The sequence below is a fragment of the Sander lucioperca genome, chromosome 21, assembly GCF_008315115.2.
Source record: "Sander lucioperca isolate FBNREF2018 chromosome 21, SLUC_FBN_1.2, whole genome shotgun sequence".
Classification (NCBI taxonomy): domain Eukaryota; kingdom Metazoa; phylum Chordata; class Actinopteri; order Perciformes; family Percidae; genus Sander; species Sander lucioperca.
The window spans coordinates 23,293,408-23,427,734 of record NC_050193.1 but is presented as its reverse complement, the minus strand read 5'-3'; the positions used below and the strand labels follow the sequence as shown (position 1 = coordinate 23,427,734).

General features: G+C 39.0%; 5 protein-coding genes, 3 long non-coding RNA genes and 2 pseudogenes across 26 annotated transcripts; 6 read left to right on the top strand and 4 right to left on the bottom strand.

Annotated features, from left to right (window-relative positions):
• The first annotated feature begins 13,450 nt into the window (after nt 1–13,450).
• LOC116063708 lies at nt 13,451–22,076 on the top strand. Its single transcript, XM_031318627.2, has 4 exons — nt 13,451–13,534; nt 19,222–19,779; nt 19,859–19,978; nt 20,968–22,076. The coding sequence occupies exons 1-4, from the start codon at nt 13,506–13,508 to the stop codon at nt 21,803–21,805; spliced, it is 1,545 nt and encodes a 514-aa protein (XP_031174487.1). The 5' UTR covers nt 13,451–13,505; the 3' UTR covers nt 21,806–22,076.
• LOC116063714 lies at nt 14,608–15,446 on the bottom strand. Its single transcript, XR_004108343.2, has 3 exons — nt 15,301–15,446; nt 14,818–14,905; nt 14,608–14,694 (listed from the first exon to the last, which is right to left on the bottom strand). It is a non-coding gene; the product is annotated as an uncharacterized LOC116063714 (long non-coding RNA).
• A 2,284-nt stretch (nt 22,077–24,360) lies between the features above and the next one.
• LOC116063704 (apolipoprotein L3-like) lies at nt 24,361–83,933 on the top strand. Of its 13 annotated transcripts, none has more exons than XM_035996426.1 (7): nt 24,361–24,491; nt 42,243–42,309; nt 44,814–45,410; nt 45,489–45,608; nt 46,609–47,080; nt 56,568–56,574; nt 59,113–59,976. In XM_035996426.1, exons 2-7 carry the CDS (start codon nt 42,296–42,298, stop codon nt 59,613–59,615), a joined length of 1,713 nt encoding a protein of 570 aa, XP_035852319.1. In that variant the 5' UTR covers nt 24,361–24,491; nt 42,243–42,295; the 3' UTR covers nt 59,616–59,976. The 13 variants fall into 13 exon arrangements, with proteins under 13 accessions (XP_035852319.1, XP_035852320.1, XP_035852317.1 ...); XM_035996427.1 differs by having other exon boundaries at nt 24,362–24,482; XM_035996428.1 differs by having other exon boundaries at nt 24,381–24,447.
• On the bottom strand, nt 25,993–26,824 carry LOC116063713. Its single transcript, XR_004108342.2, has 3 exons — nt 26,670–26,824; nt 26,428–26,507; nt 25,993–26,043 (listed from the first exon to the last, which is right to left on the bottom strand). It is a non-coding gene; the product is annotated as an uncharacterized LOC116063713 (long non-coding RNA).
• LOC116063710 lies at nt 53,315–53,920 on the top strand (annotated as a pseudogene).
• On the top strand, nt 75,554–92,446 carry sult3st1 (sulfotransferase family 3, cytosolic sulfotransferase 1). 5 transcript variants are annotated; one of them, XM_031318629.2, is made up of 7 exons: nt 86,103–86,123; nt 89,508–89,656; nt 90,160–90,365; nt 90,906–91,032; nt 91,400–91,494; nt 91,591–91,762; nt 91,847–92,446. In XM_031318629.2, the coding sequence occupies exons 2-7, from the start codon at nt 89,515–89,517 to the stop codon at nt 91,954–91,956; spliced, it is 852 nt and encodes a 283-aa protein (XP_031174489.1). In that variant the 5' UTR covers nt 86,103–86,123; nt 89,508–89,514; the 3' UTR covers nt 91,957–92,446. The 5 variants fall into 5 exon arrangements, with proteins under 5 accessions (XP_035852324.1, XP_031174491.1, XP_031174489.1 ...); XM_031318630.2 differs by lacking the exon at nt 86,103–86,123 and adding an exon at nt 87,378–87,703 and having other exon boundaries at nt 91,591–91,737; XM_031318628.2 differs by lacking the exon at nt 86,103–86,123 and adding an exon at nt 87,378–87,703.
• LOC116063711 lies at nt 77,027–77,726 on the top strand (annotated as a pseudogene).
• eif3d (eukaryotic translation initiation factor 3, subunit D) lies at nt 92,117–103,820 on the bottom strand. 2 transcript variants are annotated; one of them, XM_031318625.2, is made up of 16 exons: nt 103,574–103,820; nt 102,000–102,125; nt 101,869–101,914; nt 101,096–101,232; nt 100,900–100,985; nt 100,682–100,754; nt 100,028–100,149; nt 99,812–99,944; nt 99,546–99,693; nt 98,962–99,092; nt 98,564–98,649; nt 98,207–98,336; nt 95,475–95,617; nt 94,563–94,755; nt 94,347–94,440; nt 92,117–92,238 (listed from the first exon to the last, which is right to left on the bottom strand). In XM_031318625.2, exons 2-16 carry the CDS (start codon nt 102,120–102,122, stop codon nt 92,225–92,227), a joined length of 1,659 nt encoding a protein of 552 aa, XP_031174485.1. In that variant the 5' UTR covers nt 102,123–102,125; nt 103,574–103,820; the 3' UTR covers nt 92,117–92,224. The 2 variants fall into 2 exon arrangements, with proteins under 2 accessions (XP_031174485.1, XP_031174486.1); XM_031318626.2 differs by having other exon boundaries at nt 100,028–100,143.
• On the top strand, nt 94,755–95,180 carry LOC116063715. Its single transcript, XR_004108344.2, has 2 exons — nt 94,755–94,980; nt 95,019–95,180. It is a non-coding gene; the product is annotated as an uncharacterized LOC116063715 (long non-coding RNA).
• A 7,826-nt stretch (nt 103,821–111,646) lies between the features above and the next one.
• Nucleotides 111,647–131,059, bottom strand: sstr3 (somatostatin receptor 3). 2 transcript variants are annotated; one of them, XM_031319072.2, is made up of 2 exons: nt 130,747–131,059; nt 111,647–113,847 (listed from the first exon to the last, which is right to left on the bottom strand). In XM_031319072.2, the coding sequence occupies exon 2, from the start codon at nt 113,758–113,760 to the stop codon at nt 112,330–112,332; it is 1,431 nt and encodes a 476-aa protein (XP_031174932.1). In that variant the 5' UTR covers nt 113,761–113,847; nt 130,747–131,059; the 3' UTR covers nt 111,647–112,329. The 2 variants fall into 2 exon arrangements, with proteins under 2 accessions (XP_031174932.1, XP_031174931.1); XM_031319071.2 differs by having other exon boundaries at nt 111,647–113,842.
• Between the last annotated feature and the right edge of the window lie 3,268 nt (nt 131,060–134,327).

Sequence of the window (134,327 nt, the reverse complement as noted above, 5' to 3'; positions counted from 1 at the left end):
CAGTAATTGAGCCTGATTAGAGGGAGTCTCTGGGTGAGGATGCACCCATGGGCCCTCTGGTCTACAGGGTTAAAAACATTTCTTTCATGTCCCTCCAGGATGGCAAATTAGATGCACAGTGAGTAGTTAGACGCTGTTGGATTTGTCTCTTACATTACACAACATTATATAAATGTTTAAGGTTTTTAAGCTGGCAACCAATAGGGTTTTGTGCTCTTCACTGTTACGATATTGTCGGGGTAAAATTGCTAGATAACATTACACAGAGTGTCTGTTATCTAGCCTCAGTAGGTCAGTATAACAATTAAACACTACAGACCGCTGTTCTGCTGTGTGTTCTGCTTTAAGTTCTGCTGTAAGTTCTGCGGTGTTTCTGTATGTTCTGCTCTGTGTTCTACAGTGTGTTCTGCAATGTTGTTCTGCCGTCTTGCGTGTGTGAGTACTCTGCCCTGTCAGCAATGTTTCCACTCTGATCCCTGAGTGTCTGCACCGAGTTGAGAGCAGCTGAGTGAGCGTTTTGACATGGCCCACACACACACACACGCATGCACGCACGCACACACACACACACACACACACACACACACACACACACACACACACACACACCGTCCTTCATCTCTCCGCAGCACCATGCATGCTGCTCATGGCTGGATAAACCAATTGAGAGGCCCCGGGGCAAATGGGCCCCTACTGACCCCTGTCTTCCAACTCATTGATGTACCCATGTTGCTAACTCCCATTAAGCCCAGTGCAACCAGTACATTTTTTGTCTTTCTTTCTTTACTGTGTTCATATTAACTCAATCTTTTTTTCCCCCTAAGTCATAGTTTAGTTTGTCAAAAAAGGTCATAGAAAAGTCATAGTATAGTATGTCGAAAATTATACTATGACTTTTTATGACTTTCATCGACATACTATACTATGACTTTTTTCGACATACTATACTATGACTATTTTTTAATCTTTTTTCGACATACTATACTATGAATTTTGTCGACATATTATACTGTGACTTTATTATGACCTTTTATTAACATACCATACTATGACTTTTTTGACATACTAAACTACTACAACTACTACAACTTTTTATGACTTTTTTCAACATACTATATGACTTTTATCGACTCGCTATACTATGACTTTTTTAATCACTTTTTTCTACATACTATACCATAACTTTTTTTCGACATACTATACTATGACTTATTTATCACTTTTTCTGACATATAAAAAAAATCATATCCTATGACTTTTTTTTCCACTTTTTTCGACATGCTATACTATGACTTTTTTATCACTTCATTCGACATACTATACTATGACTGCTTTCGACAAACTATACTATGACTTATCACTTTTTTAGACATACTATACTATGACTTTTTTTTAACGAAAACATGAACTTTGTGTCAGGTCAGATAGCTTAGGGTGCTAAGCTTGTGCTTGGAAGACAGACGGTTGAGTGATCAAATCTTATATGATGAGGAAGTTTTATGGGTCCAATATATCAAGTGAAAGACACGAATATGCCAAAAATCATTAACTCTTATTTCAGGTCAGGTAGCTTAGAGGAATGAGAGAATGATGGGAAGACAGAAGGTTAAGTGTTGATGTCCTACATGTCTTAGCAAGTTTTGAGGTCCATTATACTAAGTGAAAGCGGCAAATGATGAAAACATGAACATGTATGTCAGGTCAGATAGCTTAGGGTAATAAGAGATTGATTGGAAGACAGAAGGTTGAGTGTCAAAACCGGTATGGTGCAATTGGTTTCAAGACCTACATTACAGGAATGAAGAATACAAATAGATGAAGAGGAAATTTGTGTTTCTGTTCCTCTCTTATTACTATTTTCAACATGCTATTCTATGACTCTTTTATAACTTTTTTCAACATACTATACTGTGACTTTTTTTTATCAATTATTTCGACATACTATACTATTACTTTTCATCACTTTTTCAACATACTATGCTGGCTTTTGTTGACAGACTATACTATGACTTATTTATCACTTTTTTTGACATATGATATTTTTGACATATACAATGGCTTTATCACTTATTTCAACATTCTATACTATGACCTTTTTGATCTAATATATTACGAATTATTCATCACTTTTTTCGACATACTATACTATGACTTTCTTATCACTTTTCGACATACTGTACTATGACTTTTTTGGACTTACTATACTATGACTATTTTGACATACTTTACTATGACTTTTATCACTTTTTTCAACCAACTGTACTATTACTTTTTATTGCTTTTTTCAGCATACTATACTTTGACTTTTTTGACATACTACACTATGACTTTTTTATCACTTTTTTCGACACACTATTCTATGACTTTTTGGGACTTACGATACTATGACTTTTTTTATTACTTTTTTCAAGAAACTGTACTATGACTTTCTCAACATACTATACTATTACTTTTTATCACTTTTTTCGACATACTATACTATGACTTTTTTGGACTTACTATACTCTGACCTTCTTCAACATACTATACTATGACTTTTTATCACTTTTTCGACATACAATACGATCACTTTTTTGACATACTATACTATGGAAGACATAAGGTTACGTGTTAAAATCTTATGTTAGAGGAAGTTCTAAGCAAGTAAGTTGGGGTGGTGATAGCGCAGTGGATATGATACATGTCTTTGGTGTGGGAGACCTGGGTTTGAATCCTGCTGTGATACATCACCCAATGTGTCCCAGAGCAAGACACTTAGCCCCTAGTTGCTCCAGAGGCGTGTGACCTCTGAAGTGTATAGCAATTGTAAGTTACTTTGGATAAAAGCGTCAGCTAAATACAATGTAATGTAAAAGTACTAAGTAGGAGAGATGAATATGCCAAAATCATAATCTCCTCTGTCAGGTCAGAGGGATAAGAGAATGATTGGAAGTCAGGAGGTTTAGTGTTCAAATCCTACATGTATCAGTATGTTTTGAAGTCCGATACACTGAGTGAAAGAGACAAACATGCCACAGGCATAATTTTTACAGTTCTACATGTCTCAGCAGCTTTTGAGGTCCAACATTTTAAGTGAAAGCGGCAAATGATGAAAACATAAACGTGTATGTCAGGTCAGATAGCTTAGGGTCATAAGAGAAAGATTGGGAAACAAAGGGTTGAGTGTTCAAATCCTGGATAATGCAACTAGTTTCAAGACCAACATTACAGGACTGAAGAATATGAAATGTTGTGTTCCTGTCACTCTCCTTTATCACTGTTTTTGACATACAATACTATGACTTTTTTATAAATTTTTTCGACATACTATACTATGACTTTTTTATAAATTCTTTCAACATACTATACTATGACTTTTTTAAAAATCTTTTTCCGACATACTATACTATGGCTTTTTTATCAATTTTTCGACATACTATACTATAACTTTTTTAAATCTTTTCCCGACATACTATACTATGACTTTTTTCAACATACTATACTGTGACTTTTTTCGACATACTATACTGTGACTTTTTTCAACATACTATACTATGACTTTTTTAAATCTTTTCCGACATACTATACTATGACTTTTTTATCACTGTTTTCGACATACAGTACTAGGACTTTTTTATAGTTTTTTTTCAACATACTATACTATGAATTTTTATCACTTTTTTGACATACAATACTATGACTTTTTTGACGTACTGTACTATGACCTTTTTCGACATACTATACTATGACTTTTTTATCGTTTTTTTTCAACATGCTATGCTATGACTTTTTATCACTTTTTCGACATACTATACTATGACTTTTTATCACTTTTTTCGACATACTATACTATGACTTTTTTCGACATACTATACTATTACTTTTTATTGCTTTTCTTCAGCATACTATACTATTACTTTTTTATCACTTTTTCGACACACTATTCTATGACTTTTTTTGAAGTACTATACTATGACTTTTTATGACTTTTTTTCGACATACTATACTATGACTTTTTTGACATACTATACTATGACTTTTTTATTGTTTTTTTCATCATACTATACTATGACTTTTTATCACTTTTTCGACATACTATACTATGGAAGACATAAGGTTACGTGTTAAAATCTTATGTTAGAGGAAGTTTTAAGGGTCCAATATACTAAGTAAAAGAGATGAATATACCAAAATCATATAGCTTAGTGGGCTAAGAGAATGATTGGAAGACAGAGGGTTGAGTGTTCAAGTCCCTACTGATGCAATTAGTTTCAAGACCTCCATTACTGGACTGAAAAGTACAGACAGATGTTGAGTTTGAACATGCTTTACTATGACTCTTTCATCACTTTTTTCGAAATGCTTTACTATGACTTTTTTCGACATACTATACTATAACATTTTTATCCCTTTTTTCGACATGCTTTACTATGACTGTTTTCGACATACTATACTATAACATTTTTATCACTTTTTTTGACATACTATACTATGGAAGACATAAGGTTACGTGTTAAAATCTTATGTTAGAGGAAGTTTTAAGGGTCCAATATACTAAGTAAAAGAGATGAATATACCAAAATCATATCAATCACGCTGAATGAAAGAGACAATGCTATGACTTTTTTTGAAATACTATACTATGACTTTTTATCACTTTTTTCAACATACTATACTAAGACTTTTTTGACATACTATACTATGACTTTTTTATTGTTTTTTTCAACATACTATACTATGACTTTTTATCACTTTTTCGACATACTATACTATGGAAGACATAAGGTTACGTGTTAAAATCTTATGTTAGAGGAATGTTACTATGACTTTTTAATCACTTTTTTCAACAAACTGCACTATGACTTTTTCTCTTCTCTCAGGTCAGAGGGATAAGAGAATTATTGGAAGTCACAAGGTTTAGTGTTCAAATCCTACATGTATCAGTTATTATGTTAGGTCAGATAGCTTAGAGGGATAAGAGCATGATTGGAAGACAGAAGGTTAAGTGTTCAAGTCCTGATTGTTTCAAGAGCTCCCATACTGGACTGAAGAATACAGGAAGAGTTGAGTTTCGACATGCTTTACTAAGCCTCTTTCATCAGTTTTTCCGACATGCTTTACTATGACTTTTTCAACATACTATACTATTACTTTTTATCACTTTTTTCGACATAAAAAAAAGTCATAGTATACTATGACTTTTTTCAACAAACTGTACTATGAGTTTTTTGACATACTATACTATCACTTTTTTCGACATTTCGAGTGTTCAAGTCCTACATGTCTCAGCAATTTTTGAGGTCCATCATATTACAGTTTTTCTCCATTGGTTTAGCTCATTTCTTGACACAGAAATTACATTCTCAAAACTCTAAGATCATTTGGCAAAACAGTCTTACAGTCCAGCACAACACTATAGCTCACTTGCAAAAGCTCATATCTCTCCCAAAACTGTTCACTCATGCTTCAAAACTAAATTTCTTTCCCATATAAACAGTCAGTGCCACAAAAATGGCAAAGATCCTTCTCAATTGCTTTGGCTCATTTCTTGAAACAGACCGGACATTCTCAACACTCTTGGTGCTTTTGCCAAAATAACCTGGATGGTTCAGCACAACACCATGGTTCACCTGCAAAAGCTCATATCTCTCCCAAAACAGTTCACTCATGTGTCAAAACTAAATTTCTTTCTCATTTAAATAGTCAGTGCCCCCAAAATGCTTCGTCCTTTTGGCATTGTGTAAGCACTGCAAGTCAAAATGTTTAGATGTTTTGTCACTATGGCAGAGGACCATTGAAATATCCCTCATGTCCACCTTTCAGTCTTAGCCCAGTCCTTCATTGACAATGGTTACTGTACTGTTTTCTGTCTAGCTAACAGAATACAATTGTATATAAAACTGAAAAAAAATAGGATTTTAGGGTAAGAGTAGCCTCCAAGGTTTGACATCACACATTGCACTCATACTGCCAAGGAAATTGTAACCATTTTTATTCACACACATAGAGTAACTTCCATACATCAGAGTAAAAAGAAAATGTATACAGCATAATATACTGTAACATAAACACACAAACAAAAACAAGGAAAATTATATGTAGCCTACAGTGCTGTAAATAAAGCTGGAGTTTCACAACTAACAGTTCTTCACTGGTCGCTGTCCTCACCCTCCCTCTCCTGGCCACCGTCCTCACCCTCCTGGCCATCCCCACGCTGCTGTCTGTCTGGCCACAGATTCTCGTCTACATCACAGCGTATATTCTCCCTTGCAATGCAACGAGGGAAGAAACGGCGTGCATGTCGCAACCATCCCCTACACTGATCTCCTGTAATATCCTCACATGCAGCGTCCATTGCATGGAGCAGGAACCTCTGACACTCTCCACCTCCAAGCGGAGAAATACTCCTCAATAGGATTGAGGAAAGGAGAGTAAGGTGGTAGGAACACCATGACCATCCTTGGATGAGTAGTGAACCAGGCCCTGATGAGCGGGCCACGGTGGAAATTCACATTGTCCCATACAATGACATATTGTGGTAGGGGAGGCTCTACAAGACCTCTCTCATTTTCAGGGATCAAATCAAAATGAAGGCGGTCCAAGAAGATGAGGAGCTTCTGTGTATTGTATGGGCCAAGACTGGGGATGTGAGTGGCCACACCATTCTCAGAAATGGCAGCACACATAGTTATATTGACCCCTTGCTGACCTGGGACATCCACCGTGGCCCGGTGGCCAATAATATTACGTCCATGTCTTCGGCCCTTGGCCAGGTTGAAGCCAGCTTCATCCACAAACACGAGGATGTGAGGGGTCTCGTTTCCTTCCAATGCCATTATTCTCTACAATAGAGTAAAAAAAGAAAACATCAAATCAGTCATACAGAAGAGTCATACACTACAGTTACAGACAAACATAGAATGTTCTATGTTCTCCACAAGGTCAATATACTACTGGCCACTACTCCAGTGGTTCCAAACCTGGGGTACATGTACCCCTATGCAGAGGTACTACAGGGAGTATTTGACAGAAAGGGGAGGGGGAAAATCATCAATGACTAGACTTACTGAAATGTTACAGTAAAACCCACAGTATTAGATAGATTTACATGGGAGGCACTAATTGCAGCTCTTTGACCCTTTTTCTTATTGTATGGTATATTCTTCAAAATAAGGATTATAATGATAATTGCATCATACAATAAGCTGCAGTTTTTAGGCAAAATGTTGTCATTTAGTCAAGTCAGATAAATCAAATACTTTCATACCTGGACTACCTGGATTCAGAAATCAGGTAAAGTGGGTACTGAAGCCAAAAATGTTTGGGAACCACTGCTTAATTGTAAAAAGGTTATAATGATGGACAACCAGTAACTGACTTACATGTACATACTGGTACCGCAGCTCTTTCACTCTATCAGAGTTCCTCTCAAATGGCACCCTGTAAATTTGCTTCATTGTCATCTGATGCTTCTTCTATATCCAGTCTATTGTGGAGATGCTTATAGAGTTGACATTTTGGAATATGGCATTGTCTTGTTGGATTGCAGCGCAGATCTGTCTCAATGTGATGGCATTATTTGCAATCACCATGTTACAGATCTCTTGTTCTTGTTGTTCATTGAGAAGTTTTCCTCTGCCACCTGTGCAAGGTTGTCGTCCAATCCTAGACATAGAATTCAAAGGACAACACTCCATTTGTAATGTATACCTTATGTATTCCTTACAGAATGAGTTACCAATGTAATTGTATTGTTGTTTTACTTACAGTAACTTTACCACAATTCTAATGCATCACTACACAGTGACTGGAATACTACTGTAAACTGTATCATCAATACTGTAGAAAATAAACTATTCCATAGTTTATTTCCTCCAATATTTTCTTGTCATTTTTAGTATCATAACATCCCATTGAGGTAAGATATTACTGTAGGCCTATCTATCTCACACACACACACACACACACACACACACACACACACACACACACACACTAAATGAATAGGTAAATGAGTAAATAAATATATTTCTTGCTCTATGCACAGTGTCCTGTCCTATACAATATATAATTCCATCATTGACTGACTGCATACCTGTTTTCCCTGCGAAAGGTTTGGATGACAGAGGAGACTGTAGAGCGAGGCACATTAGGCTGCACTCGGCGACCTGCCTCCGCCATTGTGAGGCCATGGTTGATGACATGGTCTATAATTGTGGCCCGAATTTCATCCGGGACAGCATGGTGTCTTTGTGCTCCTCGGCCTCTTCCCCCTATTCCACCACCATGCACCCTTAATTCTCCTCCTCGTCTTCTTCCTCTTCCTCGAGCAGGCAGTTGCCCTTGTTCATTTACTTGGCCAGGTGCCTCCATGTTCAGAAATTGTACTGGTCCTGCATGGTCAAGCTCTATATATACATGTTTGGCAGCATTCACAATCATGGACAGCACCTGTCAGGTAACTAAACATACTGTTTGATTGGTCATCTGAGATGTGTGAAACTCCTCCTTCGTTAGTCAAGTTCTAGTTTCACCTGACTGTCAATTGCTGTAATCAATTTATCAAATGTTCCAAGAGATTCATATATGGTATTCATGGTATTATGTTCTTGACTAATTTTGACAATTGAACAGACTATTGTGCATGTGATGACTTCTACAATGAAATGACGTTGACACGTTTTGGAGAGAACAACCATTAGACTGAGAATCAACAATCAGTTTAGATCAACAAAATCTATTCACTTGGAAATTGTGCTTAATGTAGGCTACCTGTACTTAATCATTTGCAAAGATGTACTGAGACATTGAGACATGTACTAAGACATTTGCAATTTGATGAAATGAATGAGAAATTCAATTCTGTTGTGAACAATTGCCAAGTGGTTTGGAGGTTTGTCCATGTTGTTTTGAGAATATCATTTCTATTTCAAGAAATGAGCCAAACCAATGGAGAAAAACTGTAAGTGAAAGAGGCAAATGATGAAAACATAAACATGTATGTCAGGTCAGATAGCTTAGGGTAAAGATTGGATATTAAGAGTGTTTTTTTTGACATACTATACTATGACTTTTTTGAAGTACTATACTATTTCTTTTTTCAACAAACTGCACTATGACTTTTTCGACATACTATACTATTCCTTTTTAACACTTTTTTGACATACTATACTATTACTTTTTAACACTTTTTTGACATACTATACTATGACTTTTTATCACTTTTTTCGACATACTTTACCATGACTTTTTAATCGTTTTTTTTTTCCAACATACTATACTATGACTTTTTATCACTTTTTTCGACATACTTTACTATGACTTTTTAATCGTTTTTTTTTTTTTTCAACATACTATACTATGACTTTTTATCACTTTTTCAACATACTATACTATGGAAGACAGAAGGTTAAGTGTTGCTAGATAGATAGATAAATAGATGGATAGATAGATAGATAGATAGATAGATAGATAGATAGATATTTATTGATCCCAAAAATGGGAAATTACAGTGTTACAACAGCAAAATATCAGTCACACAGAACAGAATATACATAAAATACTAGGATACAATATACATGAAATATTATGATACAATATACATGAAATAATAATAGGATAGAATACAAGAACAAATATTTAAAATACATACAAGTTGGGAATACAAAATGTACAACTGCTTAACTAGTAATGATAAAGATGTAGATAAACCTATTGTGCAAGTTGCACTTAGTGCAGATGGGATGTCTAAGAGTCTTATCTAGCACCCAGTGATGAGGTGTTAAAAAGTTTTATTGCCTGTGGTAGGAATGATTTCTTGTAGCGGTCCGTGCGACAACGAAGCTGTCGGAGCCTCTTAGAGAAGGTGCTCCTCTGTTGGACCAGTGTGGAGTGAAGAGGGTGGTCGGGGTTATCCATGATAGATAACAGTTTGTTCAGTGACCTCCTCTCCACCACAGCTTCAAATATCTCCTGTTTGCAGCCAATAACAGAGCCAGCCTTCCTGATCAGTTTGTTTGTGTCGCTTGCTCCGATGCTGCTGCCCCAGCAGATGGCGGAGGAGAACAGAGTGCTGGCCACAACAGACTGGTAGAACATCTCCAACATTCTGCTGCACATGTTGAAGGATCTCAGCTTCCTCAGGAAATAGAGTCTGCTCATCCCCTTCTTGTAAACAGCAGTGCTGTTGATTTTCCAGTTCAGCCTGTTGTCGATGTTGACACCCAGGTATCTGTACTCCCCAACCATGTCCACATCTCCACCCAGAATGCACAGGGGCCGTTCCCTTTCTCCTGAAGTCAATCACCATCTCTCTGATTCTCTCTATGATTCTTTTATCACTTTTTTTGACATTCTATACTATGACATATTTATCACTTTTTTCGACATACTATACTATGACTTTTTATTACTTTTTTCGACATACTATACTATTACTTTTTATCACTTTTTTCAACATACTATGACTTTTTTTGACATACTATACTATTTTTTCCGACATACTTTACTATGACTTTTTTCGACATAGTATACTATGACTTTTTTATCACTTTTTCCAACATACTGTACTGACTTTTTTCGGCATAGTATACTATAACTTTTGTATCTCTTTTTTTTCCGACATACTATACCATGACTTTTTTTATCACTTTTTTCAACAAACTATACTATGACTTTTTTTCGACATACTACACTATGCCTTTTTATCACTTTTTTGACATACTATACTATGACTTTTTTCGACATACTATAATATGACTTTTTTATCACTTTTTTCAACAAACTGTACTATGACTTTCTTATAACTTTTTTCGACATTCTATACTAAGACTTTGTTATGACTTTTATCGACATCCTATACTATGACTTTTTTTTTGACATACTACTGGTGTCTTGTGGTTTGGAGGTAAAGTGGTTGCTCTATTTTCATAAAGTTGGCGGTTCATTCCCACGCTTAAAATGCTTAGAAAGAGTTTTTATGATTTTTTTTTCGACATACAATACTATGACTAATCATCAATTGTACAATACTACTGCTGTCTTGTGACTTGGAGGTAGAGTGGTTGCTCCATAACCACAAGGTTGGTGGCTCATTCCCAGTCTAATACACTTAGGATAATGTGAACTGAAAACCAATATCTTTTCAACTATGACTCTTTTTAGACACACTATACTATGACTTTTTTTCACCATACCAAAGTTTCACCAAAGTTCCCTTTTTATTTGTCCCTAATAAATTTAGCTAGCTAACTAGATATTTGAATAAAGATTTACTTAAACTGCTTATGTTACGGTAGCTTGCAGTGCTAATACTATTCGCTGATGCTAATCGCAGCTAATTAGTTAGCATAAAAAATACAATATCATTTAGCTATTTAGCATAATTCATTTTCCAAGTCATATATTAGTTGATAATATTTTAGTTTAGGATAATTAAGGTAAAAAATAAAATCGTCAATAGAGTAAGAATGGATTCAACTTCAGGTGAAGGCAGCAGCTACCTGCCAAGGAAGCGGGCCCGCATGGACTGTATCATCCACTGCTCTGATGAGGATTCTGACTCAAACGTGGTGTCACCTCATAACCTGGACTCATGGAAAACTTTGCTGAAGGCGGCAGAAATCAGACATCTCCCAATTTTGGACTTAGCCAAAAACTTGTGTGAGGGAGATATTCCACCAATGCAGTATCATCGCTTGCTAAACTATACTGTATTATATGAAACATGCCTAAAATTGCACTAATGTATACATGTACATCTCAACTAGAGATGACCTGATACCATTTTTTGCTTCCCGATACCGATTCTGATACCTGAACTTGCGTGTCGGCCGATACTGAGTACCGATCCGATACCAGTGTGTCATATATTTTATTATGTTTTAACAACTGTGTACTACTATCCCTGTATGGATGTGATATGATTTCTATCTTTGTTGTCGGTCTAGCTCAGGTTAAACTCTTTGTGAAACATGAACAAACACAAACAATGAATGCCACAGAACATTCTTTTATTCTGCAGTTTGACAGTCAGTTATAACAGAAAAAGAACATAAATAAACTACTTTAACGTAGATTTTCTTTAAGGCTTTATTACGTGGTATCGGATCGGTGCATAAACTCCAGTACTTCCCGATACCGATGCCAGCGTTTTAGGCAGTATCGGCTCCGAACATCTCTAATCTCAACCCAAACAACTTTGGGTAGCTGCAACAAACAAAACGAAAAGTATTTAAATAATTATTTCATTGTAATAATAATACTCAACTTAATAATTGTCTACCCCCCGCAAGATTTTGAGTGATTATTGTGAATGCTCTAATAAATAAATGTAAATAAATAATGATTTGCTTGTAATGACTTTCTGTTTAGTTTTAATAGTTAGCATCTCGCCATTGTCCAATGAGCTCCAGAAGCTGTGGATTTTTTAAATTAGTTTTGTGAGGGTGCCCGGATATAGAGGTTTACTCCTCGACGCAGCGGGCCAGGGTTCGACTCCGACCTGCGGCCCTTTGCTGCATGTCATTCCCCCCTCTCTCTCCCATTTCATTTCTTCAGCTGTACTGTCATTAAATGCCTAAAAATGCCCAAAACATAATCTTAAAAAAAAATTAGTTCTGTGAGATTTTTTTGCTCCCTTGACCTATACAGTAACATATCACTCTTTCTGTGTTTCAGGACCTCCTGATTTACAAATGAACTACTGAATATAACACATGAAAGGTACCAAACTCACACAGTAATGTAAAATCTATTCCCCAGTCTAAAATATGTAATTTTACTTTTTCTATACAACTATCTGGGGATCCCCATAAATGATCTTGCGACCCTCCTGGGGGCCCGACCCCTAGGTTGAGAACCACAAGCTTAAATATCCCTGTTTATTAGATCATAGCTACTTTAAACACTACTTAGGAAGTTATTACAAGTATCTATGGTTGACCAGTAGTCCAGACACCCAATAGAGAGGATATATTGAGTGAAAGACGATTTCCAGGGAAGGCATTTTCACTGTTTTGAAGGAGAGCAGTCCATTACTTCAAGAGGAAATAACCACTAAGCTGCCAGTCAGCAAGGTCTATCATATCAAAATATAATCTAGAGATCTATAATAATTCAAAAATCACAACTAGAATTTTCCCACCCAGATGGTACCAATATGTCAAATTGTGGGGTTGGGCCCATGGACTATAACAGCTTGGGTTGTTAGGGAAAACGTTTCCAGAAATACTCTTAATATTTTTCTGTGAAAGTTAGATGAGAAGATTGATACCACACACTCAAACTTTACCTCTACGGAGGTAGGCTAACCAGTACTCGAGGTAACATCAATCGTTTTACTTTACAGGTCTTATCATCAAGTAGGCCTAACGTGTATATTTCCGACAGCACGTGAAGGCAGCATCAGGAAGTCAGTTTTATTCAAATTTCCGATTGTGTACCACGGATGTTTTGGATGATTAATCCTTCTTATATACAGTCTATAGCTTATCCGTCAATCGATCTCAGCACAGGACGTCCCAAAAATGCATCTGACGCAAGGAAAAGAATCGGGGTTTGGACACAAGGATCTCAAAGCATATACCAAAATTTGACCTGTGGATGGCAGTAATATGCTTATCAGCGTATACACTGTCGGAATCCAGAAGAATATGAGATTTTTGGGAAGTGTGGTGCCTCCGATATTAATAAAATCAACTGACTGCCGAGCCTTAAAGGAGTTTAACCACATATAAATCAGAAATTGTTGAGGTGGGTGGTTCAACCTGCTGATGTGGAGAAAGGAAAACAAAACCAAACGATGTGAGCTGTCGTCGTTTTGTCAACAAAAAAAATCCTCAATAGTTATAGTCAAGAAAACGAGCTGGTGATTAACGTTACCAGCTCAGTTAACGAGCGGATGTCCAATCTTGAGATAGTTTTGAACCGAAGACCGAAGACCACAGACCGAGAGGAGAAGCATGTCTGCTGCAAGGTACAGAGTTTAAATCTTTGAGCTGCTTTTGCACAGAAAGGAGAAAGAGCGTATTATAAGGAGACCGATATGTTAAAAGTCTGAAACCCCAATCCCAGGTAACAATTTTTGGTTCCCAGAACGTTCTGCGAACGTTCGTTTTTGGTTGCGGGAACGTTCCCCGAAGGTTAGTTTTTGGTTCCCATGGAAAGTTTTCCTGGCGTTTAGGGAACGTTAGTTTTTGGTTACATCGACCTTTCCCAGAACGTTCCTAAGGTTGTAACCTTTAGGGAACGTTCCCATAACGTTATTTTTTACATTCCCCTAACCTTTACGACTGTGGTAACAATTGTATTATTAGTTTAAACTGTCTGTGCATGAGCAGGAATTAATTATTATACATTGGCAGGAATGAAAGAACAGGCAACAGGCAAACTTGATGGGATTTAAAACTTTAATATAAAATTAACAAAATACAAAAAATATAAAAGGCCTAAAAAAATAATATAACAATCAGAAACTATACAAATAAGAAGAAAAAAAACAATGGAGTGGGATGTAGAGTGCAAATGTAGTGCAAATGTAGTGTGCAAAGATGCATATTGGAATGATAATGTAATGAATTATTATATATTAGCATATTAACAAATACAATTGCTTTAATAAAAAAATACAAGCTGCAAGATGGATGGAAAAAAATACAAAAAAAATAAATAAAAAATAGAGCTCCATGGTTTGGCTTATAGTCCTTCTCAGCTGGCCTAAAAAGAAAGCAACAAAAGTTTGATATGTCATACTAAGAATCAACACGTTGACAAAAGCAAGACTAATTGCCTTACTAACAACTCTGTTTTTTCACATCATATAGAAGCATTTTAATTTACCGTCTGTGTGGGGCAAACTTCAGCGCTTGCCCAATCAAGTCCTCCACGTCTGCTGCAGTCAGCGCGGGGAAGTTCTTCTGGGAGGCCGCTAGAGTAGAAGTCAAAATGAAGCAAAGTTACAAGTCAAATGAAAACCTCTTATCAGCCAAGCTAAGCATAATACTGATGTGAACAATAAAATAACACCTGTCTGTTATAACCCTGCATATAGTCAGGTCCTGGAAGGCCTTCTTCCCCGCAGGCTATACTCTTTCAGCATGTTATTAGTTGCCACTCGCCGTAGCATGCGTTGGACTGCAGTACCTGTGGTCAGACCTCCAAGCGTTGTCAGGAAAAGTTGCTGTAAAACATATAGAAATACAAATTATACATGTGGAACAAAGTGGAGAGCTTGTACAATTTCATTTTGTAGGAGAAGTCAGTTCTGTTATGATATTTGAATTTATGCAATTATATAGTGTTAATCTTAGGGCACTTAATTACCATTTTTATCCTCCTCTCCGGTTGACCAAGACTCCGGTCAAACTCCTCCAGCTCGGTGACTGTTGAGCAGGGCGACACCAACATGTCCTCGCCTGGAGTAGAGGGAGGGGACTGGGAGCTCCTTAACAGCATGAGCAGCTCATCCATCTTCTCATCCATCTTCTCCTCAAATACATCCATCCGCTGTGTCAGGCGGGCAATGGATGCCCTCATGGCTATGGAAAAATTAATGATGTTAGTTTTAGTTGTTATACATTATAAACTTGCATATGTGAACAACTTAAGTGAGTCTTCTTACCTCTCATTTCCGTCTCCATGGCTCCATGGTCTCCCTCTGTGTGATGACTCACCTCCCTTTGTGTGATGAGGTCTGTTGTTTACAACAACAAAAAAAGTTATGTTACTCTCAAGTTCCTTGTCATGAAATTGTATTTAATTGGAAATGGAAAATTCAAAGCCACTGTACCTTCAACTGGGTCCCAAGATGAAGTGACAGGCAGAGCTTGCGTTACAATAGACCCATCCAGCTCTGGGCGACCGGCTGGTTTCCTGTGTGGTGTTGACTCATCTAAAAAGAAAGTAGATATGAATATTGGTCGCGGACCGCTGTGGACTTGTGCCGGTTGCACGGACACGCAAGGATTTCCAGAAAAGAGGCTGCATGTGTCTACGACCATCGTGGCTGCGCAACCGGTACAAGTCGATTACAGACATTACATACACTAACACCGTGTAACGCCGATGACCTGCCGATGTTCATTCAACCCGCGCTTGACTCGTTCATAATGAATCAGCCGTCACTCAGTGAGTAGAGAATCCAGTCTGCAGTGTACTTCAGACACTTCACTGATAAACCAGAAATGGGATTTATGGTCAAAGATAGTTTTTGTATAATTAACTTCAGTCTCTGCCAGAGACGCCTGCTTTTAAAAGTAACGTAAAAGTAACGAGTAAAGTAAAAAGTTACTTTCCATAGGAGGTAACTAAGTAAAGTAACGGATTACTTTTTTAAGAAGTAACGAGTAACGAGAAAACACTACTTTTTAAAAGTAACTTCCCCAACACTGGGTATCGCACATCACTAGTATACGGAAGTCAGGACAGGACTTGAATCTATGAAGGTAAATATGGTGCAAAAAGGGAGAGCTTGTAGAATACAATGTGAGAACTTGCAGAACAAAAAATCTGAACTTGTATGTTAAAATTTGCACTTGTAAAAAATATTCACACACATGTGATCTGAATTTGAAGTCATACAAAGAAAAAAAACATGAGAGCTTGTAAAAAAAAATCTGAACTTGTAAGTTGAAATTTGCACTTGTAGAAAATGTTCACACACCTGTATTCTGAATGTGAAGTTACAGAAAAAATATTCACAAATGTGTAGATTGATATTTACATGAACACAATGACAGCTGCAAACTTATAATGCAACATTTACTCGTATACTTTTTTTTTTAATCTGGTTCATTTTCCATCACAACCACAACTCAATGATTACAACCTCTCGAATCTGTCACTGCAACTTCACATATTTGCTCTCTCGCATCACAAAGTGGCGAATCTGCGCGCCTCGACTTTCACAACACTCTTGACGATACATTTGGTGCAAAACTAATTTGTACCTGTGGACTTAGGCTGTGGAGCTCTGAGCTAACAGAACGGGAAAAGCCTTCTTATATACAGTCTATGGGAAAAGCAGGGTTTCTATCGCCAGATGAGGGACAACTCTGTCCGGCTTATTTATGTAGCATGGAAACTTGGTGGAATAGCATGCTAGCGTTAGCTAACTAGCAGCCAGCCCGCTTCTAAATAAATACCTTTTAATTGTCTAAACATTTTTAACAGTCAAACTAAAACACTGGCGGTGAGCTCCACGGCCTGCAGCCGCAGACGGACCGTCATCAGTGGGTAACAGGTGCCAAGTTTCGCATCCCTGCCGAGAATTGCATCCACTAGGGAAAATGATGATTTTATAAGGCAAAGTACTGTTTAAAAACTAGGCAATAGTAAATCTCTTTGTCATGTTCATCAATAATGATTAGGATTTTAGAAGGTTTAGAGACATCAATGTTTTATCAGACTCTGTAGTAGCATTTCCTTGCTACCTAGATGCAATTTTCGGCAGCAATGAATTCTGCAGAAATTATTGTTTCTGCCCAAGCGGGTGCAATTCTTAGCAGGGATGCACAACATCAGCAAAGCAAGCTCTGGTCATGGCCGGGGGATGGGCCGCTGCTACCGGATGTGGGGCTCTCCGTGTCCCGCTGGAGCTCCGACTGCAGGTCGAGGTTGGCAGCGAAGCTTTCTGGCAAAAGCAATGTTGCTACGCTGGTCGATCCCCACTGATGACGGTCCGTCTGCGGCTGCAGGCCGTGGAGCTCACCGCCAGTGTTTTAGTTTGACTGTTAAAAAGTGTTTAGATAATTAAAAGGTATTTATTTAGAAGCGGGCTGGCTGTTAGTTAGCTAGCTAACGCTAGCATGCTATTCCACCAAGTTTCCATGCTACATAAATAAGCCAGACAGAGTTGTCCCTCATCTGGTGATAGAAACCCTGATTTTCCCATAGACTGTATATAAGAAGGCTTTTCCCGTTCTGTTAGCTCAGAGCTCCACAGCCTAAGTCCACAGGTACAAATTAGTTTTGCACCAAATGTATCGTCAAGAGTGTTGTGAAAGTCGAGGTGCGCAGATTCGCCACTTTGTGATGCGAGAGAGCACATATGTGAAGTTGCAGTGACAGATTCGAGAGGTTGTAATCATTGAGTTGTGGTTGTGATGGAAAATGAACCAGAGTAAAAAAAAAAGTATACGAGTAAATGTTGCATTATAAGTTTGCAGCTGTCATTGTGTTCATGTAAATATCAATCTACACATTTGTGAATATTTTTTCTGTAACTTCACATTCAGAATACAGGTGTGTGAACATTTTCTACAAGTGCAAATTTCAACTTACAAGTTCAGATTTTTTTACAAACTCATGTTTTTTTTCTTTGTATGACTTCAAATTCAGATCACGTGTGTGAATATTTTTTACAAGTGCAAATTTTATTTTTACAAGTGCAAATTCAATTTTTACAAGTGCAAATTTTAACATACAAGTTCAGATTTTTTGTTCTGCAACATCTCACATTGTATTCTACAAGCTCTCCCTTTTTGCACCATATTTACCTTCATATGAATCGGTCACCTGAGAGCAGAGGCACTGTCTTCCCCCTACTGGCGTGGGGGTGTAACGGTTGGATTTGTACACTGAACTGAGCCACTTGTTAGAAGTGAAATGTGAGATGAAAGAAGTGAATTTTCTTAGTTGTGAAAATCGTTCTATTGATAGATTCTTGTTTTAAAGTTTTTTCACCTAATACTGTTAAAAACAAAACAAAATCGAGCACAAATTATTGTTTTTAACAAAATTGTTATCAGCCTAAAAATAAATATATTCTCTTGCTATGTTGTTTAACTTACTTAGATTTTATAAGACCAATCATTTTTGAGTGAATCTAAATCAAGTGACTGCAAACCAAATCAAAACCTGCAAATGTTGTGTGGAGGTACAGTGCAACCACGGGAGAACGTTCCCGTTGGTTGGTTCCCTTAACGTTTAGGGAACGTTATAACCATGAGGGAACGTTCCCTAAACGTTAGTTTTTGGTCTGGTTCGAACTAACCTTTAGGGAACCAGAAACTAACGTTCCCTAAACGTTCTGTGTTAGTGGGGATACATTGAATGTTCTATGAATACGTTAAATAAATCTGACATTTGAGGGTTTTTTTTAACCTTCAGTCAGATACAGCTTGTCAGGATGAACTTTTATGAACTACTGTCACAGAACAAACCTAGGGTTTTGCAGTGTCCACCACAACTGCCCAGTTTATATTTGTTTTGAAATCTCACAAACTGGATGATGTTGTGTTACAGAAAGGAACTCCAGGAGGCCTTGTGCTGCTACACCGAAGATACCCTCATCTACATCGACACAGTGAGAAAATTCTGTGAGAGGAACCCCAAATGGATGCTTGGGAGGGAGACAGAGTTGGACATGATGAGGGACATCAAAGACAGGGCTGACAACAAAGGTGAGGGCTTTTGGGAATATATGAAGAGCAAGGTGACTCAGGTGACTGCAGACAGCAGGCGTGCAGAGCTGGAGACGGAGCTGGCTGCTGTGCTTAAGGACACTCTGAGAGGCCTGGAGAAGCTCAACTGCTTCCTGGATGCTGTGGAGAATCTTGCAGTCACCTCACTTCATGTGTTCATGGAGGAGAACCAGGTGTTACATCTGCCAGAAGGGATCAGTCCTGAACATGTTCAGGTTGTCATCTCTGCTGCACGGAGAATCTGCCCTCATCTCCTCGAGTTTAAAAGTGATGCAAGTGTTTTCTTCCTTCCTAAACTTCAGAATGTGGAAGTGCTGGCATATCAGCTTAACAGTTACATAAAAACCACCCAGGAAATCTGTGAGAAGTTAGAGAAAAGGTAAACTGTCATTTATTCAAAATTATATGCACATTTTGCAAAATAAAGATCTGTTTTATTAACTAACTTCTTTTCACAGCTCCTTAAGTGACTTTTGCCTGGAGATGAACGATGAATCTCTGGTGGACCTCGATGTGGATTTGTCTGAAGATGACATACAAAGGATGCTTCATCACATTAATCAGCTCGATGAAATCAGGTATGATTTAGCCACCTATGTATTCTGGCTCCAAATGTCATGTCAACACAGATGTGCAAGATGTTATGAGTAGCAGTAATGTAAATGTAGACATACAGTCCAAAATGATAAGTCTTTTTTTTTTTTTTTATTGCATGGATCGGCACATGTTATTCCCCAGAGGAGAAATCTTTGATTTTGGTGATTCTCTAGCTTGTCCTCTAGGACCACCAAGAGGTCAAACATATCATTTGTCCAGTTATTGTAATACTGCTATTTGTCCTGCAAAACTAAAAACATTCCCATCAACCTCAGATTTACTGTATTTGTAGTGCTAATTAGCAAACACTGACACTACCACACACAACAACACTAGCATGCTAACACTTTAAACTAAGATGGTAAACATGGTAAACATTTTAACTGTCTGCCATCAGCATGTTAGCATGCAAATGTTAGCATTTGGCTCAACAAAGCCCAGCACAGCCTCACAGAGCTGCTTTATTTACCAGGCATGACAACACTGGCTGGTATTCTTTTCACCTTCTGAGTCTGAGTCTGTGTGTGTGTGTCATCACGGCAGAATATGGTCCGGGGAGACACGAAATAACAAAGTAAAACAAGAAAAACTCGAAGTTGATGAGAAGCTCGAGACAAGCAGCAGGACTGTGGACTAACTTGTTTGGAAACAAGAGGCAAAATTATTGTAATTCACAACTCGTGATTTTTATAATGAACTCCATAAACTCAGAAATGAATGGATTCTTTGATTGTAAATTATGGTTCTTGTCTATCAGCAGTTAATACCCCAGTCTACTTTGTAGTTTATTTTATGAAATGTTGTAGTCACTTTTCCTTATTTCAGTTTTATGTAGATTGTATTGCTTCTTGTAGCCTTCCAATGTGTGTTCCAAAAAACAGATCCCAAATCCAGTATTTTCCTACTGAATTTTAAAGTAACATACTGATGTGTCATCTTATTTAGTCTTTCCTATTTTCCTCTTCATCAGGATGAACCAGAGCTTCCGTACAGTGTTCTTGTATCAGGACGAACCGTGTTCTGGCTTCATCGATATGTTCAGCGAGCGACAGCCCCGGATGCTGCAGTTCCTAAAAGCCCTGGAGGAGAATGCTGTTCAGCTAGACAGGATGAATACGGGGGCAAAGATCTCCAGTGTGGCCGGCAGCTCAGTGGGGGCAGTTGGAGGTGTGCTTTCCATCATTGGTTTGGCATTAATTCCTGTAACAGCTGGAGCGTCTTTAGTGCTGACAATGACTGGGGTAGGGCTGGGAATTACCAGCGGAGTCAACAGTGCTGTCACCACTGTCACAGAGATTGGAGTAAACCGTACACAACAGAAGAAAGCCAGTGAAGTCTTCCAGAGCTTCATGGAGGATGTGCAGGATCTGCAGGATTGTCTGAAGGTAGAGATCAAAGAGGAAACAAGCCCGATAGATGTGGTTGTGGGAGTTGGCAAGGTGCTTGGTAAAGCTGGTACTATTGGAAAAGGCATTGATTTGCTTGTTGATGCTGCAAGTGCTGGCAAAGTGGCAGCCAGGGCCGGGCTCATCGGGCTCAATGCTCTTTTCCTCGGCATGGATATCTTCTTCATCTGTAAGGACAGCATCAGTCTGGCCAAAGGCAGCAAAACTGAAGTCTCTCAGTTCATCAGAGCCAGAACTGCACTTTGGAGTTCAGAGTTGGACTCATGGCAGAAGATCCATGACTTCCTGTGTGAAGGTCAGCTGACATCAGAGGAAAACAAAGCTATCCTGGAGACCCCATTTTATCCAGAGAAGGAGATGAAGAAAGAAAAAACAGAAACAGTTAGCCTACTTCATTCATAGTGTATTCAATGTGCCTTTATGCTAACTGATTCATGTCAATAAAACATGTATTAAGATTCAATAACTGTAAATCATTGATCAGCATCAAACATAATTTAAGTCTATACATAATGCATTATATGTATCATTCAGTAATGCATCGTATTAAGAATAATTGTAAGTGAATGATAAAATTACTACTTAACACTAGAAATGCCATTTCCAATTATTCAATCAGTGTGATTTACTATAATCAGTGTCTTATAAATAAGAGCAGCGCACAATACTCTTTTTTTTTGAAAACGCTATGATAAATTTAAAAAGAAATAAATATGTCAAAAAAAGAAAAAGCCCAAATCCATAATGCTGATTTATGTACATGTGCACTGGGTCACACTTGTGTGAGTTGCTTATTAAACCACCGTTGGCCTCCCAACTATTGTTGTTGTGACAAGAATTAAGCTTATAGGTGCACGTTTAAACTAAGGGGAAGCAAGAAAAACATTCCTCCATCAGCAGATGAAAGTGAAAACATCCTTGTGTCTCTGCTCATGACATTATTCTGCTCAGTGGAGCTGGAACATTCAAGTGAAGTAACAACATAGTACATTAATAGTATTTGTAATGTAAAGCATGCAAATGAGTTTTGAGACTATGTGCTTTTTGGCATCCTAAAGTTATATTACAGACTCCAGAGGAGTTTTTAGACCATGGGAAAAACACTGTTATACTTCAATCTTACTGTTGGTGGCAGTGTGTACCCAGCTGTAGCTATTATTTCAGATATAGGATTCATGAAGAAGCCAACATGTACAGTCCAGCTACCCGTGACCTATTCTACTCTGGTCGTGAACATTTCTTTCGTAGTTCTGTGTGATTCAGAAATAACAAGGAGCAGATCACAGACCATCTCTGAAGGTATAAAAACTACAACTTTCCAGTCGATTTCACAACTCCAGAGCTTTGAAATTAGAGATAGTGACGTACTCCTCGTCACTTATCCAAAGTCAGGTGAGTGAGACAAAGTTTTCTGGATCACATTATTTGTATTAAAGGTTTTGTCCATAGCTGGGAACAGATTTACTGATCATACATATTCTCATAATTTAACAGAGTTAAGAGTTTGGCATTGATTAGAGAATGGTATGTATTGGTTGGCTGGCTAAGTTTTTTTTTTTTTTAACAGATTATCTACGTGATGCGTAACCCAAAGGACAACATCATCTCCTATTACCACTTCAGTAATGCCTGCGATGAACTGGAGACTCCCAAGAACTTTGAGGACTTCCTTCAGAAGTATCTGATAGGCAACGGTACCTCCAGAGAGTCCAGTGTGTACACCGTGCTCACGGCAGATCATATTTCCCTGCACTACACCTTGAAAACAGAGCACAGTTGTTTCCCCTCTACTCCTCTGGATGGAAACAAACTGTTGTTGGTTTTGTAGTTCTATTCTACGTGAATTCGCGAGATCTTGTGGGTCCTCGTGACTACAGTTATCAGTTATGGCCGCAGCCGTGCCGCAACAAATCCGGACCTAGTGGGTATTGACTGACGGCGGAGCACGCAGCCGACACGCAGTGGAGCCGGTCTGCAGACGTTCCAGAAGTTACAGGTGCATAGCATTGGCTACAGCGACACAGGATTTTAAACCTGTTAAAGTGCCCATATTGTGAAAAAATCACTTTTTTTGGGATTTGGGGTGTTATGTTGTGTCTCTGGTGCTTCCACACACATATAAACTTTGAAAAAAATCCATCCATGCTGTTTAGAGTGAGATACGGTTTCTGAATGTGTCCTGCCTTCAGTCTCTGGGTGAGCTGTTCAAAATCGGCACGGCTTGTGACGTCACAAGCCGAAACGAGCAGGCTAACCGCAACCATTAGCTCGTAGCGTTAGCGTTAGCATGCTAACGCTAATGCTAACGCTAGCATGCCACCTCGTTCTCAATAGCAAAGCACTGCTACAACACACACAAGTTCACCATAATCTACAAAAGGACTACTTACATGTGCGCCCTCATTTAGAAGTCTCCCAGCTAATCCTGCCTTGTAACTGACTGAAGTTGTAGAAACAGCCTTTCTTTTACTGTCTATGGAGCTAGCTAGCTGACATGATCTACATCTGAGCTACTGCACATGTGCAGTGCAATCAAAGATAGTACAGAAGAAGAAGAAGAAAAGAGGTCTCACTCTGTAGCTAAAACAGAGACCAGGTGAAAAGAGGATATGCAGCAGTGAGAGAGAGCACTGCAGTACAACAAAAATATGGTGTTTTTTGAAAATTAAACCATGTAAACCTATTCTGGTACAACCTTAAAATACAATTATGAACCTGAAAATGAGCATAATATGGCTGCTTTAAAGCCTTTTAATTGTGTAATTGTTTGTGTAATTGTTTGTCCTCTGTCACCAACAGACAAGTTCAAAAACTCTCACTTGAAGTACCAAAAATCGCTAAAATCGCCCATGGTTGGTAGTCCCCAGAGAAGAAGGCAAGGCACTGTATCCGTGTCACATTCTCATTAGGGGCTGAGCCCCCCTAAAGATCTGATCCTCAAATCGCCCATGCCGCCCACCGAGGCTGCATGAGTAAAGTAGCCTACAGACATGGGTGTGGTGGTTCAGCCTGCTGATGTGGAGAAAGGAAAACGAAACCAAACAGTGAGCTGTCGATGTTTTGGCAACAAAATTCTTCAACAGTCTCAGTAAGTGATTTTAGCAGATTCAGTCAACGCATGAGTTGCGACCCAGTAAGCACACATACGTCGCGGCGACGTATTGGCGATGTAATCAAAATACATCGGGGATACGTAGTATTTTGGTAGTTTGCTCACTGGCACGACGTCGCTGCGCTACGTTTTAGCGACATATAGCCGCTCTCTCCGCGACGTATACATATATACATCGTTCTAACGTATGCCATACGTCGTAGAGATGTAGGCTTATATACGTCGTTCTAACGTATGCAATACATCGTAGAGATGTAGGCTTATATACGTCGTTCTAACGTATGCAATACATCGTAGAGATGTAGGCTTATATACGTCGTTCTAACGTATGCAATACATCGTAGAGATGCAGGCTTATATACGTCGTTCTAACATCTGCTATACATCTTACATATGTGGTCATCTTCCTGTTATACATAGTACAGATGTCAGGCTCTACATCCACCAGATATCATTTATACCGTCTGCAGATGTCAGGCGCTATATACCGTATATGTTATCCTAACATACCTTTACTCTTTAAATGTTGATAAAATAAATTACAAATTACTTACCTTAGTACACCGAGAAGATTTTAGATAGGGGGCCTAATTAACATTTTAGTGCTATAACTACTACTACTTTATAATAAACTATAGCTACAGTCCAATAATACCAGTCTAATCTGTAGAAATCATAGTCTAGAAGATGACAAACAATTATTAACCTAATTACTTGAGAACATCTTAAATCACTCTGTAGGATCGCTGGTATAAACAAGACCAGTAAACTTCTCACTTTTTGCTGAACAAACATTTATTTTGAACTATATAATTAATCAATAAACATAAAAAAAACATTAACAAATATTAAAACATTAAACATTAAAATAAAGAATCATCTTGGCCGGCGGTGGTGGCGATTAGGTGCCAGCCGGAGAAACTCTTTGGCCTTCTCGGCCTCCACTTCCGTCGGCTCCTGGAGGACCGGGTTCCTCATTACTGCTGCTGTAATAAAATCGTTGGATTCGAATTATTATCATACCATTTATTTTGTTTTATCTAGTCTTCTCAGTTTTCTATAGAGGTAAATATAGTATAGAATGGTTTCTGCACAGCAAGTGAATAAGAGACTGGTTTAATTTAGTGGAATATATATATTTAAAAAATTTAATAATTCTGGATTCGCTTCTAGTGAACGTTAAAAATGTTAAAAACGTAACGTTTTAACCAAGGACCCTTTCAGTGTTCGGGCTGGTAAGTTGATATACCCCGAAACAAATTATCCGCTGAAATATAGACGTTTCTTTTGCCATGCAAAGTCTATGTGAAAAGTCTTTCTGGGCCATGGGGTGCAGTACCACCGTTATCCGCTAAGCCCATGGTGGCTTTTAGACTCGGCGCTCTTCCTGGAGGCTTGGCCAGACCCACATCAAGATGTTGGGTCTGGGAACTCTCCATTGACGGGGCTCAATCCGAGGGGCGGGATAAACGGTTGTCTTTCAAACTCCCTCTGCATGCAATAGGATAGCGCTACAACCAGGCTGATCCTGCAAGAGATCATAAAGTAGTATTCACTCAGTTAAATTGCAGAAATCTACCACAAACATTCATAAAAAACAACTGTTCAAATATATATATATATATATATATATATATATATATATATACACACACCCACAAAAACGTCTCCGGTAAGTAAAAACCTTAACCATCATTTAATGGCCTATCAAAAGACTACAACATTTTTTGTGAAATCAGAGATCTTTCTTACTGTGCATTAGCTTTGCGTTCCCCCATGTCCACACCAAGGCCCAGTATTGACAGCTAGAAACTTTGTATTATGAAATAAGACATCCAAGGGATGCATATAATTCTCCCAGTCTCTGCGTGAAGTAATGTAAACAAAAAATAAGTATACGCAAATTACACACCTCTCCAAGTATGATGAGAATGTCATTTTTCTCCCTGAACAGGATCGGCAACAGCAGGATTGCAGCTCTGAAATCAATCCCTGAAAAATAAGTAAAAAAATAAAAGAAAGTGTATTAGGTGAATGTACAGTGTATTTTGGTTGGTTAGGCCTTATCTTGTCTGAAGACAAATAGAAAAGAAATTAAGCTTAAATGGCTCCACAACACTAGGGGTGACCACGGCTGATCAGTGAGTCACTTACCAGGGACATCTTCGGTGAGGGCAGCCTCTCTTTCCTCCAAAGCCAGATCTGCAAGGGGAGATTTCCTTTGAGTCAGTCTAAGCACTGTGGGTACTAGGATCTTAAAGCCATCTTAAAATCTTCGGCAGATATTCATTCTGCAACACAGCACAAACAACAAACAGGAAACATGTCACAACATTATCATAGGATTTTAAAATTAAATTTCAAAGAGAGCCTTTAGTAATTTAATATGAACTCCAACACAAATATAGGGAAATAAAACATGTAGACAAACCCTGCATGGACTCTTACAATAAAACAATAGTCTTAAAATGTATGGCAAATTAACCATACTGTAACAATACTGTTACAGTAAAAGTCCTGCAGTGTAAATGTTACTTAAGCAAAAGTCTGTAAGTATTATCAGGATAATGTAGTTAAACATTAAAACATGTTAGAAAGTGTAAAGGATCCAACCAGTTGTGTGTTTAATGGACTAATCATCTCAGTTTACTTTAGAATCAAACATCAGATTTTATAAACTACATGTGTCCTGTGAGCAGTAATCTTAATGTGTAAAGTAACTAGTAACTAAAGCTGTAACAGATGAATGTAGTGGAGTAACTAAAGTAACTAGTAACTAAAGCTGTAACAGATGAATGTAGTGGAGTAACTAAAGTAACTAGTAACTAAAGCTGTAACAGATAAATGTAGTGGAGTAGAAAGTGGAATGAAAAGAAAAGACTCAAGTAAAGTACAAGTACCTCAACATTTAGACTGAAGTACAGTACTGGAGTAAATGTACTTAGTTACATTCTACCCCTGTGTTCGGACTACAAAGACTGTGCAAGATTATGCATTACAGTGTGTACACCCTAATGCATAATGTTACACTACATAAACTACCGGAGCCAGGTGAATTCAGATCCAGATAAAAACTTCTTCAGTAGTAACCTTTACATTTTATATTATTTATATGTCTATGAGATTATAGAGTTATTTTCCATGGTTCTACTTGGGCCTAATGTTATAACAATCACATAACATTACTGTTACCGGTACCTTGATTCCACTGTAGCCATCTCTGAATGTACCGGGACAGGCTCAACAGTTAGTGTCACGGTTTCTTTTCACTGCTGTACAAATCGGTTGAATTTGGCTTGCTTCTCACCTGATTCACATACTACAGATCATAATGTTTCCAATGATGCCCACTATGTCCATATCTACTGTGGAAATATGGAGGAAATCCAGCTCAAAAATAGACATCTTGACATATTTTGACAATTAGATTGCAACATTTGCTGACTTTGCACTGCCCCCTAGCGGCCAAATATCCTTGTCCGTTGAATTTCTCACCTGATTCACATACTACAGATCATAAGGTTTCCAATGATGCCCCATATGTCCATATCTGTGGAATTATGGAAACGGAGAAGGGTTGGGCACAACCAAGTCTCACCCAGAGTTGGGGGGGGTTTGTGTGAAAAAATGTTTTATTTGCTTGCCAATTACATTGAATCAAGAAAGCCAACCACTTATAATGTTTTATAAAAGTTAATATTTTACATTGATCATTATGATAACATTTTTTCTGGTTTAAACTGGCCACTTTTGATTATTGTTAAATGTGGACAACGCCCATCCCCCAAATGATACATTTGCGCATACTTGTGGACCAACTCAACTCTGACAGATTGGTGAGGGGAGTGATAGTGGTCATGTACTATTGATTTATTTATAATTTATTATTATTATTATTATTATTATTATTACTGTTGTGAAATTAGTGTTCTTAAACGAGTAATGTATGGTCTTTCAACAATTTCAAGTGAATAATATAGCAATTTACTGAAAATATTGTTAATGCTTGTGTCATGTGGTGCCCCCCCTCTGGTTGTGCCCCTTGGGCACTGGCCCAAGTGCCCTTATGGATAATCCGAGCATGGTAACGCAGATGCCATGCACAGGCTACGCACACTATTTTAATATGTCATCCCGGATAGTGATGCATATTTCAAGCAATAATGTCTGCGAAAAGTCACAGGTAAGCAAAAGACATTGATTAATCTGAGACTGTATTGTAGGCTGGTCACAGGCGTGGTAACATTTATTTTCTAGCTAGGCATTTTTGGTCGGAAATATTAACAAAAACTGTCTTCGGCACAAAACTACTTATTTAATGCATTTTTCTTAATTTGCTTATCAGCATTATACCATGGGTGTACATGAGCATTCGTTTATATTTTTAACCCAATATGTGGCAGTAACTTTCACTGTGAATATTTAGCTAATATTTTAACAATTATGTTATTAGCCTACAATGTTCATTTTTGGTAAGACGTGGTAAAATTAAGTGTTTGAACCTGTATAATAATATCAGGGTAAACTTTTGTGGAATACAATTAGTCCCGCACACTGACCATTACGCAAGCAATAATTTATTTAGAAAAATACAACGTTGAAGGTCTGAGACCGAAACGTATTTTTCTAAATAAATTATTGCTTGCGTAATGGTCAGTGTGCGGGACTCTTCTCTAAGCCTTTGATCTGCCACTTTTGATCATATCCTACGCACCTGCCCGACAAAAGAGATGTGCAAAAAAGCTTTCTTACGTGGAATACAATTAAAAATAAATAACATACACCTTATATTTTATACTGACTTTAATCACAGGATAAAGTGACAGTGAGGCTTAGGTGGTGATTAATAGCAGGATGAAATGTTGGTGACATGTCCAAACAGTGCTTTTGCTAAAAGGACAACTAGCATAGCATTAAGGGGTTATTAAGAGTTAAAAGGGTCAGCAGTTTAGATGCATACACATTTCTTAAAGATCTTACCTCTATGCATTCTTGGTGTTAAACACATTAATCAGTAATGCATCTGTAATATAGAGTATTAGCCTGTTAGAATTTTGAACTGCTGTAGTCATGTAATCATATCCCTTTTTTTAAAATACATAACTGTAAAATAGGTGTTGACAGAACAAGATTGACCATAATTGTTAGATAATTGTCTTTATAATTTTTTTTTAAATAGTCATAATCTGACTTTGTCTTCATCTTGCAGATTCAAAGTCTTTGGAAGGGTAAGTCTACAAATTATGTTAATGATATGTATTTTTTTTTAAATACACTTCTAAAAAAATAAGGTAATATTAACAAATTTTCACAATTGCTAAACCACATTTTTTGCAACCTTACACCGCTTTCTCTGTTCACAAATTACATTCATTGAACTTATTGCAAAATCAAGCCTTTGCCTCTTTACTGTTCTGATCCAATGTATGATTGAAGTGTTACCTTAATTTCTTTGAGCGGTGTATAAATTGATGTTGGGGTCTGATTTTACTTAACATTTGCATATTTTTTCTAAATGTATTCATCAATTTTATAATATTTATTGTTAATCTAAACAGGAACTGTGCATAAACACAGGAAAATGAATGTTATGATGATTACATTACAGGGACGTTTCCAATGTATCACGGGGGAAGATGTTAGAGTGGCTGCATTGACAATGCAGTCACAAGGCCAAAAAATGACAACGCATACATGGTTGGAAAATACTATATGGGGAGGAATGTGTGCTCTGTTCAAAATAACTAACTCTTACAACCACAGAAGGAGGCTAAGGAAAATATATAATGAAGTTCTTGAGGTGAGACATTCTGCTCTGCCACTACATCTACATATTCCCACCTTTGTCAGTAGAAGTTACATTTGACGCAAGATGGCCTTCATCATAAAAACAAAAAATATTATAAGTTCTAAATTTAACTGTAAATGGATGTTATGCACAGAAGGCTCTTTAGTAAGCTCATTTGTTTCCGGTGCAGCCAGGTGTGTTATAGTCACAGTTATTGATTATGTAATGTAACAGGTCTACATGGACCCTGTTGGGTGTTGCACTTAGTAAATCAGCAGGTTATGTATAATGATTTATGCGTGTGTCCACATTTTTATTATTGTGAAAACAAGATATTCAGTGTTGGGGTCAACATGTAAGAAGCAGAATATAACAGAAGATGTTGTTACAACACAGCTAACACAAATAAATGAGCTGGCTCAAGAGCCTTCAGTGCATATGGTTCATTCCGGCCATAACAATGTATTTAACTGGTGTCACCTTTACAGACACAATGGTAATGGTGTTATGGTGTGGTGTTAGTCTAGAGTTATTGCATGTAATTGTTGAAATGTGGAAAATGCATGATTATGGTGGGTATGGATTGTGATTATGGCTGTGGTTATATTACTTCAAATACAAATTGTTGCCTCAGACGAGAAGAAACAAATGTGGTGTGTTTGAACTGTCCTTCCAAAGCCAAAGATGGTTATACATTCCAGTGACTTTGTAATTTAAGTAGTTGGGCCTTCACATGATATCTTTTTGTACATAGTAAACTATTTCTAACCTGTTAAACAATAATTCTGACATAGAGCTGGATGAGTCTGAGGATGTTGAACAAATACCACCTGAGACACAGTCACCTGATTTAGAGGTGGGGATCTTTAGTTGTGTTTTGTGAGATGTTGTAAACACTGCCTTCTGCCAATACATTTACTGATGTTCACAATTTAACAATATTCCTCCATAGACCTCACATCAACAAGATGTAGAGGAAGAGTGCCTACCAAAAGCTGTCATCACAGACATGGTACACGTCATCGTCACAGACGAAGAAGACAATGAACAACTAAATGCACAGTCACCTGATTTAGAGGTGGGTGTCGTTAGTTTGCGAGATGTAAACACTGCTTTCTGTTTTTGATTAACCATGTAGCTTCAAAATTTGATTCAACCTTTTCTTTACAGATATCTTGTCAGTGCCAAAGTTGTCAAAGTTACATATTGTTGTCTTGCTACTCATAAAGTGCCTGTTGACTGTTTTATAGTGTTGTTTGACGGCCTAATATTATGAATTAATTTGTATGAAATGTCCAGGAGGAGCCTATATATATGTATTGACAGCACTGAAATCACCGCTCCTCTTTCTTCTAAGATACTTAAACCTGCCTCCTAAACCCTACGTCACACAGTCCAGCGTTATGAATTATCTGTCCTCCTCCCCTTACTCCTCCATTTAACCTGAGACTTTCTAATGAGGAGACACAGCACTCAGAAATAGAAATGCATGGGGTTTAGTTAATAATGCCAATATGGCACAGTTATGCCCAAAAACGATGCCCAATAATTGCCCAAAATGTATAGGAATATGGCTGCCGAACGGAGGGACGTGCCTAAAATGAGTTTGATTTAACTACTGATGTTCCCTTTATCCACAGGGGGACGCCAGTGGACATCACTCTCTAGTTAGCTCTGCTTTAAGCATTTCAGGACCAAGGCCAGCTACCAGGGGTTATAAAGACTTTATAACCCCTAGTAGCTGCTTATGCATGCAAAGGAAACAAGCAGTTCAATTTAACAATGAAGACAACTAGTTCAACGTGTTTACCCTACTACTTTCTTTGATCCTGACAGTGCTAACACTGGGAAGTTAAGTTAATTACAGTTAATTCAAGTGTTGTGAAGTCGGAATTTAAGCATATACTACACTCCACAGTAAAGTTGACTAAAAACAGGTATAAAAATAATCTGTTGCTGATTTCTTGTAATCTCAAAGTGGGCAACGTGTTTATCTTAAAAATATTTATTTCTTTATGAGATTTTCCTTTTTCTCATAATAAATTTGCGTACCTTTAACATTGTAACATTCATGCTGAGATTAGAATCAATTACCCCCCAAAAAAAAATGTATACCTGTTTTAGTCAACTTCACCAAAGGTGCCTATGATTCCGGAGGGTACTGTATATATAGTCAATGCTTGAATTATGCTAGATTATTTTTATACCTGTTTTTAGTCAACTTTACTGTGGAGTGTAGTATATGCTTAAATTCCGACTTCACAACACTGGAATCAACTGTAAATAAGCTAACTGCCCACTGTTAGCACTGTCATGATCAAATAAAGTAGTAGGGTACAACACGTTGAACTAGTTGGCTTCATTGTTAAATTGAACCGCTTGTTGCATGCTATAAAGGCATGACTAATACCTATAGTAGCAACTGTGCGATAACTCATAAAAGCCTTTGAGGTGTCCCGATATATATGTAATTAATGGAAATTTCTTTGCCTCAAACATAAATTCAGTATATCGGGACACTTCAAAGGCTGTTAGCCCTTATATCACATGTGCTCTCTTCCTTTTTCCATGATTCAGGAAACACTGCCACTGAATACGGCCCCACAGCAGCAAGAGAAACTTTACTGCTTATGCCGCCAGCCAAACTACGAACATGACCCCTATGTAGAATGCAAGAAATGCAAAGACTGGTTTCATCCATTTTGTGTTGGAGCACGGACTCATGAAGATCTGGAGTGGATTTCTCCTTGGTTTTGTCCAAATTGTTCTACTCAACCCCCAAAAAAGCCTAAGAAAGCAGCTCGTCGACTATTTAGTAAACAAGACAGTACATCTTCCAGTAAACAAGAAAGCATAGAAGACAAGGAGGTTTGTGACAGGGATGAGAGGATAGAAGACACAGATAGCAACACATCTAACCCTGAAGTCTCTAGAGGTTCAGACTCTAGTGACGAGTGCTATCCGCAGTGTCACCAAATCTCTTTTTCACGAGCTGAGTGGGAGGACATAAAACCTGTAGATACGGAAAAAGGAACAAGTGGACATCTTGGAGGCACATGGTGTGACAAGAACTGGGGGAATTCACCCCAACCCACATCCACACCAAAAAAATGGTGAGTGCCAAAAAGGAAAAACTCCTTTCAGGAAATTTTGATCAGGTGCCATCCATTCCTGTACTCCAAAAGATATCCAGCGAGAAAAACCTTCAGGACAGATATCATAAAAACCTATTTTTGGACATATCTCTTGTGCAACAAGCACAGGACTCAAGGTCCGAAAGTACAGCTTTAAGACACCACTATGTGCAGTTTATAGGGATGTCACCTTTTACTGTTCACATGTACTCCCTGCCTCAGCTCAAAGCTTTGAAGGAAAAAATTGACAAAAAGCAGCTCTGCTTTTATCTTGATGCGAAAGGCACAGTAGTAGCCAAACCTCCTAAAGCCAAAAATGTACTCTCTTATGCTCTGTGCATGCCCCTGGAGTCGCCAAGGCCTACTGTAGTTCTCCTTGCAGAAATGATCACCTCGGACCAAACTTCTGTGAACATACAGAACTGGTTAAATTGCCTGTGCCGAGATTACACCTCTATATACAAGAAAGAGTTCACGCCCACAAAAGTGGAAACAGATTTCAGCTGGGCCATCATCCACGCAACACTGGCATCCCTGTCAAAGTGTACAATACACCAATACTTACAGAGATGCATGGAGGTGTGCCAGAACACAGAGCCTTGTACATTTACAACTGTGCACATATGTGCTGCACATATGATCAAGATTGTGGCAGACAAGGCATCAAAAGTGAAGTGCAGTAAAAGTACAAGGTCTCTATTCCTACATGCATTTGCCTTGGTACAAAATGCAAGCAATCTAAAGGAAATACAGATGATCCTTCATATGATTTCTAATGTATTCTCCCTACACTCCATGACTTCTGCCTGTTTAAGTATTAATGAACTACAACAGGCAATACAAAAACAAGGCTTCGATAATGAAGTGAAGGCTGCCCTGGACACAGCCGGAGTGGATCAAGAAATAGGTAAAGATGAAGGGAAAACTCCGAAAGGCATTGTACGGAACTCTCCCTTCACACGGCTATTCAAAGAGGTCTTAACCCTGCAAGAAGATGACAAAGGTGAGATGGACCGTGGACTGCCAACTAACCCACATTTTTGCCCAGATCTTGTGAAGATATTGAAGCCATATGTAGGGACATTACCACTTTGGAGTGGTGTCATGTTGGAGCATTTGGGTCAAACAAGGGACACGAATGCATATGTGGAGAATTGGTTCAGAACCACCAAAACTGTCGTGTTAAGGGACAAATGGCATCGGCGTCCAGGACAGTTCATCCAGATCATGGAAGAATTTGTTTTGGGCCGCCTAAAAGGGTCAGAAATCTATTCTGCCTGCCAGGCGTTTGTGGGAAATGATGAGGTGATGGATGATCCGACAGACCAGCCACTTACTCAACAAGAAAAATGGCAGAAAAGGGGAAAAAAAATGAAAAGCAAGTATTACAATCCTCCCAACTTGCTGAAAAATATGGGGAAGACAAATTCCTGCCCGCCTTGGGCTGGTGAAGGCTCACTGGACAACAAGTGCATCACAATGACCAACACATGAACAATCGACAATTTGTTGTTCATATTACATCTGGTGTTGTCGAAACATCCGCATGTTTTGAGGCAGGTGGAAGATGCATCCACTGATGAATGGCTTCAGGCGTTGCTGCAGGTACACCAAGAGTTCTTGGGAAGGAGGTGGGGCCAGGGGAAAGTCACTTGGCTCATGAACCTGCAGCAATTCAACAACTCAAATGTCTGGGACTGTTTTGGAACAGAACATCATTTTGTTGTATCTCGCCTGAGCACCTTACAACTGATGAGGGAGATTACAACATGTGCCGAACAGCACTGCGCATTTCCAAGACTTCACAGGAATAACACAGTCATTGAAGTTGTGTGGGTATATTTATCAATATCTCAAACTCTAATATATGCATTTATTTGCTAATTTTACAAATTGGGTGTAATAAATTGTCTTTCAATACTTCCAGGTGCAACAACTTCGCAGGATTGCAGGAAAGCCTGGATGAGTGGTTTCATCCTCCTCCAAGGAACTGCAAACTGATAAAGTAAGACATGTGAAAAACATTTGTTATCATGTTCACCACATACTGCTTCACAAGACATGTGACAAACATTTATTTGATCATGTTCCCCACTTTCTGTAATTTATCATGCTCACTGATCATTCTGCAGCATCAAAGGATTACCATGCCAAGGACAAAGAAACATAGTTCGGCAGGATTTCGCAATTGGTAGACCTACACTGCTAGTGCTGAGGTTTCTGTCTGTACAAACTACCAGAAGGAACAAGCAAATTTGGCCTAATCAATTGCCAGAAGAAGTCAATATCCTAGGCGAAGGGTGGGTTTTGTGTTCCTCTGTAGATAGTTTATTTGAAATAACATGGAATACAATGTAACTCATGATACATGTCCCCTCCCCAGGTACATACCTATTGGTATGACTTACCCCCCATTTTGTGAGCTTCCACCGTGTTGGCAATCAGGGATGGCATTACTATGACGGAATGAAAGAGACATCCAAAGCAGGTGGTGGAGTTGTTAAAGTCAATGATGCAGAAGTAAGGAGAGTCATGTTACAAAGCTGGATTGCAGGACACTTGGTCCTTGTAACAGTAAGCATCGTCTAGACCTTCCTTTGTGCCCCCTTTGTGTACACACACATACCAAAAAAAATGTTAAAAAGTTTAAAAAAATCTTTCATGACATACTGCTTCACATGCTTCACAGAAAAATAAATAAAAGTGATGGTGCGATCGTCACATGGAAGTCTGAAGATGAGGTAAGAAATTAACTAAACGGTAAAAAATAAATCCAGGGTACAAGCGGCCGAAATGGGTTTCCTCAGGAGGGTGGCTGGCGTCTCCCTTAGAGATAGGGTGAGAAGCTCAGTCATCCGTGAGGAGCTCGGAGTAGAGCCGCTGCTCCTTCGCGTCGAAAGGAGCCAGTTGAGGTGGTTCGGGCATCTGGTAAGGATGCCCCCTGGGCGCCTCCCTAGGGAGGTTTTCCAGGCACGTCCAGCTGGGAGGAGGCCTCGGGGAAGACCCAGGACTAGGTGGAGGGATTATATCTCCAACCTGGCCTGGGAACGCCTCGGGATCCCCCAGTCGGAGCTGGTTAATGTGGCTCGGGAAAGGGAAGTTTGGGGTCCCCTGCTGGAGCTGCTACCCCCGCGACCCGTTACCGGATAAGCGGAAGAAGATGGATGGTAAAAAATAAATATACATCTTTGACCAGAATAATAATGTTAAATTGAATTAGAAAAATGTTATGTTAACAGAACTGTGTTAACAGACTATTGAGATAATAAGGGTGGTATTTAGGGCTGTCAGCATTAACGCGTTAATCGCAATGCGATTAAGGGCCGCCGTGATGTGATTAATTTTTTTTTATCGCATTAATCGCAGAAATTCAGAGAAATTAAAAGAAATTAAAAGAAATTAATCATTTGACAGCCCTATTTAGGAGTTACTACACACTATATTGACTGGTAAAGATAGGGATTTTTAGATTTTTAGTTAGGTACTTGGAGGAATTGTGCAATAATGACAGATTCACACATTTTTCTTTTGTTTTCAGTAAATAAATAATTACAAATCTTAAAGTCAAGTTCATAAAGTCACTTTCTTTGCATTCATTTGATTCCCAATCCAAAAAATGCTTTCCATTGTTAATATGTACTTAAAAACTGTTCTGAAATGCTAAATAATAGAATTATAATCATGTGATAAAACATGCGATTAATTGCGATTAACTATAGAACTTCAGCGATTAATCGTGATTAAAAAAAATGTATCGTTTGACAGCCCTAGTGGTATTCCTACAATGGAATGAAGGAGTCCAAAACAGGGAGTGGAGTTGTTCAAGTAAATGATGCACAAGTGATAATGCTTATTTTATTATGAATGTGTGTTCAATACGCCTGCCTCAGCGGGAGGAAAGGACATTTCGACATGGAGAAATCACCACCAAACTTGCAAACTAAGTATTTTAATGTGTGAGTGTTTGTGATGTGGTGAATATGTTGAGGTTTGTGTTATTCTTGTTTCCAGTGTACAGCGACTAAGACGAGTGTGAAGGTGTTCCTGTTTGTTGGGTTAAAAAATGATCTCGGATGATGTTGAGGAGGTGTGCAGGAAAATGTGGGGAGATCAGCATCCTGAACCAGGAGGACAAGACAGCCTTTACTGCAGAGACAGAAGCTGCAGGGGCGTGGCTGGCAATACCCACCTGGATTGGCCTGAGGAGGACTGACTTCACCCGTGGGCATGGTCCAGTGTGTACCTCCCCATAAGCTCAGCAGGAGATACAGCACAGAACTGCTCTGTGCTTCAGTATCCAGGGAACTGGAGACCTGAGACATGCACATACACGCATACACACTTACTCTACTCTCTGGGTGAGAATCTCTCTCACACACACACACACACACACACACACACACACACTCTCTTCCTCTGCTATGTGGTGAGAACTGCTTATCTCTCACACACACGGATCTAGGTCTATCTACATATCGACATTTATAGCCATAAAGCTCTCTGATGTGATGTACACTCTGTTAGAAATGTGTCTTTATGTATATTACAAATGTCACTGATGTACACTCTTATTAGAAATGCCACGAGTGTCTTCATGCCTTTTCATGTTGTGTAGTTTCTCAAGGTTTCATGTTGGTTCTCATCTCTTCATGTCATGTCTAGTCTCTCAAGGGTTCATTCATATAATTTTGTAAGCAGTTAATCCTAACTTTAAAGAGACTAATTTATCAGAATTTAACAGAGTCTACTCCATCTGAAATGTAAGGAAAATATTTTATCTGAAATTGACAGAGACTAGTTCATGTTAACGTAACGGAGACTACCGAATCGGAATTTAACATGGACTAGTTTATCAGAATTGAACTGAGTGTACTCTAACAAATTTCTCTGAACTATACAGAGACTAGTCAATCTGCACTTTACAGGTACTAGGTAATCTGAACTGTAGAGAGTCAAGACAATGAGAACGTTAAAGGGACATTTTTTTATTATGAATGTGTGTGTTCTACAATAAACACACCCTGGTTACTTGAAAGAAAATGCTCTTCATGTAGAAAATGATTCAGGTATTACACTTCATGAGTTTACATGTACCACTTGGCTCTCGTACAAGCAATCTGCTGTGCGTGCTTTGTTTAAATCATTTGGTGCATTCATGAGCAATTGTGAAGTGAGAGTATTCTAGAGTTTAGAAGTGTACCACACACCTGAACTGGGGACTTCCCAGTTTGAAGTGGAAAAGCTCCCAGGATAGTGTTTGACGCCACTCAACATAGTGAACGCTCTCGCTTCAGAATTGGAGAGTTTAGAAGTGGGAACCTTCCCACTTCCCAGCCACATGAACACGCTAAAATTCATACAGCGTAACTGGTAATAACCATGTCATTACTTTTCCCTTTCTTAAAGTAAAAGTATTATACCTCTAGAAAGACAACACATGTATATCTTTAAGTAAATTAAACTTTTACGCTACTCAAAAATAGTCAGTAAAATCAAAAGAATTATAATGAAGAGACACAGCACACCATTAGGGAGCAGTGGAAAGTCAGCATCTGTTGCAATATAAATGTCAAATTGTGTATTTTATAGATACAGATAGATATAGATATAGATATGAACATATGGGGCATCATTGGAACCATTAGGATCTGTGGTATGTGAATCAGGTGAGAAATTCAACGGACAAGGATATTTGGCCGTTAGGGGGCAGTGCAAAGTCAGCAAATGTTGCAATCGAATTGTCAAAATATGTCAAGATGTCTATTTTTGAGCTGGATTTTTTCCATAATTCCACAGTAGATATGGACATATTGGGCATCATTGGAAACATTATGATCTGTAATATGTGAATCAGGTGAGAAATTCAACGGACAACCATATTTGGCCGTTAGGGGGCAGTGCAAAGTCAGCAAATGTTGCAATCGAATTGTCAAAATATGTCAAGATGTCTATTTTTGAGCTGGATTTTCTCCATATTTCCACAGTAGATATGGACATATTGGGCATCATTGGAAACATTATGATCTGTAGTATGTGAATCAGGTGAGAAATTCAACGGACAAGGATATTTGGCAGTTAGGGGGCAGTGCAAAGTCAGCAAATGTTGCAATCGAATTGTCAAAATGTATATTTTTGAGCTGGATCATGTCCATAATTCCACAGTAGATATGGACATAAAAAAAACAACATTACAACAATATATTACACTTATACCTCACAGTGTGGTAGTCTACAGGTCATGAGAATTTGTGACTTTTTAAATATAATTTACAAGATTGTTGGCTTTCATTCAGACAGATTCAACAAAAACAAGTGTATAAAGTGTATACAACTGTATAAAGAAAAAAAAAAAAAAAAAAAAAAAAAATATATATATATATATATATATATATACACACACACACACACACACACACATACAGTACATAACATAAAGCTGTGATCTGATCTGAACTGATCATACAGTCTATGGCACTGATGCAGAATGGCTCGTTTTGTGATAAACACTGCCACACAGTGGCTGAAACGGGATTTTTTTAAGGTGGAATCGAAACTTAAAGAGAACCGGAGCGAATGTGGAGCCAAGTTCAGCGTCGTAATGTACTTAACCACCACTGTGGTAACAGCATAATGTAACGTTACACATTTAAAATGCACATTATGCAATCACGCTTCTCTATCATCCTCCGTTTGGTCCGGACCTAATATCCATATAAAAACACAAAGTAGGGTGCCCAGTTAGCTCAGTTGGTAAAGCGGGCGCCCATATATATAGAGGTTTACTCCTCGACGCAGCGGCCGTGGGTTTGACTCTGACGTGCGGCCCTTTGCTGCATGTCATTCCCTTTCATGTCTTCAGCTGCCCTGTCTATTAAAGGCCTAAAATGCCCAAAAAATAATCTTAAAAAAAAAAATATTTAGGCGTACCTCATTAGAGACGCTGGAAAAGTGTCTCTCTCTCTCTCTCTCTCTCACACACACACACACACACACACACACACACACACACACACACACACACTATATTAATATAACGTAACGTTAGGCCTATCTTACTTTTTTTATTAATGATAATAATCGGGTTATTTTGAAAACAGCAGCTAGCTAGCTAACGTTAAATGTTAAGCTTAGCTAGCTACTCAAAAGGGAGGTTAACCGTTGGTCGGTTCTGTCAGTTAACGTTAACGTGACTGGTGTTGTATCTTGACGTTAGTCTTTGTAAGTTAATTAACGTTAACATTACATGGTTTTACGAAAATGTTCTAAGACAGTTTGACGACAAAATAAAGAATAAATCATCATTTCAAACCCTCACTGGCTACCGATAGTCACATTCCGCCCAAATGGCTTTGCTTTACCATTAACATATATTTCAGAACAAAAGACTTTTAGGCGGCAAAGACGCTTTTTATCGTTCTCCTCTGACGCAGTCCAGCTAACGTTTTATAGCTAGCGTTAACGTAAGTCAGAAGAAAAGACTTTTCGGCGGCAAAAACGCTTTTTTCTCCTCTGACGCAGTAGTTTTATAGCTAACGTTAATGTTAGCTAGCTAGCTCGATGGTCAACTGTAGCTAAGTACCGTTAGCTAGCTAAGTACCATGTCGTAACATGTAGAATGGCAATATGGGACATAATACTGCTAATGTTTTAACTAACTAACCTGTTAACGTTAATAATGGCAATCATCAATGTCGAGTGTAGCTAGCTAATGTTGACAGAGTATGAACTTGGCTAGTGCTAACGGTAAAGTTAACTTCCAACTTTGAATATTAACACCACAAACACAGATTAAAAATGCACATAATTTACCTTTGAATTTACTTCGCTCCTCTTCAGTGACCTTTATTCCAAAACGAAGTAAGCCCGTGATTAAATCCTCCGTTGCTAAATGTCCAAGCGCCATCCTCCCGACTTTGATCGACACTGACGGAGACTGACAGTTGGATCACTGTCGATTCACTCATGTATCCTTCCGCGCTGAAGTATTTATGCTTCCGCCGAGTCGAGCTCTCGTTAGCATGTAGCTAGATCCTTTCAATAGAACACAACTTAAAGCGTTAACAATTATTTGTCTGTTTCAGTCTAATATAAATAGGGTAAAGGGTTTGAAAATTAAATTCTTCAATAGGCTACTGTTTGTGAATATAAATATAAATTATTACATAGGCCTACTCCTCATTAACATGATTAAAAATGATTCAAAGGGACACTTCACCAAAAAAACATTCTGATTTATTTTGCCATTGTCTACTATGTGAAGACATATGGCTACTCAAAGATAATTTACACAAGTTCAGATTATTATAGAAAATAGCACACTAACACATTAAAAGTTGCTGGGCAGAATTCAGATTCACTGTCCATCACATCAACAGTGTGTGTAGTAAAGATGTCCAGACGCTCATTAAACGATGCTTCCAAATGACACGTGAACAACTGAGGAACTTTTAATACATCGTTCCAACATAGTTAATACGTCGCTGCATGTATAGATTGCGATCATAATAAGACGTCCAGACGCTCAATAAACGACGCTTCATTATGACCCGCGAACAACTGAGGAACTTTTAATACATCTCACCGACATAGTTAATACGTCGCTGCGATGTATAGATTGCGATCATAATAAGACCTCCAGACGCTCAATAAACGATGCTTCATTATTCTTCTTTATGACCCGCGATCAATTGCAGACGAAGCGATCAATTGCATACGTCGTGCCGACGTATGTGTGCTTACTGGGGAGCGAGCGATAGAAAGATCAGATGTCCAATTTTGATCTATTTTTATTTTAAAACCACACAGGTAATAAGGTAAGGCCACAAAAGGAACTGAAACAACGAACTGAGAGGAGAAACATGTCTGCTGCAAGGTAAAGAGTTTAAATCTTTGAACTGCTTTTGCACAGAAATGAGAGAAAGTCTGTAGTGACAGCGAAGTGTCAACTAAGGTGAAATAAGTAGACTAGGCTACTATTAGGAGACAGATCTTTGAATGCCTGAAACACCAATACACATTATGTTATGAAGATGTTCAACACATTTAAGTGGATTTAACAGTACAGATTGTCTTTTTTTAGTATTAAATCGGAATGTAGAAATCCATATTGTATCATATTAAGACAACAAATAGAGAAGTAAGCAATTCTTAGCTTTCAGTATGTCAACCATTGTATAAATCATCACTGTAAAATTATTTCACAGTTCAAAATATAATCCAATGAAGGTTAATAAATTTAAGAGCTACTGATTTGAAGGTTTTTGAATACGTGTCGTCTCTCATCCGAGGGACTCCCTCAGTTCATGAAATGCATCTTCAAGAACCTTGACTAAGTCCAGTTGCCCCTGAATGTAACCTTCCTTGGATAGCCTACTATGAACCTTCACAGACATATCAAATATAAAATACTGCACATTATTGTTCCCAAAGAATATGTAGAACACTACCTAAAGATGGCAAAAGAATGAAGTTTTCTGAAACCATGACCTTATTATCTTATAATGTTTGATCCTACCAATTTTACCTACATTTGTTATGTAACCTAAATGGGGATGTAAGAATCACGTTAGGCCTACAACAATAATGAATGAAAACTCAAATAATAGAATAACTGCTATTCATTTCCATATGATTCTTTGTCAAAGCCAGAGGGAGCCACTGTAGAGGGGCTAAAGAGCCACATGGGTCCTACTGCTACCTTAAACCTTAAACCCATTGATAAACCATTTGTGCTCTGGTCACATCTTTGGGTCAAATCGTGTAAATGCAACAAAAAACAGTCACACACCCTAAATTATGAGTGGTTTAATGTTTTTGGCTTGTGACCCATTCCTGTTTTATCTGAATAACTTCGTAGCTCAATACATATTTCACAAGTAAAAACAATTATCACAGGAACATATGAAGACATGAATTAAAATGTCCAAAGTATTTTTGACTTCTGTTCCAAGCTGTTGATTATCCTACAACTCCTACGTTTTTCATTGTGTCTCTTTGTAGTAGTGTTTTGTCTTTGTGTCACTTTGTAGTCATTTTGCATGGCTCCTCGGCTGTTTTAAACTTTACTAATGCTATTGTGCTTTATTTAAATATTAGTGTAACCTCAGTATGCTGTGAAGCTGTAATATAAACAACAACAACTGGATGTGGTTGTCAGATAGTTGATAATAAGAGATGTTTATAAGGTTTAGGGGTAAAGCAAGCAAGCAAACAAACATAGAAGACATCTAAACTTTCAACTGAGCTCTGTGACTTTCCACCAAGAAATGTTAACAATCATTTCAAACAGAAGCCTTTGGCCCGGGGACCCAATAGACCAGGGGCCTTTGCTAGGTTTTATTTAGTGGTTGCTGCCAGATCTCTGTCCCAAACTGTCACAGAACAAACCTAGAGTTTTGCAACGTGAGACCAACTCCACCACAACAATTTGCAGGGGTTAAAGTGAAAAAAAAAAAACGGGCGTGTGTGGAGGGACATGGGCACCATTTATTTTCAAGTATTATGGCTGTATGTTAAAATTGTAACTGAAATATGTAAATAATGTAAAATAAATAAATAATGTAATGTAAATAAACAAATATTGACGATAACAAAAATACAGTAACAAGAGCTTAACGTGCTTAAAAAACTGGTAAACTGAGACTGAGATGGATATATTTACCTCTCTTCAATGATTATGCTTTGCACCATTTATTTTAAAGTACTATGTCAACTAAAGTGTTTTCTTCTGAACAATAGTGCTTAAATAACAAGTGCTTAAAGTGCTAAAGAACTGAACTGGTAAACTGAATATTAGAAGTGAAATCAAGGCCATTAGTTTTTCTTTTTGTTGTGTTGTGTTATTACTCTGTTGCTTTCATTATCAAAAAAGCGAACAAGCACATTGAGTAATTTATCCATATTCAAGGTTGTTGCTTCATCAACATTGAGTGAGAACATGCATTTTTTTTTAGCTTCTCAGACAAACATTTTTTTAACTGTAGTGAGATGCCATTTTGAGAGACTCTTGTCACGCTCATTTATTTTTGAGTCCTTTATCTATGGGTAGGACATCATCCCCAGGCTTCATGAACTTGCGCTCCATGCTTTCACCGACAACGCTAACGTGATTTATGGATCTCAATCACACTGTGTTGCCAGGACCCGCCCTGCTCTGCTTCTGATAGGCTTGTAACGTTAATTAGAGCTGCGTTCTTCTCATATGATTTATAGGTGAAATCAATTGACTCGAAAATATTAAACCGCATGCAAGTTTCCAAATTATTATTATTATTTTTTCCTCACGGCCGCACGCCGGAGATCCGGCACGGTGCCGGAAATACTTTAAGCCCTGAATTTGTTTTGAAATCTCACAAACTGGATGATGTTGTGTTACAGAAAGGAACTCCAGGAGGCCTTGTACAGCTACACCGCAGATACCCTCACCGACATCGACACAGTGAGAGAATTCTGTGAGAGAAACCCCAAATGGATGCTTGGGAGGGAGACAGAGTTGAAAATTATGAGGGACATCAAAAACAGGGCTGACAACATCGACCTAAGCATCGGCAATGTTAGAAAGTCAAAGAACAAAGGTGAGGCCTTTTGGGAATATATGAAGAGCAAGGTGACCCAGGTGACTGCAGACAGCAGACATGCAGAGCTGGAGACGGAGCTGGCTGCTGTGCTTAAGGACACTCTGAGAGGCCTGGATAAGCTCAACTGCTTCCTGGATGCTGTGGAGAATCTTGCAGTCACCTCACTTCATGTGTTCATGGAGGAGAACCAGGTGTTACATCTGCCAGAAGGGATCAGTCCTGAACATGTTCAGGTTGTCATCTCTGCTGCACGGAGAATCTGCCCTCTTCTCCTCGAGTTTAAAAGAGATGCAAGCGTCTTCTTCCTTCCCAAACTTCAGAATGTGGAAGTGCTGGCATATCAGCTGGAGAAATACATAAAGACCACCCAGACAATCTGTGAGAAGTTAGAGAAAAGGTAAACTGTCATTTCTTCAACATGAAATGCACATTTAACAAAATAAACAATTGTATTTACTAACTGTTTCTTTCACAGCTCCTTAAGTGACTTTTGCCTGGAGATGAATGATGAATCTCTGGTGGACCTCGATGTAGATTTGTCTGAAGATGACGTACAAAGGATGCTTCATCACATTAATCAGCTCAAACAAATCAAGTATGCATTACCCCTGTATGTATTTTGGCTCCAATGTCATATCAACACAGATGTGCAAGATGTTATTAGTGAATGTAATGTAAATGTAGACATGTAGTAAGTTAACGGCATGGGTCGGCACAACATGTGCACAACTTGTTCCCCAGAGGAGAAATGCTAATGACTTTGGTGATCCTCTGAGCTTTTCTCTACCGCCACCAAGAGGTCAAACATAACATTTTTCCAATACTTTGATTTATGACCAAATTCCTGCAAAACCAATAACATTCTCATCAACCTCATATGTATTGTATGTCTAGAGCTAATTAGCCAACCATAGCATGCTAACACTCTAAACTAAGATGATGAACATGGTTAACATTATACCTGCCTGCCATCAGCAGGTAACCATTGTCATTGTGAGCATGTTAGCATGCTGACGTTAGCAATTGGCTCAAAGAGCTGCCGTGCCTAAGTACAGCCTCACAGAGCTGCTAGCAATTAAGTTATTTATTGTCATATGCACAACAATACAAAGAAGCAGTCGTTGGCAATGTATATGTTAGATCTCAGGCTCCCTCCAACAAAGCTAATACAAATACACAGGCTATAAAAAGAAATTCAAACAAACAAACAAAAATACATAACAAACTAAAACAAGAAAATACAAAGTTCAAGAGGAGCTAGGGACACAGCAACATGGCTGTAGACTCTTTTTTAGTGCAACTAAAGGAAATTAGAGGCAAAATTATTATAATTCATAACTCAAATTAATGATTTCTATAAAGAACTTTTTGAAAGTGAATACAGCACCTTAGGTTATGGGTCTTGTCCAGCAGGGGTTAACTTAGTATATTTTGTAATTTATGTAATCAAATATTGCTGCTTATTTCACTTTTATGTGGATTATATTGCTTCTTGTAGCCTGCCAATGTGTGTCCCAAAAAAAAAGTAACATTCTAACCTTTGAGATGTGCGATCCTATTTATTTTTTCTTGATTCTTGATTTTCTCTTCATCAGGATGAACCAGAGCTTCCGTACGGTATTCTTGTATCAGGACAAACCGTGTTCTGGCTTCATCGATATGTTCAGCGAGCGACAGCCCCGGATGCTGCAGTTCCTAAAAGCCCTGGAGGAGAATGCTGTTAAGCTAGACAGGATGAATACGGGGGCAAAGATCTCCAGTGTGGCCGGCAGCTCAGTGGGGGCAGTTGGAGGTGTGGTTTCCATCATTGGTTTGGCATTAATTCCTGTAACAGCTGGAGCATCTTTAGTGCTGACAATGACTGGGCTAGGGCTGGGAATTACCAGCGGAGTCAACAGTGCTGTCACCACTGTCACAGAGATTGGAGTAAACCGTACACAACAGAAGAAAGCCAGTGAAGTCTTCCAGAGCTTCATGGAGGATGTGCAGGATCTGCAGGATTGTCTGAAGGTAGAGATCAAAGAGGAAACAAGCCCGATAGATGTGGTTGTGGGAGTTGGCAAGGTGCTTGGTAAAGTGCGTGCTATTGTAAAAGGCAGTGATTCGTTTATTGATGCTGCCTCTGCTTTTAAGATGTTAAAACGTAAGGAGCTGATTGCAAGTGTTGGCAAAGTGGTAGTGCAGGAAAGAAACGTACGTAACGTGCCCAGGGTGGCAGCAGATATCCCAGATATCGGACAGGCAGCAGCCAAAGGGCCTCTTGCCCTCTCCAAGTCAGCCAGGGCCGGGTTCATCGGGCTCAATGCTCTTTTCCTCGGCATGGATATCTTCTTCATCTGTAAGGACAGCATCAGTCTGGCCAAAGGCAGCAAAACTGAAGTCTCTCAGTTAATCAGAGCCAGAACTGCACTTTGGAGCTCAGAGTTGGACTCATGGCAGAAGATCCATGACTTCCTGTGTGAAGGTCAGCTGACATCAGAGAAAAACAAAGCTATCCTGGAGACCCCATTTTATCCAGAGGAGATAAAGAAAGAAAGAAAAACAGAAATGTAAATTCAATTTGATGAAGTGGATGAAGAACAAAAAATGACAGAGAATCTGATTTGTGTAATACAGTAGTGCTCAGTAAACAGAGACAATTACTGCATTTGTGGCAACAATTACAATGTGACAACTCTGACATTTTGATCAGATACGAGATTAATTTAAACTCTGCTTACAGTTCATCGTTCAGCATCAAACATTAAAGGTTACCTATTAAACACATTTTTCTCATACTGTCTGTCTGAATAGATCTGTGTTCATCCTCTGCCTGAAATGCTCCATTTGTAGCGCATGTCTCCCCCCCCGTCCCCCCCGTCCCTCCCCCCCCCAAAAAAAAAAATATTTAAAAAAATAGCCCAGTCTGCTCTGAATGGTCAGTGTTTCAGGATCTGATGGCTTGTTTCTTTCACAGTATTTCTTTAGCACCTTGACATATAAAATTGTTCATGCAGAAATACATTCTGTATGATCTGTATTGTTCGTATGTGTAATTCAATCTGTACATTTTCTTACACAAATAAAAAATCTATTCAAAAAAGTGTTTACTGTATTGCTTACTGAGCTTTTCAACCTCACCTTTACAATTTTTACCTTCATTTAATCCCTCATAATGATAATACCTGCAGCTCAGTTCATATGTAGTGTGGAGGCCACTTCCTGAAAAAGTGTGGTAAGATATAATAACTTGTGAAAATATAAGAGTTTATACTATGGAGACATAGTCAGAGCCATAAATAGGAATAAGTCTGTAAAAAAAAAAAAAAGAAAAGAAAAAAAAGCAAGACAAATGTGGAAATATAAAGAGAAAATTAAAAAAAGTAAATAATCTTTTTGGACATAATATAAAATAAAAGAATATATATAATTGTGGAAATATAAAGACAACTATAATGTTAAATAATAATTATAAGCATTATTAATTTTTCAGATTTATTTATTTAGTCAATCAACTACTCAACGTAGGCAGGAAGACCTTCCCAAAGCCAGTTGATTGACAGCTGTGCCCTTCAGGGAAAAGCAAAAGCCATATAAGAATAAGGGAAAATAAAGAGATAACTAAATATATTCAGAAAAAAATAGAGTAATCTATATGCAAAAAAATATATTTTATATTTTTTAAATGAAATATGTATTTACTTAATTAAATGAACAAATAAATAAATGGAAATGCTTATAACTATTTATAATATTTATACTTTGTTTTATATTTCCACAGTTGTTATTTATTCTTTCATTTATTCATCTTTATTTCCACATTTATTTATTCTTTTTATTTATTCCTCTTCATATTTCCATATATTCTAGGACACAGTAAAACTGATGGTACTGTACTGATGAGTGAACAAATGGTAATGTTGGTAAAGATGTCCTCTTTTAGATTTATGTTGCATTTAACTACACAAGAATATGAAAACAAAAGTAAAACATGAATATAATTTGGTATGTTTTGTATAGGGCTTTGTGTTAAGAACGTTGTTAATTTACAGTTGTGTATTACTGTATGTGAATAGCTCACTGCTTCCTGTGTTTAGGCTATATGTACAAGTGAATACACTAGTTAACCTGGGTCCATGCCCCGATGTGAGGGATTAGGGTCTGAATGGTTAAGTGTTCTTTATTTGTCACTAAGTGTTTGATGACCTGAATGGGGCACAAGGCTTCTTACACCACATGCTCATGCCAGGACATGTTTGTTTACTAATAAAGTGAGATTATATCCCAATCTTTATTACTTTACAGTTAGTATTCTGTGTCATAGGGCGGTGTCATTCTATAACATCAACTGCTATGAAGCTTTATGAAATATTTGGAAATTGTTTTCAAGTCACTACATGGCAGTAAATAAAGTGAATATGTAAAACCGGGAACTAAAAACTATATTTTCCATACCATCATACATGTAGACTTATAGTAGTAGAAGTGGAAGAAGTACTCAGATATTTTTCTTAAGTAAAAGTAGAAATGCCACAGTATAAAAATACTTAATTACAAATAAAAGAACTGAATTCAAAATGTTACTCAAGTTAAAGTAAAGAAGTCTTATCAGAAAGTACTCATTATGCAGAATGGCTCCTTTCAAAGTGTTATACAATATTATATTATTCTGTTTTAATCACTAAATAATACATGTAAGATCATTTTTAAGGTTGAAGTTTATCAATGTGGAGCCATGTTCAGATACTGTGTATACTGGTATAATACAGCATCATATTATATAAACATGTTTTGTTAAATGTAAAAAGTAAAAACCGTCAAATAAATGTAGTGAAGTAGTAAAAAGTACAATATTACATTCTGAAAAGTAAAGTACAAGTCAACATTTTATTTTAAGTTAAAAAATGTTTCATTTTTTCTAATGTTATGTGCCATGCATGTACTGTATTACTATTTATATTTTTATATATAATCTTTCATCAGAATTTTTGGCTTCAACTTGATAGTCCGATTTCTCACGTTGAAGTGTCAACCCGGTCGGTCAAATGCCTGAAAGATGAGTTTATCTATAGATCTACCTGTTGAACCACTCGTGATCGACTAGTTATGCTTTCAGAGACGGTGAGGGGGTTCAAGAGCGCTCCCTGCCTGTGGAATTTTCGAAATGTTCTCACATTTGCGATGCTACTTCACAAGCCATTTCCCCGGCTTCAGGTATGTGTGCTTTGAGTAGGCTATTTAATAAGTACAGACCCGTCCGCCGCTTTGTGTCCACTCTCTTTGTAAAAATAGAGGTGAGCAGCGCGGCTGGTAAGTATGGAAAGCCAATGAGGTCAAATACACGTGAATTCTAACACGTAGACAACACGTAGACAACACGTAGACAACGCGTTGTTAACGCGTGAAAAATTGACGCGTTGTTAACGTGTTGTTAACGCGTTGCATTCGTGCTCTACCTCCGATGAAGAGCAGCGTACAGCCACTTCTCTAAACTTTGTCAGAGACCAGAGACCCAAATGGGCCTCTGTGTCAGTCAGACGGTCTGAATGAGATACTACCATATCAGCGGAGTAATAACATGCACAGCTGACTATATTAGGCTACAACTCTCCACATCTCGGAGAACACAGATGGGAGGAGTTATATTTTGAATGTGCACAAAGTTGTAAATATGAGCCGAAGTCTTGCTGAAACACATCTGAGGCTGAGCTATTGAATTCCAGGGGTTTATAAATGAATTAAAATGAATTAATGTGTGATTCACATGAATAAGTGCAACATGAACATTTAAAGATGTTACTTCCCCAACAAAAGACGCAAAAGAGGAGGGAATCAAATCCTAATCAAATAAACTTACAAAAAAAAAAGAGGAAATTAGGCCTACATGTTTGTTGACTCGTTAAAGTTAAATTATAAAAAGTTGATCTACAATTGAGAATAGTTGAAAGTAATACAGAATGCCTGAGGGCCTTATTTTTCTATATTTCCAATTGTTTTCAGCATAAATTGATGTAGAAAAGGATAGAAATAGGTGCATAAAAATTCAGTGTTTAATGCTCAAAATTATATGTCTCCTCACAAAATCTGGAAACAAAACCTATGCCATTGGGTTGCCAGGCCATGCAGCTGTGACTTGTCCAGATGTTTGTGCCAGCTTACCAGGGGGGCAGATACTGGGAAACTTTGGGCCACTATTGTGCTTCTCTAACCTCTGTGCATCTCTAAATGTAACTGTAAATAATTCATTAAATCTTTCATAAAATGAACAAATAGTCTAAGTGGGGCACAGAGGATGAGGGCCAAACATTTACTGTGATATAACACAAGCACAAAATGAGCCATGCTGTGTCTTTTGTCTTGCTGATGGTATTTTTCAGTTTATTTTCTGCTGGACCTTGTGGAAAGGCCTTGATTGAAGAATGAATTTCCCTCACTGCCTAACCTAATGAGCTTTGGCCACCAGTCCCACTGGTGTCCAAAAATGGTTATTTCTATTTATTTAGTTTTGAAGGATTAGAATTTATGTAAATCAGTGGTTCTCAATCTTTAGAATTTCAGTGGTCCTAGTAGATCCCTTTGGTAGATCAATGTTAATTTAACTTTGGGACCTTGGTCCCTACACTGAGAACCACTGATGAAAAAAAATTGCTTTGTACGCGGCAACATTTTGGTTGGCCCCACCAAATCTCAATCCAAGGTTTTTTGAAAAGTTGGCAGCCCTGTGGTGAATTTGTGTATCATGGCTGAAAAGGTGCTGATTCACACTGAGGAGCCTTCATAAAGAAATATTTCTTTGTGCTGGGCCGGCCTTCTTGTTGGTACTGCTCGAGGCCTGGTCTCTATTTCTTTATAATGTCCACTTTTTACTTGATGGATTTGGATGAACCCAGAGGAGTTACTAACTCTGGTAACAAAAAATGTTTAATCAATGCTTAATGCATTTATGCTTTGGTGTTATCTCTAGATGTTGACAAGCTTTTGATTTGACTGATGGTAAGAGATGAATCTCCAGAGGAAAGGCATGTTATTTGTAGCACCTTTCAAAAGCAAGGCCATCCAAAGTGCTGTATATAAGATTTAAAAAGGCATTAAGACGAGATATCAAATAATCAAAAGGAAATATAAAAAGACAAAAAAAGTAAAAACAAAATTAAATAAAAGTTACAGTGCACAGCAATATATGAATCTTTAAATTGAATTTAATTAGGGCTGTCAAACGATTCATATTTTTTAATCGTGATTAATCGCTGAAGTTCTATAGTTAATTGCGATTAATCGCATGTTTTATCACATGATTAAAATTCTATTATTTTGCATTTCGGAACTGTTTTTAAGTACATATTAACAATGGAAAGCAATTCTTACCAGTGTATCTTGACTGGGAATCAAATGAATGCAAAGAAAGTTACTTTATGAACTTGACTTTAAGATTTGCATTTGTTTATTATTCTTAATAAACAAATGCAATTAATTAATTCTTATTACTGTAAACAAAAGAAAAATGTGTGAATCTGTCATTATTGCACAATTCCTACATTGTACACAAGTACCTAACTAAAAAACTAAAAATCCCTATACTTACCAGAGTCAACATAGTGTGCTGTAACTTCTAAATAATTTTGATTACTCACTGATGTCCAGTGATCACCGGTTAATGAGACCGCGTTTGCAGCACTTTGCAGCAGTTCCAGTTGGGCTGCTTTCTCGTGTCGTACAGGCTGTGTGTGGGGGTGCTGTCCCCCTCGACGGCAATGTATAAGATGGGTCAGAACATGCCAACCGTAGTACGTCTTTAAGACCTGAGTCTTCTACGATGCTGACAGGTCTGCAGTTAGTTGCCACCCATTTCGCAAGAGCTGTATTGATTTTTTGGATTTGGTTTCATCAACAGGTCGGCGAGTAGCACTCCAAAATAGTGCTTTGACTGAGCCCGCTAGCATCAACCTGAGTCACGTTAACTGTACTATGCTTAGCTCGTAGGTAGCTCAAGCTTGACGTGCTTCGGTGATATTTTAATTCAGCTTTACACAATGTGCATGTGGCTTTCGACTTGTCTAATGAGCTGTCCAGGAGTTTTGGAAAATAAAAAGCGCCATTCAGAATTGTGTTTTCTGCTGTCTTTCGAAGCCGATTGAAGTGTAAAAGAAATTATTAAATGGCGGCATGCGATTAAAAAAAAAATGAACGCTATGCTCGGCCCTTAATCGCATCGTGATTAACACGTTAATGCTGACAGCCCTAAATTTAATACAAAGCAGTGGAAAAAGGAAAGGTTTAGAAGAACTGAGAGTTGCATCTCATGTATTTTTGTTCTTACTTCTTTTTCAGTAACTAATCAAAATGTCAGACACAGCTGTTGCAGTTCCCGCCGACAAGAAGGCACCTCCCAGATTCAAGCAGAGGGCCATGCGCACCTTCAGGAGCAAGGCACTTAAATCTGGCTAGAAGGGGTGAGATGGAATTAAGATCACACACTCTCTCTCTCTCTCTCTCTCTCTCTCTCTGTCTCTCTCTCTGTCTCTCTCTCTGTCTCTCTCTCTGTCTCGCTCTCTCTCTCACTCACTCACTCACTCACTCACTCACTCACACACACACACACACACACACACACACACACACACACACACACACACACACACACACACACACACACACACACACAACACACAGTATTTTCTTTATTTGCCATTTAAAATCTTGTGTCTCTCAGTTTGTACTTATCACATCTTTTTTGTCTAACGTACTCAGATTCGGAGACGACATCCCCAGCATGGAGGGTCTTGGCAGTTGGCACAGACATCACAGTGATTTGCTCATGGGAAGCCTTCGGGGACATGGAGCTCAGCGATCTGGCGAAATATGGAATTGTTTAGTCCTTTTCCCTGTTCCCTCATGTATTCCAACTGTTGACTGAGCAGCTGAAACTCTTGTACTTGTGTGCTCTAGCGATGAGGCAGCATTTGTTAAAGGTTTGACCTGGAGGGGAAAAAATAAAAGAAATCCAGCACTCTGTATCTCGTCTCATGCACTTTATCTGCACCTGCCTTTCTACAATTCTCCATCGTCCTCTTAACGAGTGATGTCAGCAGCTCTGGGCCTGAGCTTGTACTTTCCACGGAGGAAACAAAGAAATCAAATTGAGAAGGCTATACATTTTGTGATATGAAAGAGGGTTTGCTAGCTGTTCCAGGTATACGTTTTGCTTTCCTCTTCTTCCACCTCTTCTCCTCAAAACAGCTGATTCAACATGCACAGATGTCTGTTTTGTGTATTAGCTAAATAAGAATTTATTTTTTATGAGAAAATCTATAATTCACTTCACTCTTCAGTGAAAGGGACCATCTGTGTATTTTGTAAGTAGAGAGGAACATTTCCGTAAACAAAATAAATGTTAATATTTTCCATAGAACATGCCTCTGTGTCCTTCATACTATATTACCACAACATGCTACACTGACATATTTTAAAAGGTACAGCTAGATCAACTAGTTTATTTACTGTGGGATTAATCTGTAGCAATCCTCTTTTTATGAAATGATTGCAGGTTTTGTAGCCTATATCAAATCTGCAGAGTAAGCTATTAATCATAGTTGTCAAATAAATGTAGCAGTGTGAAAAGTAGAATATTTTCCTCTGAATAGAATGGAAGTAGAAGTCTAATTTAGGAAAAAAGGAAATACATAGTATAGTCACTTCAATCTTTGGGTCTTATCATCTGGTAGGCCTAACGTGTATATTTCCGACAGGACTTGAAGGCAGCATCAGGAAATCAGCTCGACCAAGTGCTATGCTATGTGATTGCTATCAGAAACAGTTTCAGGCTCCTAAATAAAAATAAAACATCCGCCCACCGAGGCTGCATGAGTAAAGTAGCCTACAGACATGGGTGTGGTGGTTCAGCCTGCTGATGTGGAGAAAGGAAAACGAAACCAAACAGTGAGCTGTCGACGTTTTGGCAACAAAATTCTTCAACAGTCTCAGTAAGTAATTTTAGCAGATTCAGTCAACACGAGTTGCGAGCGAGCGATAGAACGATCAGATGTCTAATTTTGATCTATTTTTATTTAAAAAAAGGTGAGGCCACAAAAAGGAACTGAAACAACGAACTGAGAGGAGAAACATGTCTGCTGCAAGGTAAAGAGTTTAAATCTTTGAACTGCTTTTGCACAGAAATGAGAGAAAGTCTGTAGTGACAGCAAAGTGTCAACTAAGGTGAAATAAGTAGACTAGGCTACTATTAGGAGACAGATCTTTGAATGCCTGAAACACCAATACACATTATGTTATGAAGATGTTCAACACATTTAAGTGGATTTAACAGTACAGATTGTCTTTTTTTAGTATTAAATCGGAATGTAGAAATCCATATTGTATCATATTAAGACAACAAATAGAGAAGTAAGCAATTCTTAGCTTTCAGTATGTCAACCATTGTATAAATCATCACTGTAAAATCATTTCACAGTTTAAAATATAATCCAATGAAGGTTAATAAATTTAAGAGCTACTGATTTGAAGGTTTTTGAATACGTGTCGTCTCTCATCCGAGGGACTCCCTCAGTTCATGAAATGCATCTTCAAGAACCTTGACTAAGTCCAGTTGCCCTGAATGTAACCTTCCTTGGATAGCCTACTATGAACCTTCACAGACATATCAGATATGAAATACTGCACATTATTGTTCCCAAAGAATATGTAGAACACTTCCTAAAGATGGCAAAAGAATGAAGTTTTCTGAAACCATGACCTTATTATCTTATAATGTTTGATCCTACCAATTTTACCTACATTTGTTATGTAACCTAAATGGGGATGTAAGAATCACATTAGGCCTACAACAATAATAAATGAAAACTCAAATAATAGAATAACCACTATTCATTTCCATATGATTCTTTGTCAAAGCCACAGGGAGCCACTGTAGAGGGGCTAAAGAGCCACATGGGTCCTACTGCTACCTTAAACCTTAAACCCATTGATAAACCATTTGTGCTCTGGTCACATCTTCGGGTCAAATCGTGTAAATGCAACAAAAAACAGTCACACACCCTGAATTATGAAGAGCAGTGGTTTAACATTTTGGCTTGTGACCCATAAAACAAAGCAATGTTAATGGTTGTTAATGTCTATGCATATTATTTTTCCTGTTTTATCTGAATAACTTTGTTGTCCTCAAAAGTAAAAGTAAAAAAAAAAAAAATCACAGGAACATATGAAGACATGAATTAAAATGTCCAAAGTATAAGTATTTTTCCTTCCTTTCCAACCTGTTGATCATCCTACAACTCCTAAATTTCTCATTGTGTCTCTTTGTAGTAGTGTTTTGTCTTTGTGTCACTTTGTAGTCATTTTGGATGGCTCCTCGGCTGTTTTAAACTTTACTAATGCTATTGTGCTTTATTTAAATATTAGTGTAACCTCAGTATGCTGTGAAGCTGTAATATAAACAACAACAACTGGATTTGGTTGTTAGATAGTTGATAATAAGAGATGTTTATAAGGTTTAGGGCTAAAGGAAATGAACAAAGAAGACATCTAAACTTTCAACTGAGCTCTGTTAACAATGTTAACAATCATTTCAAACAGAAGCCTTTGGCCCGGGGACCCAATAGACCAGGGGCCTTTGCTAGGTTTTATTTAGTGGTTGCTGCCAGATCTCTGTCCCAAACTGTCACAGAACAAACCTAGGGTTTTGCAATGTGAGACCAACTCCACCACAACAATTTGTTTTAAAATCTCAAAAACTGGATGATGTTGTGTTACAGAAAGGAACTCCAGGAGGTCTTGTGCTGCTACACCGCAGATACCCTCATCTACATCGACACAGTGAGAGAATTCTGTGAGGGGAACCCCAAATGGATGCTTGGGAGGGAGACAGAGTTGGAAATGATGAGGGACATCAAAGACAGGGCTGACAACATCGACCTAAGCATCGGCCATGTTACCCAGTCAAAGGAGAAAGGTAAGGCCATTTGGGAATATATGAAGAGCAAGGCAACCCAGGTGACTGCAGACAGCAGGCGTGCAGAGCTGGAGACGGAGCTGGCTGCTGTGCTTAAGGACACTCTGAGAGGCCTGGAGAAGCTCAACTGCTTCCTGGATGCTGTGGAGAATCTTGCAGTCACCTCACTTCATGTGTTCATGGAGGAGAACCAGGTGTTACATCTGCCAGAAGGGATCAGTCCTGAACATGTTCAGGTTGTCATCTCTGCTGCACGGAGAATCTGCCCTCATCTCCTCGAGTTTAAAAGAGATGCAAGCGTCTTCTTCCTTCCCAAACTTCAGAATGTGGAAGTGCTCGCATATCAGCTGGAGAAATACATAAAGACCACCCAGAAAATCTGTGAGAAGTTAGAGAAAAGGTAAACTGTCATTTCTTCAAAATGAAATGCACATTTAGCAAAATAAACAATTTTATTTACTAACAGTTTCTTTCACAGCTCCTTCAGCGACTTTTGCCTGGAGATGAACGATGAATCTCTGGTGGACCTCGATGTGGATTTGTCTGAAGATGACGTACAAAGGATGCTTCATCACATTAATCAGCTCGATGAAATCAGGTATGATTTAGCCACCTATGTATTCTGGCTCCAAATGTCATGTCAACACAGATGTGCAAGATGTTATTAGTGAATGTAATGTAAATGTAGACATGTAGTAAGTTAACGGCATGGGTCGGCACAACATGTGCACAACTTGTTCCCCAGAGGAGAAATGCTAATGACTTTGGTGATCCTCTGAGCTTTTCTCTACCGCCACCAAGAGGTCAAACATAACATTTTTCCAATACTTTGATTTATGACCAAATTCCTGCAAAACCAATAACATTCTCATCAACCTCATATGTATTGTATGTCTAGAGCTAATTAGCCAACCTTAGCATGCTAACACTCTAAACTAAGATGATGAACATGGTTAACATTATACCTGCCTGCCATCAGCAGGTAACCATTGTCATTGTGAGCATGTTAGCATGCTGACGTTAGCAATTGGCTCAAAGAGCTGCCATGCCTAAGTACAGCCTCACAGAGCTGCTAGCAATTAAGTTATTTATTGTCATATGCACAACAATACAAAGAAGCAGTCGTTGGCAATGTATATGTTAGATCTCAGGCTCCCTCCAACAAAGCTAATACAAATACACAGGCTATAAAAAGAAATTCAAACAAACAAACAAAAATACATAACAAAATAAAACAAGAAAAATACAAAGTTCAAGAGGAGCTAGGGACACAGCAACATGGCTGTAGACTCTTTTTTAGTGCAACTAAAGGAAATTAGAGGCAAAATTATTATAATTCATAACTCAAATTAATGATTTCTATAAGGAACTTTTTGATAGTGAATACAGCACCTTAGGTTATGGGTCTTGTCCAGCAGGGGTTAATACCTTAGTATAATTTGTAATTTATGTAATCAAATATTGCTGCTTATTTCACTTTTACCTGGATTACATTGCTTCTTGTAGCCTGCCAATGTGTGTCCCAAAAAAACAGATCCCAAATATAATATTTTCATATTGAATTTTAAAGTAACATTCTAACCTTTTGAGATGTGCGATCCTATTTATTCTTTCTTGATTCTTGATTTTCTCTTCATCAGGATGAACCAGAGCTTCCGTACGGTGTTCTTGTTTAAGGACGAACCGTGTTCTGGCTTCATCGATATGTTCAGCGAGCGACAGCCCCGGATGCTGCAGTTCCTAAAAGCCCTGGAGGAGAATGCTGTTCAGCTAGACAGGATGAATACGGGGGCAAAGATCTCCAGTGTGGCCGGCAGCTCAGTGGGGGCAGTTGGAGGTGTGCTTTCCATCATTGGTTTGGCATTATTTCCTGTAACAGCTGGAGCGTCTTTAGTGCTGACATTGACTGGGGTAGGGCTGGGAATTACCAGCGGAGTCAACAGTGCTGTCACCACTGCCACAGAGATTGGAGTAAACCGTACACAACAGAAGAAAGCCAGTGAAGTCTTCCAGAGCTTCATGGAGGATGTGCAGAATCTGCAGGATTGTCTGAAGGACGTTGTCAAGGAAACAAGCCCGATAGATGTGGTTGTGGAAGTGGTCAAGGCGCTTGGTAAATTTGGTTGGACTGTTGGAAAAGGCATTGATTCTGCTGTTGATGCTGCCTCTGCTGTTAAGATGTTAAAAAGTGAAGAGCTGATTGCAAGTGCTGGCAAAGTGGTAGTGCAGGAAGGAAAAGCATTACGTAACGTGCCCAGGGTGGCAGCAGATATCCCAGATATCGGACAGGCAGCAGTCAAAGGGCCTCTTGCCCTCTCCAAGTCAGCCAGGGCCGGGCTCATCGGGGTCAATGCTCTTTTCCTCGGCATGGATATCTTCATCATCTGTAAGGACAGCATCAGTCTGGCCAAAGGCAGCAAAACTGAAGTCTCTCAGTTAATCAGAGCCAGAACTGCACTTTGGAGTTCAGAGTTGGACTCATGGCAGAAGATCCATGACTTCCTGTGTGAAGGTCGGCTAACATCAGAGGAAAACAAAGCTATCCTGGAGACCCCATTTTATCCAGAGAAGGAGATGAAGAAAGAAAGAGAAACAGAAATGGAAATAAATTTTGATGAAGTGGATGAAAAACAAAAAATTAAAGAGAAACAAATTGTGTAATACAGTAGTGCTCAGTGAACAGAAACAGTTAGCCTACTTCATTCATAGTGTATTCAATGTGCCTTTATGCTGATTCATGTCAATAAAACATGTATTAAGATTCAATAACTGTAAATCATTGATCAGCATCAAACATCATTTAAGTCTAAACGTAATGCATTATATGTGTCATTCAGTAATACATTGTATTAAGAAGAATTGTAAGTGAATGATAAAATTACTATTTAACACTAGAAATGCCATTTCCAATTATTCAATGTGTGATTTACTATAATCAGTGTCTTATAAATAAGAGCAGAGCACAATACTCTGATTATTTTGTATTAAAATAATGGTTTTAAGGTGCTTTTATAACATACTGTATATATAATTATCTACTCATCGTTCGAAATAAATATGTCAAAAACAGAAAAATCCCAAATCCATGATGCTGATTTATGTGCATGTGCACTGGGTCACACTTGTGTGAGTTGCTTATCAAACCACCGTTGGCCTCCAACTAGTGTTATTGTGACAAGAATTAAGCTTATAGGTGCACGTTTAAACTAAGGGGAAGCAAGAAAAACATTCCTCCGTCAGCAGATGAAAGTGAAAACATCCTTCTTGTGTCTCTGCTCAGTGAAGCTGGACCATTCAAGTGAAGTAACAACGTAGTACATTAATAGTATTTGCAATGTAAAACATGCAAATTAGTTTTGAGACTATGTGCTTTTTGGCATCCTAAAGTTATATTACTAGACAGACTCCAAAGGAGTTTTTAGACCATGGGAAAAACACTGTTATACTTCAATCTTACTGTTGGTGGCAGTGTGTACCCAGCTGTACCTATTATTTCAGATATAGGATTCATGAAGAAGCCAATACAGTCCAGCTACCTTTTATATATGTCAGTGCCAGCTACCCGTGTCCTGTTCGGTCCTGTTCTACTCCATTCTGTTCTAACCATCTGATCATGTAAACGATCTGAATACTTTCTCCACCACTGCTTATGTTTGACATTTGTTTTTGCACTATTCTAACCCTCTATCGGGGATAAATAATGTATCTATCATACAGTTGGAGCATCATCCTGGTTTGACCACATCAGGGAGTGGCATTCAAAGAGACCAGTACAACATCCTCTTCCTCACCCATGAGGACATGATTTTATTAAGATGTGGTTTTCTCTGTGGTTGTTCAGCATTTTTTACTTGGACTGAAAAATGGTGTGGGGAAGGGATGCATTTCTAATCCATTTAATACTATGAATTCAAAAGGGCCACACTCACTTGAAAATACAGAAATACATTCTTTGTCAGCGTTTAAACTTTTACTCTATTGAACTTCTGTTCCTCTTTTAGGACCTGAAGGCGGCAGTAACTAAGATCTGCACTTTCTTGGGGAAACACCTGAGTGAAGCAGCCATTGAGCAAGTTGTGGAAAAAGCTACATTTAAGAACATGAAGAAAGATTCCAAAGCCAACTACGAGTTTCTGCCACAAGATAAGGTGCAGGGAGATTTCATGCGCAAAGGTAACTCAACATAACTACAGCTTGTTTGCAGAATCATGTAAACAGGTATCAGGTCTGGTATTCTTTTTAATTTTTAAATTACAGGTAAGATCGGTGACTGGAAGAACACCTTTACTGTCGCTGAGAGTCATAAAGTGGATCAACTCCTGCAGGAGAGACTCGGTGATATGTCTCTGAAGTTCATCTGGGAGTAAGCAGAGTAGTCCCACCAACCTTAAGCTGTTTACATGTTTTTAATCCTGAAAGATCCCTAAAATTCAAGTACACGGTCTGTCTTGCACTTCCAACATCTACAGTAGCTGTTAATGTGTAAGTGTTGATATACATCACAATAATGGTTTTTATATTTGAACTTCTGAACACACAGCCGGCCAATCTGTTGTCTTTATTGAATGCCAAAAGTAATTAAATTGTTTCTTTATGTATAGTGAAGGCTTGCTTTGGTCATTGGAGTCCACACTTCAGTTGTCTTCATATAGAATGAGAGAAAAGAAAACAGGTATCAGGTGAAACTTACGTTATAACTGCTGGACCTCATTTAAAGCACGCAAGTATGGAGTTTTATTCTTATAAACTCCAAGATGTGGAGTTTTATTCCTATCTTTATTCAAAAGTGCGTTCTTTCAGTTTGAGAGGATTTCTCATTGATTTCACAGTTAGATTTTTTAACGATTTTGCTCAAAACCTCTCAAATTGAAAGCAGCGCTCTTGAATAAAGATAGGAATAAAACTCCAAGATGTTTAACTTTAAAAATATTTGGTTAAAGTGAATTAGGGCTGGGTGATATGATCAAAAATAATTTAGATTTTTCTTAATGCGTGGGACTGATTCACCTGCAACAACTGCAAGGCTGTCATCGTTATGTACATAGAAAAAACTGGTTACTACAAATAGCTATGTCAAAATTGACCCTTTGCAAACACGTCACACGACCACGTGACGGCGCCATGACGGACGGCGGAAGCACAGGCTGAACAGTAGTGGAGGAGCGGAAAGTTTCATAGTTTCAATCAGTTTGAAATACATAACACTAAATAAACTGTATTTATGGCTTCTTCTATTGAACAACAAGTTGTCGTGCCGTTATCGGTCGAGGTAGAGCATCTGGTAGGTGCTCACAAAGCGCAATATTTTGAGAAGTTGGAGATAGCAGGATTGGATACCGACCCTTAATTCGTTCTCTCGTTTTCACGGACCTCATTAAATCACCGAGTCTGCCCAACTTCAGTCCACACGGTCTGTACCACTATGTGGTAAACGGGATATCCCCATATACTGGTGCTGATCTCAAAGCTTTTAAAAGTCTGGATAATAACCAGTTATTTGTAGCTGGTTGGGTTACAGGTACGCGATGCTACGCTAACGGCGGGGGGAAGTACCTCATAATGGCAAAGATAAGACATCAATCTAGCATTTATTTTGTATTAACATCTATTCTTTACTTAAGTAAAGATTTATATAACACGTAGCCCATGTTTTTAGAGGACATGGTCGGTTGTGGCTACCCATACCGTTGTTCACTGGGTGTGCCAATGCAACTTCCTAGCTAATGGATGCCTGAACGCATCCCAGCTCTTGGAAGTGCAGTCATTAATTATCTATCACACGTTAATCCATGCAGTAAATCACGGAGTGTCTATGATCAGTAACCACACATAATTGTAACATCAAGCCATCTTCTTATCTGTGATTATATTCGCTGTGTAGCCTATGTTTAGATTTGACCGGTGGATATTACGACGCGATGGGCCGCAGCTAGCGAGCCGTCCAAAGCTAGCTGCAGGTAGCTCGTCAGCTAGCCGGGGTAGGAGCTCCGCAGACCCGCATTTAACTCGTTTTTGAAGCTAGTTTCCGTGCCATGTCATCTTTAATTTAACCGATATTTTTTGTATGTGTGTTAAGTTAAATGATCAAGGGAATGGCTTTCTTTTTTGGATATGCAGCTAGGTCAGTGAATAACCGATGTTAGCTAGTTATGTGGGTCATCATCGGGTTGGACCTGTTAGCAGGACAGCTGGTTAGCACGGCAGCTAACTGGTTGAGGATAATTTTATTTATCACTCATTTAAAACAGAAAGGCAATACATACACATGCTTGTATTGGTGAGGATTACTCTGCATTCTTGTGTTGGTGAGCATTACTCTTCAGATTGTGAATGTGAGAACACAAACACGAACGAAAACGTACGTTTAGCTTGCCGTCCATCTACAGCATAGCTCTTCCGCCGTCCGTCATGGCGTTCATAATTCGCGTGCAAAGGATCAATAGATGCTTTAACTAGGTAGAGAACAAACATCCACTTTAATCAGTTTAAAACACAAATGTCTGCAAGTTTGCAGGATTGTTGTGAGTCAGGACCTAAGGCAGCTGCTATCTATGTTAGTTTTGCCTCGTGCCTCTCCAGGTAAATATACAACAGTGGTAAAAGCAAACTCAGGTGTGCACAGTGGTAGAGAGGCCATGAGCCAGCAGAAAAAAGTGGATCTAGTAATAAGCCTATACTGAGTAATTTAGAAATTAATATAATTCTGGATTAATGCATGACATAAAAGATACATTATTCTACAATTTAAGTTCAGTGGCTGATAATAGTTTTAAAAACGGTGTTTAAATTTCGCTTGGTTTGTAATTCCAAGTGTTTCACTGCGCATGCCCAAAGCCGTGCCTGCTGCAATCATGGATCTTCAACCACCTCCTGCTCTCCCTCTGACAGATCAGATAGAGACTCAGCCAAAGGGGGGAGTCTGTAGGCACTGTATCCGTGTCACATTATTATTAGGGGCTGAGCCCCCCTAAAGTTCTGATCCTAAAATCGCCCCTGGAAGAAGCCAACATGCACAGTCCAGCTACCCGTGACCTGTTCTACTTAGGTCGTGAACATTTCTTTCATAGTTCTGTGTGATTCAGAAATAACAAGGAGCAGATCACAGACCATCTCTGCAGGTATAAAAACTACAACTTTCCAGTCAATTTCACAACTCCAGAGCACATCGATTCACTCTAGAGCTTTGAAATTAGAGATAGTGACGTATTCCTTGTCACTTATCCAAAGTCAGGTGAGTGAGACAAAGTTTTCTGCATCACATTATTTGCATTAAAGGTTTTGTCCATAGCTGGGAACAGATTTACTGATCATACATATTCTCATAATTTAACAGAGTTAACATACCATTCTCTAATCAATACCAAACTAACCGTAGATTCTGTAAGTGTCACACTCTAATCAACTATTTAATCCAAAACACCTGCAAAGGGTTCCTGAGCCTTTAAGTGGCCTCTCAGTCTGGTTCAGTAGAATTCACAACCATGCGAGATGCTCCTCGGATATTTGGCTTCACTCAATGACCTGCACAGTGTAATGGACAAATTACATTTAAGCATGATTTTTTTATATTCTTGTCTTATTTCTGTTTTACTTTCTCTCACAATGCTGAAAGTGAGTTTTTCTGATTCTCACATGTTGAAAGTAGGAGCCACAAAGTCTGGAACATAGTGAAGCACTGTTTCTCTGAATAGATAGGGACTACAAGGTCAACTATCTCTCCCGGTACATTCATTTCTCCCTGGATAGTTGAGACTTCTCAGATAATTGAGATAAACGGGATGTCTAACCTTGCGGTAGAAAGTGCTCTATGGTGTTTTTTTGCCTCCAACGGTGCCTTCCAGGCAGCTAACCCTAACCTTGAACCTAAACATAACCATTGCCGCGCTGCCTGGGAGGAGACGTTGGGGGCAAAAAACACTAAAGACGTTAGAAAGTGGTACAGAGGGGAAGAAGCGAAGTGGCTCCTGAATGTCTACTATGTTTGATTGATTGTAAGAAATGCCGAGTCGTGCTTAGACAAGACAGCGTTTGTAAAAGCTCAGTGTTTCTGTTCACTCATTGAGAGACTTTTCCACACAGGAGCTATCGTGCCTTTTGTGAAATTGTTTACTCCTATATTTGCAAATATAAATAAATGACAAAAACCAAACTTGGTTTAATTCTCAACTGTCTTTATTTGTTTCACCTTTTCTAACTTTGAAAATCCACTCCTGCTGCAAAGGAAACTTCCACCACAACAGTAACACAACTAATCTAAGTATTTCAAAAGGTTGAACACACATACAGATGTCTATACAGTAAAATCGCTACGTGATTACCGTTATATCCGAGGGTTGAAGTTGCATTTTAACGGGGCAGTGCAAGTTGCAGCTGTGGTTTAGCTGAAGCTAACGGCGCTTGAGCTTTCACGTTACAATATAAAAGGTGTTGACCGTTGACTTAGCTAGTGTTACAGGCCTCAAGCATGAGTAACCTGTTAACAGATAAATATGCCCTGTTTTGATTCAGGAAAAGAAGAGACGGGATAATTTAGTTGTGCTCGTTCAGCAGGCTGTCCTCTGTCTTTATTAGCATAAAGCATATCTAGCATGTCATAGCATTAAGCATATTAACTTGCTTCTCCTTTCACCCTGCATAACACATTTATCAAACCTTAATAAACAATAATTTTTTACAAATACACACTTATATTAACAATGTCAAGGAGTTGTGGTAGAAATAACTAAAAGTACGACATCACGGCTGCCAACTTGTGACTTCGTTTAGCTACATACCGGAAATACTAGGAAAAAATTACAAGTTTCTAACCCAAATCAAACACACATTTTCTACCTCAAACTTTCTCAGATAATGTTCCAAATGGTTTTATAGTGCTTCAAATTGAAAATGCATGTAAACCTGACCTCTTTCACAGAAAAATACATATGATAAGATTTCAAACATAACAATTGTGACTATACATTTGTGGGTGTCACACTAGCACGCAAACAGTTAATTTACATGTCTATGAGCATGTTAGCAAACTACACCAAGAGACAAATACCGAGGAATATTAATAGAAAGCAGGGGAAACTAGTACTTTCATACTTTTTAGTATGGGCTAATTAGCAACCTGCCTACCATTAGATGTTAGCTTCCGAGCTAGTTAGCAGCTAGCCCCAGAAGCTCATGAAAACAAGGCTTTCACCAGAGCAGTTGGCAAATTATGGTATTTCCGTTCCACTCTTTTCGTTTCAAAATCGGAAATCAAATGAACGAAAAAGTACACGGGCCAAATTACAGTTCACTGTTGTTGCATGAAATGTCGTTTGTGTTTAGCCTACATCAGTTTCTATCATCTAACGTGAAACAAGAGGCTATATCAGCTTCGCTACCAGGGTGTCTTGGTCCGTTCGAGCGTATGGGAAGTGACGTAGGCAACAAAATAAAATGGCTGACTTGGATGTGGGCCTTCCCGCAGGCTGCAGCGAGAGGCTCCTCAGTTCATTCGAACTACAGATCTGGCAAACTTGCACAATGTAATGTAATGGACAATTCCGCTTCCAACCTGTAGGGGGACTGAAGCGGGAAAAGTTACATAGTGTTGCTTTAAAAGGAAATACTCAAGTATAAGTGTTTTACCAAAGCCAGTCTACGGAAAGCCAAAGCCCGTTTACGGAAAGTCGTTCCACTCCCTATTAAGCCCCATTGTACCTACTTTGGTTGCAGTTCCACCAGAGTTCCACTGGGGGTGATCACGGTCCAGTGCAAAATGAATGGGACTCTATGGAGCTAGACGGCTAAATTTGTCTCTTTCGCCTGATTGTCGTTGAGAAATCTCAGATTTGATTGTAGTTTTTGCAAGTTCAACATGGATTATAGGTCGAAAGTTGAATGAACGAGTACTTATGCCCTTTCGATTTGTTACAGGTTGAGTCGTTGTTGCCCATAACACGCTAGCATTCTGCTAATGAATGCTGATTGGTCAGTGAAGGACAGATTACGATCGGAGATCCCGCTTGACGGCATCCGAAGCAGAACCAGAATGTCAGAGTGAATATTTCGGCGTGGTCTTTAAAACATTAGCAAACCTCTTTCTAGCACGTGTATTGACAGGGAGAGCCTAACCTGTCAGCTGTGTTGTCGATGCCTCGAGAGAAAAAAGGAAGCGACTCAGAGCTTGCCGTAAAGCAGAATCTCTGGCCGTATATGTGTATGACGTCATTGACATTTTAAAAGGCTTTTTAGAACAAAAAAGCCACTTTAAAAAAATCTAACACCCAGCAGTGTGTATTTTCTTAGCCTCTCCTTTCAAATGCAACATTCAAATTACTAGACAAAAAATTATATCCTGAGAAAAGTGGATTTTGAGGGGTATAGCTCCATAGAGTCCCATTCATTCTGCACTGGCCTGTGAGCGCCCCCTATATGGAACTCTGGTGGAACTGCAACCAGTTCAGAAGCCGGAAGTAACGAGAGAGTGGAACTTCTTCCCATATTAGAAATTCTTTGGGAAAGCCTTTCCACTCCCTATTCAGCCCTATTGTACCGAATTTGGTTGCAGTTCCACCAGAGTTCCACTGGGGGTGATCGCAGGCGAGTGCAAAATGAATGGGACTCTATGGAGCTAGACGGCTAAATTTGTCTCTTTCGATTGCCATTGAGAAATCTCTGATTTGATTGTAGTTTTTACAAGTTCAACATGGATTATAGGTTGAAAGTTGAATGAACGAGTACTTATGTCCTTTTGATTTCTTACAGGTTGAGTCGTTGTTGCCCATAACACGCTAGCATTCTGCTAATGAATGCTGATTGGTCAGTGAAGGACTGATTACGATCGGAGATCCCACTTGATGGCATCCAAAGCGGAACCAGAATGTCAGAGTGAATATTTCGGCGTGGTCTTTAAAACATTAGCAAACCTCTTTCTAGCACGTGTATTGACAGGGAGAGCCTAACCTGTCAGCTGTGTTGTCGATGCCTCGAGAGAAAAAAGGAAGCGACTCAGAGCTTGCTGTAAAGCAGTATCTCTGGCCGTACGATGTGTATGACGTCATTAACATTTTAAAAGGCTTTTTAGAACAAAAAAGGCACTTTAAAAAAAATCTAACACCCAGCAGTGTGTATTTTCTTAGCCTCCCCTTTCGAATGCAACATTCAAATTACTAGACAAAAAATTATATCCTGAGAAAAGTGGATTTTGAGGGGTATAGCTCCATAGAGTCCCATTCATTCTGCACTCGCCTGTGAGCGCCCCCTATATGGAAGAGTGGAACTGCAACCAGTTCAGAAGCCGGAAGTAAGGGGAGAGTGGAACTTCTTCCCTTATTAGAAATTATTTGGTTTTATTTAGTGGTTGCTGCCAGATCTCTGTCCCAAACTGTCACAGAACAAACCTAGGGTTTTACAATGTGAGACCAACTCCACCACAACAATTTGTTTTGAAATCTCACAAACTGGATGATGTTTTGTTACAGAAAGGAACTCCAGGAGGCCTTGCACCGCTACACCGCAAATACCCTCACCGACATCAAGAAAGTGAGAGAATTCTGTGAGGGGAACCCCGAATGGATGCTTGGGAGGGAGACAGAGTTTAAAAGGATGAGGGGCATCAAAGACAGGGCTGACAACATCGACCTAAGCATCGGCAATGTTAGAAAGTCAAAGAACAAAGGTAAGGCCTTTTGGGAATATATGAAGAGCAAGGCAACCCAGGTGACTGCAGACAGCAGGCGTGCAGAGCTGGAGACGGAGCTGGCTGCTGTGCTTAAGGACACTCTGAGAGGCCTGGAGAAGCTCAACTGCTTCCTGGATGCTGTGGAGAATCTTGCAGTCACCTCACTTCATGTGTTCATGGAGGAGAACCAGGTGTTACATCTGCCAGAAGGGATCAGTCCTGAACATGTTCAGGTTGTCATCTCTGCTGCACGGAGAATCTGCCCTCATCTCCTCGAGTTTAAAAGAGATGCAAGCGTCTTCTTCCTTCCCAAACTTCAGAATGTGGAAGTGCTGGCATATCAGCTGGAGAAATACATAAAGACCACCCAGATAATCTGTGAGAAGTTAGAGAAAAGGTAAACTGTCATTTCTTCAAAATGAAATGCACATTTAGCAAAATAAACAATTTTATTTACTAACTGTTTCCTTCACAGCTCCTTCAGTGACTTTTGCCTGGAGATGAACGATGAATCTCTGGTGGACCTCGATGTGGATTTGTCTGAAGATGACGTACAAAGGATGCTTCATCACATTAATCAGCTCGATGAAATCAGGTATGATTTAGCCACCTATGTATTCTGGCTCCAAATGTCATGTCAACACAGATGTGCAAGATGTTATTAGTGAATGTAATGTAAATGTAGACATGTAGTCAAAACAATTATTAGCTTGTTTTCTTGTTTACGGCATGGGTCAGCACAACATGTGCACCACTTGTTCCCCAGAGGAGAAATGCTAATGCAGGGCTGCCAACTTTTCAAAAAACCTTGGATTGAGATTTGGTGGGGCCAACCAAAATTTTGCCGCGTACAAAGCAATTGTTTTTCATCAGTGGTTCTCATTGTAGGGACCAGGGTCCCAAAGTTAAATTAAGATTGATATACCAAAGAGATCTACTAGGACCACTGAAATTCTAAAGAATGAGAACCACTGATTTACATAAATTCTAATCCTTAAAAACTAAATAAATAGAAATAACCATTTTTGAAATGAAAAAGACCAAACCTCATTAGGTTAGGCAGTGAGGGAAATTCATTCTTCAATCAAGGCCTTTCCACAAGGTCCAGCAGAAAATAAACTGAAAAATACCATCAGCAAGACAAAAGACACAGCATGGCTCATTTTGTGCTTGTGTTATATTACAGCCTTTCTCAAAAACAGGCCCAGTAATGTTTGGCCCTCATCCTCTGTGTCCCACTTACGTAATTTTTTGGGAAAAGAGAGACTATTTGTTCATTTTATGAAAGATTTAATGAATTATTTATAGTTACATTTAGAGATGCACAGAGGTTAGAGAAGCACAATAGTGGCCCAAAGTTTCCCAGTATCTGCCCCCCTGGTAAGCTGGCACAAACATCTGGACCAGTCACAGCTGCATGGCCTGGCAACCCAATGGCATAGGTTTTGTTTCCAGATTTTGTGAGGAGACATATAATTTTGAGCATTAAACACTGAATTTTTATGCACCTATTTCTACCCTTTTCTACATCAATTTATGCTGAAAACAATTGGAAATATAGAAAAATAAGGCCCTCAGTCATTCTGTATTACTTTCAACTATTCTCTTGTAGATCAACTTTTTCTAATTTAACGTTATCTGTGCTGAGTCAACACACATGTAGGCCTAATTTACTCTTCCCTCCTCTTTTGTGTCTTTTGTTGGGGAAGTAACATCTTTAAATGTTCATGTTGCACTTATTCATGTGAATCACACATTCATTCATTTTAATTAATTTATAAACCCCTGGACTTCAATAGCTCAGCCTCAGCTGTGCATGTTATTACTCCGCTGATATGGTAGTATCTCATTCAGACCGTCTGACTGACACAGAGGCCCATTTGGGTCTCTGGTCTCTGACAAAGTTTAGAGAAGTGGCTGTACGCTGCTCTTCATCGGAGGTAGAGCACGAATGCAACACGTCACTGCCCACAGCAGAGCGAGTCCACTAGAATTAACTGAAGTTGCTACACTTACCAGCCGGGCTGCTCACCTCTATTTTTACAGAGAGAGTGGACACAAAGCGGCGGACGGGTCTGTATTTATTTAATAGCCTACTCAAAGCACACATACCTGAAGCCGGGGAAATGCGCCTGGGATGGCTTGTGAAGTAGCATCGTAAATGTGAGAACATTTCGAAAATTCCACAGGCAGGGAGCGCTCTTGAACCCCCTCACCGTCTCTGAAAGCATAACTAGTCGATCACGAGTGGTTCAACAGGTAGATCTATAGATAAACTCATCTTTCAGGCATTTGACCGACCGGGTTGACACTTCAACGTGAGAAATCGGGGGTGTGGCGTCGGAGCGTGTGAAACCAATCAAATGCGTGTCTCACGGCCACACTGAAGAAAAACTAAGACGATGAACATGATTAACATCAGAGGCAGCGTCAGCCGATTTTGCCGGGGCTCTCTCTCTCGCTCTCTCTCCCCCCCGAAGAGACAGTGTGAGTGGGGATAACTGTGGTAGGCTAATTGTAGCCTGTATGTGTGTGTGTGTGTGTGTGTGTGTGTGTGTGTGTGTGTCTCTGTCCGTCCGTCGGTCTCTCACTCCGTGTGCCTGACGGTGTGTCTCACTGTGAGAAGTGAAGACTACCAAAATCACCATGAACCTACAGTGAGAACTCGCTCGCTCAACACGGGTAGGAGAGACTAGACCGCCGCCGCGGTACCGATACATCGAAGATCCAGCAGATCAGATAAGCAAAGCCCATGACGTGTTGTCGCCATAGCGACTGCAAGCAACGGTGATTGACTGTGTTAAGCGCAACTTTTCAAGCTGAAGCCAAGAAGCGCTCTACCATTACATTCAAGTTAAAGTGGTGTGAGAAGTGGTTCAACTTGGAAATTGCAACTAGGACTCAGCTCTATTAACCTTGCATTATAGTGCTTAGCCTGCATGTTTTGGGGATGTGCTGGTGTTTCTGGTTGTTACATGCTACAAGGTGTAGGCGGGGAATCTAACTCCATAAGGGAGTGAATACGTTTTGAGTATAAGGTGAAAGAAAAGGACAACATAAGTTTAAGTAGGCTACACCTCCACGACTCCTTCAAATCACAGAAAACACACATGGTATGAGTTATAGGCCTATTTTGAATGTGCAAAAAGTTTTGAACATGAGCAGACATCCTGCTCAAACACATCTGAAATATTACAGTCCAGGGGTTTATTAATTCGTTAAAATTAATGAATGTATCATTGAGGTGAATAATTGTCATATGCACATTTAAGGAGGTTACTTCCCCAACAAAAGACGCAAATAAGGAGGGAAGAGTAAATGATGCTAGGCTACATGTGTGCTGACTCAGATATAATTAGAAAAGTCGATCCAAAGGAGAATAAATAGGCTAATTGAAAGCAATACAGAATGCCTTAAGAGCCTTATTGCAATAGGCCTATATTCCATTATGTTTTTATATTTTGAATTGATCCCTATATGTTTCCCTTTACATAAAGATATTTCTAGCATAAATTGATTCAGAAAAAGGTAGAAATAGGTGCATACAAATTCACCTGAATGCAGGAAATTAAGTGCTTATAATGTTCAAAATTTTGAAGTTATTTATTGTCATATGCACAACAATACAAAGAAGCAGTCATTGGCAATGTATATGTAAGATCTCGGGCTCCCTCCAACAAAGCTAATACAAATACATAAAAAGAAATTCAAACAAACAAACAAAAATACATAACAAAATAAAACAAAAAAAACACAAAGTTGAAGAGGAGCTAGGGACACAGCAACATGGCTGTAGACTCTTTTTTTTTGGAAATTAGAGGCAAAATTATTATAATTCATAACTCAAATTAATGATTTCTATAAGGAACTTTTTGATAGTGAATACAGCACCTTATGTTATGGGTCTTGTCCAGCAGGGGTTAATACCTTAGTATAATTTGTAATTTATGTAATCAAATATTGCTGCTCATTTCACTTTTATGTGGATTATATTGCTTCTTGTAGCCTGCCAATGTGTGTCCCAAAAAACAGATCCCAAATATAATATTTTCATATTGAATTTTAAAGTACCATTCTAACCTTTGAGATGTGCGATCCTATTTATTCTTTCTTGATTCTTGATTTTCTCATCATCAGGATGAACCAGAGCTTCCGTACGGTATTCTTGTATCAGGACGAACCGTGTTCTGGCTTCATCGATATGTTCAGCGAGCGACAGCCCCGGATGCTGCAGTTCCTAAAAGCCCTGGAGGAGAATGCTGTTCAGCTAGACAGGATGAATACGGGGGCAAAGATCTCCAGTGTGGCCGGCAGCTCAGTGGGGGCAGTTGGAGGTGTGCTTTCCATCATTGGTTTGGCATTAACTCCTGTAACAGCTGGAGCGTCTTTAGTGCTGACATTGACTGGGGTAGGGCTGGGAATTACCAGCGGAGTCAACAGTGCTGTCACCACTGTCACAGAGATTGGAGTAAACCGTACACAACAGAAGAAAGCCAGTGAAGTCTTCCAGAGCTTCATGGAGGATGTGCAGGATCTGCAGGATTGTCTGAAGGTAGAGATCAAAGAGGAAACAAGCCCGATAGATGTGGTTGTGGGAGTTGGCAAGGTGCTTGGTAAAGCTGGTACTATTGGAAAAGGCATTGATTCTATTGTTGATGCTGCTTCTGCTTATAAGATGGTAAAAAGTGAAGAGCTGATTGCAAGTGCTGGCAAAGTGGCAGTGCAGGAAGGAAAAGCATTACGTAACGTGCCCAGGGTGGCAGCAGATATCCCAGATATCGGACAGGCAGCAGTCAAGGGGCCTCTTGCCCTCTCCAAGTCAGCCAGGGCCGGGTTCATCAGGCTCAATGCTCTTTTCCTCGGCATGGATATCTTCATCATCTGTAAGGACAGCATCAGTCTGGCCAAAGGCAGCAAAACTGAAGTCTCTCAGTTCATCAGAGCCAGAACTGCACTTTGGAGCTCAGAGTTGGACTCATGGCAGAAGATCCATGACTTCCTGTGTGAAGGTCGGCTGACATCAGAGGAAAACAAAGCTATCCTGGAGACCCCATTTTATCCAGAGAAGGAGATGAAGAAAGAAAGAGAAACAGAAATGGAAATTCAATTTGATGAAGAAAACAGAAAATGACAGAGAAACTGTTTTGTGTAATACAGTAGTGCTCAGTAAACAGAAACAATTAGCCTACTTCATTCATATGCATTCAATGTGCCTTTATGCTAACTGATTCATGTCAATAGTTATTGAATCATGTATTAAGATTCAATAACTGTAAATCATTGATCAGCATCAAACATCATTTAAGTCTAAACGTAATGCATTATATGTATCATTCAGTAATACATTGTATTAAGAATAATTGTAAGTGAATGATAAAATGACTACTTAACACTAGAAATGCCATTCAATCAGTGTGATTTACTATAATCAGTGACTGTCTTAAATAAGATAAATAAGAGCAGAGCACAATACTCTGATTATTTTGTATTAAAATAATGGTTTTAAGGTGCTTTTATAACATACTGTATATATAATTATCTACTCATCGTTCGAAATAAATATGTCAAAAACAGAAAAATCCCAAATCCATGATGCTGATTTATGTGCATGTGCACTGGGTCACACTTGTGTGAGTTGCTTATCAAACCCCCGTTGGCCTCCAACTAGTGTTATTGTGACAAGAATTAAGCTTATAGGTGCACACTTAAAGGGGTGATAGAATGATTATATAGGGTATTTTACACTGTTCTTAAGGTCTCCTAATAGGGTATGTAACATTGGTTGGGATGAAAATTGGCCAAATGCTAGAGCTTTTCTTCCAAATATGGTATGCTCATGAATATTTAGATGAGCTGCGCGCTGATTGGTTTGAGCGAACCCCATAGAAACACATTGGAGACGAGACAGCAGGTCTCATATTTCAGACACTACAAAGTTATACATTGTTTGTCGGGCTATTTCATGTCGGAGCTCCATCATGGCTTCTGCATTTTGTAGTCCAGTAACCCAGAAACGGTGACTTTGCGCGTGTATGGAGCGCCGCAGGCTTCCCTTCGTGACGGAGATCCAGCTAGCTCACAGCGAGTCTATGAAGTAGGACACGCCGGGCGGCGAGGCAGCACCGGCCGCTGTCACGTAGCCTGCTGAGCTCCTGCTGAACTGCGACACACAGTCGGACAAAATTTGCAATTAGCCATCAATTTTCGTAAAACAGCCCATATTTGACCTCTACATAGTTGATTTCTCACATAAAAAAGTCTCAGAAGTGAATTTAGTGATACAATAGCAGATTAACAATGTATACAATGTCTGAGATCTGCGCGACCTATTCAGAAGACTAAGCTGACCTCAGATCAGTGTTGTAGCCTATGTAAATGTTTGGGCGTGACAAAAACAGAGACTAGAGCCAAATGAGGAGGAGCCGCCGAGTTGACGTCAACTAGGCGGCTTGTTGAGATTTGCCCGTTTTCAGAGGCAGTTTCAAAATGTGAGATTTGCAGAGGAAAGAGGTGTCAATGGGATTTTGAGGTTCTATGTATGTCCTAGATACCCAATAAACTGTCATTATTCAACTATGACAAGGTAAAATCGGTTTTGCATTCTATCACCCCTTTAAACTAAGGGGAAGCAAGAAAAACATTCCTCCATCAGCAGATGAAAGTGAAAACATCCTTCTTGTGTCTCTGCTCAGTGAAGCTGGAACATTCAAGTGAAGTAACAACATAGTACATTAATAGTATTTGCAATGCAAAGCATGCAAATTAGTTTTGAGACTATGTGCTTTTTGGCGTCCTAAAGTTATATTACTAGACAGACTCCAGAGGAGTTTTTTAGACCATGGGAAAAACACTGTTATATTTCAAGCTTACTGTTGGTGGCAGTGTATACCCAGCTGTACCTATTATTTCAGATATAGGATTCATGAAGAAGCCAACATGCACAACTCAAAGTCCAGAGTCCAGCTACCTGTGACCTGTTCTACTCTGGTTGTGAACATTTCTTTCATAGTTCTGTGTGATTCAGAAGTAACATGGAGCAGATCACAGACCATCTCTGCAGGTATAAAAACTACAACTTTCTAGTTGATTTCACAACACCAGAGCACATCGATTCACTCCAGAGCTTTGAAATTAGAGATAGTGACGTATTCCTCGTCACTTATCCAAAGTCAGGTGAGTGAGACAAAGTTTTCTGCATCACATTATTTGCATTAAAGGTTTTGTCCATAGCTGGGAACAGATTTACTGATCATACATTTTCTCGTAATTTAACAGAGTTAAGAGTTTGGCATCGATCAGAGAATGGTATGTACTGGTTGGCTGGTAGTTTAAGAAGTTTTTTTTTTTTTTTTTTTTTTATCAGATTATCTACGTGATGCGTAATCCAAAGGACAACATCATCTCCTATTACCACTTCAGTAATGCCTGCGATGAACTGGAGACTCCCAAGAACTTTGAGGACTTCCTTCAGAAGTATCTGATAGGCAACGGTAAGGAACCTCCAGAGAGTCCAGTGTTGATACATTTTAAAAGATAACCACCTGATCATGTAAACGATCTGAATACTTTCTCCACCACTGCTTATGTTTGTTTATTCTTTGTACTGTGTGGTTCATTTGTGTATTGCTGCTAACCCAAACCCATGTTTTAACCCAAACCTAACCCTCTATCGGGGATAAATAATGTATCTATCTATCATACAGTTGGAGCATCATCCTGGTTTGACCACATCAGGGAGTGGCATTCAAAGAGAGATCAGTACAACATCCTCTTCCTCACCTATGAGGAGATGATTTTAAAAAGATGTGGTTTTCTCTGTGGTTGTTCAGCATTTTTGTGTTGTTGGACTGAAAAATGGTGTGGGGAAGGGATGCATTTCTAATCCATTTAATACTATGAATTCAAAAGGGCCACACTCACTTGAAAATATAGAAATAAATTCTTTGTCAGCGTTTAAACTTTTACTCTATTGAACTTCTGTTCCTCTTTTAGGACTGTGTGACTAGCCTTCATAAAGAAATATTTCTTTGTGCTGGGCCGGCCTTCTTGTTGGTACTGCTTGAGGCCTGGTCTCTATTTCTTTATGTCCACTTTTTACTTGATGGATTTGGATGAATCCAAGGTAATCCTCTGGTAACAAAAAAATGTTTAATCAATGCTTAATGCATTCATGCTTTGGTTTTATGTCTAGATGTTGACAAGCTTTTGATTTGACTGTAATGACACCTGGGGAGGTTACTGGTTGATGGTAAGAGATGAATCTCCAGAGGAAAGGCATGTTATTTGTAGCACCTTTCAAAAGCAAGGCCATCCAAAGTGCTGTATATAAAACTTAAAAAGGCATTAAGACGAGATATCAAATAATCAAAAGGAAATATAAAAAGACACATGGTATTTCAAAAAAGTAAAAACTAAATTAAATAAAAGTTACAGTGCACAGCAATATATGAATCTTTAAATTTAATTTAATACAAAGCAGTGGGAAAAGGAAAGGTTTAGAAGAACTGAGAGTTGCATCTCATGTATTTTTGTTCTTACTTCTTTTTCAGTAACTAATCAAAATGTCAGACACAGCTGTTGCAGTTCCCGCAGACAAGAAGGCACCTCCCAGATTCAAGCAGAGGGCCATGCGCACCTTCAGGAGCAAGGCACTTAAATCTGGCTAGAAGGGGTGAGATGGAATTAAGATCACACACTCTCTCTCTCTCTCTCTCTCTCTCTCTCTCTCACACACACACACACACACACACACACACCACACCACACCACACAGTATTTTCTTTATTTGCCATTTAAAATCTTGTGTCTCTCAGTTTGTACTTATCACATCTTTTTTGTCTAACGTACTCAGATTCGGAGACGACATCCCCAGCATGGAGGGTCTTGGCAGTTGGCACAGACATCACAGTGATTTGCTCATGGGAAGCCTTCGGGGACATGGAGCTCAGCGATCTGGTGAAATATGGAATTGTTTAGTCCTTTTCCCTGTTCCCTCATGTATTCCAACTGTTGACTGAGCAGCTGAAACTCTTGTACTTGTGTGCTCTAGAGATGAGGCAGCATTTGTTAAAGGTTTGACCTGGAGGGGAAAAAAATAAAAGAAATCCAGCACTCTATCTTGTCTCATGCACTTTATCTGCACCTGCCTTTCTACAATTCTCCATCGTCCTCTTAACGAGTGATGTCAGCAGCTCTGGGCCTGAGCTTGTACTTTCCACGGAGGAAACAAAGAAATCAAATTGAGAAGGCTATACATTTTGTGATATGAAAGAGGGTTTGCTAGCTGTTCCAGGTATACGTTTTGCTTTCCTCTTCTTCCACCTCTTCTCCTCAAAACAGCTGATTCAACATGCACAGATGTCTGTTTTGTGTATTAGCTAAATGAGAATTAATTTGTATGAGAAAGTCTATAATTCACTTCACTCTTCAGTGAAAGGGACCATCTGTGTATTTTGTAAGTAAAGAGGAACATTTCCATAAACACAATAATTGTTAATATTTTCCATAGAACATGCCTCTGTGTCCTTCATACTGTATTACCACAACATGCTACACTGACATATTTTAAAAGGTACAGCTAGATCAACTAGTTTATTTACTTTGGGGTGATTAATCTGTAGCAATGCCTCTTTTTATGAAATGATTGCAGGTTTTGTAGCCTATATCAAATCTGCAGAGTAAGCTATTAATCATAGTTGTCAAATAAATGTAGCAGTGTGAAAAGTAGAATATTTTCCTCTGAATAGAATGGAAGTAGAAGTCTAATTTAGGAAAAAAGGAAATACATAGTATAGTCACTTCAATCTTTGGGTCTTATCATCTGGTAGGCCTAACGTGTATATTTCCGACAGGACTTGAAGGCAGCATCAGGAAATCAGCTCGACCAAGTGCTATGCTATGTGATTGCTATCAGAAACAGTTTCAGGCTCCTAAATAAAAATAAAACATCCGCCCACCGAGGCTGCATGAGTAAAGTAGCCTACAGACATGGGTGTGGTGGTTCAGCCTGCTGATGTGGAGAAAGGAAAACGAAACCAAACAGTGAGCTGTCGACGTTTTGGCAACAAAATTCTTCAACAGTCTCAGTAAGTAATTTTAGCAGATTCAGTCAACACGAGTTGCGAGCGAGCAATAGAACGATCAGATGTCTAATTTTGATCTATTTTTATTTAAAAAAAGGTGAGGCCACAAAAAGGAACTGAAACAACGAACTGAGAGGAGAAACATGTCTGCTGCAAGGTAAAGAGTTTAAATAGTTGAACTGCTTTTGCACAGAAATGAGAGAAAGTCTGTAGTGACAGCAAAGTGTCAACTAAGGTGAAATAAGTAGACTAGGCTACTATTAGGAGACAGATCTTTGAATGCCTGAAACCCCAATACACATTATGTTATGAAGATGTTCAACACATTTAAGTGGATTTAACAGTGCAGATTGTCTTTTTTTAGTATTAAATCGGAATGTAGAAATCCATATTGTATCATATTAAGACAACAAATAGAGAAGTAAGCAATTCTTAGCTTTCAGTATGTCAACCATTGTATAAATCATCACTGTAAAATCATTTCACAGTTTAAAATATAATCCAATGAAGGTTAATAAATTTAAGAGCTACTGATTTGAAGGTTTTTGAATACGTGTCGTCTCTCATCCGAGGGACTCCCTCAGTTCATGAAATGCATCTTCAAGAACCTTGACTAAGTCCAGTTGCCCCTGAATGTAACCTTCCTTGGATAGCCTACTATGAACCTTCACAGACATATCAGATATGAAATACTGCACATTATTGTTCCCAAAGAATATGTAGAACACTTCCTAAAGATGGCAAAAGAATGAAGTTTTCTGAAACCATGACCTTATTATCTTATAATGTTTGATCCTACCAATTTTACCTACATTTGTTATTTAACCTAAATGGGGATGTAAGAATCACATTAGGCCTACAACAATAATAAATGAAAACTCAAATAATAGAATAACCACTATTCATTTCCATATGATTCTTTGTCAAAGCCACAGGGAGCCACTGTAGAGGGGCTAAAGAGCCACATGGGTCCTACTGCTACCTTAAACCTTAAACCCATTGATAAACCATTTGTGCTCTGGTCACATCTTCGGGTCAAATCGTGTAAATGCAACAAAAAACAGTCACACACCCTGAATTATGAAGAGCAGTGGTTTAACATTTTGGCTTGTGACCCATAAAACAAAGCAATGTTAATGGTTGTTAATGTCTATGCATATTATTTTTCCTGTTTTATCTGAATAACTTTGTTGTCCTCAAAAGTAAAAGTAAAAAAAAAAAAAATCACAGGAACATATGAAGACATGAATTAAAATGTCCAAAGTATAAGTATTTTTCCTTCCTTTCCAACCTGTTGATCATCCTACAACTCCTAAATTTCTCATTGTGTCTCTTTGTAGTAGTGTTTTGTCTTTGTGTCACTTTGTAGTCATTTTGGATGGCTCCTCGGCTGTTTTAAACTTTACTAATGCTATTGTGCTTTATTTAAATATTAGTGTAACCTCAGTATGCTGTGAAGCTGTAATATAAACAACAACTGGATTTGGTTGTCAGATAGTTGATAATAAGAGATGTTTATAAGGTTTAGGGCTAAAGGAAATGAACAAAGAAGACATCTAAACTTTCAACTGAGCTCTGTTAACATTGTTAACAATCATTTCAAACAGAAGCCTTTGGCCCGGGGACCCAATAGACCAGGGGCCTTTGCTAGGTTTTATTTAGTGGTTGCTGCCAGATCTCTGTCCCAAACTGTCACAGAACAAACCTAGGGTTTTGCAATGTGAGACCAACTCCACCACAACAATTTGTTTTGAAATCTCACAAACTGGATGATGTTGTGTTACAGAAAGGAACTCCAGGAGGTCTTGTGCTGCTACACCGCAGATACCCTCATCTACATCGACACAGTGAGAGAATTCTGTGAGAGAAACCCCAAATGGATGCTTGGGAGAGAGACAGAGTTGGACATGATGAAGGACATCAAAGACAGGGCTGACAACATCGACCTAAGCATCGGCCATGTTACCCAGTCAAAGGAGAAAGGTAAGGCCATTTGGGAATATATGAAGAGCAAGGCAACCCAGGTGACTGCAGACAGCAGGCGTGCAGAGCTGGAGACGGAGCTGGCTGCTGTGCTTAAGGACACTCTGAGAGGCCTGGAGAAGCTCAACTGCTTCCTGGATGCTGTGGAGAATCTTGCAGTCACCTCACTTCATGTGTTCATGGAGGAGAACCAGGTGTTACATCTGCCAGAAGGGATCAGTCCTGAACATGTTCAGGTTGTCATCTCTGCTGCACGGAGAATCTGCCCTCATCTCCTCGAGTTTAAAAGAGATGCAAGCGTCTTCTTCCTTCCCAAACTTCAGAATGTGGAAGTGCTGGCATATCAGCTGGAGAAATACATAAAGACCACCCAGAAAATCTGTGAGAAGTTAGAGAAAAGGTAAACTGTCATTTCTTCAAAATTAAATGCACATTTAGCAAAATAAACAATTGTATTTACTAACTGTTTCTTTCACAGCTCCTTAAGCGACTTTTGCCTGGAGATGAACGATGAATCTCTGGTGGACCTCGATGTGGATTTGTCTGAAGATGACGTACAAAGGATGCTTCATCACATTAATCAGCTTGATGAAATCAGGTATGATTTAGCCACCTATGTATTCTGGCTCCAAATGTCATGTCAACACAGATGTGCAAGATGTTATTAGTGAATGTAATGTAAATGTAGACATGTAGTAAGTTAACGGCATGGGTCGGCACAACATGTGCACAACTTGTTCCCCAGAGGAGAAATGCTAATGACTTTGGTGATCCTCTGAGCTTTTCTCTACCGCCACCAAAAGGTCAAACATAACATTTTTCCAATACTTTGATTTATGACCAAATTCCTGCAAAACCAAAACATTCCCATCAACCTCAGATGTATTGTATGTCTAGAGCTAATTAGCCAACCATAGCATGCTAACACTCTAAACTAAGATGATGAACACGGTTAACATTATACCTGCCTGCCATCAGCAGGTAACCATTGTCATTGTGAGCATGTTAGCATGCTGACGTTAGCAATTGGCTCAAAGAGCTGCCGTGCCTAAGTACAGCCTCACAGAGCTGCTAGCAATTAAGTTATTTATTGTCATATGCACAACAATACAAAGAAGCAGTCGTTGGCAATGTATATGTTAGATCTCAGGCTCCCTCCAACAAAGCTAATACAAATACACAGGCTATAAAAAGAAATTCAAACAAACAAACAAAAATACATAACAAAATAAAACAAGAAAAATACAAAGTTCAAGAGGAGCTAGGGACACAGCAACATGGCTGTAGACTCTTTTTTTTAGTGCAACTAAAGGAAATTAGAGGCAAAATTATTATAATTCATAACTCAAATTAATGATTTCTATAAGGAACTTTTTGATAGTGAATACAGCACCTTAGGTTATGGGTCTTGTCCAGCGGGGGTTAATACCTTAGTATAATTTGTAATTTATGTAATCAAATATTGCTGCTTATTTCACTTTTATGTGGATTATATTGCTTCTTGAAGCCTGCCAATGTGTGTCCCAAAAAAACAGATCCCAAATATAATATTTTCATATTGAATTTCAAAGTAACATTCTAACCTTTGAGATGTGCGATCCTTTTTATTCTTTCTTGATTCTTGATTTTCTCTTCATCAGGATGAACCAGAGCTTCCGTACGGTGTTCTTGTTTAAGGACGAACCGTGTTCTGGCTTCATCGATATGTTCAGCGAGCGACAGCCCCGGATGCTGCAGTTCCTAAAAGCCCTGGAGGAGAATGCTGTTCAGCTCGACAGGATGAATACGGGGGCAAAGATCTCCAGTGTGGCCGGCAGCTCAGTGGGGGCAGTTGGAGGTGTGCTTTCCATCATTGGTTTGGCATTAATTCCTGTAACAGCTGGAGCGTCTTTAGTGCTGACAATGACTGGGGTAGGGCTGGGAATTACCAGCGGAGTCAACAGTGCTGTCACCACTGCCACAGAGATTGGAGTAAACCGTACACAACAGAAGAAAGCCAGTGAAGTCTTCCAGAGCTTCATGGAGGATGTGCAGGATCTGCAGGATTGTCTGAAGGTAGAGATCAAAGAGGAAACAAGCCCGATAGATGTGGTTGTGGGAGTTGGCAAGGTGCTTGGTAAAGCTGGTGCTATTGGAAAAGGCATTGATTCTATTGTTGATGCTGCCTCTGCTGTTAAGATGTTAAAAACTGAAGAGCTGATTGCAAGTGCTGGCAAAGTGGTAGTGCAGGAAGGAAAAGCATTACGTAACGTGCCCAGGGTGGCAGCAGATATCCCAGATATCGGACAGGCAGCAGTCAAAGGGCCTCTTGCCCTCTCCAAGTCAGCCAGGGCCGGGCTCATCGGGCTCAATGCTCTTTTCCTCGGCATGGATATCTTCTTCATCTGTAAGGACAGCATCAGTCTGGCCAAAGGCAGCAAAACTGAAGTCTCTCAGTTCATCAGAGCCAGAACTGCACTTTGGAGTTCAGAGTTGGACTCATGGCAGAAGATCCATGACTTCCTGTGTGAAGGTCGGCTGACATCAGAGGAAAACAAAGCTATCCTGGAGACCCCATTTTATCCAGAGAAGGAGATGAAGAAAGAAAAAACAGAAATGGAAATAAATTTTGATGAAGTGGATGAAGAACAAAAGATTAAAGAGAAACAAATTGTGTAATACAGTAGTGCTCAGTGAACAGAAACAGTTAGCCTACTTCATTCATAGTGTATTCAATGTGCCTTTATGCTGATTCATGTCAATAAAATGTGTATTAAGATTCAATAACTGTAAATCATTGATCAGCATCAAACATCATTTAAGTCTATACGTAATGCATTATATGTATCATTCAGTAATGCATTGTATTAATTATAAGTGAATGATAAAATTACTATTTAACACTAGAAATGCCATTTCCAATTATTCAATGTGTGATTTACTATAATCAGTGACTGTCTTATAAACAAGAGCAGAGCACAATACTCTATTATACTATTATTTTGTATTAAAATAATGGTTTTAAGGTGTTTTTATAACATACTGTATATATAATTATCTACTCATCGTTCTTTTTTTCAGATAATTTTTTGTCTTTATTGGTTTTTGTCTCATTTCTGCTGCTGCATTTGTGAGATATTTTTTTGAAAATGCTATGATAAATTAAAAAGAAATAAATATGTCAAAAAAAGAAAAAGCCCAAATCCATGATGCTGATTTATGTGCATGTGCACTGGGTCACACTTGTGTGAGTTGCTTATTAAACCACCGTTGGCCTCCAACTAGTTTTGTTGTGACAAGAATTAAGCTTATAGGTGCACGTTTAAACTAAGGGGAAGCAAGAAAAACATTCCTCCATCAGCAGATGAAAGTGAAAACATCCTTCTTGTGTCTCTGCTCATGACATTTTTCTATTTTTCATATCTCCTAAAGCAGGGGTCTTCAACGTTTTTTAGGCTAAGGACCCCTAACCTGAAAGAGAAACGAGCAGGGACCTCCTTACTATATGTTTTATAAAATTGAGTTGTAAACTAGGTCTATAATAACGTGTAGGGTGGCAGCCGATACACATAGCCTTTTATGGTGCCCTACAATACTAAGCTATTAAAATTATTTACATATTCATATATCATCATGATTTAATGTCAAACACACAGTGAATCCATATGCTTAATTGATGGCTACTATAGTGGCTACAGGCCAGTAACCGTATCAATGTTGTTGAGGTCGTTTCGAGGAATAGGCCGATTTATCTTTGCTAATAAAATGTTGGATTCATGTTCATATTTTCAGACATATTTTCATTTGGTGGGGGGGGACTTTCAAAAAAGTATTAAACAATAATTTTGTAGTGACTCGAGGACCCCCTGTTGAAGATCACTGTTCTAAAGCACACATTGACACCAGGTCAATACACGTACATCTAAAAGTCTGCCTTTAAATGAAAAGATGAAACACCTCGGTGCACACCAGCCGCGGGATACAAACCAAACCTGTACAAATAAATAGTGTAGTTCTCCAGCAGAAAATAACTTTTTAGTTTAAAAAAAACTTTAAATAACCAGGTAAATCCTGTTGAGATTTTTCAAGGGAGCCCTGACCAAGACAGCAGCAATTCAGTGTCACACGCATTTATTAAAGACATTTAAGACATAGGAACACTATCAACCCACAGATAATTTTTCTGCTCAGTGAAGCTGGAACATTCAAGTGAATTAATAGTATTTGCAATGCAAAGCATGCAAATGAGTTTTGAGACTATGTTCTTTTTGGCGGCCATAAAGTTATATTACTAGACAGACTCCAGAGGAGTTTTTAGACCATGGGAAAAACACTGTTATACTTCAATCCTACTGTTGGTGGCAGTGTGTACCCAGCTGTACCTATTATTTCAGATGAAGAAGCCAACATGCACAGAGTCCAGCTGCCCATGACCTGTTCTACTCTGGTCGTGAACATTTCTTTCGTAGTTCTGTGTGATTCAGAAATAACATGGAGCAGATCACAGACCATCTCTGCAGGTATAAAAACTACAACCAAAGCCCGTTTACGGAAAGCCGTTCCACTCCCTATTCAGCCCCATTGTACCTACTTTGGTTGCAGTTCCACCAGAGTTCCACTGGGGGTGATCACGGTCCAGTGCAAAATGAATGGGACCCTATGGAGCTAGACGGCTAAATTTGTCTCTTTCGCCTGATTGTCGTTGAGAAATCTCAGATTTGATTGTAGTTTTTGCAAGTTCAACATGGATTATAGGTCGAAAGTTGAATGAACGAGTACTTATGCCCTTTCGATTTGTTACAGGTTGAGTCGTTGTTGCCCATAACACGCTAGCATTCTGCTAATGAATGCTGATTGGTCAGTGAAGGACTGATTACGATCGGAGATCCCGCTTGACGGCATCCGAAGCAGAACCAGAATGTCAGAGTGAATATTTCGCCGTGGTCTTTAAAACATTAGCAAACCTCTTTCTAGCATGTGTATTGACAGGGAGAGTCTAATCTGTCAGCTGTGTTGTCGATGCCTCGAGAGAAAAAAGGAAGCGACTCAGAGCTCGCCGTAAAGCAGAATCTCTGGCCGTATATGTGTATGACGTCATTGACATTTTAAAAGGCTTTTTAGAACAAAAAAGCCACTTTAAAAAAATCTAACACCCAGCACTGTGTGTTTTCTTAGCCTCCCCTTTCAAATGCAACATTCAAATTACTAGACAAAAAATTATATCCTGAGAAAAGTGGATTTTGAGGGGTATAGCTCCATAGAGTCCCATTCATTCTGCACTGGCCTGTGAGCGCCCCCTATATGGAACTCTGGTGGAACTGCAACCAGTTCAGAAGCCGGAAGTAACGAGAGAGTGGAACTTCTTCCCTTATTAGAAATTCTTTGCTACAACTTTCCAGTCGATTTCACAACTCCAGAGCTTTGAAATTCGAGATAGTGACGTACTCCTCGTCACTTATCCAAAGTCAGGTGAGTGAGACAAAGTTTTCTGCATCACATTATTTGCATTAAAGGTTTTGTTCATAGCTGGTAACAGATTTACTGATCATACACGATGTCTCATAACTTATATAATGTAATTCTGGATTAATGCATGACATAAAAGATGCATTATTCTACTATTTAAGTTCAGTGGCTGATAATAGTTTTAAAAAGGGTGTTTATATTTCGCTTGGTTCGTAATTTCAAGTGTGGGAAAACACTGCGCATGCCCAAAGCAGTTGGCCGGCTGCAATCATGGATCTGATAAGCCATTTGCCAGGTAGACCTGCTGTTGTCGTCATTGGCTCGTAGCTGGCAGACGGTGGTATTCCTTTTAAAGAAGAAAGTAATCTGCGGTCACCATGAACGATGTGGATTATCTCCTAAAGCAGGGGTCTTCAACGTTTTTTAGGCTAAGGACCCCTAACCTGAAAGAGAAACGAGCAGGGACCTCCTTACTATATGTTTTATAAAATTGAGTTGTAAACTAGGTCTATAATAACGTGTAGGGTGGCAGCCGATACACATAGCCTTTTATGGTGCCCTACAATACTAAGCTATTAAAATTATTTACATATTCATATATCATCATGATTTAATGTCAAACACACAGTGAATCCATATGCTTAATTGATGGCTACTATAGTGGCTACAGGCCAGTAACCGTATCAATGTTGTTGAGGTCGTTTCGAGGAATAGGCCGATTTATCTTTGCTAATAAAACAGCAGGGGAACTTTCAAAAAAGTATTAAACAATAATTTTGTAGTGACTCGAGGACCCCCTGTTGAAGATCACTGTTCTAAAGCACACATTGACACCAGGTCAATACACGTACATCTAAAAGTCTGCCTTTAAATGAAAAGATGAAACACCTCGGTGCACACCAGCCGCGGGATACAAACCAAACCTGTACAAATAAATAGTGTAGTTCTCCAGCAGAAAATAACTTTTTAGTTAAAAAAAAACTTTAAATAACCAGGTAAATCCTGTTGAGATTTTTCAAGGGAGCCCTGACCAAGACAGCAGCAATTCAGTGTCACACGCATTTATTAAAGACATTTAAGACATAGGAACACTATCAACCCACAGATAATTTGCCTATGAAGACAGACAGGAAGAAACGGATCTAGCTAAGGCAGCAATTAGAAATTCCAATTGAATTATCCTCCAAACCCTTTACTACATTTTAAATGCCCTAATTGGGATCATCCTATCTAGCAGCAAATCTGTCTGCAAGTGCTTCCAGACTGCGGGGGCAGAGAACAGGTTGTCATTTAGCGCAAAGAAACTTGTTTTAGTTGCGTTACAGGCTACCCACAAAGATAAGACTGCTAACTGATTGTTAGAGAAGGCGTTTTTTGTGTGTGCTTCCCGTGTGTGTTTAAACTTGGTGGGGATGGTACTTGAACGATCAGGCTTTCAGGATCTCAAGCATCTTTCTGAGAGGATTACCAAACATGAAAGCCAGCGGACAACGCGGTAGAAGTGGGCAAACAGCTACACACACTCACAGCGCACTCACACGGGGGATTGAGCAGGATATATAACAGCAAACTGAGGAGAACAGGTATGTAGCCTACACTGTCGGATCATATCTGTGTGGGAAATGGCACAAAACCAGAATTACATTATTTAACAATTGTTAAATAGTGTAATTCTGGTTTTGCACATCTCCCGAATCGTTGTTGCCCCCCACCATTTTTCCGCCTTAAAATGCCGATGCATCGAGGTATCAAGTAGATTGAGTAGACAGCAACAAAAGTCAAACATGTCCATTTGTCCAACTATAAAAATCCCCTCCAGACATATGATATTTAAGACACATACAATCATCTGCGTGGAATAACTGTGTCTGATATGTCCCCCCCCTCCACACACACACAAAAGAGTTCAATTAGTTAACCCTCTGGAGTCCAAGTTCGTTTTGTTTACTTTTTTGCAGACTTTCTATGAATTCATGTCTTTCTTTTGCACCTTTTTAAACTTTCCTTACCCCACATGCATGGTACGCTTTTTAACCCTTACTCCTTAGCTGTAAGTCTGATTTACCATTGTGTCAATGAAGTGTAAAGCTACCAGGAGCCAAAAGTACAGATAAAGTGACACAGGTGCCTGTAGAAGTACAAATCTTTAGTTGTAATCACTCAAAATATTATTCTAGAACAGTTAATGGTTGTAAAAATATTGTCTCCCCGTGTACACACAAAAACAGCAGAAAACCATATTATAGTCTATTCACATGATTTAATGCCAACTCATGTATGCGCTTGTTTTCATTAAAAGCATGTATGCCTGTAACTCACTGAAAATATGAAGAATTACAAGTTAAAAAAAAATAGTTTACAGGCATAGTCTTGCATACATGATATATAAATAAATAGGGTTTTTAAACATGAAATCATCCACACTGTTACAGTATATCTCAGGCTTTCTGTTGGTGGCAGAGTGTACCCAGCAGGCAGTATTTCATAGGCCTATGGAGTCAACAGCCAATAACATGCATCAAAGCCCCGAGTCCAGCTCAGGGGCGATTTTAGGATCAGATCTTTAGGGGGGCTCAGCCCCTAATGAGAATGTGACACGGATACAGTGCCTTGCCCCATCCCCGCTAAATCCGTAATTTCATTAGCCAATAATCTCTGAGCTAGCTACTGAACAACGTCAGCTAACGTTTTTAACTAAACCTGACACTTACTATAAGTCACAGTAATAATGGCCAATTTGACACAATGTTCTAACAATCAGCAAATTTAGTTGCTTACGTTTCAATTTGGGCGCCATGAAATTACCAACTTCTTCTCTGGGGACTACCAACGTTAAAATTCACAACCGTCTCCTGCTCTCCCTCTGACAGATCAGATAGACACTCAGCCAAAGGCGGGAGTTTGGCACAACCACCTCCGATTGGCCAACACTATGTTTCTGTTAACCCTTTCCTTGACTGGGTTACTCCCAATTTCCACCGGTTGCGGAACTGCTGCGGAAGGGCTCCGGAACGGTGGCGGAGTCATTAGGTTTCCATTAAAGTCAATGTGTGTATTTCCACTGACTGCGGAACGGCTGTCTTCTGACTGCGTCCCAGCTCTGGTGGTCCGCAGCCCTCCGGAGCAGATACGCAGAGCTTCTAGGACGCCGGAGATCTCCGCAGCAATTCAAACAAGTTCAAAAACTCTCACTTGAAGCACCAAAATTTATAAAAAAAAAAAAAGGTTTTTTATTATTGTTATTTTTTGGGGGGCTGAGATGAAATTTAGGGGAGCTTGAACCCCCCTAAAAAGGGTCTAAAATCACCCATGGTCCAGCTGCATCTGTGAGTTTTTTTCTGACCTCTTCTTTCTCTAACATTTCTTTCATTGTTCTGTTTGGGTCAGAAGTAACATGGAGCAGATCACAGGCTATCTCTGCAGGTATAAAAACTACAACTTTGCTGTTGGTTACACAACTCCAGAGCACATCGATTCACTCCAGAGCTTTGAAATTCGAGATAGTGACGTACTCCTCGTCACTTATCCAAAGTCAGGTGAGTGAGACAAAGTTTTCTGCATCACGTTATTTACATTAAAGGTTTTGTCCATAGCTGGGAACAGATTTACTGATCATTAGGGCTGGGTATCGTAAACATTTTTTTCAATACCAATACTTTGACTTTGATACCGGTTCCTAAACGATACATTTTTTCGATATCAATTAAAAAAAAAAAAAAAAAAGAAAAGAAATTACAACACACAACAAATCTTTTTTTATTTTTCAGCTCCTACTATGTGAGCCTGTCTCTGTGTGACGTTGAGTTTTTCCTGCCCACCTCTACGACGTGTAATGTTAGACAGCCAATCACAAACAATATTAGATCTTGGTGGAAGCATGCTGCATGCTTATTGGCTCACTGACTCTGAGATTTACTCCTTAGGCATTGAATGACGAGGCATTTCTTCGATACTCAATACTTTGGAGGCAATTCAGCCGGTACCCAGCCCTACTGATCATACATGATGTCTCATAACTTAACATATGCCCCCCATACAGGTACTATATGGACTCAACAGATCATCATCTCCATCTGTGAGTTAGACGGGGGTCTGTATGAATATGCAAACAACTTGGAGCATATGCCGTGGCTGGAGTACAGCGAGGGTCGAGGAGATTACACTGTACGACCCTCTCCACGGCTCTTCACCTCTCACCTTACCCCGGCTCTCATGCCTCCGGGACTAAAGGACAAGAAGGCAAAGGTTAGTATTTTGTGGAAGTCCAATACAGTATGTATTGGACAGTATTTGGTTCATACTGCTGGTATTAATACCTACCCTTTACTATTAATTCCATATCTGTGTATATTACTTTGCACCTCACTGATTCCTAATTGCATTACATTGTCTCAGAACTCTGCAATGATTTTAAAAACATACTGACATTTTTTGTTGATTAACTTTTCTATAAATCAAGCAATGGTTTCAGCTGTAATTGTAAAAATTATGAAATTAGTTCAAACTTGTACTTTCTCAAACAAATGACTTACAAAGTGATCTTTTTTTTTTTTTTTTTTAAGATCGGTCAATATTACAAAAACTTAAACATTTGTCTTTCATTAAAGATGATAATGCCAAGCTAAAATGGGTAGCAATAATTACGATCGTTATTACGATAACGATGCCTAATCCATAACGTAAGGTATCATTCAATCATGAATTATTCAATCATGAATTATATAAATTTGGCAGAATGGTATGTATTGGTTTCAACTCCGGGCTGGTTATTTGTTTTTTAATCAGATTATCTACGTGATGCGGAATCCAAAGGACAACATTGTCTCCTATTACCACTTCTGCAGAAACTGTGGTGACCTGGAGACTCCCAAGAGCTTCGAGGACTTCTTTGAGCAGTATCTGACAGGCAACGGTAAGGAACCTCCACTCCATTGTCTGGAAGATGATGACCAGATACAGTCCTGTGCTGAACATTTTAAATGATAAGCATCTGATCATCAACAATTGACAGAAAGACTGGAAATAACTTCTGTTAAGTCTGTATTGTGGATTAGGAATTATTATTTTAATCAATAATTTAATATTGAGATATTTAATATTTTTTAAATGACTATTTACAATAATATAAATTTTACACTATATATATATATACACACTATTTTTTTATGACATACCTACTGTTGCACTATTCGTTGTACTGTGTAGTTTGTTTGTGTCCTGCTGCTATGACATGCACATTTTCCCCCCTGGGATAAATAATGTATCTATCTATCATACAGTTGGAGCATCATCCTGGTTTGACCACATCAGGGAGTGGCATTCAAAGAGAGACCAGTACAACATCCTCTTCCTCACCTATGAGGACATGATTTTAGTAAGATGTGATTTTCTCTGTGGCATTTAATAATAATCCATTTAATACTACCAAATGAGTGTTTAAACTTCTGTTGGGTTTCTGTTCCTCTTTTAGGACCTCAAGGAAGCAGTAACTAAGATCTGCACTTTCTTTGGGAAAAACCTGAGTGAAGCAGCCATTGAGCAAGTTGTGGAAAAAGCTACATTTAAGAACATGAAGAAAGATTCCAAAGCCAACTACAAGTTTCTGCCACAAGATAAGGTGAAGAAAGACTATATGCGCAAAGGTAACGCAGCACAACTGCAGCTTGTGTGCAGAAACACGTAAACAGATATCAGGTCTGGTATTCTTTTTCTTTTTTAAATTACAGGTAAGATCGGTGACTGGAAGAACACCTTTACCCCCGCTCAGAGTCAAAAAGTGGATCAACTCCTGCAGGAGAGACTCGGTGATATGTCTCTGAAGTTCATCTGGGAGTAAGCAGGGTAGCCCCACCAACCTTAAGCTGTTTACATGTTTTTAATCCTGTAAGATCCCTAAAATGCATTGACACGGTCGGTCTTGCACTTCCAACAATCTACAGTAGCTGTTCATGTGTAAATGGTGAAAAATGAACAGACATGAGTCGATAACACACAGCTGGCCAATCTCTCATCTTTATTGAATTATTGAATGTCAAAAGGAGTTAAATTGTCTTTCTTTACTTATGGTGAAGGCTTGCTTTGGTCACTGGAGCAGTCTCCACACTTCAGTTCTCTTCATCTAGAATGAGAAAAAAAAAACAGTTTTCAATCAGTAAACCAAGTTAACAGATAACTGCTGTGTTCCAGATTGGATGTGGTTCAGGGATTTACTCGGACAACTTATCCTGATAGAGTTAAGCTGCTTCTGGGAAGAGACGAGTCACCCAGGATGCAGGGTGTTTTACTTTACGTTTGGTGAAAGTGAATTATCGCTGGACGATATAGCCAAAAAAACAAAAAAATTCAAGCTTAGGGCTGATGATTATGATTAGAATTCTTCCTTGTACGAAACGTGACGTTTTCCCCAGCCTGTTAAATTCACTATGATATAGCCTGAGCCAGCTAGCCACCTGGAGTCATGACCGTTCTGTAAACGGTCTTTGGTGTTTTTTGCCCCCAACGTCTCCTCCCAGGCAGCGCGGCAATGGTTATGTTTAGGGTTAAGGTTAGCTGCCTGGAAGGTGCTGTTGGAGGCAAAAAACACCATCGAGCCCTGTAAACTGTGACAGATGTGCATATGGTGTAACTATTTAAGTCAGTTTATGGGACTGCCATAAGTCAAGGCGGCTAATGTAACCAGCTATTATATATGTGAATTTTAGACTAAAAATACATATTTTGTGCACACTGTAATAACATGATTTTCATGATGTAGGCATTTTACAAATTGAGCAACAACTTTTAATTTATTCGATATATGATTTGAATAATAGTTTTATGCAATTTGATGGATGGGAAATCTTTAAAATAAATAACATGTTCAGTGGTACCAGAACAAAATTACAAAAGCTCAAGGTGGTGCCTGATTTTAAACATACCTTGGAATCATTCTAGATTAAAATCTGTCGTTTAAAAAGCATGTTGAAAAGATAGCATCAAACTCAACCTGGCTAACCTTAAGCATATAAGACCATACCTAGCAACAGAAAGCAACAGAAGCAGCCAGTCTCTTCATGCATGCTAGGATCTTCTCCCACACAACATACTGTTTTACAAGCTGGTCACAAGCGAGCATGACAACTCTGAAACCAATTGAGTTCCTTTCCAAACAGACACTAAAACAACTTGACTGAAAGGCCAATATAATACAAAAGTACAATTTATTTAATTTTGATCTTTTTAAACATTTTGCCTCCCATACTGAGTCAGTTCATGATGCAGTAATAGTATAGCATAGTAATGACAGGGCTACTACCCGAGGGGACTGTGGTACAATACAGACGTAGCAAGTTTGGGCAAACAGTCTTCTCGGCCCGAGCCACCCACTACTGGAGAAGTCTCCCCATTGAATTAAGAGAGAGCACCAAGTACCTAACCTTTAAACTTAAGAGATAGCTTAAAACCAAGAAAACTTGCAATGAATGAATAATCACACTACCTAATACCTGGCACTGCTTTTACCTCATTGTTTTTACATTTATCTACTACTTCTGAAACGTATTAGTGCAGGGTTCTTCAACGTTTTTTAAGCCAAGGACCCCTTAACTGAAAGAGAGACGGAGCAGGGACCCCCTACTACATATTATGTATAAAATGTATAAAATGAAGTTTCATATTAAACTGGGCCTACAGTAACGTGTGGGCGGTCTAAAGCCTTTATACATATAGCTTTTTTTTTGTGCATAGAATACTAAGATTTTAAAATAGCCTAATATTTGTTGCCATGATTTTATAAATCATGTTTTAATTTTAAACACATGTGGCACAGTGAATCCTTAGGATTAACTGTATCTGTGGATGGCCTAAGTGACTACCTTACATATAGGCCAGTAAGCAGAGGGAATTTATATTTGCTAATAATATGTTGGATTCGTGTTTACTGATAATTTTTGAATAAACTTAAATTAACAATAATTTTGAGGCCCCAGGGGGCGACCAGGGGTCCTAGACCCCCTGTTGAAGAACCCTGTATTAGTGTATTGTATCATATTGTGTTGTATTGTAGAATTGGTAACATTAGGCCATTCGTAATAACCTGCCCAGGGAGCACAGATGAAAATGAGCTCATTAGCTAACTCTGGCACGTTTACATTAAGGTGGAATCGGAAATGTTCCAGCCTGCTGCCAATGCTCAAACTATCAATGTGTACATGTGAGCTAAAAGTAGTGATTACAACTGAATCTCACCTTCTTCCTCCTCGTCCTCTTCGTCTTCCTCTTCCTCCTCCTCTTCATCAGAACTGAAGGTCCCATCAGGCAGGCTGTACACCCGAATCACTTGCTGTTGACAAAATAAAATACAGAATGTCGACCAATCAGCTCAACGATTCACAACTAACCTTAAACCAGAAAGCTTGTATGCATCCTTGTAGCACAAAGCATGAATAATAACTGACGGCTCACCTTGTTGGGGTCCTTGAGGATGAGGTACTTGCCCTCGTCCAGCTTGCGGCAGATATCGATGACGCAGCGGAGGATTCCCCAGGCATTCTCCATGCTCAGGTTGATCTGGCTGGCGAACTCGTTGGGTTTGAACTGCTGGGTTCCCAGGATGACGTGACGAGCGGAGTCCTTTGCGTGGTACCGAGACACATACCTGAAGAACACACAGTGATGCAACGACTACAGTCAGTCCAGGCTTGAACAAACTACAGCTCTGTTACAATTTGTGTTTAGCGTCTCCATACAGGTAACTGAATCCGTCCCTACAACAGGCACAATGTGTTTGTGCTTTAGTCACTTGACAGACTTATTAGTTTGTATCATGGCCATCCAACCAGAAGCCAGCAGAGCAAACAGAGGCAAAGCACAGATATAAGGGGTTTGTTTCAGGCGGTGTGTTTGCTGATTTAATAAGAGCAAAACATGAAAGAAGTTTGTTTACATCAGTCTAGGCACCACAGTGTTTCAGTGTTGTTTGAGGAAGCCCGAGCCTAAGATTGTCATTGCAAACCACTGCTTCTCTGTAAATGTTGTGCACACGACAATAAAACAAAAGAATAAAACTCAACGGGAAAAGTGTCTCAGTCTCACCTGCTTGTATATTCTCAATGACATTACGGTACAAGCTACAACATCCTGACTAAAGATAAATGCTAAGATTATGATCTGGCCTCCATCGCTACATCTCCTGTATTCTTGCATGTTTCATGTTCATTTGTTTCTCTAACTTCTTTTTAACCCTGTGATGTGTGTCTATGTTGTTACTCTTGCAAGGCAAGTTCTCTCTGTCCAAGGCGAATTTCTCCTTAGGGAGACTAATAAAGAGACTTTGACACATTCACACCCTGACAGAATGACGTGTTTGTTCCTTACCCCAGTTTGAGGTACTCGGATCCAGCCAGCATGGCGCAGCAGGTCCAGCGGGCCAGTTTGTAGCTGTTGTTCTTCAGCTCAGTGGCGAGGACGGCTCCTCTCTGAGAGTCCAGCTTCTGACGCCAGTCCACCCCGTTACAATGCTGGTGATACCACAGAGCGACATATGCGTTTTAGTTTTTGGACATTTTAAAAAAGAAGGCATTTTTAATAAACTTAACAAAAAAGACCTACATTTTACTACTGAGCAGCTGGATCCAGTCTGAACTTAAATTTCACACGAGGAAGATTTTTATGGTTTTTATTTGTCCTAAATATCTTTTTGGGACTGCGACTCTAAAGCCCAGTTCAGACCCAGGATTCACGACAAGACGAGTTGAAACTCGCAACAAGCCGGCCTGCAACGTTCAGTAAGCTGCCAGTTTACACCAATGCGACGAGACGGGGTATCATCTTCATAGCAACGACTCTTTGTACTTCCATTCCAACTTCCGACTTTATTGTAGATTGATCGCTTGTTTCGTCTAAATATGAATGTGGATAACGTTAGTGATAGTGAGATGCTTGCTACAGTTCCATTTGTAGTGATGAATCGGCGAAAACAACGTTTTATTTCTCGGATTCACAGCTTTGGCCTGCTCCCTCTCTTCAGTCACTCTATCTCACTTGACCATATAACTTTAGTGGCTTTCAGGCGGTCGTTGAGGCTCTGTCTAAAACTCTGCCATTTCGACCAGTTGACAGTTTGTTGAACATAGAAATAAAATGGATAATTTTATTTCTTTAGTTTGTAGCTGATTTTAAAAGCTGACTTCTCTATTGGCTGTTGAAACAGGTGACGTCCCTTACGTTCTAAAACCAGCCTCTGCCACTACAAGCTGAGTCACAGACGCCACCATCAGCTGGCATGAGTCGAGCAGAGACCGGCCAGATCAGACCACTGCAACTTTTCCCTGCAACGTTCTGAAACGGTTTAGTCTCGTTGCAAATCTTTGCTCTGAACTGGGCTTTAGAAGAACTTCAACTCAACTTCAGTCTTCCCATAGTGATAACACTCTGGACATCCTGGCAATTATGGCATTTTGCTCCCAAAGTCATTTACTGTCTGCTACTATCAAGTCAAGTTTACTCTAGTCTCGCCCTGCCAGACCTTCCTCCATAGGGGCTTTGGAGGAGGAGGGTCTGGCTAATCCACACAGCATTCTGGGATGGGAGAAAAATGTGCTCTGGTTTATTGGCATTTCTTTAAACCAATCACAATTGTCTTAGGCAGAGCCACGGTGCCGCTGCAAAAAAGCCTCAAGAAGGAACTCAGATTGGACAGATAGTCTAGCTAGCTGTCTGGATTTACCCATGCAGAGATCTGAGGAGCAGATAACCATAGTCCTCATAAATCCACCGGAGTTTAGAATGCCAACACAAAGAAAGCGGAAAGTACCGGACATCCGGCTAAAATGAGTAAAATCCGGCGGAATTGCCGGCGGCACCGGAGCAATCCCAGAACGTCGTGGATATAGACTAAGTTTACTCTGACTCTCTTTTGCTGAGATCATGACTCCTACTTGTGGAAACAAACAGAACAACTGACAAGATGATGGACCACTGGATATTTCGCTTTAAAAATAGACACTTCTGTGATCTCAAAATTACTTGTATGTTAAGTTCAGTCCACATACATATTTAAAGTGCTCATATTGTGCTCATTTTCAGGTTTGTAATTGTATTTAGAGGTTATATCAGAATAGGTTTACATGGTTTAATTTTCAAAAAACACCATACTTTTGTCGTACTGCACATTGCTGCAGCTCCTCTTTTCACCCTGTGTGTTGAGCTCTCTGTTTTAGCTACAGAGTGAGGCATCTCACTTCTATTCCATCTTTGTTGGGAGTCGCACATGCGCAGTAGCTAGGTAAGGACTACTAGCCAGTCAGAAGCAGAGTATGAGGGCGTGCCACGCTAGCAGCTAGGCGAGCATTATAACGTGTGTTAAAGTGACGCACGTTTGTCACGGAAGTAAAGGCTGGACTACAATAGAGCTGTTTGGAGCAGTTTGTGAACAGTGTTTTCTGTTGGAGATGGTAAGTCCCTTTGGGGTGGACTTTGGGATTTTTCACTTTGTAAACCTATAACATTCACAAAAAAAGATACACTACCGGTCAAAAGTTTGGGGTCACTTAGACATTTCCATTCCAGACAGAATACCAGCTGAGATCAGTTGCATTGTTTTTTTAATCAGGGCAGCAGTTTTCCGATTACATTATGTGCTTACATAATTGCAAAAGGGTTGTCGACTGTTGTAGACAGAAGTGGCTGATCTTTAATGCAATATCTACATTGCCCATCATCAGCAACCATTCATCCAATGTTCCAAAGGCACATTCTGTTTACTAATCTGATATCATTTTAAAAGGCTAACTGAGAAAACATTGGAGAACCCTTCTGCAATTATGTAAGCACAAAATGTAATCTGAAAACTGCTGCCCTGGTTAAAAAAACAATGCAACTGATCTCAGCTGGTATTCTGTCTGTGGAATGGAAATTTCTAAGTGACCCCAAACTTTTAACTAGTAATAAAGGAAAAGAAAAAAAGCCAAAATGCATAATATGAGCACTTTAATACATGACTGCAAGAACTAAATGAACACTTGAACAAATTAAACATGTTTTCTAGGCCTGTTAATATGATGAACATTAAATGCCCACTACTGGAAACACCTCACGCTGCCTCTTACCCTGGAGTCCCACTCGTTGAGGGTCTTGACGTTAATGAAAGACACTTCTCCGTTGGCGCCGGTCATCACTCCATCGTGCTCACAGCGGACTATCAGATCAATGTCTTCCCCGAGCTTCCAGTGACGGTACCTAAAGAACAAACACTAGCCGTCAGCCTGTGAGGAAGCAGTTTTACATCTAATGACAGTAATATATGATAGTGTATGTTAGCAGACTTATTTATCTTGTGCTCATAGGATTCAAAAATATAATAATATTCCACACACAAGTCGTTCCTAAGTACTTTACACTTTGTACAGGCCTGCCGATGTTTGATTTTAATGGCAGTAAACTAACCAGCAGGGTTTAGTGCCTACCTGTAGGCTACAGATGCCACCTCACTCTTGTCCGTATCCTCTTCCACAAATGGGTTGGGGGCAGGAAACTTGTAGCGCTCTCCACCCTGAAGAAAAGAAAAGAAAAACATGACATATCTTCATAAAATAATCAAAAGGAAAACATCTAATGTGTAATGTGCAACTACAGGCAAACCATGTATTACTGGAGGCACTGGTTAGAGCTTTTGACACAAGTTTGACATTTTGGGTAATGTTTATATGCTTTCCGGTGGAGAGCTGAATGAGAAAATTGAGACCACTCATTATCTGTCCGCCTGACACAGCCAGCAGCCGGTTAGCTTAGATTAGCTTAGCACAAAGACCGGAAACAGCTAGCCGGGCTGGTGGTAAGGGGTTTAAACTGTGGGCACTCTCACCATGCGTAAACACTGCTGGCTGAAGTTGTGGTTGATGTACGTGGCCTCCATCGCCAGGTTACGAGGAGAGTTGAAGGAGTTGCCCTCATCCTGCGGCGGCTCGTTGGCGGTCTCGCTCACAGTGAGCAAATCTGACAGGAGCAGTTACATAATGTTACAGCAATACAACAAGTTTTATCTACGGCAGTGCATCATATTCTATAAGATCATCATATGTTTGTAGCATCACTGTCCTGTGAAAACCACGTATCTCTAAAAAGTCAACTGTTCATGGTGTCAGAAAAACAGCCCTGTTTCCAGCTTTGTGATGATTGTTTTTTTTTTTTGTTTTTTTTTTTAAAGACTTTATTTAGCTTAAAAAGTAGGAGAATTTTCTCAACACACAAAAGGGACACTTCATCCTTCAGTTTATCACAAACATTCAACATCAACACATCTGGAGAGCCGTGGTTTTCACTGGACAGGAAGGGCATGAAAAACTGAAAAGCAACTGAAGCTGTCAGACAAATGTAATGGAGTAAAAAGAGTAAATTAAGACCAATCTAAAATAACCAGTCGGGTGTCAGTGTCTCTCAAAGCCTCACCAAAGTCAGAGTTGTCTCTCTTGTCAAAGAACAGCTTGTTGCCCACTCGCTGCACGATGATGTCCCAGGAGTTGACTGAGCGTGTGCAGCACATCAAGGTGGCCAAGATGGCGTCAGTGGCAAACACATTACCCTGAGTCTTAGCCAGCTGGAAAGAGAACACAAAAAAATAAATACATGTTGTTGTAAAAGAAAGCATCAAAACAACAAAGTTCTGACTGATGTTGCGTTTCCTGGAGCAGCTCACGATGTTGAAGTCCGTGTACCTTGCGGATGACGGGGTCGTCAGTGGTAGTGACGGTGTGGAAGATCCTCTTGATGCTTTTCAGCTGCTTCTCATTGCGGGTGGTGATCCGGTCAAAAGCCTTATCGTAGTGCTCCAACGCACCGCAGCACTCACTGCAGGAAGCCAGAGTTCATCACCTTTAGTATTTATAAAGATAAATGACTGGGGCAGAGAAGAGCAGGCGAGTTCCACTTACATGTCAGAGGGGTCAGCTACCTCCATGTATCTCATCTTCATCAGTCTGGGGAAGTCCATCTCCTCCTTCACCTCCCAGTCACTCCTAACCTCAACCGAGGAGTCTCTGGGTTTCAGCTGGGCCTTGAAGTACATGGACATGGAGAAAGAAAAGGGGTGTATAGAGGGAGAGAAGGGGTGTATAGAGGGAGAGGAGAGTTGTATAGAGGAAGAGAAGGGGTGTATGGAGGGAGAGAAGAGTTGTGTAGAGGAAGAGTTGTATAGAAAGAAAGAGGGTTGTAAAGGAAAAACAAATGTTAACACCCATGCTACCAAAAGCCCTCAGCAGAAGAATTATCCTGCTACAAGAATACAAAGATAATTTCTTCACTCACAAAAAATACATACTTTTGAAAACATAACTCCAAACATTATTGAACACTCTTTGCTTTATTTTAATAATAATGAATTAACTGTTTATAAAATGTCAGAAAATAGTGAAAAATGTCCATTATTATTTCCCACAGTCTTATTTGTCTGGCCATCGGCCCAAAAGCTTAAGGTGCACATTTGAGAAGCTGCCAATCTTTACTTTTGCTTGAAAACGATGAATCGTTATTGACGACTGCTAGTTGCAGCTCTAATCCAGTAATAAAACCGTATAACCGATCAATACCTGGGATTTCTGGTCCCACTTCTGACGGACCCCAAACTGTTTCTGGAACTTCTTCTGCAGGCGCATACGATCCCTGAACAGACCAAAAAGGTAAGGTTAAAGTGACGTCTTTACAGCACGATCAGCGGTCAACACACAACGCGCAGATGTGACCTCACACTGGGATCCAAAACAAGAAACATTTGGCAGAACGTTGGCTAAAAAGCAGCACGTCTCACCTCTCCTTTTGCTTGGCGCTCTTAGGGAGCGTCTGCATGTTGAACTGAGTCAGGTTCCTACGGTCTTTATCCCTGCGCAGATTCCTCTGTTGAAACAAACAGACATTTTATGGGACTACTTCAAATACAATACACAACACTTACATTTTAAATAAACAGGGTGACACTCAGCGTGTGTGTGTGTGGTCTGCTGTACCTGAGCAAACCTCATGCGGTTCCTCTGGTAGGCCGTCTTCTGCGTCTTGGCCGTGTCCACCAGCTGGAAGCTCGTCTCGTCCTCCTCGTGAAAGTAGGCGTACTGACTACCCCCTCCGAACTGCGAGGAATACTTATCTGGAGACAAAATTAAATACAGAAAATCATAAGAAATTACAACTTAAAACTATTTAATAATTACTAATGTTGTTTTAAAGATTTCAACACTTCCACAAGCAGTGGTGCTAAGTACGTATAGGTTTCCATTTGCGGTTTAAAAACTTTTAATTAGATGTATGTCCAATTAGAGAGTCCCGGTCTCGAGACCTGGTTCTAATAAGGACCCGGTTCCAAATTTCTCAAAACCCGAAAATCATTAAGGGCCGTGCGTATCGATACTGCTATCGAGACTAGTGGATCATATAATGTTATGTCTCGAGAGACGAGTCATGTCATTTAAGTCAAAAATAAACAGTCACAGATTCACAGTTTTTGCAATAAAAGCAATAATAGTTATGTTAAGATAAAAAATGTGTCGCCTCTTTCCCACCAAATAATAGAAAAGCATCGCTAACGGTAGCGAAAAAGACTCGGATCTTTAAGCAGTCTCGAAAATGGTATCAATATCAATAACAAATTAACGATCCCCCATCCCTAGTCCAGACATTTCAATCCATCCGTGTTGCCATCTGTATTACCACACATACATTTTAGGGAAAAGATGCTAAATACTATTTAGGGCGGTTCATCTGTGTGGACAGCTGTCTGTCTTACTTGTGTATCTCTTGTCTTGATAAGTCGCTCCAGTCCAGTCAGCAACCTGACGAGAGAACAAACACTGTGAGGAAAACTCAAGACAATGTGGTTCCTTCAGTAGAAAACGTATTCATTATTAAAAAACAAACCTTTCCCAGGCGGTCTCCTTTGCTGAAAGGCTGGTAGGGCATGTCTTTAAACTTCTCTGGGACCGCACAGGGACCCCATCCCGACGGATTGTCCTGGATCACAGGGGCGTTGAACTTTGCCATGACCTGAAGTCAGAGAGGAAAAACCATTCTGTGACTCACCTAAAATTATGTCCAGATAAATAAAAAAAGTGCACAGTACAATGGTCTAACATGCAGAGGGTCTCAGGCAGTGAGCAGCACTGATTTCTCCAGCAATGCACTGAAATAAATAGGCACTGATCAGCTTGCGCAGTGGGCTAGTCATCATTGACCCCTGGACATCCAACAACAAGCTGGAACAAGTACAACTCAACAGAAAATATGACAACTTATGAAACTGGGACCTCAGGCTGCAACTAACGTAATAGTTCATAGTTTAAGCTGCTGATTCATTTTTACTAGTTCATTTTCTCAGTCGTTTATCAGCATCATTACATTTTTTAAAGCCTATGTAGCACCTATGTACACCAAACTTTCCAGTTATACACGTAGCAGTGTTCTGAAGATATTTACAGAGGAATTTGTTAATAAATAATTCCTGGCCTGATTTAAGTGACATTTTAATCCAAAAAATATGGCGAAAATCGATTTTTAAGGCTATGGGCAGTATATTTTGATTTCCTAGGTAATGAAAGCAGATATCCTGAAATCCCTCTGTAATTTTTTTTTCATCATGTGTGTAAACAAAATGAAAAAATAATTTTGTACCTGGCTTTATCATATCGAACCGAAAATATATGCAAAATCGCGCATATTTAATGAGATAATGCCTTATTTGCATATTTAAACATACAAATTTCAATCAACTGAGTAAGTTTCATGGTGATATCTATTATTTTAAAAGTGTCTCGCCTTAAGTCACACAGGTCGAATCTTAATGGAAGTAAGAAACAAGCTTCCGTTTTAATTCTTAGTTGTGTGTGTGTTTTTTTTTTTTTTTTTTTTTTTTTTAACCTACTTAGCAGAAATGACACCACACTTTCATGATCACACTCAACCGTTACATTTAAGATTTACGAGAATACACTTATTGACTTTAGCTACGTCTGTTCTTTAATAAGCTTGGCGGTCGCTCGATTACTACAAAGCCATTGTTATATTTGTACGTTTGTAACAGCGTCTTTAATCGATTAGCAGCACCAGCTGACATCTGGCACCACTGGCTAACGTTAGCTAACATTATCTTTGTGGTACCTTTACTTGTAACTTAGGGTCACATGCTAACAGAAGGAGCTGATCTCGACTGGTGCGTAAAACTGAATTACCGGAACCAACACATACTATTAAATCAAAGAAGGAGATCTGAGCTGTCTTCTGGATAGAGGATTTGTTTTCCCCTTAGCGCTCTGACTCGTTTAACTAGCTAACGGTGGCTAACGTTAGCCATCTTGCCAGGTGGCCGCGCTAGCATGCTAAGCTAACTTAGGTGGCAGGTCACAAACACGTACTCAGGACTCGCTAATATTTAACTTCAAACACCACTGAAAATGGTGGTTTTTCATACGCCTGTACATATTGAACTGTAATCTTACCGTGAATTATGTGACACCCTGTTGGCACTTTTAATCCAACCGGTCCTCAAACGGTGCAAATCCCCGACGAAGTGCCGGTGTGAAAGGAAGTAGCGAGCTGACGCAAAGCGGAAACTGATTCATGCAGTATTACAACTGGCATATACTGCCCTCAGCTGGTCAAAATGCGAAACTACACCTCTGTTTATGGTGCGTTTTATTTTCACGATTTTGACCGGAAGTACTACTACACTTTTTTGTCTAACTTATAGCTTGAAAACACTAGAGAAACGCAACAAGTTGATCGAAAACAAAACTTACAATGTGTTTTCCTTTGCGCTCACAGTACTAGATAGATACAGTAAAGGGACTAATGTGAGCCTTGCTAGATGGTTAGGGTCACATCTACATTGACGCTGGACTAATTACGTTGCAGTTCTTCGGTGTGACCACTAGAAGACAGCAAACACTCGTAATTCTACATTCACACATGTATCATTTAACTATCTTCCATCTTTTATTGTAAAATATGAAGGTATTGAGGGCTGACTGCAACTAGAGCTGTTACAGGAAGGTTAAACTGACAAGGATTGCCTATAATAAAATACTCTTCACCAGCATCACTAACACTGACACAACAACCATTCCTACACAGCGCTCCGGAGATGTGTCTGGCAATGCAAGACTAGGCTATGAATGTCTAAATAATAATACAAATAATAATCCGTTTAACACATGTGTTTTAGATTGCAGAATTTACAACAGTGTCCACTAGATGGTAGATAGAAAACTATTAAAACGATCATTTCATGATACTAATCGTCAAGTTCGTTCGTTTCTAATTGTTTTATGGCTTTATTTTGAAAGGATTTAACATTAAGCCTTAATTGCACTTTTTCACCGTGACCACTGGAGGGCATTAAACATTACAGACCATGGCAGCTTGACACTCGACTGGCAGGCAGAAACTCAGTTTCACCAATACTGATGCTTTTCTTATCATTTCAATAAGAATTATAATAATCACACTAATAATGAGTTGTACATGTTGATATGAACAACGATTATAATGATATAAACACCATATATAAACGCTGGTAATTTAGTGTTGCAGTTCCTCACTGTGACCACCGGAGGGCGGTGAACACTCATGATTCTATATACACTCGCGTTATTAATCATCGCCACCGACATCAAGTCAGACACAATACCATACTAACACTACCACTTCCGTTGAATTCTTTCAAAAATAAAACAAGTAAGAAATAAGTAATTTCTAATATAATGAATGTTTTATTAAGATTCATTTTACATTGTCATTCTCATATTCATCGCAAACTTCATGTCAATTTTAAATAACTTTACACCCACCCACCTTTACACAAATCTGTGACTTACATTTATATACACTGACATATTGCACAGCTACATACACACTTTAATATACACTTAAGTAAGCTACTTTAATACTTATATTACATAGGCCTATATTTATATTTTCTATATCTTTGACTAATTCGTAATTTTACCCCTGCTAAAAACTAAATGAATTATTATTTATGTATTGCACACAAGTAGTTTTGCACAGCCTTAAGAGTATGTTTTCAAAGTAAGAGTATTATTTCATTGAAATTCTTAAGACAAAACTACAAAAAATACTACGATCATTGTTAAAAATGTGCATACAACCAGCACAGCATTATTCTTTCACAAAAATAAAAGCCTGTACAAATGGTGGAGGAATAAAGTAGGCTAATTTCCTGTTAAATCTTTTACCTTGCTTCGTACACTATAAATTATTTGGTGTTTCCATTCTCTCCTTTCTCTTCATCTCCTTTTTACACAGGAAGTTAAAATATATATGTCATGCAAGCTTTGTTTATGACCAATCAGATCCTTTTAATTTCCCTTTTGAATATTATGTTATACATATAATTAGGCAGTAGGTCTACACATATCATATACCTTACTCACATACAGACTCCCATTAGTGTCTGTACAAACATCTCTGTGAGTAATCCTGTTCTTCTCTAGCAGGATAACTGAGCCTCACTGGTCTGATTCTCTGCTGTCACTAGTCAGGCCTCGAGTTTGTCTTATAAACTAATCTCTGGATCAAATTAAGATGTCATTCATGCACTTCAAAGGTCGGGGCATCTGATTAATTAAGATGCCTGTCTGTGTGATGGATGTCAGTTACATGCAGTGCAAATATTTCACAGGGCTTTGGTTGAACAATGTTGCCTTCTTTGCATATCTGGCCTTTTAAGCATTTGCATTCATTCACACATAATTTCTCTTGAACCTTAACAAACCACTGATCGTAACTTAACTGCATATTAACGGCTATACTCTCTGTGTGAGTTCTGCCATTTGAATTTTTTTCTACGTTGCATTATCACCTGGCAGCTGCATAGTGACTCATATCAAACACACCCACATGTCTTACTTCTGGGATCTTTGGAGCTGACGGCAGATGGTGAACGCAGCGTGTGCAGAAGTCTGATTCATTATGTATCTTGATCTCTTTTTTTTGCATCCTCTCATTGACTGGTTACATGTAAAAAGTAACGAGATTAGCAGAAGTACAGTTTTGATGCAGCCTACTGGTAGCTACTTCATTCTACTGCATTTCATTTTTTGTGAGACTTGATATTTTTAGCCATCACTTTGGTCCAGACTAAAATATTTCAACAACTCTGCCTATTTGATAAATTCCCTTGTACAAACATTTATGTTTCCCAAAGCATGCATCCTAATTCATTTGGTGATCCTCTGACTTTTCCTCTAGCACCACCACGAGGTTGACCATTTGTGGCATTGACTGAAATATCTCAACAACTAGGCTGCTGGATGGATTATCATGGAATTTGGTATAGACGTTCATGTTTCCCTCTCCAAGAAATGTCATAACTTTGGTGATCCTCTAGAAAAACAGTGTTCTTATAGAACAAACACCTCTCCACCGCCACAAACACAACATCCAGTCTAAAATAGTTGCTAAAGACCCCTGGACCCTGAGATGCTGATGAAAAGAGCATGTTGCAGCTAAGGCTTGATTTTCAACAGCAAGTAAACAAATCAGAGATAAATGGGCTTGTGGCAGCATACATAGTGGAGGAAATGTTGCCTGTTTGGACAGTGGAATCGCCGTCTTTCCGAAACATACTGGGTAAAATACAGCTTAGGAAGAGCGGACGGCCGGCAGTACTTGCCTTGTTTTTGACAAATTTTGGGCCGATGTTCACAATTTTGTTGTCAGCTTTATGGTATTAAATAGCATAAAGAGAGATCTTGTGTATGGCCTGAGGATTTGTGTTGATCTGGGCATACATGAGGTTTAACTTTATATTGTTATTTGGCAAGTAAGTTATGATGCATCTCAGGGGATGTTACGGAGTAATCCAAAATTAATGTAACAGGTAGTGTAACTAATTACTGTCAGCAGTGAGTAATTGAGTAAAGTAAAGCATTTCTTTAAAAAAAGTAACTACTAATGTGTAATCCATAACATTTTTTGAGTAACTACCCCAACACTGTCTACAATACAGCTGAGCACAATTAAGACAAAAGCCAACAGTTTCACTAAAACACATCTTTTTTTTTTTTATTTCTTCTTACTTCAAATCTAAATTACATATTCAATGACAGATTTGTCTTTATGGCACAACATATTGAACCTGCAGCAGCACAATTAGAAAAAAGCAAACAAATAAACACAATCCAGTTTATCTATTAGGCTTATACAAAATCAACGTTCATCCAGCAAGAATTATGTTGCCCTGATGGTTTGAACAGTGTAATTTCTGCTGATAGGGCTATATGACCTGTTGGGAAACTATTCATGCGCTTTAATCAACACCAACACTTCAACTTAAGTGATGGTTGAAATGAATAAAAACTCCCACTCGGTTAGCATCACCAGTGGGGTAAAACTCATCATGCATCCTGATTACACTGTGGAGATAAACATGCATTATTCTGTATTTGCATGTGCCAAATGTGCAACAGAATACGATTAGATAATTAATCCCAAAAGGTAAACATTACTGTTCATTATAGGATCATGTGTGTTGTGTTTGTACATGGTTTCCATAGTTTCTCTTGCCAAAACAAAAGTGAATAGTAGGCTATCAGAGTTAACTTGTCCATATTGTATGTGGGTGAGATTCTGCAGACAGAGAATCACACTAAGTCACCAGCAGAACATCAACTGTCTATCACCTCTCCGTGTACAGTAAGCACAGGTGGGTTATCACCGAGGGGAGTCGGGGATCACACCGGCCAGCAGCTCAATATTTATAGCCGAACACACAAACACTAGTAAACAAGAAGAAGGACACACACACCGCTCCGCTCCCCCTGATCCGATCTCTACTCTCATCAAACTGCCATACCACTGGGGGGACTGGGCAAATAAAGCACAGCCAGGCAATTCCCTTTTTAATGTGCTTTTAATGACGGTTTCATGCTCTTTAGTGGATCTTTGCAGAAGGGTGAGCATGCATGTGTGGGCTGAAGACCAGCAACACAGTAATAGCCTGTTGGACTGTATTTACAGTGAGCTAAATATAACTAGTGTCCCTGTCCTGGTGTGTGGTGTGCCAGCACTCATGAATAAAGGGCTCTGAGGTGAGTTTCTGATGAATGATGGAGATTTTTTTTTTTTTTACCTGCATGGTAATCAGTAGTGGAAGGTGCATTTACTCAGGTACTGCACTGAAGTTATCAATACACAGTAAAATGTTCCAGAAGCAGTGTTGCAAGAAGATATTAGCAGTACTACACTGCTACAAGTAAAAGTCCTGCATTCAATATTTTTCTTAAGTAAAACAAAGGTATTAGCATCAAAACCTACTCAATGTACCAAGAGTAAAAGTACTACTGTATAATGGACCATTTTAGAATCATGTTTATTATATTATTAGATTATAGCTAATGATGCAGTCATGTTTTCATCATTTTGATAAAGGTGGTGTTTATTTTAATTACTTTACTGCTGGGTAGCTTGGAGATTTACCCCAAAGGATCAATAAAGTTTTATCGTAACCTGTGATAATACATTGTAATTTAATTGCTCATTATATTTCGTATTATTAGTCTGAATCTGCAAAGTAACTTTAGTTGTTAAATAAATGTAGTGGAGTAAACAGAACAACATTTGCCTCTGAATTGTATAATTCATGTAATAAACAGTAAGCTAACTCAGAAGCCTCTTTTTGAGTAGGTAAATTACAACAGGCACTTTATCACATTATCTTTTGATCCTGGTCCCATGGTATAGTGTTTATATTTTTTCCCTCCACTGATTTAGCATTGGACTCCTAGAACATTGTTGGACTCATAATGGAAAGTAAAAAAAAAAAAATCCAAATCGATGCAGCTGGACCAGAGATATTGTCTTTTTTATTTCACATATTTTATGAACTTCCTTGTCAAAATCTGGCGCCTACATTACCCACAATGCAACTCAAGACAGACAAGAGTTTGAGTGTGTTGTGCTAGTAGTGGCTAAAACCAGTGTGAGTTGGTTTTACTTGATAACTGAAATTGTTTATCAGCCATGTTAATACAATCTAAAAGTTTCTTCTTGAAACAAAATGTTAAATGATTAACTTACATAATACTCTTAATTGCCTGTTTGAATCTCTGTTGCACTGGATAGAACAGTGATGCAGACATTTTTTTTGTTTTGTTTGTTTGTTTCTAATAACAGAAATTATTAAAGCAGTATTGTTTCCATCTCCATCATGTGTGTTTTCCAATTCATCTTGATCTGCGAGCATCAGGCAGCACAGAATGGTTCGTCTGACAACAACAACAACAACAACAACAACAACAACAACAACAACAACAACAAGATGTAATCGTTATGAGTGCAAACTGATCACACACAACTTTATGCATTCAGGAAATCTTTCCAACCATAATGTAAAAGACAAAGTAAATCCTTCACCACAGTCACCACATCTCAGCTGAAACAGATCTTAGATTAATTTCAGAGAACACCCAACATCAGGACCTTGATGTAAGCCAATTACTGTACATACAATCATAAACATGTTTTTATATAGTCATTGAGAACTCTGTACCATGTGAAGGCATGCAACCCTGTCTTTTAGAAAATATGTTTACATACAACTAATTTTGCCGCTTGAATTACATTTTTTTTATCAGGAAACATTCGGACACATGCAAGAACCGCTCAAACCAACAGATTCATTCTTAATAGGCATATACTAGGGATTTGAATTTGTAAAATTCACCAATTCTCAAGACATATTTAACACAAAATGATGCCTATTATGTTCCATATGATCAACATCATCATCATGGTTTGCCAATTTACTGAGAGGTTTAATTATTGACATATTTTAGCACAGCAGTTTATACATGTATAGAAAGTTCTCACACTCTGACAGCTGCTTCAGGGTCCTAATGCAGGTCTCTGTCCAATATCATTCTACTCTGTGCAACTGCATTTCATTGTATTCATACCTGTACTCTGTGCAATTACAATCAAGTTGGATCTAATCTAAATTCTCTGTTGCTCAGCAATACAACATCACCTACTGTAATGCTTTCACGTTAAGTATATGTGACTTTCACAGTACATTGCTGCTTTGAAGACACATCATCATTAGCTGTATGTTTTCGATTAATTAATCTGAGAAAAAATAATGCGTTAAAAAAAATAACGCAGATTAATCCATTCCATATTGACGTTTGACCCGGAGCCGTTCTAGCCACCATTGGACTGTAAAATGAAGGAGGGAGAAGAGAATGTGCTGCCTGGATCATTGATTGGAACATTTACTTATACAAATCTTCTTCCTGAATAGGGTTGGGTACCGAAATCTGGTGCCACTGATATGTCTGCGCTTCTCTCTGATGCTCTGAAACAGACGATACAGGCAACACAAACACTCACGTTGCACGTGACGCTAGTTAACACTATACTCGACAGCAGCTAACGTTAGCCTACCGCTAGCTAGTTAACACTATACTCGACAGCAGCTAACGTTAGCCTACTGCTAGCTAGTTAACACTATACTCAACAGCAGCTAACGTTAGCCTACCGCTAGCTAGTAGCTGGATTAAAAACGGTTAAAATGCTGACAGCTAATGCTAAACGGTGTAAAGTTTGTCTGTATTTCACTGTAGAGGATTGGGGTGTAACAATCTGCAGCTGCCGACGTCGGAAAAACACAGACGGTGCGTTCAATGAAACTGGTAATTTACAACCACGTGGTGCATTCAAAGTTATTGTTAAATGTCCTTTTCCCATCTGGTGGTTGTTTTTGTCGTTCAACAGCAATTTACTAGTGAAATAAGTTATTGTTATAGTTATTACATTATTATTAAATCATTTAATTTTGACCATATGGCCTTAGCAATAAACAAGTTATTTAATGTCACCAGCTGTTGTTTAGTACGTTTCTTTTTTTTTTTTAACTTTATTAAAAAGTATCGGTTCAGGCACCGTTAATTATGTATGTGATTAATTTAGATTAATTAATCACAGAGTATGTAATTAATTCGATTAAATTGTTTAATCGATTGACAGCCCTAATATATATATATATATATATATATATATATATATATATATATATATATATATACGGACACTGCTACATTTGTCCTGAAAGCAGGACTTGAAGCTCTTCTTTTAACTCTTTGTTAACATTTTTGTGAATGAAACTTTCCCATAAACGGAGCTGAACAAGCAGCCGTATGTGGCAATTTTAGACGTGTTGATTATGTTGATGAATTTTCATTCAATAGGCTGAAACAAGCTATTTTCAGGTTAATTAACAAGTTTATCCAGTTTGATGACTTGGAACAGTTGTATGAGCAAACCTCAAATAGAAAAAGCGAGTTTTAGGTTAAGATTATAAAAACGTTCCTGCATTAGGCCCATTGATACTGAACTGTACCTGCAAAGTTGCTAAATATGAATATATGTTTTCATACAATATCCACTTGTAGAAACAGCACAACAATTTTTTTTTAGTTATGTTCAAGTACGGGCAGCACTTCAAGTTAGAGAAAGATTGTGGTGTTGGTTTAATACAGAAACAGTCAAAAGTGACTTGAAGCCCGAGACACGATGTATTTATGACCATTTAACTAAAACTAAGATGTTTCACAAACCTTAACCAAAATGCTTAAACCTAACCACACATGGGACTCAGGATGTGAACCTTGTCCTACGCTGTATACACCCACCATACACCTTGACCACCTCCCTAAAACTTTCAAACCATCATAACCTTGGCAGCTATTACATTTAACCCTTAAAACCTTTATAAAAACAATAATAGGAGATGTGGTTACAGGCATGGGATTCCTATCTAAAATAAAGTAATAGCATCAATGTTCAGCTAATGTGTTGCAGTGAATGTTGATTTAAGCTTAAATACAGTCCAATTTGAGCGAATGATTGTCACATGGAATAAAAAGGTAAAATGATTAACAAGATACATGTGATAATAGTAAATAAAGGCACAACTTTGTACATTCATATTCATGCATATGTACACAATATAAACAGGAATATAGTTAGTAGTTTGTGAAGCTTTAGTATATCCTTCAAATGTTAAAGAAACTTTGAGTCCGTTGATCAGAAAAAGCAAATTCTAAGGCCCGTTTTAGTTTTTCATTATATATACATTTCGAATGGGCTTTTTGCTCCGTTACAAACAGTTCAGTGTTGGCTGCCCTGTGTCGTAATACTGAGTTCACTTCAAGTAAGATACAGTCCGTCATTTACACTATAAGTAACTTATCTCAAGTGAGGTGCTCTGTTCCAAGTTCTCCTCTGGCAGAGTTTTAATGCTCCCATTTTTGGTTCCATTGAGAAGCAACGGTACAGTCAGTGTTGACCCGTTGGCTGGATCTTTCCCTTTCACGTCCCCAGATTTGTTCTTCCTGTCTGGGGACGACAGCTCCATTGCTCCTGGAGTCGCTCCTTTCTCGGACAACAGTGGCTGCAAGCTCTGCGGCTGGAAGCTGCTGTTGCCATTTTGGGCGATTCTGTAGATCTCAGTCATTTCCGAGACGTCTTCCTCGTCGTACTCCTCTTCATCCTTGAATACCCGTCTCAGGCTTTCTCTGGGCTTGAGTGCTGACCTGCCCTCCCTCTGCTGCTGCTGCTGGAGCTCCATGGGCTCATGGTTCTCCACCTTCCTCGTGGAGCGGCAGAGGGCTTTCCGGAAACCCCTCTTGAAGTTGTCTGACATGAAGGCATAGACGATGGGGTTGGCGCAGCTGTTAGCGTAGCCGAGCACTACAACAAAATAGTAAAAACCCTGGTACTCTGAGGGCAGTGAAACCAGCAAGTTGAGGATGTTGAGGGCGTAGAAAGGCAGCCAACAGAAGACAAACACGGCAACAACAATCACAACCAAGCGCGTCACTTTTCTCTCCGACTTCCTGCGCTTGGTGGAGGTGGCGTGGACTTTTTTACCCGAGCTGCGGACCTTGAAGACGATAAGCAGATAGCAGAGGCAGATGATAAGAAGAGGGCAGAAAAATCCAACCGTGGAGGTGTAAATAATGAAAGCCGCCCGCCATATGTTAGCCGGCTTTGGCCAGGCGATGTTACAGGTACCTCCTGTCTTCTGGATGTTGGCAAAGATCACCACAGGCAGAATAACAAGAAAGGACAGAGCCCAGACGGTGCCATTCACAACTTTGGCCACCTGAGGGCGCCGCCACTTTGAAGACCGAATGGGGTGGACTACAGCAAGGTAGCGATCGATACTCATCACAGTCAGGCAGAAGATGCTGGTGAACTGGTTGATGGAGTCGACAGTCATGACCAGACGGCACATGAAGGAGCCAAATGGCCACGACTGGAGGGTGTTCTGAACCGCCAGGAAAGGCAGACTGAGCATGAAGAGCTCATCAGCGATAGCTAAGTTGAGGATGTAGATGTTGGTCACTGACTCTATCTTTGAGTAGTGCAGCACAATGTGAATGACCAAAGTGTTTCCGCCCAGGCCAATGATACACACGATTATATATATGAGTGGTAGGAGGACCCCTGCCACGCTAGGACCTAAGGAGACAACTGGGATGCTGGAGTTAGTGGAGTTGGACAGCGTCTCGTTCAGATCGCTGTCGTTAAACATGAGCAGAAACAGAGGGAGTCCGGGCGAGGGGCTGGCGAAGCTGCCGTTCTCCCACATCTCATCCATCATCTTCAGCCCGGGGAGCTAGATGACACCCATAGATGTGCTATTTCTGTGGCTTTGTCCTTCTGTTGTCTCAGCTCCCGCCCATCTGATCTGTTGGGCTGGGAAAAAAATCAATTAGTTATCTGACTGAATCGTTTCCTACATTTGTTTCATCTCTAATGAAATAAAAACAAATAAAACACATCTTGGTCTTCCAAGGACACAAGATAGTTGTTTTTTTTCTTTAAAACACAATAAGCTATTATTACTTCCAATACCTAAGTGTTGCTGACTTTAAAAGAAAATAACTTTCTATATTTGAAAGACTGTATGTTTGCACATTTCTTTGAAAGCCACCAGGTATCTTGACTCTGTTCTGACAACAGGTGTCACACTAACTTATTCTGCTTAGTTGTTTTTTTCGGATAGGACCCTTTTGTTTTAAGTGACTTTGTGTTGCATATTACTTTGAAATCACACACTTTCACTACACACTGACTTTTAAAACATGCTGAAGGTTTCCTTAATTGTAAATGATATAAAATCTGCCCAAATGTTGAAACAAAAAAACCCCCACACAAACCTGAAGGGACAGTTGCAACAACTACTACCAAAAAACCAAAATGTTTCAAGTGGTTAAAATCAAAAGAATATTATTAAGCATTATTATTACAGGATTGTTTTAATTAATGTCAAGTGCATCTTTGCTCCGAGTGCCTGTTACAGTATTTGACAAATGCTTTGGCTTTACAGCATCTTATTTTCATCAACACAAACTGCAGTGATCATTTCCTCAAGATTATACATCTAGCAATGATAAAAAAGCCTACAATTTACAAAAAAAGTCAGTATTTGAAATGCATTTTGTAAGAATGCCTTTCAAAAACGTTTTTACTTATCTAGTAATATCTTGAATTTCTTATTGAATGTGTTGTTTTACTGTAAATAGGCCTACACGATGTTGAGTCTGACTGCAGTACATTCAGTAGATTAAGATAAAATAATGATTGAGACGAATTCACTGCTTATTTGTCCTGTGTGTACCAAGAAGATTGTTTTTAATTCCTACCTAAACCTAAACCTTATTCTTATTTTAATCACTTGTAAAGTTCATCATATAAAATACAGTAGGCTGATATGCAGGAAAATTACCTTAAAGAACAATTAAAATGACTGCAACAGAACCTCAATACATTGCAACTTCTTGAAAGTAATCAAATACATTATTTTTCATTTTTTCCCCATGCATTCCCCTTTCCCATACATTTAAGATGCATGACAGTGTTAATGAAGTAATTAGCAATTATGTTGCAATAGTGCTCATGAGGATAGTTATGTTAAAATAAGAAGACATTTCCAAACACATGCACTGTTTCAGTGATTAAACAAGTCGAATGGGTATTTTACACAGTCAAACTCTGTTGTGAGAACTGAGCACAAAGCAATCATAAAATACTGTAATGTAATCAACATGTTTACAATGACAAACACAGGACACAGGCAAAGATAACGCTCAGAGGGCAAGTGGTAGAGAGACAAAAAGAAAAACACAGGATACAGATAAAATGATGGAAAGCAGATGGGAAAATGGTGGATATAAAATGATGAGTCAGAAAGGAAACAATCAAAACGGGTGAAAATGGATGTTTGCAGGTAGATTGATTTAACCACAGCAGCTATATTTGGTATTACTGATACGGCAGGTAAATTAAACAGAGTGTGTTCCCACACGTGGGCAATTTCATTAGCAACCCAGCAGCACTTAGATTAACATGAACTGGGAACACACTTGGGAGTGGGCTGTAGGACACATGGAGGTGAGACTGTGTGGTTTCAGGAGACAGCTGGTGCACTCGCCTACCCATTCACACAGTCATTTTAATGCAGAAATCAAAAAGAAACAAAAATACGACCATTTATTCAGGTTAATATTAACCATGCTAGCCGTGTGGGGCAAGGGATGGCAATGTAGGCCGGTCTGTCCACTACTTTGTTCCAGACTGAAATATGTCAACAACTAGATGGATTGTCATTTACTTTTGTACAAATATTCATGGTCTCCAGAAGCTACATTTTAAAGAAGTAATTTGTGTTTAGGGATAAATAGGAAATGTTAGCATGCTAACACATTAAACTTAGTTGAATACGGTAAACATAATACCTGCTAAACATCCGCATGTTAGCATCATCACTGTGAGCATGTTAGCATGCTAATGTTATCATTTAGCTCAAAGCACTGCTGTGCCTAAGCTAGCTATTTTTGTCACTAATTGTGACAGAAGTGTTTAGCCTACTACTAAATAATCTCCCATCTCAAAACACCCTGAAGCCTGGTCCACAATTAACTTTTTTGTCCACCAGCCAAATGGCTAGTGAATGTTCAAGTTTTACCAGCCACTCAATAGATAACCATTGTTTTTTGGCTGGTGAGTGAAACAAATCTACCAGCCACTTGCATATTTTACCAGCATTTGGCTAGTAAATGGTGCAAATTTTGGACCTGATATCTGTATGGTATTTAATGTATTTCATTACATTTCTGTGTCACTAGTTGTGACAGAAGCACATAGGCCTACTAAAAAATGGTGAATTTAGAGATTTGGGTTCTTGGTCTCTTTTTGGGCTTTTACACAGAAATGTGTGAAAATAACACCTAAAATATAAGGGAAACTATCTGTGAGCTTCATATTTATCATACAGACACAAGACAAGACTCAAGAAAGAAAAAGTGTATTTCCCAAAATGTCGCACTATATGTTTCCTTTTTTTCACTGGGGTTGGTAAACAAACATTTCCATGGTGAACATTAAAACTGATGTAGAGAAATATCCATGAAACACTATAGCCTACACTATTTGAAGTGTCCAGTGATGCAAAAGACAACATTACGGTATATGGAGGCCTGCTACTTCATTTCACTCTACATTAACAACACAGCTGTACCACAGAGTAGTCAATATCATGTCCCAATAAAAGCATCATGAGCACCATTTCAGAGGAAATATTTTTGACCATCTCTTTTTCCCAAAATGATTAATGTTGCTTTCAGAAAATCAACAGTGAGAAAAACACAGATGTGTCCTGAGCTCATTGATAGAGTTCATCAAACAAACCGACTGAAAAGTAATTGACACCTCGATGGCGACAGCTGCAGTCGACAAAAATTGGCATTCAGCCTCTCTGTCTTCCTGGAGTTCAATTTAAAAGAAATATGAAAACAGCAAACAAGAATAACCAACAAATGTACTGTATGTCTTTTTATGAGACTTGAGTAGCTTTTTTTCGATTTCACCAAACTGTCACATTAATCATTTTTCAATATCTCCCCATCTTTGTGACTAAGAACATTTCACATTAAATTTGGTAATCTGGATCACCATAGAAACCAGCGGAAGAGAAAACCCAGAGATCAGTGTCGTAAATCAAACAGAACCAAATAAACGGCAGCACATGGCAGCAAAACAAGGACAGATCTTTCTCTTCTCTTCTTTTTTTCAGTGAAAATGTTTCAAAGAGAGAAAAAAAATAATTCCACACTTTTGTCCTGGTCCTATAGGTGATAAATGGGGGATCTAATAAAACAAAATAACAACAGCTCAGCTCAAGGCTTCATGCAGCTATTGAAGGCTTATTTCATTATAACTAGGATTAGATCAGTTGGATTAGATCCATCAATTGGCTCCAAGTACACTAAGCTGATATACTTTAATTAAATATTAGTTATGGACCAGAAGCTTCTCTTTTATCACAGCTACAATCTGTAAAACCACGATGCGATGTTATTTATGATGCTCCTTTGGAGTTATTAATGGTTCAGTACAAATTTCTCCTTCCATTGAATAGTTGATTTTTCCAAAAATATTATCATAGTTAGCTTGAAATCCTTGGGTTTAGAGACAAAAGAAATCTCTTTTAAAAAAAACTATTTTTAAACAATCAAGTAATCAAAAAAACAATCAACAGTATATGTATACTATATATATATATATATATTTTATTAGGGCTGTCAAAATAATAAAAAAAAATAACGCAGATTAATCCATTCCATATTGACGTTTGACCCGGAGCCGCTCTAGCCACCATTCGACTGTAAAATGAAGGAGGGAGACGAGAATGTGCTGCCTCGATCATTAATTGGAACATTTACTTGTAAAAATCTTCTTCCTGCCAACTCTGGCTACCGAAATCTGGCCTACCGCTAGCTAGTTAACACTATACTCAACAGCAGCTAACGTTAGCCTACCGCTAGCTAGTAGCTGGATTAAAAACGGTTAAAATGCTGACAGCTAACGCTAAACGGTGTAAAGTTTGACTGTGTTTTACTGTAGAGGATTCAACACCGGTATGTAACAATCTGCAGCTGCCGTCGGAGAAACAAAACAGACGGTGCGTTCATTGAAACTGGTAAACTACAGCCTCATGGTGCATTTGAAGTTATTGTAAATGTCCTTTTCTCATCTGGTAGTGTTTTTCTCATTCAACAGCAATTTACTAGTGAAATAAGTTATTGTTATTGTTATACATTATTATTAAATCATTTAATTTTGACCATATGGCCTTAGTAATAAACAAGATGTTCTTTAATGTCAACCCTTTTTTTTTCTTTTCTTTTTTTACTTTCTTAAAAAGTATCGGTTCAGACACCGTTAATTATGTATGCAATTAATTTCAATTAATTAATCACAGAGTATGTAATTAATTAGATTACATTTTTTAATCGATTGGCAGCCCTAATATATATATATATATATTTCTTTTTTCTTTTCTTTTTGAATTTAACTTTTCTTTAGTTATGTAGGTTGCTACTGTTATTTTATTATTATTATTATCAGCACTGGGTGGATTGCATAGACAAGGATATGAAAATTGTACTGCACTGTACGGTAATGGATTGTAAATTAAGTGAAGAAGTTGCAATAAAAGTACAAAAAAAAGAAGAGAAAAAAGTAGTGTAGTGTAGTGCAGCTGTGATGACTCGGAGAAATCAATTGATACGGCTCTCATCTCAAAACACCCTGAAGTCTGATATCTGTATGGTATTTGATGTATTTCATCTTGCCTCATTAATCTTCATACTAAACACTTGGGGGCCGTTCAAACATCTCTGAAAGAGGAAATCTATTTTTAAATTGAGGTTCTGAACTGCTGCCGGTGTCAAGACCTTGTCTGTCTTTCTTTTCTTTGAATGGCGCGAGCGGAGAACAATCAGTGCAGGTCATGTAACCAATACAGCAACACAGCCTTACAATCTGAATACTAACTAACAGACTGACAATAGCTGTCTGCACACATCTGCTTTGACTGGGAAACCAGAGGCTGCAGCTGTCGGAGGAGAAACCCAGAATACTTCGTGAAAATAACATCTGATAAAAGAGGACACCCTGGCTAAAATGATGTGATCTATATTTGAATCATCTGATGTCCGCTGCTTTTGATTGGTCGGCGGTCTGATCTATATCAAGGACTCCTCCCTTGTGGTCATGCTGTTACCGGTGACACATTTATTCCACTTTGTTGATCCACTGATTCACTCTATACAGAATTATTTGGATCAAAAGCTGACAGATTGAAACAGCTTGAAGTTTTAAATTATTTACACACATCTGCAATACATAGCATGTAAACAGACCCATAAAATCATGTTTTATATACAACTAATTTGCAAAAGCAAATGCGATTTGAAGGAAACACAAATTTCTAGTAACCCCATCCATAGTCACTACCCTTAACTAACCTTCATCCTGGACTTTACATCTGCCCATTGCATATATTCTTTGCAAATTTTGCACTCAACCCATTCAGCCTCTCTTTTTCTAATGCAACGGTTATTTTGTATGTATATATTTGTTTTTCTGTATTGATTGATTATTTCATATGAATGTTTAATATGTTTGTTTGTTTGTTTACGTATGCACCTTTCACCAAGGCAAATTCCACATAAGTGTATTATATTGTGGCAATAAAACCTTTTCTGATTCTGAACTGTTAAAGTATTTGGCGAGTAACATAATGTTGATTTCCCAAAATATGTCAGATTGTGCAACATACTTTCCACTTGTAGTGTATACCGCCAGTGAGTGTGAGGCAGCAGGGAAAGGACCTAATCAGGGATTTATTATTGACCAACTGGAGGTACAGTTTACTGAATAAAGAGGCATGCAGTCAAAACCAGGAAGCCAGCAGGTAAACTTATCTAAAGCAAAGAATCATTATTCCATGGACAAAGGCTCGAAAGCAATGGCAAGAAGCAACTTTGATAATCTGGCCAGGAATTGAGAGGAAATGGGCCGATTATATACTGCAGGGCTGACGAGGAAAGTGAAAACGAGAGCATGTGGAAATGTCTAAGAGTATTTTTTGGACAGGTAGAGAAATAGCAATAAAGGGATTTGGGGAAGTGGGAATGTGGCTGAATGGAGAGGCACAATGTAACACTGGTATGTCAGGGAAATATTGTGATTGTGGTTTAATACAGAAAAGGTCTGTAATGACTTGAGACACAACATGTTTATTATCATTTAACTGAAAACCACAATCTTTCCCTGACCTTAACTTAAGTGCTTCTGTTGCCTAAACCTAACCACAGACAGGAATCAGGATGTGAACCCAATCTCTGGTGTAAAAGTCCTGCACTTTGTACATCTACCAACCACCCCGACCACCACCTCACCGACCCTGTAATTAGGAAAATATTGTAGTAATTTATAGATGTAATTCCAAGGGAACATGGCTGCTATAACATTGAAGAAAATATGCTCAACATTTTTTTTTTAGCAATATCAATGGATTTACACTAGTTGTTTTCAATGTTAGTAATTAAGAATAATAATTAATAATTGCCTTAACATACACACAACACACACACACACACACACACACACACACACACGAATAGCAGGGATTTACATGAAACAAAGCAGCATAATTTTATCTCATTGATAACAGCTTCACTGTTTACTATTCACTTCCGTGACATTGTATCAGAGCTAGATTAAGTTACTGCTAATGATAACCAAAAAGCTGCTGCTACTCCACATTCCACTGGTGGTTTTTAATGTTTCACAGGAAACAATGTATTTGTCACAGAGGTTAGCATTAATTGCAATAGTTTATCTAATATGCATCTACAAAACAAGATACTGCAATTTTCAACATAATATTAAAAATTAATTGGTTTGGGTCCGTGTACTTTGGTGGCCAACGGATTTTCGTTTTGAAAGGAAAAAAACAAAAACGAAAAATGGCCAGTTTCCCAATTACCATTAGTAAATAGGAAAACAAAAAATGGAAAACAACCCATTATTCGTTTTTTGTTTTGATATTAAAAAACGGAAAACGAAAAACAATCTCGTTATCCGATTTTCTTTGATGTATTTGTAGATGGAACTGGGAAATTAAAATCTGTGTATAAATCTTATTCCTTTGTCAGTACCCGATCCGTACCGCCTGTAAAATCCGTTCTGTGCACTGCCTGATCAGTTCTACGCTTGCGCGAACACCGGCAAACTTCACAGCTCTATGCACGCATTGGCGTAAGGATGTTTGGACATTCCCGGTTACCGGAAGAAAACATTAGACAGTGACAGTAGACCGTTATGATGGCAAAGATGAAGTTTACAAGGTGTTTGCTGGAGTTGCCTAAAGTATCTGTTAATGATATACGGAGGGTCGTCCGGCCATCCAGTACAACACCATGTAGCAAATTAAATAAAGGCTTCAAATTTTACGTTTCGTCATTTCTTTGCAACTTTGAAGGTAATTTGCTAACGCTAGCTAGCCTGAGCTAGAAGCCTTGCTTTGGTGTTATAAGTCATGACTCCGTCCTGCTTCAGGTTAACCATGTTTTAAATAAAGTTTAAGCATGTGTATACCTCTCACTGTGTTTGTACTTTTATGAAAGTATCAGGTAAAAACAGGGCTACAAATGAGATCTCTGTGAGAGACCAGCTAACTCCTAGCAAACTATTATGTAGCTCAATGCTGGACATTTCACCCCTAATTCCGGTCACTTTACTGTATTTGTATTTGTTTAGTATTTGGTTTAGAAGCCTTTATTGGTGATTTTTTACGGTACAAAGTCCTGCTACATACGTACATAGCTAGCTATATATGCTCCGCTATGTCGCGTTAGCATGCAGCTACAATAGTTAGCTATGAGTATGCTAACGTTAGATTGTAGTGGAACGAAGCAGCACTTTCTAACGTCAAAAATCGCGGACCAAACACTACACAATCGGACATGTTTCAGCAGGAATGTGACCCGGAAATGGGGAGAATTTAACAACATTGCCAGCTAAGATGACCGTTAGCATGTAGCTACTATAGTGTTTACTGCCGTTAGCATGTAGCTACTATAGTGGTATACAGCAGTGGTGGCTGGGAGAGCTGTCATCCCATCTTCAAAAGGACACTTATGTACGTTTACACTTCATCGCATTAATAATAGACAGTCTATGGTTATTAGTCAAGACGAAGTATTAGGTAAAAACATTAACGTAAACAACACAACAACGATGTCGCTACACGGTTTTGGATCAGTGACAAGTTTCGAATGTTTGTAGCTATGACTATTGTATAATAAAGATTTAATAAAAAAAGATTTAATAAAAAAGTTGTAATGTTTGGTCGTAAAGTGTTGACACATGTTACTTATATACAGTCTATCGTGCAGGCAGAACGGATCGTGTACCGACAGTTACAAATCGCACAGGGACATTGTTAGTTTTCTACTACGTAATTATGCGCATGCACAGAACGGATCTTACAGGCGGTACTGGCCAATAAATGCTATTGAAGGGCGGGTCTTGGCGTGGCGGGAGTAACTTCCGGGTCACGAAAAAAATACCAATGCAAAATTAAGGAATACGACTTATACACACGTATTTTAATTTCCGAGTTCCATCTACAAATACATCAAAGACAATCGGATAACGAGATTGTTTTTCGTTTTCCGTTTTTTAATATCAAAACAAAAAACGAATAATGGGTTGTTTTCCGTTTTTTGTTTTCCTATTTACTAATGGTAATTGGGAAACTGGCCGTTTTTCGTTTTTGTTTTTTTCCTTTCAAAACGAAAATCCGTTGGCCACCAAGTACACGGACCGGTTTGGCTGCACTGTAAACAGATAATCTAGCTGCTCTTCTGTCATATTTCTGAGAAAGTAGCTGCTCAACGAGTGTTTGCTATCTTATTACAGTAAAATGCACTTGTTGTTACAACCAGCACTGAAGTTTTAAGTACAACTTCAAATTGTAGTTGACATCATAATTTGGATATCAAAGTTCATTCAAACACTCTTGGACTAACCAAACAATATGTTTTACCAGAAGTGCAGAACAAACATGCAGCTAGCGGAGCTGCTGAAGGTGAAAGCTGGTGTGACCGAGACACAAATAACAAGTACTACAAACGGGAAGCACATTTCTTCAGAGTGAGTTCTTATCCTAGTGGAATAATTATTAATTATTAACACCAAAATGTTTTACTGTTTCAACAAAACTATTTACGACTTACAGTAAGGTGCTATTTTGAATGAGGGGTTTTTGAATTGCCTGTGAAAATCATTTCTCACGATATAGACAATGCAGTATTTTTAGATATCGATACAATTATCCAGAGTTTAAAATCCCCCCTAAAAACCTCCAGAGACATTACAAATACATACAATATCACACACTATTCTCTAACATAAAATTACTTTATTAATCACATATGGTTTAAAGGCATACTATGTAACTTTTCCCTCTTTGGTCCCCCTACAGGTTGTCTCATTGGGACTACAGCTCGTAGTTCCAATGAGACAACCTGTAGGGGGACCGAAGAGGGAAAAGTTACATAGTATGCCTTTAACCAAAATGTTTTTCTTTTGCACAAATATGTTAATTGGGAAGTCCCCAAGGTTTCTCAGTAGCTTCCAAAATTATTATATATTAAATTATAATAAGGTCTGATTAAATTTGGAGATACCTTTCAGACATGTTTTAAGTAATTTAAAAACGCAAATAAAAAAGTTGTATTACGAGTTAAAAAGTCTTAAAATTAGATCTACTCCTACACCTTGTAAAATGCAGTTGTAATAATATAAAATGTCTTTATAGGAGACAGACAATGATCTTATAGCTGCTTATTACTCCATTATAGCGAGTTAAATGTTTATATTTTTATAATGCTAAATAGGGGGGTTAAAGTATTACTGATAAGGTTTATTATCACTGCCAGTGCTCTATCAGCACACAATTTAGGGACTAAATATATTCACGTAATCAATCAACAACACAACGATGATAAGCTGCAGGTAAAAACAAGCGAGACAACATTTGTATCTCACACAGGTTTGAACTGCAGCTCGCTGTAGGAGCGGAAATGCCAACATCTTAGCTGTTGAGCGCTGCTGCAGCAGCGAGCTGAGCATCCATCACAAAGGTCAGTCTTCCACAGCCAGAGCACTTGAAAGGTTCAGAGTATTTCAGAGAGAAGCTGCGTCATCCTGACAGCAGCACAGATCAACAGATGCACTCAGGTACACACTACAGGGCATAGGTTTGGCACTGTGCTTACTATCTTTTTATGACATTTTATACTTGGTTGTAGTGATGAACCTACAGAGAATTATCATCTGAATCTGCAGCTCCCCTTGACTTTCTGGAGCTTTACAGTACGTTTCAGCTCAAACAAAAACAGGACTTTAACCCAGCAGACCGCTGTCTGAGTCCCGTTTGAAACTAAAAGTTAACATTGAGTAATTTTAACTTTATGTAACAAACTTAACTACATCACATGTGTAATAGTCTATATCAACAACGTTTCATTTCCGGGATTGTTCAGGTGCCGCCGGAAATTCCGCCGGATGTCCTTAATATTCGGCCAGATGTCCGTCACCTTCTGCTTTCTTTGTGTTGGCATTCTAAACTCTGGCGGATTTATGAGGACTATGGTTAACTGCTCCTCAGATCTCTGCAGGGTAAATCCAGACAGCTAGCTAGACTATCTGTCCAATCTGAGTTTTCTGATGAACGACTAAAACAACCTTTGAACGTACACATGTTCCACCAAAACAAGTTCGAGGCTATTTTGCAGAGGCACCGTTGCTCCGTCTGGCGCTTAGCACCGCCCAAGACGGTTAAGATTGGTTTAAAGAAATGCAAATAAACCAGAGCCGCTTTTTGTTCCACCCTGGAATTCTGTGTGGACTTGCCAGACCTTCCTCCGCAGCACTGTGGAGGAAGGTCTGGCAATGCGAGACTACATGTGTAACTAAGTCATATACTTACACACGGTAGTGAAGTAACATAACAAATGTACTGATTTGAACCCAAACCACGATCTTTTCCTACACCTAAGCATGACCAAACTGTGACCGTTTCACAACATTAACCATGAACTGTGACAGTTACGTTTAAGGATGAGGATGTGTTGATCTGCTGCAACTGGGTAGGGTAGCTAATTTAGGAAACGCACCTGTAGAGGATAGGAACAAACAACCTATGTGGTCTTATGGGTTGGAGGACTGGACTGGTTGGTTTTTACGCTTGGATGAGTTAGAAAAGTTAGTGTATCAATAATTTAAAAAATGCAGTGCACCAGGCACAGATTTAGCAAATAAATTAGATCAGATTAGATTACAAAACTTTATTAATCCCCAATGGGAAAACTCATCTGCCACCCAATCAACTCATACAGACAACATACAATATAGACATTACATTCACAGTACACAACAAATAATACACAATACAACAAATAAAGAACACCATAAAGAGGCATTGGAGTCCTGATAAACAGCTGATAGGTGCTACATCTAAAGACCACAGTGTTCATTAAACACATCTGACCGCTGCTGGAACAAAAGACCTTCTAAATTGTTCACAAAACTGAAGCATCCTTAGTCGCTTACTGAATGAGCTTCTGAGTTCGTAAATAACACACATGTAATGGATGAAGGTATGACGTACATGAAGCATGTGAGAAGAAACTAAAACTGAATCTGTAAAAGCCGGGACAAAGAGGGAAACGTGGAAATTAACTAATTAATATCGTAGTTTTATATTTTCTGTGAGGCTGTCTGTAACACGAGAGATCAAAATTTAAAACCACATTTAATCCATTGTTCTACTCTCCTGCTTCACGAAGCCAATCATTCTGCCCTGATTTCTCAGTAGTGATGGGACTCAGCAGTGAGAAGGCAGGTCAGGGTCATGGTTAAAAACATTGGCAGAGCTGTTTGATTAGCGTATTTGTTTAGCTTTCTTTTGTATTTTCTCCTCTTGAAAGCCGAGAGTGAATGTTAGGCGTTTTGCCAAGCAGTTAATAACTAAACAGTTGGGACCTCAGCAGACGTGAGTGGACGAGAATGTTATAATATTATAATGGTTTACATCAAAGAATGAAGAAAGAATGAAGGTTGAAAGAAAATGTAGATAAATGATAGGTATGGCCTTCTTTTTAACATCAGTCTACTACGATCTAAAAGTGTATGCGTATTTTGCCATTGGACAAATATTGGGCCGTGGCCGTGAGAAATACTGCCCTTAAATATCATTTACAAGTAAACTACGAACATCATTTTAATTTACAGTTTTAATAAGTGTGAAAGGTGGATTCATCTGGTGGTAACCGTGGCAACAATACAGATGCTTCACACTACATTAACATTTAACTCTTTTACTTTCAAAGTGATAATTTGAGCAGTCTTTTAGTTTTTGGTTAGTGGCCATGCAAACAAGCACTCGGAGGTGTCCTGATAGAGACAATAATAGACATTGAAGAATAAACCATCCGTCCGCTTTTTCCTAAAATCAGGACACCTTGTTGAACATTATCACAGACAAACTGTGTCATACAGTGTCTTCATGGCATCCAGTGGCAACAGATTGAAGCTTCCTCCCTGAGTATACAGTACACGAATCCAGCAGCTTATTTATGTGTTGTGCTTTTAAGTAGTGCAGGGAAGCTCAAGTGTTATGTTGCCTTGGACGTCTTAATAAATCGAGTAGCTTGAGTTTTTGAATATTTGGTATTCAAGCATAGGCACACTAAAACTGATAAAATATGAAATCAAGAAGTGTTTTTACTTTACTTACTGTGGTAATCATGTTGATGCTACTTGTATATTATTTTCACGGTCAATAAACTAAAATCCACCGACAGTAGCAGAATTAAGAAATGACCTTGAGATGATGAAAGTAAATCAACATGCATATGAATTCATAATGCTTCCATTTATAAGTCTGGCAGTTAGTTTGGTAACGTATAAAAGCAGAGTGGGTGAGAGCTTCTGTCAGTGTTGGACTTACGCAAGCTATTTCCTGTAGGCAGTACGTACCAGTACAAACTTGGTGCGAATCAAACTCTTAAAAGAATTGGTACAAAATAATCATTTGTTCGGTTTCTGTTAGCACACAATACTGACAGTAAGAGATGTTAGTAAGTTATGCTTAAAAAATGTCAGAAATATATTTGACCATCTCCTTCAGTAAGATGGGACTTTTTTTTCAAATTGTCTGATGAGTCTTTCAGGCAATCATCCGTGAGAACAGAACACTGAGTCTGATCAATCTTTTTATATAAGAATATTGAACTACTCTGTTGTCTGAATATGCTGCAATTCTTATCTTTGTGCATTTCATTTGATTGCTTTAATGTTTTTGCTACTTAATTATTCATCTTAAAGTGATATATATATTATATATTATATTCATTTATAATACTGTAAAACATAAATCTGTACTCTTATCTGTGTCTGCACTTTAAATCCTTTAACTGTTGATAATCAGTTTGTCAGGTTGCACTCGTCCTGGATGACAGACCCCACCAGGTGTCGTCTCTCACAAATCAAAATGAACACAGGCTTAGCGATGTCGGACTTTGTTTGCTGATTTATTTCAAAGTTTAGCGATGGCGGATTCATATTTAAACAACACAGGACCCTCAACAAACACTCTAAAATCTTTACTGGAGGATAAGACAACATTTCCGTCATCCTCTCATGTCCGTAGAGGGTGTGCGTAGCTTCGCTTTCAGAAGTTCCGTAATAACTGAAGATGAGTTCATCAACATTTTCTCTCATCTCTTTTTGCAATATTTGTTAATTACTTAGTTTTACAGATTAAAGTGAGACAGTACATGTAAAAACAGTTTTTTTTATGCACTTTGAGATATTGGGCTATTTTGCTTCCATAACATGTCTTCTTTCAGATTAGTGGAAAGGAAACATCCAAACTACACATTTAGGTGTTTATTTGACTACATTTTGTCTGTTTGCAGTTGTAGATTTCTCCTAAATTCAGCAAAAGTTAGCATTACATAATGCCTCATTTGCATATTTAAACACAAAGTTTTAGAAAACTTTCAATACAAAAACAAATTGCCTTAATTTACGTAATCAACATCAGTATTTACCCTAATTTCTGCAGTACTACTTATATAGTATCTGTTTTCTTGTAGACAGTGATGGTCTGAAAGATGCTTAAGTTTCCATCTGGTCCTGGCTTGTATGAATCTATGGTGTCTTGTCGGCCCATGTGGACTTGACACAGTTATATGTATGACACAATGATAAATATGTCATTCCTTCATCCTGGGGCTTTAGAGGAGCGAACATGGCTTCTCCTCTGGGCTCGGTGAGTCAGAGGGACTAAATAAACCCAGTGAATTCACACACAGCTCCAATACTGGCTTTAGCGTTAAGCTTTGCTAAACCTATTCTGCTTGTACGGACTCTCCATGTGAGGTAGATGCCATTCTCAAGGGCTGAAGGATCAAGATAGACATATCCTGTTCACCTTTCGTTTCTTTTCCAGCTTCATTTTCAAGAGGAGAGGGATAAGACACGCATCCTCTTTACATAAATGAGATGGCAATTTACCCGGCCAATCTCATGTCTGAAGGAGTGCCTGAGTTACTGTTAGGATTGGGCCTCGAGAACCGGTTCCAACTAGAAATTGTTTCAAAAATTACGATTCCAAGAGAATTGTTTTTTTATTGGAATCGTTTGGAAAATTTGGTTTCGAATCCAAATTTAACACACGCAAGTTTTGGTTTCCATAGCGGCCACCGTACTTCCAGATGCTTGTTGTGTTGCCGCCACGGAGCACAGTAAGCGCCGCTCTAAAGTGTGGCTTTATTTTATGTTGAAAAAGGCCAGTAAAACTGTAAACCATCATTGAATCAAAATAACACGTTCCTCTTATCTGTGAAATAAGCTTGTGAACCGTTTCATCTTCACCCCTCAAATAATCGGAATCGAGAATCAATAAGAACCTGAAAACCTGAAAAAAAAAAAAAGTGTCTCACAATGACATCAATCTCACGAGGAGACTAAGACAGCAGTGTGGAGAGTGGAACACAAGTCGGGAGAAAGGCGTTCTGGTAGGTAGTTTTGGAGTATAGGCTGCAGAAATGATAGGCTCCTCTTATCTAAAAGATTGTCAGTGCCATGGTGGCTCAATATTTAAATGGTTTTGACAACGTGGATGAGGTCATTACAGTTCAATGACCGCCTGTATTCATTTGCGCCAGAGTATACAGATGAAGAGAGAGAGAGACACAATTATAAAAGTGTCATTTATTCATCCTGGGGCTTTAGAAGAGTGAACAAGGATTCTCCTCTGGGCTCGGTGAGTCAGTGAAGCAGCGGCTGGAGGGCTGCGAGGATTGGGCTATTGGTGGTGCTCCCGTGAGTGCTGTGGGTCCATTGTTTTATGCCCAAAGAATATGTTTATATGAATATGAGTGGGACCTGTTGCTGCCAGATATCTGTAGTCTGGATGTGTCTAGTGATATACCTCGGACACTACACAACGTTGTGTCACCACGTCAGAGGATTTTCCCCTCTAATCAACATGAGCAAATACGAACCATTGTTTTTTATTGAAAATCTTTTAGATAACACAAAACCATGGATGTATTATAGCCTATTTCGTACAAATTACTCCACAGCTGCAGCCTCTCTCTCTCTCTCTCTCTCTCTCTCCTCTCTTCGTCCGTGTACTCTGGCTCAAATGAATACAGGTGGCCATCTAATTATAATGACCTCATCCACATTGTCGAAATCATTTAAATATTGAGCCATGGCATTGAAAAACGTATAGATAACTACACAAACATGTAATTTCTGTAGCCTACTCCAAACCAACATGCAGGCTCCCAGAACGCCTTTCTTCACACCTTCACACCTCTGTCGTCGGACAGAAGTCACCTTGTGAGATCGATGTTGTTGTCAAACACTTTTAATAACAATCTGAGCCTGTCAGTGGCAAAACAAAATCACTTTTAGTGGACAAAAATCGAGGGTGCACAATTGCCCCATTGGGTTACATTGCAGTTCTTCTTGGCTCTGATTCTAGGCTCTGATAAATCTAGACGTGACAGGAGACTTTAGTCAATTACAGGTCATTTCAGAAAGAGAGAGCATTCCTATTCCATCCTACAGTATTTCCATCCCCTGCGACAGAGTGGGGAGAGGGTGAGCTCCAGGAAGAGGTCTCCCTACTAAATCCTGGCGCTTTTTTTCATTCTACCCACTGCAGCTTTGCCTGTACCTTTTGGCTTTGTTTGTAACGTGTTTATATACTGCTTTGCATTTATTATAATGCTAAATAAGAGGATGCACGCACGCACGCACGCTCAGTTATGACTGCTTACTTTATAAAAAAAAGATCAGGCCACCAGAAACTTTCAATTAAATCCAGCTTAGTTTCAAAATCTTGAGGCTAATGGGATGAGAAACACAATGACTTTAAAAACTGCAAAATTACCATGAAGAGACACAATACGGCCGTGAAGAGACAAAAAAATAAAATAAACGCAATTACAAAATTGTTAAACCCGCCTCTGGAAGTAGGCTAATTAAAAACATTTGAGGAATTGTTGTGTTACGATTCTTGGTTTAATGTTGTAAAAAACGATCTTCACTCTCAATGCAGAAGTAAGACACGGACTGTTTACCGTAAACTGTCTCGTTTACGGTAAAAACGTCCATAATTATTACTAAATGTACTATTTACACTTACCTTTACGATAAGACTTTTCAAACCGTGGTCTTCTTAAGCCCGGTCTCGTACGTTGATTTAGGATTTATTGATTGAAACAACGCGAGAGGAGCAGCTGCAGTTGGTTTAGGACGTGTTTTTATCTTCATCCTCAGCCGTAATACAGCCCGCTCCGGTCCTCTGGTTTGTTTGTCGGTGAGTTTTTTCCCCCTCCGTCTGTTCTCGGACCGACTGATGCACTGAAGTCACCACTGCAACATTATAACAGTCGCTCCGTCTCTTGCTTGTAACTAGGTAACAGCTAAAGGCTGCTGCACGGAGTCAAGAGGAGGTGTTGAAATACTGTGTGTGTGTGTGTGTGTGTGTGTGTGTGTGTGTGTGTGTGTGTGTGTGTGTGTGTGAGTGAGTGAGTGTGTGTGTGTGTGTGTGTGTGTGTGTGTGTGTGTGTGTGTGTGTGTGCCCGCGTTTGTGTGTGTGTGTGTGTGTGTGTGCGTGCGCGTGCGTGTGTATGTTTGTGTTATATCTTGGACCATTTAAAGATTTAATAGCCTAAGTAATATTTCTGCATAAAAATGCCTAAAAAGCCCTATATGTTTTATATATATATATAAATATTTATTACTATAAATGAATTATTGATTATTTATTTATTAATAAATAATTACATTTGGAATAATGTTTAAGTACGTACTTACATTACCCCAAATGTTTCCAACAATGTTTAAACCCTAAGAATCTGTAAATTTTATGAATTAAGCGTTTGGCCGCCTGTTATGGTGTCATATAACCTTTGACCCCTCTAGTTGCTCTAACTTCCGTCAAACATGGGAAATGCCCGGAAACACCAGATGATATGTTCTAGAGTAATTGTCAATCATACAATGTCAAAGAAATATACTCACAGAAATAAAAATTAAAAAAACAGTAATACAGCATTTTCTTCTAGCTAGCTGAATGGGTATAAGATTAATCTAATTTTGAGTTAGACCAGCTAGCACACTCCAGTCCGTTTGCCTCACTCCCAGGCACTTAGAGACTTAAGTCGGGATGATAGCGGGCAACAGCCCCTGGGACACAGCCACAGTAAGCCACCAGCCAGCGACTATAGCAACACGTACCCCGCCAGCAAAAATACCAGCACAGGGTGCTAACAACGCTAGCGGCAATAACAGAAAGCTGAAAACGGGGCTGAAAATGTGCGCACGCCACTTCCCATGCAAAGGTTGTGATTTATAAAAAAAACAACTTGACGGGAGAATGTGCGGTCCTCCACACAAACTCTGACTCATGCGTACGCACATTTTTGGAGACAATGGGAATTGGCGACGCAGATGGTGAGGTGGTGAACTGAAGTCAGACTGCAGAAAGTAAATGTTACATCAGCTGATGGCAAAATTCTTTCTTAATTCCTTCTTAATATTTAATCGGCGCTGTCTCACCATCAGATTGTCCGCTACGGAGCGCAGGAAGAGGAGATGGCCGGACTCCATGGAATACAGGATAGCATCAAATACCCTAGCATTAGATAACCTCAGAACACAGTGTAAATAACTAAATATCTGTCTTTAATACTGTGCATATATCATCAAATGTCAAAGCCTGAAAATACAACCGTTAAGCTCTCGCGCAATCGTTACACTTAATGTCCTCGTTATCAGTCCGAACTTTAATACTGTTCGTGACCAAACCTGCATGAAGAAAAGTGTGTTTCCCTGAGACTTTCGTCTTTAAATTGTATCTCGGGGTTAGGGATACCACTAGTTGATGCTGTGATTTTGGCAAGGTGTCTACAATCACAAATTATTGTAAACATATAAAGACCCCCGTGCGTAATGCTGCATGATGGCACTGCTGGCCCTGCAGGAGGACTACGCCAATGGAAGAAACAGGAGAGAAAGAGGCTTCAGGGACCATGACGATGACTGGCTAATATGCCGATTTAAATTCCCTAAAGCTGTGCTCTTGGATCTATGTACTGAATTGGGTCCAGTAGAGAGGGCAATGCGCCAGAACTGTGCCATCCCGGTCCAAATACAGGTCCACGCCACTCTGGGGGCAACCGGCTGTTTCCAGAGGGAAATGGCAGACAGCTAAGTGTTTATATAATTATTATATATAATCTTCAACTTTATCGCTAAGGCTTGTTTGGATATAATATATAGTTCTGTTAAATGTTATCATATAGGGCTGGTATTTCGAAGCTGTCCCCGAGTGCTGTAATGCCTGCTGTTTTGGAAGGTAGGCTATTATTAATATAGGTAATATCAGGTTTCCCTACACTGTGCAAGAACAGGCTGAAATTAAAATTCAATTTGCAGCAATTCCCTAGCATCTGAGAAGTTTTTTGCTTTTTCCCCGCCAGTCGTCATGATTCGGCGTAAAGAACAACTGCCAGGCCATTTACATACTGATCAGCATTCATGAGGTGCTTTGCATTGACTATTTATGGTTAGAAATGGGCGTGTACAGGGTGGGATAAGAGGGTGATTCACGTACGCACACTTGTGGGTGATCTGTAATTTATAAAGGGAACATTGCTTACAGATGTGCTTACGCACGGTTTTATAAATCAGATTTTTGGGTGTACGCCATTTTTGGCTTTTGGGCGTACGTACACTTTTAGTAAGGACCCTACGCACAGTTTTATAAATGAGACCCCAGCTGTGCAGGACATCCAAAGCAACTAAACATTTCTCCTAGCTTCTGGATTGTCTTCTCTGTGGTATTTGATCTCATGATAGCCACCTCAGGCCATTTAAATACTGTATGCATCAACAGCAACAAGGAATATTCTGTCCTCAAATGGTCAAGTGAAATCAATGTGCACACAATGTCATGACTCCTGTGGGAACTCCCAAGAGGAGCTAGAAGTGAGTTGTTTTGGACTTTGTGGCAAGATGAACAGCTTTTGGCCATATCTTCAATCTGTTTATCCATATTTGCCAACAAAATGTAGCTTCTTATTATTTCCTTCATTCTTACTATTGCTATATGTGTCTTGAATGAAGTTTCTGCAACACTTTTGTGCAAAGTGACAGTGGAATGATGATGTCCAAGCCTGCATATAACTCAGGATCATTGCGCATCTCCTTTTTTACCTATACAGCTGAAAAGGGTGCTCTCCTACCTCCCTGATGTAGAATATGTCTACAGTGTTTGACTCCAGCTTTGTGACACTGAGTGACAATCTGGATAAACCATCTGCGTTGCAGTGAGAGTCTGACTTGCGATACTTAATGTCGTACAAATGTGCTGACAGCAAAGCCTACCTCTGCAGTCAGGATGCAACGAGAGACAGTATTCCAGTGTGTTGGCCAAGGATGGTCGTGAGAGGTCAGTGGTCGTTATTAGGAACGTAAACGTCCTTCCATACAGGTGCTGATGTAATTTTCTGACTCAAAAAACAATGCTAAGTGCCTCTTGTTTTTATTGAGCATGACAAGTTTCTTCCTTGTTCAATGTCCATTTTCATTTTCATTCCAATTTCCTCAACATCCAGCTGTACATGAGAGATAACTGTCCCCACTACGTAAGGAGAGGCGTCACAGGCAAGCTGAAGTGAAAGTGCTGGGTTGAAGTGAGTCAGGATCTCTAGCGTAGTC

Excerpts from the sequence above, each read along its gene's own strand:
- LOC116063708 (XM_031318627.2), top strand. The coding sequence starts at position 13,506 with ATGCATCTGACGCAAGGAAAAGAATCGGG. Across the intron at positions 13,535-19,221 it reads ACGCAAGGAAAAGAATCGGG|AAAGGAACTCCAGGAGGCCT; the intron begins GTTTGGACACAA and ends GTTGTGTTACAG. Across the intron at positions 19,979-20,967 it reads AATCAGCTCGATGAAATCAG|GATGAACCAGAGCTTCCGTA; the intron begins GTATGATTTAGC and ends CCTCTTCATCAG.
- sult3st1 (XM_035996431.1), top strand. The coding sequence starts at position 75,642 with ATGGAGCAGATCACAGACCATCTCTGCAGGTATAAAAACTACAACTTT. Across the intron at positions 91,495-91,590 it reads CCTATGAGGACATGATTTTA|GACCTCAAGGAAGCAGTAAC; the intron begins GTAAGATGTGAT and ends TTCCTCTTTTAG. Across the intron at positions 91,763-91,846 it reads GAAAGACTATATGCGCAAAG|GTAAGATCGGTGACTGGAAG; the intron begins GTAACGCAGCAC and ends TTTAAATTACAG.
- LOC116063704 (XM_031318624.2), top strand. The coding sequence starts at position 54,875 with ATGGGTGTGGTGGTTCAGCCTGCTGATGTGGAGAAAGGAAAACGAAAC. Across the intron at positions 54,973-56,757 it reads AAAATTCTTCAACAGTCTCA|AAAGGAACTCCAGGAGGTCT; the intron begins GTAAGTAATTTT and ends GTTGTGTTACAG. Across the intron at positions 57,355-69,085 it reads TGTGAGAAGTTAGAGAAAAG|CTCCTTCAGTGACTTTTGCC; the intron begins GTAAACTGTCAT and ends TTTCCTTCACAG.
- sstr3 (XM_031319072.2), bottom strand. The coding sequence starts at position 113,760 with ATGATGGATGAGATGTGGGAGAACGGCAGCTTCGCCAGCCCCTCGCCC.
- eif3d (XM_031318625.2), bottom strand. The coding sequence starts at position 102,122 with ATGGCAAAGTTCAACGCCCCTGTGATCCAGGACAATCCGTCGGGATGG. Across the intron at positions 101,233-101,868 it reads TCAAGACAAGAGATACACAA|ATAAGTATTCCTCGCAGTTC; the intron begins GTAAGACAGACA and ends TTTTGTCTCCAG. Across the intron at positions 98,337-98,563 it reads GTGGCATCTGTAGCCTACAG|GTACCGTCACTGGAAGCTCG; the intron begins GTAGGCACTAAA and ends TTTGTTCTTTAG.